Source organism: Engystomops pustulosus, chromosome 4, assembly GCF_040894005.1.
Source record: "Engystomops pustulosus chromosome 4, aEngPut4.maternal, whole genome shotgun sequence".
NCBI lineage: Eukaryota > Metazoa > Chordata > Amphibia > Anura > Leptodactylidae > Engystomops > Engystomops pustulosus.
In genome coordinates, this window is record NC_092414.1 from 333,232 (window position 1) to 446,316 (window position 113,085).

General features: G+C 55.6%; 1 protein-coding gene across 2 annotated transcripts; it reads right to left on the bottom strand.

The window, feature by feature from the left end:
- Positions 1-7,965: 7,965 nt before the first annotated feature.
- Positions 7,966-103,627, bottom strand: LOC140125878 (solute carrier organic anion transporter family member 1A2-like). 2 transcript variants are annotated; one of them, XM_072144758.1, is made up of 15 exons: positions 103,519-103,627; positions 91,297-91,358; positions 88,012-88,153; positions 87,721-87,853; positions 73,511-73,638; positions 71,036-71,185; positions 58,928-59,026; positions 57,354-57,572; positions 57,112-57,276; positions 56,852-57,047; positions 19,427-19,589; positions 9,826-9,995; positions 9,581-9,645; positions 8,931-9,048; positions 7,966-8,756 (listed from the first exon to the last, which is right to left on the bottom strand). In XM_072144758.1, exons 2-15 carry the CDS (start codon positions 91,348-91,350, stop codon positions 8,642-8,644), a joined length of 1,917 nt encoding a protein of 638 aa, XP_072000859.1. In that variant the 5' UTR covers positions 91,351-91,358; positions 103,519-103,627; the 3' UTR covers positions 7,966-8,641. The 2 variants fall into 2 exon arrangements, with proteins under 2 accessions (XP_072000859.1, XP_072000860.1); XM_072144759.1 differs by lacking the exon at positions 7,966-8,756 and having other exon boundaries at positions 8,927-9,048.
- Between the last annotated feature and the right edge of the window lie 9,458 nt (positions 103,628-113,085).

Genomic DNA, 113,085 nt, shown 5'->3' on the forward strand with positions numbered 1-113,085 from the left:
CAGATTATACACCACCACTAGGGGGAGATCACTACATACACATTATACACCACCACTAGGGGGAGCTCACTACATACAGATTATACACCACCACTAGGAGGAGATCACTACATACAGATTATACACCACCACTAGGGGGAGCTCACTACATACAGATTATACACCACCACTAGGAGGAGATCACTACATACACATTATACACCACCACTAGGAGGAGATCACTACATACACATTATACACCACCACTAGGGGGAGCTCACTACATACACATTATACACCACCACTAGGGGGAGCTCACTACATACAGATTATACACCACCACTAGGAGGAGATCACTACATACACTTATACACCACCACTAGGGGGAGATCACTACATACAGATTATACACCACCACTAGGAGGAGCTCACTACATACACATTATACACCACCACTAGGGGGAGATCACTACATACAGATTATACACCACCACTAGGAGGAGATCACTACATACACATTATACACCACCACTAGGGGGAGATCACTACATACAGATTATACACCACCACTAGGAGGAGATCACTACATACACATTATACACCACCACTAGGAGGAGCTCACTACATACACATTATACACCACCACTAGGGGGAGATCACTACATACACATTATACACCACCACTAGGAGGAGATCACTACATACAGATTATACACCACCACTAGGAGGAGATCACTACATACAGATTATACACCACCACTAGGGGGAGATCACTACATACACATTATACACCACCACTAGGGGGAGCTCACTACATACAGATTATACACCACCACTAGGGGGAGATCACTACATACAGATTATACACCACCACTAGGAGGAGATCACTACATACAGATTATACACCACCACTAGGAGGAGATCACTACATACACATTATACACCACCACTAGGAGGAGATCACTACATACACATTATACACCACCACTAGGGGGAGCTCACTACATACAGATTATACACCACCACTAGGGGGAGATCACTACATACAGATTATACACCACCACTAGGAGGAGATCACTACATACAGATTATACACCACCACTAGGAGGAGATCACTACATACACATTATACACCACCACTAGGAGGAGATCACTACATACACATTATACACCACCACTAGGAGGAGATCACTACATACACATTATACACCACCACTAGGGGGAGATCACTACATACACATTATACATCACCACTAGGGGGAGATCACTACATACAGATTATACACCACCACTAGGGGCAGATCACTACATACAGATTATACACCACCACTAGGAGGAGATCACTACATACACATTATACACCACCACTAGGAGGAGCTCACTACATACACATTATACACCACCACTAGGGGGAGATCACTACATACACATTATACACCACCACTAGGAGGAGATCACTACATACAGATTATACACCACCACTAGGAGGAGATCACTACATACAGATTATACACCACCACTAGGGAGAGATCACTACATACACATTATACACCACCACTAGGGGGAGATCACTACATACAGATTATACACCACCACTAGGGGGAGATCACTACATACACATTATACACCACCACTAGGGGGAGATCACTACATACACATTATACACCACCACTAGGAGGAGATCACTACATACAGATTATACACCACCACTAGGAGGAGATCCCTACATACAGATTATACACCACCACTAGGGGGGGATCACTACATACACATTATACACCACCACTAGGGGGAGATCACTACATACACATTATACACCACCACTAGGGGGAGATCACTACATACACATTATACACCACCACTAGGGGGAGATCACTACATACACATTATACACCACCACTAGGAGGAGATCACTACATACACATTATACATCACCACTAGGGGGGGATCACTACATACACATTATACACCACCACTAGGGGGAGATCACTACATACACATTATACACCACCACTAGGGGGAGATCACTACATACAGATTATACACCACCACTAGGAGGAGATCACTACATGCACATTATACACCACCACTAGGGGGAGATCACTACATACACATTATACACCACCACTAGGGGGATATCACTACATACACATTATACACCACCACTAGGAGGAGATCACTACATACACATTATACACCACCACTAGGGGAAGATCACTACATACACATTATACACCACCACTAGGAGGAGATCATTACATACACATTATACACCACCACTAGGAGGAGATCACTACATACACATTATACATCACCACTAGGGGGAGATCACTACATACACATTATACACCACCACTAGGGGGAGATCACTACATACACATTATACACCACCACTAGGAGGAGATCACTACATACACATTATACACCACCACTAGGGGGATATCACTACATACACATTATACACCACCACTAGGAGGAGATCACTACATGCACATTATACACCACCACTAGGGGGAGATCACTACATACACATTATACACCACCACTAGGGGGAGATCACTACATACACATTATACACCACCACTAGGAGGAGATCACTACATACACATTATACACCACCACTAGGGGGAGATCACTACATACACATTATACACCACCACTAGGGGGATATCACTACATACAGATTATACACCACCACTAGGGGGAGATCACTACATACTTATTATACACCACCACTAGGGGGAGATCACTACATACACATTATACACCACCACTAGGAGGAGATCACTACATACAGATTATACACCACCACTAGGAGGAGATCACTACATACACATTATACACCACCACTAGGAGGAGATCACTACATACACATTATACACCACCACTAGGGGGAGATCACTACATACACATTATACACCACCACTAGGGGGAGATCACTACATACACATTATACACCACCACTAGGGGGAGATCACTACATACACATTATACACCACCACTAGGGGGAGCTCACTACATACAGATTATACACCACCACTAGGAGGAGATCACTACATACACATTATACACCACCACTAGGGGGAGATCACTACATACAGATTATACACCACCACTAGGGGGAGATCACTACATACACATTATACACCACCACTAGGGGGAGATCACTACATACACATTATTCACCACCACTAGGGGGAGATCACTACATACACATTATACACCACCACTAGGGGGAGATCACTACATACACATTATACACCACCACTAGGAGGAGATCACTACATACACATTATACACCACCACTAGGGGGAGATCACTACATACACATTATACACCACCACTAGGGGGAGATCACTACATACACATTATATACCACCACTAGGGGGAGATCACTACATACACATTATACACCACCACTAGGGGGAGATCACTACATACACATTATACACCACCACTAGAGGGAGATCACTACATACACATTATACACCACCACTAGGAGGAGATCACTACATACACATTATACACCACCACTAGGAGGAGATCACTACATACACATTATACACCACCACTAGGGGGAGATCACTACATACACATTATACACCACCACTAGGAGGAGATCACTACATACACATTATACACCACCACTAGGGGGAGATCACTACATACACATTATACACCACCACTAGGGGGAGATCACTACATACAGGTTATACACCACCACTAGGAGGAGCTCACTACATACAGATTATACACCACCACTAGGGGGAGATCACTACATACACATTATACACCACCACTAGGAGGAGATCACTACATACAGATTATACACCACCACTAGGAGGAGATCACTACATACAGATTATACACCACCACTAGGGGGAGCTCACTGCATACAGATTATACACCACCACTAGGGGGAGATCACTACATACACATTATACACCACCACTAGGGGGAGATCACTACATACACATTATACACCACCACTAGGGGGAGATCACTACATACACATTATACACCACCACTAGGGGGAGATCACTACATACACATTATACACCACCACTAGGAGGAGATCACTACATACAGATTATACACCACCACTAGGGGGAGATCACTACATACACATTATACACCACCACTAGGAGGAGATCACTACATACACATTATACACCACCACTAGGGGGAGATCACTACATACACATTATACACCACCACTAGGGGGAGATCACTACATACACATTATACACCACCACTAGGGGGAGATCACTACATACACATTATACACCACCACTAGGAGGAGATCACTACATACACATTATACACCACCACTAGGGGGAGCTCACTACATACACATTATACACCACCACTAGGGGGAGATCACTACATACACATTATACACCACCACTAGGGGGAGATCACTACATACACATTATACACCACCACTAGGGGGAGATCACTACATACACATTATACACCACCACTAGGGGGAGATCACTACATACACATTATACACCACCACTAGGAGGAGATCACTACATACACATTATACACCACCACTAGGGGGAGATCACTACATACACATTATACACCACCACTAGGGGGAGATCACTACATACACATTATACACCACCACTAGGGGGAGATCACTACATGCACATTATACACCACCACTAGGGGGAGATCACTACATACACATTATACACCACCACTAGGGGGAGATCACTACATACACATTATACACCACCACTAGGGGGAGATCACTACATACACATTATACACCACCACTAGGGGGAGATCACTACATACAGATTATACACCACCACTAGGAGGAGATCACTACATACAGATTATACACCACCACTAGGAGGAGATCACTACATACACATTATACACCACCACTAGGGGGAGATCACTACATACACATTATACACCACCACTAGGAGGAGATCACTACATACACATTATACACCACCACTAGGGGGAGATCACTACATGCACATTATACACCACCACTAGGAGGAGATCACTACATACAGATTATACACCACCACTAGGGGGAGCTCCCTACATACAGATTTTGTAGTTTTGTGGAATATAGTTGTGATGTTTAAGGGTCACTGGGTGAAATCTATTTATTTGCTCCAGTCACATGTAGAGCTGCAGACACTTGTTTGCTGGTTTATTTATCAGGTCCTGATTGGTTGACCCTGTTCGGGGGTCAGAGGTCTTCTCCAGGTGTAGTCGCTGCGGTGAACTCTCTCTCTTCGGTTTTACGAGCTTCTTGTCCTGTCCCAGTGCTTTATATGGGTGCCAGGACCCCGGGGGTCTCTGTGCATGGAATTAGCTCCTCCCCTAGATTCTGAGCCCCCCGCAGCACAGAGTATTTCAGATGAATAAGCTCCTGTAGCCCTGGGGGGAGGGGAGACACTCCATGCTCCTGCTTGTGGATTATACTGATATATCATCCTGTAACGTTATATATGTCTGCACTGGGCCCTGTACCGCGCCCCCTGGTGGCCGCCCCTTTAATACCCCTTATACTGTAATCCATTCAGGACTCTCATCATCTGCCATGCACAGTGGGTGTAGTAGTAGACGCACTAGAAGAGGCAGATCCCATCTACCATCAGAACAGCAGAGGCTGGAGACGTCACATTCATCACAGCTGAGGTTTTGGTCCCTTGTCATCCTTTGTAGGGAGGATGGTGCCACCTGCTGGGGGCGACTGGAAATGACGCCCTCTTATAATATGTGATGATTATATAATGATGAGGATGATGTCATTGATGATGTAATAGATGATGGTGATGATGTCATTGATGATGTAATAGATGATAATATCATGGATTATGATGATGTAATAAAACAAGCCACACCCATAACTTATAGATTGCGTCCTCCATCCTCTAAATATAATTGCATTCAGAGTGGGATTAGGGGCTACACCCCGATTCACCAGGGAGGCGGCACAGAGGGTCATGTGCAGGAGAATTAGATGGGGTCACACATCCCAAAGCATAATAACTTGTGACCCCCTGGCCGGGGTGAGAGATATGCTAATCACTATGTGGGGAGGAGCCAAGGAATGACATCGCCTATAGTTATGGGTCAGGGGGGTCATAGCCCAATCATCTTCGCCAGCTTGGAGTAGTTAGGACTCAAAAAACCCACTTAATCACCCAACGCCCCTATTCTCAGGGCCCCTGTGCAACAAAGCCTTAGGGGGCCCCTTTTCAGAAAACTCAAACTGGCGCCACACTACTCCCCATCTTACCCCTCAGTAGCCGCACTGTCCCACCCCACCCATAGCCACATTGTCCACCCCATAGGCACACTGCTCCCCCCCCCCACTGTCCACCCCATAGGCACCCTGCTCCCTCCCCCCATAAGCCACACTGTCCACCCCATAGGCACACTGCTCCCCCCCCCCCCCACTGTCCACCCCATAGGCACCCTGCTCCCTCCCCCCATAAGCCACACTGTCCACCCCATAGGCACACTGTTCCCCCCCCACTGTCCACCCCATAGGCACCCTGCTCCCTCCCCCCATAAGCCACACTGTCCACCCCATAGGCACACTGCTCCCCCCCCACTGTCCACCCCATAGGCACACTGCTCCCCCCCACTGTCCACCCCATAGGCACCCTGCTCCCTCCCCCCATAAGCCACACTGTCCACCCCATAGGCACACTGCTCCCCCCCCCCCACTGTCCACCCCATAGGCACCCTGCTCCCTCCCCCCATAAGCCACACTGTCCACCCCATAGGCACACTGTTCCCCCCCACTGTCCACCCCATAGGCACCCTGCTCCCTCCCCCCATAAGCCACACTGTCCACCCCATAGGCACACTGCTCCCCCCCCCCACTGTCCACCCCATAGGCACCCTGCTCCCTCCCCCCATAAGCCACACTGTCCACCCCATAGGCACACTGCTCCCCCCCCACTGTCCACCCCATAGGCACACTGCTCCCCCCCCACTGTCCACCCCATAGGCACACTGCTCCCCCCCACTGTCCACCCCATAGGCACACTGCTCCCCCCCCACTGTCCACCCCATAGGCACACTGCTCCCCCCCCCACTGTCCACCCCATAGGCACACTGCTCCCCCCCACTGTCCACCCCATAGGCACACTGCTCCCTCCCCCCATAAGCCACACTGTTCACCCCATAGGCACCCTGCTCCCTCCCCCCATAAGCCACACTGTCCACCCCATAGGCACCCTGCTCCCTCCCCCCATAAGCCACACTGTCCACCCCATAGGCACACTGCTCCCCCCCCCCCCCACTGTCCACCCCATAGGCACACTGCTCCCCCCCACTGTCCACCCCATAGGCACACTGCTCCCCCCCACTGTCCACCCCATAGGCACCCTGCTCCCTCCCCCATAAGCCACACTGTCCACCCCATAGGCACCCTGCTCCCTCCCCCCATAAGCCACACTGTCCCCCCTACCTTGCAATAGCCACACTAACCCCCCATAAGCCACACCGTCCCCCCACGTAGCCACTCTGTGCCCCCCCCCTGTAGCCACACTGTCATCCCCGTAGGCACACTGCTCTCCCCCATAAGGCACACTGTCCACCCCAGACTGTGGTAAAACCCCTCACCTTTCCTCGCTCCCCGGAGCAGTACCAGCAGCCGCATCCTTTCTTCTCATGAGCGCACTGTATGCGCCGGCCCTGAAGCCGGAACACGTGATCTGATGACATCATCATGTGCGCCGTTGCCTACAGAGTTGAGCGCCACTTCGGGGGAGCGAGGAAACGGTGCGTTTTGGACTCTGCCTGTATCATAGAGACAGAAAACAACAGGAGCCGAAAGGTGATCAGAAGGACCAGTCTCCAAAAGCGACACTGGTACAATGAATCCACCCGAGCGGGCCTATTCCTGATCATGCACCCCACTCTGATATGGGGTAAGAGGTAACGAGACGCCGATCTGACTGGAGACAGAATATGCACAATTTTTCCATCCTCCTATCAAGAGTTACGGAGTTTAATATAAACTTTTGCAAAAAGGGGAGTGGTTACAGGTAAACATCACAGTGACATCACAGTCAGGGGGTGGGAACAAAACCCCAGTGCGTTTAGATTATTGTCAGTCTCTGGAGGCGTCATTTACCTGTCCGCAAGCTCTTCAGCAGGATAAGTCTTCTGTTCCACGAGTGAGGTCTACAGGTTACATACTGGTTATAAATTGGTTATATGCTGGCTATATACTGTTTATATACTGGTTATACACTGGTTATATATTCATTATATTTATGTGCTAACCGTTTGTGTCTCTATTATGTGTATATTATCTGTAATCTTCTATGTTTTTTATGTTTGCACTGCACATCCGCGTATTAAATCTTTAAAAATTAATAAGTCTCTGCATTTCCTTCTTATTATAATTTAACGAGAAAAGTAAAGGTGGTGGCAGTGAGGATCGGTGAGAATCAAGACTAAGAGAGTAGATTTTAAGGTAGAGCCGCCATCTTGCATAGGTGGGCGGGGCTTTATATGTGACGCTCTCTAGTGAACCCCATGATGTAGTCTGAGAGTAGCGGGTTCGTCACAACGACAGAAAGGGTTGACATTTATTTCAGCAGGGGTCATGTACAGAGGATATATCACTGAGCGTCCCAATGTGTCACTTCCCGGGGTCCGCATATCAGAGCGCTCCGTCCTGTGCCCGGGGCGGTCTCCGCCTCAGTGCCCGGAGGATGAAGATACAGGGGATGTATGAGACTCCACGCAAAACTGAGGGAATCCCGATATACAGCTGCCTGCAAGACAAAAGCTTCATGTGTCACCCTGGATGCTCCAGTCACCCCCAGAGCTGCCCTCTGTGTGTAACAGGAGCATAACGACTGCAGCTCTGGAGGTGACTGGAGTATAGGGGATGTGTATGAAGCAGAGTGGTGTGGAGCAGAGATGGTTTGTCACCTTGTGTCAGTTACCTGTAGGCATCAGTATCGTACATGCGGCAGGCCCCGGGCCCCCCGCAGCTTGTGGTCCCCCACTTTATACAGGTTGTGTCTATGGCTGCACCGTAATATATGGGGGAGGGGATTCCTCCTGCAACACAGAGATCGTCAAGCTACAAGACAAGACCGAATCCTGCCCCCACAATCTCACCTGCCCCCCCACAATCTCACCTGCCCCCTCACAATCTCACCTGCCCCCTCACAATCTCACCTGCCCCCCACAATCTCACCAGCCCCTCACAATCTCACCAGCCCCCCACAATCTCACCAGCCCCCCACAATCTCACCAGCCCCTCACAATCTCACCTGCCCCCCACAATCTCACCAGCCCCTCACAATCCTCCCCTTTCCCACAAAAATCTCACCTGCCTCCCCATATTCTCACCTGCCCCCAACAATCTCACCTCCCCCCCCCACAATCTCACCGGCCTCTATAATCCTCACCTGCCCCCCACTATCTCTCCTGCCCCCCACAATCTCACCTGCCCCCCCCCCACAATCTCACCTGCCTCTATAATCCTCACCTGCCCCCCCACAGCCCCCCCATCACTCCCATGATACTCTTTTCATCCTGCATCCCCCATCACTCCCAGCATCCTCTGCTCTCCTGGGGGTTCACTTACCAAGCGCTCGGGATGCCAGGAGGTGGAGACCTAGACCAAAGGATTTCTCTTCTGGGGTCAGACTCCTAGGAACAAGATGGGAAGGTAAAATGTGTCAGTAATGTTCTAGGGGTGCAGTCCCCCAACACTGAGGAGCCCCCAAAGTACAACTCAAGGGACTTAGAAATTTCTGAAGCACTCCCCTGCTTCCTCACCCCCCCGAATGACTCCTGCTCAAGGGAAAGCTGAGTGGTACAGGTGGGTACCTGATGAGCACCATGTACCCGGGCATCGCGCCCAGAGAGTAGATGAAGCAGCAGACCAGGTTGAGGATCATGAAGTAGAGCAGCATGGAGTCACAGGTCTCCCCCCGCGGACACTGCCCCAGCACCGCCGAGCCATTGGCCGAACGCACACAACTACAATTGTAGAAGACCTGCAAGAGAGAAGAGGAGGTGAAGACGACACCGGGTGGAGGGTGGAGGGAAATCCCCCCAGATCTCACCATGTCCTGCCCTTCCACCAGATCTCACCATGTCCTGCCCTTCCACCAGATCTCACCATGTCCTGCCCTTCCACCAGATCTCACCATGTCCTGCCCTTCCACCAGATCTCACCATGTCCTACCCTTCCACCAGATCTCACCATGTCCTACCCTTCCACCAGATCTTACCATGTCCTGACCTTCCACCAGATCTCACCATGTCCTGCCCTTCCACCAGATCTCACCATGTTCTGACCTTCCACCAGATCTCACCATGTCCTGTTCTCCCTACATCTCACCATGTCCTGCACTCTCCACAGATCTCACCATGTCCTGCCCTCTCCACAGATCTCACCATGTCCTGCCCTCTCCACAGATCTCACCATGTCCTGCCCTCTCCACAGATCTCACCATGTCCTGCCCTCTCCACAGATCTCACCATGTCCTGCCCTCTCCACAGATCTAACCATGTCCTGCCCTCTCCCCAGATCTCACCATGTCCTGTTCTCTGCCCAGATCTCACCATGTCCTGTTCTCTGCCCAGATCTCACCATGTCCTGCAGTCTCCACAGATCTCACCATGTCCTGCCCTCTCCCCAGATCTCACCATGTCCTGCAGTCTCCACAGATCTCACCATGTCCTGCAGTCTCCACAGATCTCACCATGTCCTGCCCTCTCCCCAGATCTCACCATGTCCTGCCCTCTCCCCAGATCTCACCATGTCCTGCCCTCTCCCCAGATCTCACCATGTCCTGCCCTCTCCCCAGATCTCACCATGTCCTGCCCTCTCCCCAGATCTCACCATGTCCTGCCCTCTCCCCAGATCTCACCATGTCCTGCCCTCTCCCCAGATCTCACCATGTCCTGCCCTCTCCCCAGATCTCACCATGTCCTGCCCTCTCCCCAGATCTCACCATGTCCTGTCCTCTCCCCAGATCTCACCATGTCCTGCCCTCTCCCCAGATCTCACCATGTCCTGCAGTCTCCACAGATCTCATTATGTCCTGCCCTCTCCACAGATCTCACCATGTCCTGCAGTCTCCACAGATCTCACCATGTCCTGCCCTCTCCCCAGATCTCACCATGTCCTGCCCTCTCCCCAGATCTCACCATGTCCTGCAGTCTCCACAGATCTCACCATGTCCTGCCCTCTCCCCAGATCTCACCATGTCCTGCCCTCTCCCCAGATCTCACCATGTCCTGCCCTCTCCCCAGATCTCACCATGTCCTGCAGTCTCCACAGATCTCACCATGTCCTGCCCTCTCCACAGATCTCACCATGTCCTGCCCTCTCCACAGATCTCACCATGTCCTGCCCTCTCCACAGATCTCACCATGTCCTGCCCTCTCCCCAGATCTCACCATGTCCTGCCATCTCCCCAGATCTCACCATGTCCTGCCCTCTCCACAGATCTCACCATGTCCTGCCCTCTCCACAGATCTCACCATGTCCTGCCCTCTCCACAGATCTCACCATGTCCTGCCCTCTCCACAGATCTCACCATGTCCTGCCCTCTGCCCAAATCTCACCATGTCCTGCCATCTCCACAGATCTCACCATGTCCTGCAGTCTCCACAGATCTCACCATGTCCTGCAGTCTCCACAGATCTCACCATGTCCTACCCTCTGCCCAAATCTCATTATGTCCTGCCCTCTCCACAGATCTCACCATGTCCTACCCTCTCCGCAGATCTCACCATGTCCTGACCTTCCACCAGATCTCACCATGTCCTGTCCTCTCCACAGATCTCACCATGTCCTACCCTCTCCGCAGATCTCACCATGTCCTGACCTTCCACCAGATCTCACCATGTCCTGCCCTCTCCGCAGATCTCACCATGTCCTGTCCTCTGCCCAGATCTCACCATGTCCTGCCCTCTCCACAGATTTCACCATGTCCTGCCCTCTCCACAGATCTCACCATGTCCTGCCCTCTCCACAGATCTCACCATGTCCTGCCCTCTCCACAGATCTAACCATGTCCTGCCCTCTCCCCAGATCTCACCATGTCCTGTTCTCTGCCCAGATCTCACCATGTCCTGTTCTCTGCCCATATCTCACCATGTCCTGTTCTCTGCCCAGATCTCACCATGTCCTGCAGTCTCCACAGATCTCACCATGTCCTGCAGTCTCCACAGATCTCACCATGTCCTACCCTCTGCCCAAATCTCATTATGTCCTGCCCTCTCCACAGATCTCACCATGTCCTGCCCTCTCCACAGATCTCACCATGTCCTGCCCTCTCCCCAGATCTCACCATGTCCTGCAGTCTCCACAGAACTCACCATGTCCTGCCCTCTCCCCAGATCTCACCATGTCCTGTCCTCTCCCCAGATCTCACCATGTCCTGCCCTCTCCACAGATCTCACCATGTCCTGCCCTCTCCACAGATCTCACCATGTCCTGCCCTCTCCACAGATCTCACCATGTCCTGCAGTCTCCACAGATCTCACCATGTCCTGCAGTCTCCACAGATCTCACCATGTCCTGTTCTCTGCCCAGATCTCACCATGTCCTGCAGTCTCCACAGATCTCACCATGTCCTGCCCTCTCCACAGATCTCACCATGTCCTACCCTCTGCCCAAATCTCATTATGTCCTGCCCTCTCCACAGATCTCACCATGTCCTGCCCTCTCCACAGATCTCACCATGTCCTGCCCTCTCCGCAGATCTCACCATGTCCTGACCTTCCACCAGATCTCACCATGTCCTGTCCTCTCCACAGATCTCACCATGTCCTACCCTCTCCGCAGATCTCACCATGTCCTGACCTTCCACCAGATCTCACCATGTCCTGCCCTCTCCGCAGATCTCACCATGCCCTGCCCTCTCCCTAGACCTCACCATGTCATGCCCTTAACCCAGTTATCACCATGTCCTGCCCTTCCACCAGATCTCACCATGTCCTGCCACCCTCCCCAGATCTCACCATGTCCTGACCTTCCACCAGATCTCTCCATGTCCTGCCCTCCTTGCAGATCTCATCATGTCCTACCCTCTCCGCACATCTCTCCACGTCCTACCCTCTCCCTAGACCTCACCATGTCCTGCCCTCTCCCCAGATATCACCATGCTCTGCCCTTCCACCAGATCTCACCATGTCCTGCCCTTCCACCAGATCTCACCATGTCCTGCCCTTCCACCAGATATGTCCATGTCCTGCCCTCTCCCCAGATCTCACCATGTCCTGCCATCTCCCCAGATCTCACCATGTCCTGCCCTCTCCCAAGATATTACCATGCCCCGCCCTTCCACCAGATCTAACCATGTCCTGCCCTTCCACCAGATCTCACCATGTCCTGCCCTTCCACCAGATCCTACCATGTCCTGCCACCCTCCCTAGATCGCACCATGTCCTGCCACCCTCCCTAGATCGCACCATGTCCTGCCCTTCCACCAGATCTCACCATGTCCTGCCCTTCCACCAGATCTCACCATGTCTTGACACCCTCCCAAGATCTCACCATGTCCTGCCACCCTCCCTAGATCGCACCATGTCCTGCCACCCTCCCTAGATCGCACAATGTCCTGCCCTTCCACCAGATATGTCCATGTCCTGCCATCTCCCCAGATCTCACCATGTCCTGCCATCTCCCCAGATCTCATCATGTCCTGCCCTTCCACCAGATCTCACCATGTCCTGACACCCTCCCAAGATCTCACCATGTCCTGCCACCCTCCCTAGATCGCACCATGTCCTGCCACCCTCCCTAGATTGCACCATGTCCTGCCTTTCCACCAGATCTCACCAAGTCCTGCCCTTCCAGCAGATCTCACAATGTCCTGTCCTCACCCCATATCTCACCATGTCCGGCCCTCTCCCCAGAACTCACCATGTCCTCCCCTTATAGATCTCACCATGTCCTGCCCTTCCACAAGATCTCACCATATCCTACTCTCCCTAGATCTCACCATGTCCTGTCCTCTCCCCAGATCTCACCATGTCCTGCCCTCTCCCCAGATCTCACCATGTCCTGCAGTCTCCACAGATCTCATTATGTCCTGCCCTCTCCACAGATCTCACCATGTCCTGCAGTCTCCACAGATCTCACCATGTCCTGCCCTCTCCCCAGATCTCACCATGTCCTGCCCTCTCCCCAGATCTCACCATGTCCTGCAGTCTCCACAGATCTCACCATGTCCTGCCCTCTCCCCAGATCTCACCATGTCCTGCCCTCTCCCCAGATCTCACCATGTCCTGCCCTCTCCCCAGATCTCACCATGTCCTGCAGTCTCCACAGATCTCACCATGTCCTGCCCTCTCCACAGATCTCACCATGTCCTGCCCTCTCCACAGATCTCACCATGTCCTGCCCTCTCCACAGATCTCACCATGTCCTGCCCTCTCCCCAGATCTCACCATGTCCTGCCATCTCCCCAGATCTCACCATGTCCTGCCCTCTCCACAGATCTCACCATGTCCTGCCCTCTCCACAGATCTCACCATGTCCTGCCCTCTCCACAGATCTCACCATGTCCTGCCCTCTCCACAGATCTCACCATGTCCTGCCCTCTGCCCAAATCTCACCATGTCCTGCCATCTCCACAGATCTCACCATGTCCTGCAGTCTCCACAGATCTCACCATGTCCTGCAGTCTCCACAGATCTCACCATGTCCTACCCTCTGCCCAAATCTCATTATGTCCTGCCCTCTCCACAGATCTCACCATGTCCTACCCTCTCCGCAGATCTCACCATGTCCTGACCTTCCACCAGATCTCACCATGTCCTGTCCTCTCCACAGATCTCACCATGTCCTACCCTCTCCGCAGATCTCACCATGTCCTGACCTTCCACCAGATCTCACCATGTCCTGCCCTCTCCGCAGATCTCACCATGTCCTGTCCTCTGCCCAGATCTCACCATGTCCTGCCCTCTCCACAGATTTCACCATGTCCTGCCCTCTCCACAGATCTCACCATGTCCTGCCCTCTCCACAGATCTCACCATGTCCTGCCCTCTCCACAGATCTAACCATGTCCTGCCCTCTCCCCAGATCTCACCATGTCCTGTTCTCTGCCCAGATCTCACCATGTCCTGTTCTCTGCCCATATCTCACCATGTCCTGTTCTCTGCCCAGATCTCACCATGTCCTGCAGTCTCCACAGATCTCACCATGTCCTGCAGTCTCCACAGATCTCACCATGTCCTACCCTCTGCCCAAATCTCATTATGTCCTGCCCTCTCCACAGATCTCACCATGTCCTGCCCTCTCCACAGATCTCACCATGTCCTGCCCTCTCCCCAGATCTCACCATGTCCTGCAGTCTCCACAGAACTCACCATGTCCTGCCCTCTCCCCAGATCTCACCATGTCCTGTCCTCTCCCCAGATCTCACCATGTCCTGCCCTCTCCACAGATCTCACCATGTCCTGCCCTCTCCACAGATCTCACCATGTCCTGCCCTCTCCACAGATCTCACCATGTCCTGCAGTCTCCACAGATCTCACCATGTCCTGCAGTCTCCACAGATCTCACCATGTCCTGTTCTCTGCCCAGATCTCACCATGTCCTGCAGTCTCCACAGATCTCACCATGTCCTGCCCTCTCCACAGATCTCACCATGTCCTACCCTCTGCCCAAATCTCATTATGTCCTGCCCTCTCCACAGATCTCACCATGTCCTGCCCTCTCCACAGATCTCACCATGTCCTGCCCTCTCCGCAGATCTCACCATGTCCTGACCTTCCACCAGATCTCACCATGTCCTGTCCTCTCCACAGATCTCACCATGTCCTACCCTCTCCGCAGATCTCACCATGTCCTGACCTTCCACCAGATCTCACCATGTCCTGCCCTCTCCGCAGATCTCACCATGCCCTGCCCTCTCCCTAGACCTCACCATGTCATGCCCTTAACCCAGTTATCACCATGTCCTGCCCTTCCACCAGATCTCACCATGTCCTGCCACCCTCCCCAGATCTCACCATGTCCTGACCTTCCACCAGATCTCTCCATGTCCTGCCCTCCTTGCAGATCTCATCATGTCCTACCCTCTCCGCACATCTCTCCACGTCCTACCCTCTCCCTAGACCTCACCATGTCCTGCCCTCTCCCCAGATATCACCATGCTCTGCCCTTCCACCAGATCTCACCATGTCCTGCCCTTCCACCAGATCTCACCATGTCCTGCCCTTCCACCAGATATGTCCATGTCCTGCCCTCTCCCCAGATCTCACCATGTCCTGCCATCTCCCCAGATCTCACCATGTCCTGCCCTCTCCCAAGATATTACCATGCCCCGCCCTTCCACCAGATCTAACCATGTCCTGCCCTTCCACCAGATCTCACCATGTCCTGCCCTTCCACCAGATCCTACCATGTCCTGCCACCCTCCCTAGATCGCACCATGTCCTGCCACCCTCCCTAGATCGCACCATGTCCTGCCCTTCCACCAGATCTCACCATGTCCTGCCCTTCCACCAGATCTCACCATGTCTTGACACCCTCCCAAGATCTCACCATGTCCTGCCACCCTCCCTAGATCGCACCATGTCCTGCCACCCTCCCTAGATCGCACAATGTCCTGCCCTTCCACCAGATATGTCCATGTCCTGCCATCTCCCCAGATCTCACCATGTCCTGCCATCTCCCCAGATCTCATCATGTCCTGCCCTTCCACCAGATCTCACCATGTCCTGACACCCTCCCAAGATCTCACCATGTCCTGCCACCCTCCCTAGATCGCACCATGTCCTGCCACCCTCCCTAGATTGCACCATGTCCTGCCTTTCCACCAGATCTCACCAAGTCCTGCCCTTCCAGCAGATCTCACAATGTCCTGTCCTCACCCCATATCTCACCATGTCCGGCCCTCTCCCCAGAACTCACCATGTCCTCCCCTTATAGATCTCACCATGTCCTGCCCTTCCACAAGATCTCACCATATCCTACTCTCCCTAGATCTCACCAAGTCCTGCCACCCTCCCTAGATCCTACCATGTCCTGTCCTCTCCCCAGATCTCACCATGTCCTGCCCTCTCTCAAGATCCCACCATGACCTGCCCTTTCCACAGATCTCACCATGTCCTGCCCTCTCTCAAGATCCCACCATGTCCTGCAGTCTCCACAGATCTCACCATGTCCTGCCCTCTCCACAGATCTCACCATGTCCTACCCTCTGCCCAAATCTCATTATGTCCTGCCCTCTCCACAGATCTCACCATGCCCTGCCCTCTCCACAGATCTCACCATGTCCTGCAGTCTCCACAGATCTCACCATGTCCTACCCTCTGCCCAAATCTCATTATGTCCTGCCCTCTCCACAGATCTCACCATGTCCTACCCTCTCCGCAGATCTCACCATGTCCTGACCTTCCACCAGATCTCACCATGTCCTGTCCTCTCCACAGATCTCACCATGTCCTGCCCTCTCCGCAGATCTCACCCTGCCCTCTCCCTAGACCTCACCATGTCATGCCCTTAACCCAGTTATCACCATGTCCTGCCCTTCCACCAGATCTCACCATGTCCTGCCACCCTCCCCAGATCTCACCATGTCCTGCCCTTCCACCAGATCTCACCATGTCCTGCCCTTCCACCAGATCTCACCATGTCCTGCCCTTCCACCAGATTTCACCATGTTCTGACCTTCCACCAGATCTCACCATGTCCTGTTCTCCCTACATCTCACCATGTCCTGCACTCTCCACAGATCTCACCATGTCCTACCCTTTCTGCAGATCTCACCATGTCCTGTCCTCTGCCCAGATCTCACCATGTCCTGACCTTCCACCAGATCTCTCCATGTCCTGCCCTCCTTGCAGATCTCATCATGTCCTACCCTCTCCGCACATCTCTCCACGTCCTACCCTCTCCCTAGACCTCACCATGTCCTGCCCTCTCCCCAGATATCACCATGCTCTGCCCTTCCACCAGATCTCACCATGTCCTGCCCTTCCACCAGATCTCACCATGTCCTGCCCTTCCACCAGATATGTCCATGTCCTGCCATCTCCCCAGATCTCACCATGTCCTGCCATCTCCCCAGATCTCACCATGTCCTGCCCTCTCCCAAGATATTACCATGCCCCGCCCTTCCACCGGATCTAACCATGTCCTGCCCTTCCACCAGATCTCACCATGTCCTGCCCTTCCACCAGATCTCACCATGTCTTGACACCCTCCCAAGATCTCACCATGTCCTGCCACCCTCCCTAGATCGCACCATGTCCTGCCACCCTCCCTAGATCGCACAATGTCCTGCCCTTCCACCAGATATGTCCATGTCCTGCCATCTCCCCAGATCTCACCATGTCCTGCCCTTCCACCAGATCGCACCATGTCCTGCCACCCTCCCTAGATCGCACCATGTCCTGCCCTTCCACCAGATCTAACCATGTCCTGCCCTTCCACCAGATCTCACCATGTCTTGACACCCTCCCAAGATCTCACCATGTCCTACCCTCTCCGCAGATCTCACCATGTCCTGTCCTCTGCCCAGATCTCACCATGTCCTGCCCTCTCCCCAGATCTCACCATGTCCTGCCACCCTCCCTAGATCGCACCATGTCCTGCCCTTCCACCAGATCTCACCATGTCCTTCCACCCTCCCTAGATCGCACCATGTCCTGCCACCCTCCCTAGATCGCACATTGTCCTGCCCTTCCACCAGATATGTCCATGTCCTGCCATCTCCCCAGATCTCACCATGTCCTGCCCTTCCACCAGATCTCACCATGTCCTGACACCCTCCCAAGATCTCACCATGTCCTGCCACCCTCCCTAGATCGCACCATGTCCTGCCACCCTCCCTAGATTGCACCATGTCCTGCCTTTCCACCAGATCTCACCAAGTCCTGCCCTTCCAGCAGATCTCACAATGTCCTGTCCTCACCCCATATCTCACCATGTCCGGCCCTCTCCCCAGAACTCACCATGTCCTCCCCTTATAGATCTCACCATGTCCTGCCACCCTCCCTAGATTGCACCATGTCCTGCCCTTCCACCAGATCTCACCATGTCCTGCCCTCTCCCCAGATCTCACCATGTCCTGCCCTCTCCCCAGATCTCACCATGTCCTGCCCTCTCCCCAGATCTCACCATGTCCTGCCCTCTCCCCAGATCTCACCATGTCCTGCCCTCTCCCCAGATCTCACCATGTCCTGCCCTTTCCACAGATCTCACCATGTCCTGCCCTCTCCCCAGATCTCACCATGTCCTGCCCTCTCCACAGATCTCACCATGTCCTGCCCTCTCCACAGATCTCACCATGTCCTGCCCTCTCCACAGATCTCACCATGTCCTGCACTCTCCCCAGATCTCACCATGTCCTGCCCTCTCCCCAGATCTCACCATGTCCTTTCTTCTCCCTAGATCTCACCATTTCTTGTCTGCTCCCCATATCTCCCCACATTTTTCCTGCTTCCCAGATCTCACCATGTCCTGCCCGCTCCCAAAGGACCCTGAACATCCGGCCAGGCACGGGGACACGTAGCCCACCCCGTCCTCCCCGCACACAGGGTCCCAAACATCAGTTGCACAGCCACAGTTCACATTGCATCCTGACGTCAGGTTCTCCAGGTACGAGACCTCCTCCACCCTGCAGAGAAAAGCAACACCCATAAAGGTGGTGAAAAGGGGCTCCCTTCACCCCCATAATAAATGTATGAATTCAAAACACACAAACACTTGGGTGGAAAGGAGAGCAGGGCCAGCGTTAGGGGGATGGCAAACTGGGCATTTGCCCAGGGCCCCCTGTCTTAAATGAGCCCCCTGCATGTGGAATTTTGTGGTTGAATGCCCATGTGAAGATGCTCATAATCTATCTCCTGTCTATATATCTCCGATCTATAGATCTGTCTATCTTACCACTTATCTATCTAGGGTTTTGTCTATTTATTTATAAATCTTCTATCTCTCTTCTACTGTATGATGACACTTGGGGGACAGGACAGGGACACGCTGACACTTGGGGGGACAGGACAGGGACACGCTGACACTTGGGGGACAGGACAGGGACACGCTGACACTTGGGGGGACAGGACAGGGACACGCTGACACTTGGGGGGACAGGGACACGCTGACACTTGGGGGGACAGGACAGGGACATGCTGACACTTGGGGGGACAGGACAGGGACACGCTGACACTTGGGGGGACAGGACAGGGACAGGCTGACACTTGGGGGACAGGACAGGGACACGCTGACACTTGGGGGACAGGACAGGGACACGCTGACACTTGGGGGGACAGGACAGGGACACGCTGACACTTGGGGGACAGGACAGGGACACGCTGACACTTGGGGGACAGGACAGGGACACGCTGACACTTGGGGGAGAGGACAGGGACACGCTGACACTTGGGGGACAGGACAGGGACACGCTGACACTTGGGGGACAGGACAGGGACACGCTGACACTTGGGGGGACAGTACGGGGACACGCTGACACTTGGGGGACAGGACAGGGACACGCTGACACTTGGGGGACAGGACAGGGACACGCTGACACTTGGGGGACAAGACAGGGACACGCTGACACTTGGGGGACAGGACTGGGGCACGCTGACACTTGGGGGACAGGACAGGGACACGCTGACACTTGGGGGGGACAGGACAGGGACACGCTGACACTTGGGGGGACAGGACAGGGACACGCTGACACTTGGGGGACAGGACAGGGACACGCTGACACTTGGGGGGGACAGGACAGGGACACGCTGACACTTGGGGGACAGGACAGGGACAGGCTGACACTTGGGGGACAGGACAGGGACACGCTGACACTTGGGGGACAGGACAGGGACACGCTGACACTTGGGGGACAGGGACACGCTGAAACTTGGGGGACAGGACAGGGACACGCTGACACTTGGGGGACAGGACAGGGACACGCTGACACTTGGGGGGCAGGACTGGGGCACGCTGACACTTGGGGGACAGGGACACGCTGAAACTTGGGGGACAGGACAGGGACACGCTGACACTTGGGGGACAGGACAGGGACACGCTGACACTTGGGGGGCAGGACTGGGACACGCTCACACTTGGAGGACAGGACAGGGACACGCTGACACTTGGGGGGACAGGACAGGGACATGCTGACACTTGGGGGACAGGACAGGGACACGCTGACACTTGGGGGACAGGACAGGGACACGCTGACACTTGGGGGGACAGGACAGGGACACGCTGACACTTGGGGGACAGGACAGGGACACGCTGACACTTGGGGGGACAGGACAGGGACACGCTGACACTTGGGGGGACAGGACAGGGACACGCTGACACTTGGGGGGACAGGACAGGGACACGCTGACACTTGGGGGGGGCAGGACAGGGACACGCTGACACTTGGGGGGACAGGACAGGGACACGCTGACACTTGGGGGGACAGGACAGGGACACGCTGACACTTGGGGGACAGGACAGGGACATGCTGACACTTGGGGGGGACAGGACAGGGACACGCTGACACTTGGGGGACAGGACAGGGACAGGCTGACACTTGGGGGACAGGACAGGGACACGCTGACACTTGGGGGACAGGACAGGGACACGCTGACACTTGGGGGACAGGGACACGCTGAAACTTGGGGGACAGGACAGGGACACGCTGACACTTGGGGGACAGGACAGGGACACGCTGACACTTGGGGGGCAGGACTGGGGCACGCTGACACTTGGGGGACAGGGACACGCTGATACTTGGGGGACAGGACAGGGACACGCTGACACTTGGGGGACAGGACAGGGACACGCTGACACTTGGGGGGCAGGACTGGGACACGCTGACACTTGGGGGGACAGGACAGGGACACGCTGACACTTGGGGGACAGGACAGGGACACGCTGACACTTGGGGGGACAGGACAGGGACACGCTGACACTTGGGGGACAGGACAGGGACACGCTGACACTTGGGGGGACAGGACAGGGACACGCTGACACTTGGGGGACAGGACAGGGACACGCTGACACTTGGGGGACAGGACAGGGACACGCTGACACTTGGGGGGACAGGACAGGGACACGCTGACACTTGGGGGGACAGGACAGGGACACGCTGACACTTGGGGGACAGGACAGGGACACGCTGACACTTGGGGGACAGGACAGGGACACGCTGACACTTGGGGGGACAGGACAGGGACACGCTGACACTTGGGGGGACAGGACAGGGACACGCTGACACTTGGGGGACAGGACAGGGACACGCTGACACTTGGGGGACAGGACAGGGACACGCTGACACTTGGGGGACAGGACAGGGACACGCTGACACTTGGGGGGACAGGACAGGGACAGGCTGACTCTTGGGGGGACAGGACAGGGACACGCTGACACTTGGGGGGACAGGACAGGGACACGCTGACACTTGGGGGGACAGGACAGGGACACGCTGACACTTGGGGGGACAGGACAGGGACACGCTGACACTTGGGGGGACAGGACAGGGACACGCTGACACTTGGGGGACAGGACAGGGACACGCTGACACTTGGGGGACAGGACAGGGACACGCTGACACTTGGGGGACAGGACAGGGACACGCTGACACTTGGGGGGACAGGACAGGGACACGCTGACACTTGGGGGGACAGGACAGGGACACGCTGACACTTGGGGGACAGGACAGGGACACGCTGACACTTGGGGGGACAGGACAGGGACACGCTGACACTTGGGGGGACAGGACAGGGACACGCTGACACTTGGGGGACAGGACAGGGACACGCTGACACTTGGGGGACAGGACAGGGACACGCTGACACTTGGGGGACAGGACAGGGACACGCTGACACTTGGGGTTACAGGACAGGGACACGCTGACACTTGGGGTTACAGGACAGGGACACGCTGACACTTGGGGGGACAGGACAGGGACACGCTGACACTTGGGGGACAGGACAGGGACACGCTGACACTTGGGGGACAGGACAAGGACACGCTGACACTTGGGGGACAGGACAGGGACACGCTGACACTTGGGGGGACAGGACAGGGACACGCTGACACTTGGGGGGACAGGACAGGGACACGCTGACACTTGGGGGGACAGGACAGGGACACGCTGACACTTGGGGGGACAGGACAGGGACACGCTGACACTTGGGGGACAGGGCAGGGACACGCTGACATTTGGGGGGACAGGACAGGGACACGCTGACACTTGGGGGACAGGGCAGGGACACGCTGACATTTGGGGGGACAGGACAGGGACACGTTGACACTTGGGGGGACAGGACAGGGACACGTTGACACTTGGGGGGGACAGGACAGGGACACGTTGACACTTGGGGGGGACAGGACAGGGACACGTTGACACTTGGGGGGGACAGGACAGGGACACGTTGACACTTGGGGGGGACAGGACAGGGACACGTTGACACTAGGGGGGGGGACAGGGACACGCTGACACTTGGGGGACAGGACAGGGACACGCTGACACTTGGGGGGACAGGACGGGACACGCTGACACTTGGGGGACAGGACAGGGACACGCTGACACTTGGGGGACAGGACAGGGACACGCTGACACTTGGGGGGACAGGACAGGGACACGCTGACACTTGGGGGGGACAGGACAGGGACACGCTGACATTTGGGGGGACAGGACAGGGACACGCTGACACTTGGGGGACAGGGCAGGGACACGCTGACACTTGGGGGGGCAGGACAGGGACACGCTGACACTTGGGGGGGCAGGACAGGGACACGCTGACACTTGGGGGGACAGGACAGGGACACGTTGACACTTGGGGGGACAGGACAGGGACACGCTGACACTTGGGGGGACAGGACAGGGACACGCTGACACTTGGGGGACAGGACAGGGACACGCTGACACTTGGGGGACAGGACAGGGACACGCTGACACTTGGGGGGACAGGACAGGGACACGCTGACACTTGGGGGACAGGACAGGGACACGCTGACACTTGGGGGGACAGGACAGGGACACGCTGACACTTGGGGGACAGGACAGGGACACGCTGACACTTGGGGTTACAGGACAGGGACACGCTGACACTTGGGGTTACAGGACAGGGACACGCTGACACTTGGGGGGACAGGACAGGGACACGCTGACACTTGGGGGACAGGACAGGGACACGCTGACACTTGGGGGACAGGACAGGGACACGCTGACACCTGGGGGACAGGACAGGGACACGCTGACACTTGGGGGACAGGACAGGGACACGCTGACACTTGGGGTTACAGGACAGGGACACGCTGACACTTGAGGGACAGGACAGGGACACGCTGACACTTGGGGTTACAGGACAGGGACACGCTGACACTTGGGGGGACAGGACAGGGACACGCTGACACTTGGGGGACAGGACAGGGACACGCTGACACTTGGGGTTACAGGACAGGGACACGCTGACACTTGGGGGGACAGGACAGGGACACGCTGACACTTGGGGGACAGGACAGGGACACGCTGACACTTGGGGGGACAGGACAGGGACACGCTGACACTTGGGGTTACAGGACAGGGACACGCTGACACTTGAGGGACAGGACAGGGACACGCTGACACTTGGGGGGACAGGACAGGGACATGCTGACACTTGGAGGGACAGGACAGGGACACGCTGACACTTGGGGGACAGGACAAGGACACGCTGACACTTGGGGGGACAGGACAGGGACATGCTGACACTTGGGGTTACAGGACAGGGACACGCTGACACTTGGGGTTACAGGACAGGGACACGCTGACACTTGGAGGGACAGGACAGGGACACGCTGACACTTGGGGGGACAGGACAGGGACACGCTGACACTTGGGGGACAGGACAGGGACACGCTGACACTTGGGGTTACAGGACAGGGACACGCTGACACTTGGGGTTACAGGACAGGGACACGCTGACACTTGGAGGGACAGGACAGGGACACGCTGACACTTGGAGGGACAGGACAGGGACACGCTGACACTTGGGGGACAGGACAGGGACACGCTGACACTTGGGGGACAGGACAGGGACACGCTGACACTTGGGGTTACAGGACAGGGACACGCTGACACTTGGGGTTACAGGACAGGGACACGCTGACACTTGGGGGACAGGACAGGGACACGCTAACACTTGGGGGGACAGGACAGGGACACGCTAACACTTGGGGGACAGGACAGGGACACGCTGACACTTGGGGGGACAGGACAGGGACACGCTGACACTTGGGGGACAGGACAGGGACATGCTGACACTTGGAGGGACAGGACAGGGACACGCTGACACTTGGGGGGACAGGACAGGGACATGCTGACACTTGGAGGGACAGGACAGGGACACGCTGACACTTGGGGGACAGGACAGGGACACGCTGACACTTGGGGGGACAGGACAGGGACACGCTGACACTTGGGGGACAGGACAGGGACATGCTGACACTTGGGGGACAGGACAGGGACACGCTGACACTTGGGAGACAGGACAGAGACACGCTGACACTTGGGGTACAGGACAGGGACACGCTGACACTTGGGGTACAGGACAGGGACACGCTGACACTTGGGGGACAGGACAGGGACACGCTGACACTTGGGGGGACAGGACGGGGACACGCTGACACTTGGGGGGACAGGACAGGGACACGCTGACACTTGGGGGACAGGACAGGGACACGCTGACACTTGGGGGGACAGGACGGGGACACGCTGACACTTGGGGGGACAGGACAGGGACACGCTGACACTTGGGGGGACAGGACAGGGACACGCTGACACTTGGGGGACAGGACATGGACACGCTGACACTTGGGGTTACAGGACAGGGACACGCTGACACTTGGGGTTACAGGACAGGGACACGCTGACACTTGGGGGACAGGACAGGGACACGCTAACACTTGGGGGGACAGGACAGGGACACGCTAACACTTGGGGGACAGGACAGGGACACGCTGACACTTGGGGGGACAGGACAGGGACACGCTGACACTTGGGGGACAGGACAGGGACATGCTGACACTTGGAGGGACAGGACAGGGACACGCTGACACTTGGGGGGACAGGACAGGGACATGCTGACACTTGGAGGGACAGGACAGGGACACGCTGACACTTGGGGGACAGGACAGGGACACGCTGACACTTGGGGGGACAGGACACGCTGACACTTGGGGGGACAGGACAGGGACACGCTGACACTTGGGGGGACAGGACAGGGACACGCTGACACTTGGGGGGACAGGGACACGCTGACACTTGGGGGGACAGGACAGGGACACGCTGACACTTGGGGGGGCAGGACAGGGACACGCTGACACTTGGGGGACAGGACAGGGACACGCTGACACTTGGGGGGACAGGACAGGGACACGCTGACACTTGGGGGGACAGGGACACGCTGACACTTGGGGGACAGGACAGGGACACGCTGACACTTGGGGGACAGGACAGGGACACGCTGACACTTGGGGGACAGGACAGGGACACGCTGACACTTGGGGACAGGACAGGGACACGCTGACACTTGGGGGGACAGGACAGGGACACGCTGACACTTGGGGGACAGGACAGGGACACGCTGACACTTGGGGGGACAGGGACACGCTGACACTTGGGGGACAGGACAGGGACACGCTGACACTTGGGGGGGACAGGACAGGGACACGCTGACACTTGGGGGGACAGGACAGGGACACGCTGACACTTGGGGGGGACAGGACAGGGACACGCTGACACTTGGGGGGACAGGACAGGGACACGCTGACACTTGGGGGACAGGACAGGGACACGCTGACACTTGGGGGACAGGACTGGGACACGCTGACACTTGGGGGGACAGGACAGGGACACGCTGACACTTGGGGGGACAGGACAGGGACACGCTGACACTTGGGGGACAGGACAGGGACACGCTGACACTTGGTGGGACAGGACAGGGACACGCTGACACTTGGGGGGGACAGGACAGGAACACGCTGACACTTGGGGGGACAGGACAGGGACACGCTGACACTTGGGGACAGGACAGGGACACGCTGACACTTGGGGGGACAGGACAGGGACACGCTGACACTTGGGGGGACAGGGACACGCTGACACTTGGGGGGACAGGACAGGGACACGCTGACACTTGGGGGGACAGGACAGGGACACGCTGACACTTGGGGGACAGGACAGGGACACGCTGACACTTGGGGGACAGGACAGGGACACGCTGACACTTGGGGGACAGGACAGGGACACGCTGACACTTGGGGGGACAGGACAGGGACACGCTGACACTTGGGGGGACAGGGACACGCTGACACTTGGGGGGACAGGACAGGGACACGCTGACACTTGGGGGACAGGACAGGGACACGCTGACACTTGGGGGGGGGCAGGGACACGCTGACACTTGGGGGACAGGACAGGGACACGCTGACACTTGGGGGACAGGACAGGGACACGCTGACACTTGGGGGGGCAGGACAGGACACGCTGACACTTGGGGGACAGGACAGGGACACGCTAACACTTGGGGGACAGGACAGGGACACGCTGACACTTGGGGGACAGGACAGGGACACGCTGACACTTGGGGGACAGGACAGGGACACGCTGACACTTGGGGGGGACAGGACAGGGACACGCTGACACTTGGGGGACAGGACAAGGACACGCTGACACTTGGGGGGACAGGACAGGGACACGCTGACACTTGGGGGACAGGACAGGGACACGCTGACACTTGGGGGGAGAGGACAGGGACACGCTGACACTTGGGGGGACAGGACAGGGACACGCTGACACTTGGGGGGACAGGACAGGGACACGCTGACACTTGGGGGGGACAGGACAGGGACACGCTGACACTTGGGGGACAGGACGGGGACACGCTGACACTTGGGGGACAGCACGGGGACACTCTGACACTTTGGGGGGCAGGACAGGGACACGCTGACACTTGGGGGACAGGACAGGGACACGCTGACACTCGGGGGACAGGACAGGGACACGCTGACACTTGGGGGACAGGACAGGGACACGCTGACACTTGGGGGGACAGGACAGGGACACGCTGACACTTGGGGGGACAGGACAGGGACACGCTGACACTTGGGGGACAGGACAGGGACACGCTGACACTTGGGGGACAAGACAGGGACACGCTGACACTTGGGGGACAGGACTGGGGCACGCTGACACTTGGGGGGACAGGACAGGGACACGCTGACACTTGGGGGACAGGACAGGGACACGCTGACACTTGGGGGGGACAGGACAGGGACACGCTGACACTTGGGGGACAGGACAGGGACAGGCTGACACTTGGGGGACAGGACAGGGACACGCTGACACTTGGGGGACAGGACAGGGACACGCTGACACTTGGGGGACAGGGACACGCTGAAACTTGGGGGACAGGACAGGGACACGCTGACACTTGGGGGACAGGACAGGGACACGCTGACACTTGGGGGGCAGGACTGGGGCACGCTGACACTTGGGGGACAGGGACACGCTGAAACTTGGGGGACAGGACAGGGACACGCTGACACTTGGGGGACAGGACAGGGACACGCTGACACTTGGGGGGCAGGACTGGGACACGCTCACACTTGGAGGACAGGACAGGGACACGCTGACACTTGGGGGGACAGGACAGGGACATGCTGACACTTGGGGGACAGGACAGGGACACGCTGACACTTGGGGGACAGGACAGGGACACGCTGACACTTGGGGGGACAGGACAGGGACACGCTGACACTTGGGGGACAGGACAGGGACACGCTGACACTTGGGGGGACAGGACAGGGACACGCTGACACTTGGGGGGACAGGACAGGGACACGCTGACACTTGGGGGGACAGGACAGGGACACGCTGACACTTGGGGGGGGCAGGACAGGGACACGCTGACACTTGGGGGGACAGGACAGGGACACGCTGACACTTGGGGGGACAGGACAGGGACACGCTGACACTTGGGGGACAGGACAGGGACATGCTGACACTTGGGGGGACAGGACAGGGACACGCTGACACTTGGGGGACAGGACAGGGACAGGCTGACACTTGGGGGACAGGACAGGGACACGCTGACACTTGGGGGACAGGACAGGGACACGCTGACACTTGGGGGACAGGGACACGCTGAAACTTGGGGGACAGGACAGGGACACGCTGACACTTGGGGGACAGGACAGGGACACGCTGACACTTGGGGGGCAGGACTGGGACACGCTGACACTTGGGGGGACAGGACAGGGACACGCTGACACTTGGGGGACAGGACAGGGACACGCTGACACTTGGGGGGACAGGACAGGGACACGCTGACACTTGGGGGACAGGACAGGGACACGCTGACACTTGGGGGGACAGGACAGGGACACGCTGACACTTGGGGGACAGGACAGGGACACGCTGACACTTGGGGGACAGGACAGGGACACGCTGACACTTGGGGGGACAGGACAGGGACACGCTGACACTTGGGGGGACAGGACAGGGACACGCTGACACTTGGGGGACAGGACAGGGACACGCTGACACTTGGGGGACAGGACAGGGACACGCTGACACTTGGGGGGACAGGACAGGGACACGCTGACACTTGGGGGGACAGGACAGGGACATGCTGACACTTGGGGGACAGGACAGGGACACGCTGACACTTGGGGGACAGGATAGGGACACGCTGACACTTGGGGGACAGGACAGGGACACGCTGACACTTGGGGGGACAGGACAGGGACAGGCTGACACTTGGGGGGACAGGACAGGGACACGCTGACACTTGGGGGGACAGGACAGGGACACGCTGACACTTGGGGGGACAGGACAGGGACACGCTGACACTTGGGGGGACAGGACAGGGACACGCTGACACTTGGGGGGACAGGACAGGGACACGCTGACACTTGGGGGACAGGACAGGGACACGCTGACACTTGGGGGGACAGGACAGGGACACGCTGACACTTGGGGGGACAGGACAGGGACACGCTGACACTTGGGGGACAGGACAGGGACACGCTGACACTTGGGGGGACAGGACAGGGACACGCTGACACTTGGGGGGACAGGACAGGGACACGCTGACACTTGGGGGACAGGACAGGGACACGCTGACACTTGGGGGACAGGACAGGGACACGCTGACACTTGGGGGACAGGACAGGGACACGCTGACACTTGGGGTTACAGGACAGGGACACGCTGACACTTGGGGTTACAGGACAGGGACACGCTGACACTTGGGGGGACAGGACAGGGACACGCTGACACTTGGGGTTACAGGACAGGGACACGCTGACACTTGGGGTTACAGGACAGGGACACGCTGACACTTGGGGGGACAGGACAGGGACACGCTGACACTTGGGGGACAGGACAGGGACACGCTGACACTTGGGGGACAGGACAGGGACACGCTGAAACCTGGGGGACAGGACAGGGACACGCTGACACTTGGGGGACAGGACAGGGACACGCTGACACTTGGGGTTACAGGACAGGGACACGCTGACACTTGAGGGACAGGACAGGGACACGCTGACACTTGGGGGGACAGGACAGGGACACGCTGACACTTGGGGGGACAGGACGGGGACACGCTGACACTTGGGGGGACAGGACAGGGACACGCTGACACTTGGGGGACAGGACAGGGACACGCTGACACTTGGGGGGACAGGACAGGGACACGCTGACACTTGGGGGGACAGGACAGGGACACGCTGACACTTGGGGGGACAGGACAGGGACACGCTGACACTTGGGGGACAGGACAGGGACACGCTGACACTTGGGGTTACAGGACAGGGACACGCTGACACTTGGGGGGACAGGACAGGGACACGCTGACACTTGGGGGACAGGACAGGGACACGCTGACACTTGGGGTTACAGGACAGGGACACGCTGACACTTGAGGGACAGGACAGGGACATGCTGACACTTGGAGGGACAGGACAGGGACATGCTGACACTTGGAGGGACAGGACAGGGACACGCTGACACTTGGGGGACAGGACAGGGACACGCTGACACTTGGGGGGACAGGACAGGGACATGCTGACACTTGGGGTTACAGGACAGGGACACGCTGACACTTGGGGTTACAGGACAGGGACACGCTGACACTTGGAGGGACAGGACAGGGACACGCTGACACTTGGGGGGACAGGACAGGGACACGCTGACACTTGGGGGACAGGACAGGGACACGCTGACACTTGGGGTTACAGGACAGGGACACGCTGACACTTGGGGTTACAGGACAGGGACACGCTGACACTTGGGGGGGACAGGACAGGGACACGCTGACACTTGGGGGGGACAGGACAGGGACACGCTGACACTTGGGGGACAGGACAGGGACACGCTGACACTTGGGGGACAGGACAGGGACACGCTGACACTTGGGGTTACAGGACAGGGACACGCTGACACTTGGGGTTACAGGACAGGGACACGCTGACACTTGGGGGACAGGACAGGGACACGCTAACACTTGGGGGGACAGGACAGGGACACGCTAACACTTGGGGGACAGGACAGGGACACGCTGACACTTGGGGGGACAGGACAGGGACACGCTGACACTTGGGGGACAGGACAGGGACATGCTGACACTTGGAGGGACAGGACAGGGACACGCTGACACTTGGGGGGACAGGACAGGGACATGCTGACACTTGGAGGGACAGGACAGGGACACGCTGACACTTGGGGGGGACAGGACACGCTGACACTTGGGGGGACAGGACAGGGACACGCTGACACTTGGGGGGACAGGACAGGGACACGCTGACACTTGGGGGGACAGGGACACGCTGACACTTGGGGGGACAGGACAGGGACACGCTGACACTTGGGGGGGCAGGACAGGGACACGCTGACACTTGGGGGACAGGACAGGGACACGCTGACACTTGGGGGGACAGGACAGGGACACGCTGACACTTGGGGGGACAGGGACACGCTGACACTTGGGGGACAGGACAGGGACACGCTGACACTTGGGGGACAGGACAGGGACACGCTGACACTTGGGGGACAGGACAGGGACACGCTGACACTTGGGGACAGGACAGGGACACGCTGACACTTGGGGGGACAGGACAGGGACACGCTGACACTTGGGGGACAGGACAGGGACACGCTGACACTTGGGGGGACAGGGACACGCTGACACTTGGGGGACAGGACAGGGACACGCTGACACTTGGGGGGGACAGGACAGGGACACGCTGACACTTGGGGGGACAGGACAGGGACACGCTGACACTTGGGGGGGACAGGACAGGGACACGCTGACACTTGGGGGGACAGGACAGGGACACGCTGACACTTGGGGGACAGGACAGGGACACGCTGACACTTGGGGGACAGGACTGGGACACGCTGACACTTGGGGGGACAGGACAGGGACACGCTGACACTTGGGGGGACAGGACAGGGACACGCTGACACTTGGGGGACAGGACAGGGACACGCTGACACTTGGTGGGACAGGACAGGGACACGCTGACACTTGGGGGGGACAGGACAGGAACACGCTGACACTTGGGGGGACAGGACAGGGACACGCTGACACTTGGGGACAGGACAGGGACACGCTGACACTTGGGGGGACAGGACAGGGACACGCTGACACTTGGGGGGACAGGGACACGCTGACACTTGGGGGGACAGGACAGGGACACGCTGACACTTGGGGGGACAGGACAGGGACACGCTGACACTTGGGGGACAGGACAGGGACACGCTGACACTTGGGGGACAGGACAGGGACACGCTGACACTTGGGGGACAGGACAGGGACACGCTGACACTTGGGGGGACAGGACAGGGACACGCTGACACTTGGGGGGACAGGGACACGCTGACACTTGGGGGGACAGGACAGGGACACGCTGACACTTGGGGGGGGGCAGGGACACGCTGACACTTGGGGGACAGGACAGGGACACGCTGACACTTGGGGGACAGGACAGGGACACGCTGACACTTGGGGGGGCAGGACAGGACACGCTGACACTTGGGGGACAGGACAGGGACACGCTAACACTTGGGGGACAGGACAGGGACACGCTGACACTTGGGGGACAGGACAGGGACACGCTGACACTTGGGGGACAGGACAGGGACACGCTGACACTTGGGGGGGACAGGACAGGGACACGCTGACACTTGGGGGACAGGACAAGGACACGCTGACACTTGGGGGGACAGGACAGGGACACGCTGACACTTGGGGGACAGGACAGGGACACGCTGACACTTGGGGGACAGGACGGGGACACGCTGACACTTGGGGGACAGCACGGGGACACTCTGACACTTTGGGGGGCAGGACAGGGACACGCTGACACTTGGGGGACAGGACAGGGACACGCTGACACTCGGGGGACAGGACAGGGACACGCTGACACTTGGGGGACAGGACAGGGACACGCTGACACTTGGGGGGACAGGACAGGGACACGCTGACACTTGGGGGGACAGGACAGGGACACGCTGACACTTGGGGGACAGGACAGGGACACGCTGACACTTGGGGGGACAGGACAGGGACACGCTGACACTTGGGGGGACAGGACAGGGACACGCTGACGCTTGGGGGATAGGACAGGGACACGCTGACACTTGGGGGACAGAACAGGGACACGCTGACACTTGGGGGACAGCACGGGGACACTCTGACACTTGGGGGACAGGACAGGGACACGCTGACACTTGGGGGGACAGGACAGGGACACGCTGACACTTGGAGGACAGGACAGGGACACGCTGACACTTGGAGGGACAGGACAGGGACACGCTGACACTTGGGGGACAGGACAGGACAGGGACACGCTGACACTTGGGGGGACAGGACAGGGACACGCTGACACTTGGGGGGACAGGACAGGGACACGCTGACACTTGGGGGGACAGGACAGGGACACGCTGACACTTGGGGGGACAGGACAGGGACACGCTGACACTTGGGGGGACAGGACAGGGACACGCTGACACTTGGGGGGACAGGGACACGCTGACACTTGGGGGGACAGGACAGGGACACGCTGACACTTGGGGGGACAGGACAGGGACACGCTGACACTTGGGGGACAGGACAGGGACACGCTGACACTTGGGGGGACAGGACAGGGACACGCTGACACTTGGGGTTACAGGACAGGGACACGCTGACACTTGGGGTTACAGGACAGGGACACGCTGACACTTGGGGGACAGGACAGGGACACGCTGACACTTGGAGGGACAGGACAGGGACACGCTGACACTTGGGGGACAGGACAGGGACACGCTGACACTTGGGGGACAGGACAGGGACACGCTGACACTTGGAGGGACAGGACAGGGACACGCTGACACTTGGGGGACAGGACAGGGACACGCTGACACTTGCGGGACAGGACAGGGACACGCTGACACTTGGGGGGACAGGACAGGGACATGCTGACACTTGGGGGGACAGGACAGGGACACGCTGACACTTGGGGGGACAGGATAGGGACACGCTGACACTTGGGGGGACAGGACAGGGACACGCTGACACTTGGGGGGACAGGGACACGCTGACACTTGGGGGACAGGACAGGGACACGCTGACACTTGGGGGACAGGACAGGGACACGCTGACACTTGGGGGACAGGACAGGGACACGCTGACACTTGGGGGGACAGGACAGGGACACGCTGACACTTGGGGGACAGGACAGGGACACGCTGACACTTGGGGGGACAGGGACACGCTGACACTTGGGGGACAGGACAGGGACACACTGACACTTGGGGGGGACAGGACAGGGACACGCTGACACTTGGGGGGACAGGACAGGGACACGCTGACACTTGGGGGACAGGACAGGGACACGCTGACACTTGGGGGGACAGGACAGGGACACGCTGACACTTGGGGGGACAGGACAGGGACACGCTGACACTTGGGGGGACAGGACAGGGACACGCTGACACTTGGGGGGACAGGACAGGGACACGCTGACACTTGGGGGACAGGACAGGGACACGCTGACACTTGGGGGGACAGGACAGGGACACGCTGACACTTGGGGGGACAGGACAGGGACACGCTGACACTTGGGGGACAGGACAGGGACACGCTGACACTTGGGGGACAGGACAGGGACACGCTGACACTTGGGGGACAGGACAGGGACACGCTGACACTTGGGGGGACAGGGACACGCTGACACTTGGGGGGACAGGGACACGCTGACACTTGGGGGGACAGGACAGGGACACGCTGACACTTGGGGTACAGGACAGGGACACGCTAACACTTGGGGGACAGGACAGGGACACGCTGACACTTGGGGGACAGGACAGGGACACGCTGACACTTGGGGGACAGGACAGGGACACGCTGACACTTGGGGGGGACAGGACAGGGACACGCTGACACTTGGGGGACAGGACAAGCACACGCTGACACTTGGGGGGACAGGACAGGGACACGCTGACACTTGGGGGACAGGACAAGGACACGCTGACACTTGGGGGACAGGACAGGGACACGCTGACACTTGGGGGACAGGACAGGGACACGCTGACACTTGGGGGACAGGACAGGGACACGCTGACACTTGGGGGACAGGACAGGGACACGCTGACACTTGGGGGACAGGACAGGGACACGCTGACACTTGGGGGACAGGACAGGGACACGCTGACACTTGGGGGGACAGGACAGGGACACGCTGACACTTGGGCGGACAGGACGGGGACACGCTGACACTTGGGGGGACAGGACAGGGACACGCTAACACTTGGGGGACAGGACAGGGACACGCTGACACTTGGGGGACAGGACAGGGACACGCTGACACTTGGGGGACAGGACGGGGACACGCTGACACTTGGGGGACAGCACGGGGACACTCTGACACTTTGGGGGGCAGGACAGGGACACGCTGACACTTGGGGGACAGGACAGGGACACGCTGACACTCGGGGGACAGGACAGGGACACGCTGACACTTGGGGGACAGGACAGGGACACGCTGACACTTGGGGGGACAGGACAGGGACACGCTGACACTTGGGGGGACAGGACAGGGACACGCTGACACTTGGGGGACAGGACAGGGACACGCTGACACTTGGGGGGACAGGACAGGGACACGCTGACACTTGGGGGGACAGGACAGGGACACGCTGACGCTTGGGGGATAGGACAGGGACACGCTGACACTTGGGGGACAGAACAGGGACACGCTGACACTTGGGGGACAGCACGGGGACACTCTGACACTTGGGGGGCAGGACAGGGACACGCTGACACTTGGGGGACAGGACAGGGACACGCTGACACTTGGGGGACAGGACAGGGACACGCTGACACTTGGGGGGACAGGACAGGGACACGCTGACACTTGGGGGACAGGACAAGGACACGCTGACACTTGGGGGGACAGGACAGGGACACGCTGACACTTGGGGGGACAGGACAGGGACACGCTGACACTTGGGGGGACAGGACAGGGACACGCTGACACTTGGGGGGACAGGACAGGGACACGCTGACACTTGGGGGGACAGGACAGGGACACGCTGACACTTGGGGGACAGGACAGGGACACGCTGACACTTGGGGGACAGGACAGGGACACGCTGACACTTGGGGGGACAGGACAGGGACACGCTGACACTTGGGGGGACAGGACAGGGACACGCTGACGCTTGGGGGACAGGACAGGGACACGCTGACACTTGGGGGACAGAACAGGGACACGCTGACACTTGGGGGACAGCACGGGGACACTCTGACACTTGGGGGGCAGGACAGGGACACGCTGACACTTGGGGGACAGGACAGGGACACGCTGACACTTGGGGGACAGGACAGGGACACGCTGACACTTGGGGGGACAGGGACACGCTGACACTTGGGGGGACAGGACAGGGACACGCTGACACTTGGGGGACAGGACAGGGACACGCTGACACTTGGGGGGACAGGACAGGGACACGCTGACACTTGGGGGACAGGACAGGGACACGCTGACACTTGGGGGGACAGGGACACGCTGACACTTGGGGGGACAGGACAGGGACACGCTGACACTTGGGGGGACAGGACAGGGACACGCTGACACTTGGGGGGACAGGACAGGGACACGCTGACACTTGGGGGACAGGACAGGGACACGCTGACACTTGGGGGGACAGGACAGGGACACGCTGACACTTGGGGGGACAGGGACACGCTGACACTTGGGGGGACAGGACAGGGACACGCTGACACTTGGGGGACAGGACAGGGACACGCTGACACTTGGGGGGACAGGACAGGGACACGCTGACACTTGGGGGGACAGGGACACGCTGACACTTGGGGGACAGGACAGGGACATGCTGACACTTGGGGGGACAGGACAGGGACACGCTGACACTTGGGGGACAGGACAAGGACACGCTGACACTTGGGGGACAGGACAGGGACACGCTGACACTTGGGGGGACAGGACAGGGACACGCTGACACTTGGGGGACAGGACAAGGACACGCTGACACTTGGGGGAGACAGGACAGGGACACGCTGACACTTGGGGGGACAGGACAAGGACACGCTGACACTTGGGGGAGACAGGACAGGGACACGCTGACACCTGGGGGACAGGACAGGGACACGCTGACACTTGGGGGACAGGACAGGGACACGCTGACACTTGGGGGACAGGACAGGGACACACTGACACTTGGGGGACAGGACAGGGACACGCTGACACTTGGGGGGACAGGACAGGGACACGCTGACACTTGGGGGACAGGACAGGGACACGCTGACACTTGGGGGGACAGGACAGGGACACGCTGACACTTGGGGGACAGGACAGGGACACGCTGACACTTGGGGGACAGGACAGGGACACGCTGACACTTGGGGGGACAGGACAGGGACACGCTGACACTTGGGGGGACAGGACAGGGACATGCTGACACTTGGGGGGACAGGACAGGGACACGCTGACACTTGGGGGACAGGACAGGGACACGCTGACACTTGGGGGACAGGACAGGGACACGCTGACACTTGGGGGACAGGACAGGGACACGCTGACACTTGGGGGACAGGACAGGGACACGCTGACACTTGGGGGGACAGGACAGGGACACGCTGACACTTGGGGGACAGGACAGGGACACGCTGACACTTGGGGGGACAGGACAGGGACACACTGACACTTGGGGGACAGGACAGGGACACGCTGACACTTGGGGGGACAGGACAGGGACACGCTGACACTTGGGGGACAGGACAGGGACACGCTGACACTTGGGGGGACAGGACAGGGACACGCTGACACTTGGGGGGACAGGGACACGCTGACACTTGGGGGACAGGACAGGGACACGCTGACACTTGGGGGACAGGACAGGGACACGCTGACACTTGGGGACAGGACAGGGACACGCTGACACTTGGGGGGACAGGACAGGGACACGCTGACACTTGGGGGACAGGACAGGGACACGCTGACACTTGGGGGGACAGGGACACGCTGACACTTGGGGGACAGGACAGGGACACGCTGACACTTGGGGGGACAGGACAGGGACACGCTGACACTTGGGGGGACAGGACAGGGACACGCTGACACTTGGGGGACAGGTCAGGGACATGCTGACACTTGGGGGACAGGACAGGGACACACTGACACTTGGGGGGGACAGGACAGGGACACGCTGACACTTGGGGGGACAGGACAGGGACACGCTGACACTTGGGGGACAGGACTGGGACACGCTGACACTTGGGGGGACAGGACAGGGACACGCTGACACTTGGGGGGACAGGACAGGGACACGCTGACACTTGGGGGACAGGACAGGGACACGCTGACACTTGGTGGGACAGGACAGGGACACGCTGACACTTGGGGGGGACAGGACAGGAACACGCTGACACTTGGGGGGACAGGGACACGCTGACACTTGGGGGGACAGGACAGGGACACGCTGACACTTGGGGGGACAGGACAGGGACACGCTGACACTTGGGGGGACAGGACAGGGACACGCTGACACTTGGGGGACAGGACAGGGACACGCTGACACTTGGGGGACAGGACAGGGACACGCTGACACTTGGGGGACAGGACAGGGACACGCTGACACTTGGGGGGACAGGACAGGGACACGCTGACACTTGGGGGGACAGGGACACGCTGACACTTGGGGGGACAGGACAGGGACACGCTGACACTTGGGGGGGGCAGGACAGGGACACGCTGACACTTGGGGGACAGGACAGGGACACGCTGACACTTGGGGGACAGGACAGGGACACGCTGACACTTGGGGGACAGGACAGGGACACGCTGACACTTGGGGTACAGGACAGGGACACGCTAACACTTGGGGGACAGGACAGGGACACGCTGACACTTGGGGGACAGGACAGGGACACGCTGACACTTGGGGGACAGGACAGGGACACGCTGACACTTGGGGGGGACAGGACAGGGACACGCTGACACTTGGGGGACAGGACAAGGACACGCTGACACTTGGGGGGACAGGACAGGGACACGCTGACACTTGGGGGACAGGACAGGGACACGCTGACACTTGGGGGACAGGACGGGGACACGCTGACACTTGGGGGACAGGACAGGGACACGCTGACACTTGGGGGGACAGGACAGGGACACGCTGACACTTGGGGGACAGGACGGGGACACGCTGACACTTGGGGGACAGGACAGGGACACGCTGACACTTGGGGGACAGGACGGGGACACGCTGACACTTGGGGGGACAGGACAGGGACACGCTGACACTTGGGGGACAGGACAGGGACACGCTGACACTTGGGGGGACAGGACAGGGACACGCTGACACTTGGGGGGACAGGACAGGGACACGCTGACGCTTGGGGGATAGGACAGGGACACGCTGACACTTGGGGGACAGAACAGGGACACGCTGACACTTGGGGGACAGCACGGGGACACTCTGACACTTGGGGGGCAGGACAGGGACACGCTGACACTTGGGGTACAGGACAGGGACACGCTAACACTTGGGGGACAGGACAGGGACACGCTGACACTTGGGGGACAGGACAGGGACACGCTGACACTCGGGGGACAGGACAGGGACACGCTGACACTTGGGGGACAGGACAGGGACACGCTGACACTTGGGGGGACAGGACAGGGACACGCTGACACTTGGGGGACAGGACAGGGACACGCTGACACTTGGGGGACAGGACAGGGACACGCTGACACTTGGGGGGACAGGACAGGGACACGCTGACACTTGGGGGGACAGGACAGGGACACGCTGACGCTTGGGGGATAGGACAGGGACACGCTGACACTTGGGGGACAGAACAGGGACACGCTGACACTTGGGGGACAGCACGGGGACACTCTGACACTTGGGGGACAGGACAGGGACACGCTGACACTTGGGGGACAGGACAGGGACACGCTGACACTTGGGGGGACAGGACAGGGACACGCTGACACTTGGGGGGACAGGGACACGCTGACACTTGGGGGGACAGGACAGGGACACGCTGACACTTGGGGGACAGGACAGGGACACGCTGACACTTGGGGGGACAGGACAGGGACACGCTGACACTTGGGGGACAGGACAGGGACACGCTGACACTTGGGGGGACAGGGACACGCTGACACTTGGGGGGACAGGACAGGGACACGCTGACACTTGGGGGGAGAGGACAGGGACACGCTGACACTTGGGGGGACAGGACAGGGACACGCTGACACTTGGGGGACAGGACAGGGACATGCTGACACTTGGGGGGACAGGACAGGGACACGCTGACACTTGGGGGGACAGGGACACGCTGACACTTGGGGGGACAGGACAGGGACACGCTGACACTTGGGGGACAGGACAGGGACACGCTGACACTTGGGGGGACAGGACAGGGACACGCTGACACTTGGGGGGACAGGGACACGCTGACACTTGGGGGACAGGACAGGGACACGCTGACACTTGGGGGACAGAACAGGGACACGCTGACACTTGGGGGGACAGGGACACGCTGACACTTGGGGGGACAGGACAGGGACACGCTGACACTTGGGGGGACAGGACAGGGACACGCTGACACTTGGGGGGAGAGGACAGGGACACGCTGACACTTGGGGGGACAGGACAGGGACACGCTGACACTTGGGGGGACAGGGACACGCTGACACTTGGGGGACAGGACAGGGACACGCTGACACTTGGGGGACAGGACAGGGACACGCTGACACTTGGGGACAGGACAGGGACACGCTGACACTTGGGGGACAGGACAGGGACATGCTGACACTTGGGGGGACAGGACAGGGACACGCTGACACTTGGGGGACAGGACAAGGACACGCTGACACTTGGGGGACAGGACAAGGACACGCTGACACTTGGGGGACAGGACAGGGACACGCTGACACTTGGGGGGACAGGACAGGGACACGCTGACACTTGGGGGACAGGACAAGGACACGCTGACACTTGGGGGAGACAGGACAGGGACACGCTGACACTTGGGGGGACAGGACAGGGACACGCTGACACTTGGGGGACAGGACAAGGACACGCTGACACTTGGGGGGACAGGACAGGGACACGCTGACACTTGGGGGACAGGACAGGGACACGCTGACACTTGGGGGACAGGACAGGGACACGCTGACACTTGGGGGACAGGACAGGGACACACTGACACTTGGGGGGACAGGACAGGGACACGCTGACACTTGGGGGACAGGACAGGGACACGCTGACACTTGGGGGACAGGACAGGGACACGCTGACACTTGGGGGGACAGGACAGGGACACGCTGACACTTGGGGGACAGGACAGGGACACGCTGACACTTGGGGGGACAGGACAGGGACACGCTGACACTTGGGGGACAGGACAGGGACATGCTGACACTTGGGGGGACAGGACAGGGACACGCTGACACTTGGGGGACAGGACAAGGACACGCTGACACTTGGGGGACAGGACAAGGACACGCTGACACTTGGGGGACAGGACAGGGACACACTGACACTTGGGGGGACAGGACAGGGACACGCTGACACTTGGGGGACAGGACAGGGACACGCTGACACTTGGGGGACAGGACAGGGACACGCTGACACTTGGGGGACAGGACAGGGACACACTGACACTTGGGGGGACAGGACAGGGACACGCTGACACTTGGGGGACAGGACAGGGACACGCTGACACTTGGGGGACAGGACAGGGACACGCTGACACTTGGGGGACAGGACAGGGACACACTGACACTTGGGGGGACAGGACAGGGACACGCTGACACTTGGGGGACAGGACAGGGACACGCTGACACTTGGGGGACAGGACAGGGACACGCTGACACTTGGGGGACAGGACAGGGACACGCTGACACTTGGGGGGACAGGACAGGGACACGCTGACACTTGGGGGACAGGACAGGGACACGCTGACACTTGGGGGGACAGGACAGGGACACGCTGACACTTGGGGGACAGGACAGGGACACGCTGACACTTGGGGGACAGGACAGGGACACGCTGACACTTGGGGGGGGGCAGGACAGGGACACGCTGACACTTGGGGGGGGGCAGGACAGGGACACGCTGACACTTGGGGGACAGGACAGGGACACGCTGACACTTGGGGGGACAGGACAGGGACACGCTGACACTTGGGGGATAGGACAGGGACACGCTGACACTTGGGGGGACAGGACAGGGACACGCTGACACTTGGGGACAGGACAGGGACACGCTGACACTTGGGGGACAGGACAGGGACACGCTGACACTTGGGGGGACAGGACAGGGACACGCTGACACTTGGGGGACAGGACAGGGACACGCTGACACTTGGGGGACAGGACAGGGACACGCTGACACTTGGGGGGACAGGACAGGGACACGCTGACACTTGGGGGGACAGGACAGGGACACGCTGACACTTGGGGGGACAGGACAGGGACACGCTGACACTTGGAGGGACAGGACAGGGACACGCTGACACTTGGGGGGACAGGACAGGGACACGCTGACACTTGGGGGACAGGACAGGGACATGCTGACACTTGGGGGACAGGACAGGGACACGCTGACACTTGGGGGACAGGACGGGGACACGCTGACACTTGGGAGACAGGACAGAGACACGCTGACACTTGGGGGACAGGACATGGACACGCTGACACTTGGGGGGACAGGACAGGGACACGCTGACACTTGGAGGGACAGGACAGGGACACGCTGACACTTGGGGGGACAGGACAGGGACACGCTGACACTTGGGGGGACAGGACAGGGACACGCTGACACTTGGGGGACAGGACAGGGACACGCTGACACTTGGGGGACAGGACAGGGACACGCTGACACTTGGGGGGACAGGACAGGGACACGCTGACACTTGGGGGGACAGGACAGGGACACGCTGACACTTGGGGGACAGGACAGGGACACGCTGACACTTGGGGGACAGGACAGGGACACGCTGACACTTGGGGGGGACAGGACAGGGACACGCTGACACTTGGGGGACAGGACAGGGACAGGCTGACACTTGGGGGACAGGACAGGGACACGCTGACACTTGGGGGACAGGACAGGGACACGCTGACACTTGGGGGACAGGGACACGCTGAAACTTGGGGGACAGGACAGGGACACGCTGACACTTGGGGGACAGGACAGGGACACGCTGACACTTGGGGGGCAGGACTGGGGCACGCTGACACTTGGGGGACAGGGACACGCTGAAACTTGGGGGACAGGACAGGGACACGCTGACACTTGGGGGACAGGACAGGGACACGCTGACACTTGGGGGGCAGGACTGGGACACGCTCACACTTGGAGGACAGGACAGGGACACGCTGACACTTGGGGGGACAGGACAGGGACATGCTGACACTTGGGGGACAGGACAGGGACACGCTGACACTTGGGGGACAGGACAGGGACACGCTGACACTTGGGGGGACAGGACAGGGACACGCTGACACTTGGGGGACAGGACAGGGACACGCTGACACTTGGGGGGACAGGACAGGGACACGCTGACACTTGGGGGGACAGGACAGGGACACGCTGACACTTGGGGGGACAGGACAGGGACACGCTGACACTTGGGGGGGGCAGGACAGGGACACGCTGACACTTGGGGGGACAGGACAGGGACACGCTGACACTTGGGGGGACAGGACAGGGACACGCTGACACTTGGGGGACAGGACAGGGACATGCTGACACTTGGGGGGGACAGGACAGGGACACGCTGACACTTGGGGGACAGGACAGGGACAGGCTGACACTTGGGGGACAGGACAGGGACACGCTGACACTTGGGGGACAGGACAGGGACACGCTGACACTTGGGGGACAGGACAGGGACACGCTGACACTTGGGGGACAGGATAGGGACACGCTGACACTTGGGGGACAGGACAGGGACACGCTGACACTTGGGGGGACAGGACAGGGACACGCTGACACTTGGGGGACAGGACAGGGACACGCTGAAACTTGGGGGACAGGACAGGGACACGCTGACACTTGGGGGGCAGGACTGGGGCACGCTGACACTTGGGGGACAGGGACACGCTGATACTTGGGGGACAGGACAGGGACACGCTGACACTTGGGGGACAGGACAGGGACACGCTGACACTTGGGGGGCAGGACTGGGACACGCTGACACTTGGGGGGACAGGACAGGGACACGCTGACACTTGGGGGACAGGACAGGGACACGCTGACACTTGGGGGGACAGGACAGGGACACGCTGACACTTGGGGGACAGGACAGGGACACGCTGACACTTGGGGGGACAGGACAGGGACACGCTGACACTTGGGGGACAGGACAGGGACACGCTGACACTTGGGGGACAGGACAGGGACACGCTGACACTTGGGGGGACAGGACAGGGACACGCTGACACTTGGGGGGACAGGACAGGGACACGCTGACACTTGGGGGACAGGACAGGGACACGCTGACACTTGGGGGACAGGACAGGGACACGCTGACACTTGGGGGGACAGGACAGGGACATGCTGACACTTGGGGGACAGGACAGGGACACGCTGACACTTGGGGGACAGGACAGGGACACGCTGACACTTGGGGGACAGGACAGGGACACGCTGACACTTGGGGGGACAGGACAGGGACAGGCTGACACTTGGGGGGACAGGACAGGGACACGCTGACACTTGGGGGGACAGGACAGGGACACGCTGACACTTGGGGGGACAGGACAGGGACACGCTGACACTTGGGGGGACAGGACAGGGACACGCTGACACTTGGGGGGACAGGACAGGGACACGCTGACACTTGGGGGACAGGACAGGGACACGCTGACACTTGGGGGGACAGGACAGGGACACGCTGACACTTGGGGGGACAGGACAGGGACACGCTGACACTTGGGGGACAGGACAGGGACACGCTGACACTTGGGGGGACAGGACAGGGACACGGTGACACTTGGGGGACAGGACAGGGACACGCTGACACTTGGGGGACAGGACAGGGACACGCTGACACTTGGGGGACAGGACAGGGACACGCTGACACTTGGGGGACAGGGACACGCTGACACTTGGGGGGACAGGACAGGGACACGCTGACACTTGGGGGACAGGACAGGGACACGCTGACACTTGGGGGACAGGACAGGGACACGCTGACACTTGGGGGACAGGACAGGGACACGCTGACACTTGGGGTTACAGGACAGGGACACGCTGACACTTGGGGTTACAGGACAGGGACACGCTGACACTTGGGGGGACAGGACAGGGACACGCTGACACTTGGGGGGACAGGACAGGGACATGCTGACACTTGGGGGGACAGGACAGGGACACGCTGACACTTGGGGGACAGGACGGGGACACGCTGACACTTGGGGGGACAGGACGGGGACACGCTGACACTTGGGGGGGACAGGACAGGGACACGCTGACACTTGGGGGGACAGGACAGGGACACGCTGACACTTGGGGGGGGACAGGACAGGGACACGCTGACACTTGGGGTACAGGACAGGGACACGCTGACACTTGGGGGACAGGACAGGGACACGCTGACACTTGGGGGACAGGACAGGGACACGCTGACACTTGGGGTTACAGGACAGGGACACGCTGACACTTGGGGTTACAGGACAGGGACACGCTGACACTTGGGGGGACAGGACAGGGACACGCTGACACTTGGGGGACAGGACAGGGACACGCTGACACTTGGGGGACAGGACAGGGACACGCTGAAACCTGGGGGACAGGACAGGGACACGCTGACACTTGGGGGACAGGACAGGGACACGCTGACACTTGGGGTTACAGGACAGGGACACGCTGACACTTGAGGGACAGGACAGGGACACGCTGACACTTGGGGGGACAGGACAGGGACACGCTGACACTTGGGGGGACAGGACGGGGACACGCTGACACTTGGGGGGACAGGACAGGGACACGCTGACACTTGGGGGACAGGACAGGGACACGCTGACACTTGGGGGGACAGGACAGGGACACGCTGACACTTGGGGGGACAGGACAGGGACACGCTGACACTTGGGGGGACAGGACAGGGACACGCTGACACTTGGGGGACAGGACAGGGACACGCTGACACTTGGGGTTACAGGACAGGGACACGCTGACACTTGGGGGGACAGGACAGGGACACGCTGACACTTGGGGGACAGGACAGGGACACGCTGACACTTGGGGTTACAGGACAGGGACACGCTGACACTTGAGGGACAGGACAGGGACACGCTGACACTTGGGGGGACAGGACAGGGACATGCTGACACTTGGAGGGACAGGACAGGGACACGCTGACACTTGGGGGACAGGACAGGGACACGCTGACACTTGGGGGGACAGGACAGGGACATGCTGACACTTGGGGTTACAGGACAGGGACACGCTGACACTTGGGGTTACAGGACAGGGACACGCTGACACTTGGAGGGACAGGACAGGGACACGCTGACACTTGGGGGGACAGGACAGGGACACGCTGACACTTGGGGTTACAGGACAGGGACACGCTGACACTTGAGGGACAGGACAGGGACACGCTGACACTTGGGGGGACAGGACAGGGACATGCTGACACTTGGAGGGACAGGACAGGGACACGCTGACACTTGGGGGACAGGACAGGGACACGCTGACACTTGGGGGGACAGGACAGGGACATGCTGACACTTGGGGTTACAGGACAGGGACACGCTGACACTTGGGGTTACAGGACAGGGACACGCTGACACTTGGAGGGACAGGACAGGGACACGCTGACACTTGGGGGGACAGGACAGGGACACGCTGACACTTGGGGGACAGGACAGGGACATGCTGACACTTGGGGTTACAGGACAGGGACACGCTGACACTTGGGGTTACAGGACAGGGACACGCTGACACTTGGGGGGGACAGGACAGGGACACGCTGACACTTGGGGGGGACAGGACAGGGACACGCTGACACTTGGGGGACAGGACAGGGACACGCTGACACTTGGGGGACAGGACAGGGACACGCTGACACTTGGGGTTACAGGACAGGGACACGCTGACACTTGGGGTTACAGGACAGGGACACGCTGACACTTGGGGGACAGGACAGGGACACGCTAACACTTGGGGGGACAGGACAGGGACACGCTAACACTTGGGGGACAGGACAGGGACACGCTGACACTTGGGGGGACAGGACAGGGACACGCTGACACTTGGGGGACAGGACAGGGACATGCTGACACTTGGAGGGACAGGACAGGGACACGCTGACACTTGGGGGGACAGGACAGGGACATGCTGACACTTGGAGGGACAGGACAGGGACACGCTGACACTTGGGGGACAGGACAGGGACACGCTGACACTTGGGGGGGACAGGACACGCTGACACTTGGGGGGACAGGACAGGGACACGCTGACACTTGGGGGGACAGGACAGGGACACGCTGACACTTGGGGGGACAGGGACACGCTGACACTTGGGGGGACAGGACAGGGACACGCTGACACTTGGGGGGGCAGGACAGGGACACGCTGACACTTGGGGGACAGGACAGGGACACGCTGACACTTGGGGGGACAGGACAGGGACACGCTGACACTTGGGGGGACAGGGACACGCTGACACTTGGGGGACAGGACAGGGACACGCTGACACTTGGGGGACAGGACAGGGACACGCTGACACTTGGGGGACAGGACAGGGACACGCTGACACTTGGGGACAGGACAGGGACACGCTGACACTTGGGGGGACAGGACAGGGACACGCTGACACTTGGGGGACAGGACAGGGACACGCTGACACTTGGGGGGACAGGGACACGCTGACACTTGGGGGACAGGACAGGGACACGCTGACACTTGGGGGGGACAGGACAGGGACACGCTGACACTTGGGGGGACAGGACAGGGACACGCTGACACTTGGGGGGGACAGGACAGGGACACGCTGACACTTGGGGGGACAGGACAGGGACACGCTGACACTTGGGGGACAGGACAGGGACACGCTGACACTTGGGGGACAGGACTGGGACACGCTGACACTTGGGGGGACAGGACAGGGACACGCTGACACTTGGGGGGACAGGACAGGGACACGCTGACACTTGGGGGACAGGACAGGGACACGCTGACACTTGGTGGGACAGGACAGGGACACGCTGACACTTGGGGGGGACAGGACAGGAACACGCTGACACTTGGGGGGACAGGACAGGGACACGCTGACACTTGGGGACAGGACAGGGACACGCTGACACTTGGGGGGACAGGACAGGGACACGCTGACACTTGGGGGGACAGGGACACGCTGACACTTGGGGGGACAGGACAGGGACACGCTGACACTTGGGGGGACAGGACAGGGACACGCTGACACTTGGGGGACAGGACAGGGACACGCTGACACTTGGGGGACAGGACAGGGACACGCTGACACTTGGGGGACAGGACAGGGACACGCTGACACTTGGGGGGACAGGACAGGGACACGCTGACACTTGGGGGGACAGGGACACGCTGACACTTGGGGGGACAGGACAGGGACACGCTGACACTTGGGGGGGGGCAGGGACACGCTGACACTTGGGGGACAGGACAGGGACACGCTGACACTTGGGGGACAGGACAGGGACACGCTGACACTTGGGGGGGCAGGACAGGACACGCTGACACTTGGGGGGACAGGACAGGGACACGCTGACACTTGGGGGGACAGGACAGGGACACGCTGACACTTGGGGGGACAGGACAGGGACACGCTGACACTTGGGGGGACAGGACAGGGACACGCTGACACTTGGGGGGACAGGGACACGCTGACACTTGGGGCACAGGACAGGGACACGCTGACACTTGGGGGACAGGACAGGGACACGCTGACACTTGGGGGACAGGACAGGGACACGCTGACACTTGGGGGGACAGGACAGGGACACGCTGACACTTGGGGGACAGGACAGGGACACGCTGACACTTGGGGGGACAGGGACACGCTGACACTTGGGGGACAGGACAGGGACACACTGACACTTGGGGGGACAGGACAGGGACACGCTGACACTTGGGGGGACAGGACAGGGACACGCTGACACTTGGGGGACAGGACAGGGACACGCTGACACTTGGGGGGACAGGACAGGGACACGCTGACACTTGGGGGGACAGGACAGGGACACGCTGACACTTGGGGGGACAGGACAGGGACACGCTGACACTTGGGGGGACAGGACAGGGACACGCTGACACTTGGGGGACAGGACAGGGACACGCTGACACTTGGGGGGACAGGACAGGGACACGCTGACACTTGGGGGGACAGGACAGGGACACGCTGACACTTGGGGGACAGGACAGGGACACGCTGACACTTGGGGGACAGGACAGGGACACGCTGACACTTGGGGGACAGGACAGGGACACGCTGACACTTGGGGGGACAGGGACACGCTGACACTTGGGGGGACAGGGACACGCTGACACTTGGGGGGACAGGACAGGGACACGCTGACACTTGGGGTACAGGACAGGGACACGCTAACACTTGGGGGACAGGACAGGGACACGCTGACACTTGGGGGACAGGACAGGGACACGCTGACACTTGGGGGACAGGACAGGGACACGCTGACACTTGGGGGGGACAGGACAGGGACACGCTGACACTTGGGGGACAGGACAAGCACACGCTGACACTTGGGGGGACAGGACAGGGACACGCTGACACTTGGGGGACAGGACAAGGACACGCTGACACTTGGGGGACAGGACAGGGACACGCTGACACTTGGGGGACAGGACAGGGACACGCTGACACTTGGGGGACAGGACAGGGACACGCTGACACTTGGGGGACAGGACAGGGACACGCTGACACTTGGGGGACAGGACAGGGACACGCTGACACTTGGGGGACAGGACAGGGACACGCTGACACTTGGGGGGACAGGACAGGGACACGCTGACACTTGGGCGGACAGGACGGGGACACGCTGACACTTGGGGGGACAGGACAGGGACACGCTAACACTTGGGGGACAGGACAGGGACACGCTGACACTTGGGGGACAGGACAGGGACACGCTGACACTTGGGGGACAGGACGGGGACACGCTGACACTTGGGGGACAGCACGGGGACACTCTGACACTTTGGGGGGCAGGACAGGGACACGCTGACACTTGGGGGACAGGACAGGGACACGCTGACACTCGGGGGACAGGACAGGGACACGCTGACACTTGGGGGACAGGACAGGGACACGCTGACACTTGGGGGGACAGGACAGGGACACGCTGACACTTGGGGGGACAGGACAGGGACACGCTGACACTTGGGGGACAGGACAGGGACACGCTGACACTTGGGGGGACAGGACAGGGACACGCTGACACTTGGGGGGACAGGACAGGGACACGCTGACGCTTGGGGGATAGGACAGGGACACGCTGACACTTGGGGGACAGAACAGGGACACGCTGACACTTGGGGGACAGCACGGGGACACTCTGACACTTGGGGGGCAGGACAGGGACACGCTGACACTTGGGGGACAGGACAGGGACACGCTGACACTTGGGGGACAGGACAGGGACACGCTGACACTTGGGGGACAGGACAGGGACACGCTGACACTTGGGGGACAGGACAGGGACACGCTGACACTTGGGGGGACAGGACAGGGACACGCTGACACTTGGGGGGACAGGACAGGGACATGCTGACACTTGGGGGGACAGGACAGGGACACGCTGACACTTGGGGGACAGGACAGGGACACGCTGACACTTGGGGGACAGGACAGGGACACGCTGACACTTGGGGGACAGGACAGGGACACGCTGACACTTGGGGGACAGGACAGGGACACGCTGACACTTGGGGGGACAGGACAGGGACACGCTGACACTTGGGGGACAGGACAGGGACACGCTGACACTTGGGGGGACAGGACAGGGACACACTGACACTTGGGGGACAGGACAGGGACACGCTGACACTTGGGGGGACAGGACAGGGACACGCTGACACTTGGGGGACAGGACAGGGACACGCTGACACTTGGGGGGACAGGACAGGGACACGCTGACACTTGGGGGGACAGGGACACGCTGACACTTGGGGGACAGGACAGGGACACGCTGACACTTGGGGGACAGGACAGGGACACGCTGACACTTGGGGACAGGACAGGGACACGCTGACACTTGGGGGGACAGGACAGGGACACGCTGACACTTGGGGGACAGGACAGGGACACGCTGACACTTGGGGGGACAGGGACACGCTGACACTTGGGGGACAGGACAGGGACACGCTGACACTTGGGGGGACAGGACAGGGACACGCTGACACTTGGGGGGACAGGACAGGGACACGCTGACACTTGGGGGACAGGTCAGGGACATGCTGACACTTGGGGGACAGGACAGGGACACACTGACACTTGGGGGGGACAGGACAGGGACACGCTGACACTTGGGGGGACAGGACAGGGACACGCTGACACTTGGGGGACAGGACTGGGACACGCTGACACTTGGGGGGACAGGACAGGGACACGCTGACACTTGGGGGGACAGGACAGGGACACGCTGACACTTGGGGGACAGGACAGGGACACGCTGACACTTGGTGGGACAGGACAGGGACACGCTGACACTTGGGGGGGACAGGACAGGAACACGCTGACACTTGGGGGGACAGGGACACGCTGACACTTGGGGGGACAGGACAGGGACACGCTGACACTTGGGGGGACAGGACAGGGACACGCTGACACTTGGGGGGACAGGACAGGGACACGCTGACACTTGGGGGACAGGACAGGGACACGCTGACACTTGGGGGACAGGACAGGGACACGCTGACACTTGGGGGACAGGACAGGGACACGCTGACACTTGGGGGGACAGGACAGGGACACGCTGACACTTGGGGGGACAGGGACACGCTGACACTTGGGGGGACAGGACAGGGACACGCTGACACTTGGGGGGGGCAGGACAGGGACACGCTGACACTTGGGGGACAGGACAGGGACACGCTGACACTTGGGGGACAGGACAGGGACACGCTGACACTTGGGGGACAGGACAGGGACACGCTGACACTTGGGGTACAGGACAGGGACACGCTAACACTTGGGGGACAGGACAGGGACACGCTGACACTTGGGGGACAGGACAGGGACACGCTGACACTTGGGGGACAGGACAGGGACACGCTGACACTTGGGGGGGACAGGACAGGGACACGCTGACACTTGGGGGACAGGACAAGGACACGCTGACACTTGGGGGGACAGGACAGGGACACGCTGACACTTGGGGGACAGGACAGGGACACGCTGACACTTGGGGGACAGGACGGGGACACGCTGACACTTGGGGGACAGGACAGGGACACGCTGACACTTGGGGGGACAGGACAGGGACACGCTGACACTTGGGGGGACAGGACAGGGACACGCTGACACTTGGGGGACAGGACAGGGACACGCTGACACTTGGGGGGACAGGACAGGGACACGCTGACACTTGGGGGGACAGGACAGGGACACGCTGACGCTTGGGGGATAGGACAGGGACACGCTGACACTTGGGGGACAGAACAGGGACACGCTGACACTTGGGGGACAGCACGGGGACACTCTGACACTTGGGGGGCAGGACAGGGACACGCTGACACTTGGGGTACAGGACAGGGACACGCTAACACTTGGGGGACAGGACAGGGACACGCTGACACTTGGGGGACAGGACAGGGACACGCTGACACTCGGGGGACAGGACAGGGACACGCTGACACTTGGGGGACAGGACAGGGACACGCTGACACTTGGGGGGACAGGACAGGGACACGCTGACACTTGGGGGGACAGGACAGGGACACGCTGACACTTGGGGGACAGGACAGGGACACGCTGACACTTGGGGGGACAGGACAGGGACACGCTGACACTTGGGGGGACAGGACAGGGACACGCTGACGCTTGGGGGATAGGACAGGGACACGCTGACACTTGGGGGACAGAACAGGGACACGCTGACACTTGGGGGACAGCACGGGGACACTCTGACACTTGGGGGGCAGGACAGGGACACGCTGACACTTGGGGGACAGGACAGGGACACGCTGACACTTGGGGGACAGGACAGGGACACGCTGACACTTGGGGGGACAGGACAGGGACACGCTGACACTTGGGGGGACAGGGACACGCTGACACTTGGGGGGACAGGACAGGGACACGCTGACACTTGGGGGACAGGACAGGGACACGCTGACACTTGGGGGGACAGGACAGGGACACGCTGACACTTGGGGGACAGGACAGGGACACGCTGACACTTGGGGGGACAGGGACACGCTGACACTTGGGGGGACAGGACAGGGACACGCTGACACTTGGGGGGAGAGGACAGGGACACGCTGACACTTGGGGGGACAGGACAGGGACACGCTGACACTTGGGGGACAGGACAGGGACATGCTGACACTTGGGGGGACAGGACAGGGACACGCTGACACTTGGGGGGACAGGGACACGCTGACACTTGGGGGGACAGGACAGGGACACGCTGACACTTGGGGGACAGGACAGGGACACGCTGACACTTGGGGGGACAGGACAGGGACACGCTGACACTTGGGGGGACAGGGACACGCTGACACTTGGGGGACAGGACAGGGACACGCTGACACTTGGGGGACAGAACAGGGACACGCTGACACTTGGGGGGACAGGGACACGCTGACACTTGGGGGGAGAGGACAGGGACACGCTGACACTTGGGGGGACAGGACAGGGACACGCTGACACTTGGGGGGACAGGGACACGCTGACACTTGGGGGACAGGACAGGGACACGCTGACACTTGGGGGACAGGACAGGGACACGCTGACACTTGGGGACAGGACAGGGACACGCTGACACTTGGGGGACAGGACAGGGACATGCTGACACTTGGGGGGACAGGACAGGGACACGCTGACACTTGGGGGACAGGACAAGGACACGCTGACACTTGGGGGACAGGACAAGGACACGCTGACACTTGGGGGACAGGACAGGGACACGCTGACACTTGGGGGGACAGGACAGGGACACGCTGACACTTGGGGGACAGGACAAGGACACGCTGACACTTGGGGGAGACAGGACAGGGACACGCTGACACTTGGGGGGACAGGACAGGGACACGCTGACACTTGGGGGACAGGACAAGGACACGCTGACACTTGGGGGGACAGGACAGGGACACGCTGACACTTGGGGGACAGGACAGGGACACGCTGACACTTGGGGGACAGGACAGGGACACGCTGACACTTGGGGGACAGGACAGGGACACACTGACACTTGGGGGGACAGGACAGGGACACGCTGACACTTGGGGGACAGGACAGGGACATGCTGACACTTGGGGGGACAGGACAGGGACACGCTGACACTTGGGGGACAGGACAAGGACACGCTGACACTTGGGGGACAGGACAAGGACACGCTGACACTTGGGGGACAGGACAGGGACACACTGACACTTGGGGGGACAGGACAGGGACACGCTGACACTTGGGGACAGGACAGGGACACGCTGACACTTGGGGGACAGGACAGGGACACGCTGACACTTGGGGGACAGGACAGGGACACGCTGACACTTGGGGTACAGGACAGGGACACGCTGACACTTGGGGGGCAGGACAGGGACACGCTGACACTTGGGGGACAGGACAGGGACACGCTGACACTTGGGGGACAGGACAGGGACACGCTGACACTTGGGGGACAGGACAGGGACACACTGACACTTGGGGGGACAGGACAGGGACACGCTGACACTTGGGGGACAGGACAGGGACACGCTGACACTTGGGGGACAGGACAGGGACACGCTGACACTTGGGGGGACAGGACAGGGACACGCTGACACTTGGGGGACAGGACAGGGACACGCTGACACTTGGGGGGACAGGACAGGGACACGCTGACACTTGGGGGACAGGACAGGGACACGCTGACACTTGGGGGACAGGACAGGGACACGCTGACACTTGGGGGGGGCAGGACAGGGACACGCTGACACTTGGGGGGGGGCAGGACAGGGACACGCTGACACTTGGGGGACAGGACAGGGACACGCTGACACTTGGGGGGACAGGACAGGGACACGCTGACACTTGGGGGATAGGACAGGGACACGCTGACACTTGGGGGGACAGGACAGGGACACGCTGACACTTGGGGACAGGACAGGGACACGCTGACACTTGGGGGACAGGACAGGGACACGCTGACACTTGGGGGGACAGGACAGGGACACGCTGACACTTGGGGGACAGGACAGGGACACGCTGACACTTGGGGGACAGGACAGGGACACGCTGACACTTGGGGGGACAGGACAGGGACACGCTGACACTTGGGGGGACAGGACAGGGACACGCTGACACTTGGAGGGACAGGACAGGGACACGCTGACACTTGGGGGGACAGGACAGGGACACGCTGACACTTGGGGGACAGGACAGGGACATGCTGACACTTGGGGGACAGGACAGGGACACGCTGACACTTGGGAGACAGGACAGAGACACGCTGACACTTGGGGGACAGGACATGGACACGCTGACACTTGGGGGGACAGGACAGGGACACGCTGACACTTGGAGGGACAGGACAGGGACACGCTGACACTTGGGGGGACAGGACAGGGACACGCTGACACTTGGGGGGACAGGACAGGGACACGCTGACACTTGGGGGACAGGACAGGGACACGCTGACACTTGGGGGACAGGACAGGGACACGCTGACACTTGGGGGACAGGACAGGGACACGCTGACACTTGGGGGACAGGACAGGGACACGCTGACACTTGGGGGGGACAGGACAGGGACACGCTGACACTTGGGGGGACAGGACAGGGACACGCTGACACTTGGGGGGACAGGACAGGGACACGCTGACACTTGGGGGACAGGACAGGGACACGCTGACACTTGGGGGGACAGGACAGGGACACGCTGACACTTGGGGGACAGGACAGGGACACGCTGACACTTGGGGGACAGGACAGGGACATGCTGACACTTGGGGGACAGGACAGGGACACGCTGACACTTGGGGGACAGGACAGGGACACGCTGACACTTGGGGGACAGGACAGGGACACGCTGACACTTGGGGGGACAGGACAGGGACACGCTGACACTTGGGGGACAGGACAGGGACACGCTATCACTTGGGGGACAGGGCAATGACATTTGGAGTAGAGTCTGGTATTGGGGTGTCTGGCGGCTCACCCCTGGTAGGTCACGGTCAGTCCGGCCATCACCGCGTTCTTGCACACCAGGATGAAGGCGAGGAGGTAGAGCAGATATTCTGTGACCGACGTCCCGAGTCCCACCTTTGCAGCCATGTATGTGGTGGTCTTGAACTTCTTCATGAGGAATCCTCCCAGGAAGTAGCCGACTCCGATAACGGGGAGACTGTAGACCCCTGCAGAGAGAGGAGATGTGAGGCTGTCCAGTGTCCCCATCTTGGTGGCATTTTGGGGTCTCACCTATGAGGAGGATGGCCTCGGAGGCGGACTTCCCATATTGCTGCTCCAGATATTTGGGCATGAAGGACATGAACCCCACAAAGGCGCTAAACTGCAGCACGGTCACCAGCAGGAACAGCATGTACACCCCGTTCTTCAGGAGCTTCTTCAGGAGGACGATGAACCCTGAGATGTGAGGAGGAGATGACGTCACTGTGGATATGATTCCTTATTGGGGGGCGGTCACAGTTTGGGGTTCGCACCTGTATCTGGGAGCTCCTTCTCCTTGGCGCTCTCCAGGATTTGGGGTTGGAGCGTTTCCTGAAGCTCCTCCATCCGATGCTCCTGTCCCTCCTGTGGTAGAGATCTCGGGAGGAAGAAGAAGGGGACAGCGGCCAGAAGGTTCAGGACCCCACTGACCAGGAAGCCCACCCACCAGGCACCCACCCAGCGCGTGTCTGTGGCACTGAGGAAGACGTCACCTGTGAGACAGAGGACAACATCAGCCTGCGACACACCCCACAGAGGGAGGAGCCTACACAGAGGGAGGAGCCTACACAGAGGGAGAAGATTATTTTTAAGAGGAGCCTATACAGGGGGAGGAGCCTACACAGAGGGAGGAGCCCACACAGAGGAAGGAGCCTACACAGAGGGAGGAGATCATATAGAGGAGGAGCCTATACAGGGGAGGAGCCTACACAGAGGGAGGAGCCTACTAATGGGCAGAGATCATATAGAGGAGGAGCCTATACAAGGGGAGGAGCCTACACAGGGGAGGAGTCTACACAGATGTTCGGAGCTCAGAGGGGACATGTCTCACCCTCAGCAGCTGGAGGTAAAACTTTTTTATTTTCTGCGGTTTGTTAAGAGTTATGGTGCGTCCTGGCCGCGTATCTGGGGAGCGCGATGACCCCCACCCAGGCCTCAGTCTTAACTGGGGGGATACACGGACCTCCCAGGGGAGGTCTGGCCCTGGAGACACGTCCATGAGGTGCACATGATGTTCGAAGGCTCCAGGAACATCTGTGGCGTCACAGCTGGCGGACAATGGAGATGTGAGATTGCTGCATTGCTCGTCTGGCCGGCTTGCCATCTGGAAATTGTAACGTTTGGTGATAAATGCTGTGACCGCTTTTCCACCACCCAACATGCGCCTCGGTCGTTAATGTTATACGTGATAAAATAAGTTATTACGGGTTTCAGAGAATGCTGTCGGGAAAGTGCCGGCTCGGGCCAGATCTTTAGGTGGGTGAAGTTTATCCTCCACCGGTCCGTTCCGGCGACGAGGTCGCGCCTGTCAGGGATTTGGTAACTTGTGCTGTATACAGGGCTCTGTCCATACTGTCTGAGCCCTTCAGGGTTGTGGACGAGTGTTCTGCCTTGTGTCTCCCCTCATTTCCGCTGGAGCGAGGGTCCGAGGTTGGGGGTCTGATAAAATGGCATCAAGCTGACCTTACATACCCCCAGGGGGTGCACAATGCCCCTCCTACACAGGGGAAGGAGATTATATAAAGGGAGGAGCCTGCACAGGAAGCGGAGATGGATATAGGGAGGAGTCTACTTAGCGGGAGTGGTCTACATTGAGGGAGGAGTCTATGTAGAGGGCGGAGCCTACACCAGGGGAGAATTGTATATATATATGTGTGGAGTCTATAAAGAAGGAGGAGCCTGTATAGAGGGAGGAGTCTATAAGGAAGGAGGGGTCTTTATAGAGGGAGGAGTCTACAGAGAGAGAGAAGGGACAATTGTATATGGCTCCTCCGATAAGGAGTGAAGGGTTCCCGTCCCTTTAAGACTACACAACAGACGACACATAGAGAGTAGAGCAGTACATTACCCACATCAACGAATCCGATGTCCACGAAGATCTGAGCACAGAAGGAGGCGAGGAGCGAACCCAGGAGGGGCCCCACGATGGACAACGTCTGTATGATGCCTGCAGGGGGGACCACAAGATTATCACCTCCATCATCCTCCACATCACAATCACCTCCATCAATCTCCATATCACTATCACCTCCATCATCCTCCACATCACTATCACCTCCATCATCCTCCACATCACTATCACCTCCATCATCCTCCACATCACTATCACCTCCATCATCCTCCACATCACCATCACCTCCATCATCCTCCACATCACAATCACCTCCATCAATCTCCATATCACTATCACCTCCATCATCCTCCACATCACTATCACCTCCATCATCCTCCACATCACTATCACCTCCATCATCCTCCACATCACAATCACCTCCATCAATCTCCATATCACTATCACCTCCATCATCCTCCACATCACTATCACCTCCATCATCCTCCACATCACTATCACCTCCATCATCCTCCACATCGCTATCACCTCCATCATCCTCCACATCACAATCACCTCCATCAATCTCCATATCACTATCACCTCCATCATCCTCCACATCACTATCACCTCCATCATCCTCCACATCACTATCACCTCCATCATCCTCCATATCACAATCACCTCCATCATCCTCCACATCACTATCACCTCCATCATCCTCCACATCACTATCACCTCCATCATCCTCCACATCACTATCACCTCCATCATCCTCCACATCACTATCACCTCCATCATCCTCCACATCACTATCACCTCCATCATCCTCCACATCACTATCACCTCCATCATCCTCCATATCACAATCACCTCCATCATCCTCCATATCACTATCACCTCCATCATCCTCCATATCACTATCACCTCCATCATCCTCCACATCACTATCACCTCCATCATCCTCCACATCACCATCACCTCCATCATCCTCCACATCACAATCACCTCCATCAATCTCCATATCACTATCACCTCCATCATCCTCCACATCACTATCACCTCCATCATCCTCCACATCACAATCACCTCCATCATCCTCCACATCACTATCACCTCCATCATCCTCCACATCACTATCACCTCCATCATCCTCCATATCACAATCACCTCCATCATCCTCCACATCACAATCACCTCCATCATCCCCCACATTACTATCACCTCCATCATCCTCCATATCACTATCACCTCCATCATCCTCCACATCACTATCACCTCCATCATCCTCCACATCACAATCACCTCCATCATCCCCCACATTACTATCACCTCCATCATCCTCCATATCACAATCACCTCCATCATCCCCCACATTACTATCACCTCCATCATCCTCCATATCACAATCACCTCCATCATCCTCCACATCACCATCACCTCCATCATCCTCCACATCACAATCACCTCCATCAATCTCCATATCACTATCACCTCCATCATCCTCCACATCACTATCACCTCCATCATCCTCCACATCACAATCACCTCCATCATCCTCCACATCACTATCACCTCCATCATCCTCCACATCACTATCACCTCCATCATCCTCCATATCACAATCACCTCCATCATCCTCCACATCACAATCACCTCCATCATCCCCCACATTACTATCACCTCCATCATCCTCCATATCACTATCACCTCCATCATCCTCCACATCACTATCACCTCCATCATCCTCCACATCACAATCACCTCCATCATCCCCCACATTACTATCACCTCCATCATCCTCCATATCACAATCACCACCATCATCCTCCACATCACTATCACCTCCATCATCCTCCACATCACAATCACCTCCATCATCCTCCACATCACAATCACCTCCATCATCCTCCACATCACTATCACCTCCATCATCCTCCACATCACAATCACCTCCATCATCCTCCACATCACAATCACCTCCATCGTCCTCCACATCACAATCACCTCCATCATCCTCCACATCACTATCACCTCCATCATCCCCCACATTACTATCACCTCCATCATCCTCCACATCACTATCACCTCCATCATCCTCCATATCACAATCACCTCCATCATCCTCCACATCACTATCACCTCCATCATCCTCCACATCACAATCACCTCCATCATCCTCCACATCACTATCACCTCCATCATCCTCCACATCACTATCACCTCCATCATCCTCCACATCACTATCACCTCCATCATCCCCCACATCACTATCACCTCCATCATCCTCCACATCACTATCACCTCCATCATCCTCCACATCACTATCACCTCCCTCATCCTCCACATCACTATCACCTCCATCATCCTCCACATCACTATCACCTCCATCATCCTCCACATCACAATCACCTCCATCATCCTCCATATCACAATCACCTCCATCATCCTCCACATCACTATCACCTCCATCATCCTCCACATCACAATCACCTCCATCATCCTCCACATCACAATCACCTCCATCGTCCTCCACATCACAATCACCTCCATCATCCTCCACATCACTATCACCTCCATCATCCCCCACATTACTATCACCTCCATCATCCTCCACATCACTATCACCTCCATCATCCTCCATATCACAATCACCTCCATCATCCTCCACATCACTATCACCTCCATCATCCTCCACATCACAATCACCTCCATCATCCTCCACATCACAATCACCTCCATCGTCCTCCACATCACAATCACCTCCATCATCCTCCACATCACTATCACCTCCATCATCCCCCACATTACTATCACCTCCATCATCCTCCACATCACTATCACCTCCATCATCCTCCATATCACAATCACCTCCATCATCCTCCACATCACTATCACCTCCATCATCCTCCATATCACTATCACCTCCATCATCCTCCACATCACAATCACCACCATCATCCTCCATATCACAATCACCTCCATCATCCTCCACATCACAATCACCTCCATCATCCTCCACATCACTATCACCTCCATCATCCTCCACATCACAATCACCTCCATCATCCTCCACATCACAATCACCTCCATCATCCTCCACATCACTATCACCTCCATCATCCCCCACATCACTATCACCTCCATCATCCCCCACATCACTATCACCTCCATCATCCTCCACATCACTATCACCTCCATCATCCTCCACATCACTATCACCTCCATCATCCTCCACATCACAATCACCTCCATCATCCTCCACATCCTCCAACACGACGTACAAGAAATAGAGAACTGTGCCGAACAACTGGAAGACACAAAGTCCTCCGCACTCGGCTCTGGAGAAGCTCCTGCTCTTCACAGCCGCAGCCCTGACTCACCACGGCATCAGGGGGGTTCCTGGAAATCTCCCATGCCTCCTCCAAGTACCACAGCTTGTTATAGAGCGATGTCACCGAGCCCAAAGAGCGCGAACCCCCGAGAGACATCATCTGCAAGACCCTCAGCGCAGCTCCAAGAAGTTCTCCACCAAGCGAGAGAAGGAGCCAAACGTCTACCGGGAGAAGCTAAAATCTCCCCAATTACTGGAAAGAATGGCAGCCAATGGAGACCTGCGACAGAGGTCCCTACAGCAAATCAAACTCAGCACCGGTGGCTTCTTCCCTCTGGACGACTGGTTATGTATCGGATTGTCCAGCACTGGACGACCTCCTGGATCTGGGACCGGACCCGGAGAATTGCCGGATTGGCTTCAGATTATGGATTATTTCCTCGTTACCTCCTGTGCCGACCAGGGACACCGGGGACCCCCTCACCCTCACCCAGTATAGAACCACAAGGATCCCTCTTATCTCTTCTTCTTCTTGGGTATTTTCCTTGATGGAAGTTACTCTGATAGTTACCTCCCTGCTGGGCTCTTCCTCCATGTATATAGGGTGGTGTGACCATTGGATAATTGTAGACTCAGAGGGAATCCCCGGGGCTCCCCTGATAGAGACCTCCCGGCCTGGCAGCTCTGTCACGGTCTGTACAGTAATATTGCAGTATATGATGGGATTGATCAGACCCCCTAGGGTTTAGGTACCCCAGGGGGTCTAAAAATACAGAAAAAAAGTCTTCAACCCCCCCCCCCCTTTCCCTAGAACTGATATAAAAAGAAATACAAACATAAAGTCTAAAAACACGCCCCAAAGGTCGTGCGCCCGATGTCCACCAGGTGTCGCTTCCGCACCGCGGTCCGCGGAGTTCACCTGGTTCTACTCGGTGCATGTGAGTGCTTGATTTTGCGACACACTTAGTTTTTTAAATTCCGCGGTTTTTCCGCGGTTTCAGCCACGCCCCCCAATTTCTGTCGCATGAAAGCCGGCCGCGTGCGCCAAAATCCTGGCGGGATTCGGCGCAAAACGGAAAAAGTGGTGAAACCCGATGAAAGTGCGGCCGCAAGCCCTTAGTAAATGAGCCCCACTGTGTTTTTTTACATGGAGAAATTAAAAAGTTATGGATTTTGGAGGGTGGGGAGCAAAAGATGGAAACCGGATAACGAAAAGGGGCGGCGGAGTATCAGAAGATATTTACCATCCACATTATCCTCACAATTGGCAAAATAGCAGAGACCACCATTACCGGGTCTATAAGCCCCACATGTCGAGGAGGTAAGTGGGCCACCTCGACCTCTGTGTATAGTGGGGGGAGACCTGAGCGCAGCCATTGTAGTCCTGATTGACTCCACTTCTCCCCAACCTTCTCTTACTACGTTTATCCAGCAAGGAGTCGTCCATCAGAGAGGAGTGGAGACTCCTAAACCTTCCACCAAGGACTTTACCTTCTACTCATCCCCTCTACAATCATAGCAACACATTGACTACTTATTCATTCCCACTCCCCAGAAGATCACAGACTACCGCAGAGGACACAAGTCTCCATCTTGGATCACGCCCCGGTCTGTAGCCTTATTAGACCTGCCCCAACCGTCCTATTGGGGGCAATAGAATGAGACACTACTAAAAATGTAAAACTAAAACTCTACTGTGAAGAAATCCGGGAAGATTGACCCCTCTCCCCATTATTTGGGAAGCCCATTAGTCGGTAGTCAGAGGGGAATTCATTTCTATAAGAGAGAGGGAAATTGGGCAAATATTAGTGGAAATAGTAAACACAAGCCCCCGCAGCGTCTCCAAGCCCCCGCAGCGTCTCCAAGCTCCCGCAGCGTCTCCAAGCTCCCGCAGCGTCTCCAAGCCCCCGCAGCGTCTCCAAGCTCCCGCAGCGTCTCCAAGCCCCCGCAGCGTCTCCAAGCCCCCGCAGCGTCTCCAAGCCCCCGCAGCGTCTCCAAGCCCCCGCAGATTTCTACAGTAACCATAGAGTCTACAGGATGTAACGGAGGCTCCAAGATGACGGCCTCACCAGGACGTAGTGTAGTGTGTAGGTACTAACGTAATAGCTTCATGTTGTGGGGACCTCTACTCCTCATTATACAACTGAATGATGCACCAGATGCCCCTGAGGCAAGAAAGACCCAAACCTTCTCCTTCCTGGAGGCTCTCCATCTCCCGACTATGTTCTTCACCACGGGAATCCCCAACAACCAGTCCATTCAGCCAGAGACACCGTCAGGCAACAGCCCGGGCCCTGGTGGTCTCCCAGTCCCACCCTCTGTAGCAGCCATCGTCCGTTATCTCTACTGAATGTGGAGGGGACGATATTTACCGTACATAAAACTTTCCACCTTCTTTGATTGATGAAGAACAAGCAGGATTAGGGAAGTTACAGACACAAGCCTAAGAATTCTGCATTTGATCCAGCACAACCGATCAAGGCCCCACGATCTACCGTCCACCGGTGCAGAGGAAGCCTTTGATAGGGTAGACTATATCTATGGCTCATAAATCAAATGATGTCCCCAATGTCAGTCGGATTAATGGCAATAGGACTAATGACTAATAGGACCAGACAAGGATGTCCCCTCTCCCCTCTCCTCTATATCCTGGAGACCCTTCTACAGTCTCAGGTGTAAAGATACAGGGAACCCCTCACCGAGCTGCAGCCTAATCATCACAACCCAGAAGTCTCCTCCCGGCCCTAGAAAGGACCTTTCACATGTTCCCAAAACTCTCCCACTTCCAGTCCACTGCCCTGAACACGTCTTGTGCTGAGGACGCGGTAACGAGGGTCGACCTCACCTTCCCCCGGGCGGAGCTGCATCACAGATTTGGGAATAAAGACATGGAACCTGACCAATGCTATCAATTAAATGACCCCCTTCCCCTACAAGAAGGAATAGGATCTCCTGACCTCCTAGACTATCTGCCTCTGTAAACCCCTCACGAGAGGTCCATTCCCAACCAGCGGAGATCTGGTTACACCCATCACCACTTATTGGGTTTCTGGTCATGGTCCCCCCAGCAGAGAAGTCTGTATGAGAAGGTAATTAGTGACATCCTGACTGATGGGGCAACGGCTGAGCGACTGCTTCCCGGTGACCACCACAACCCCTCTCACACGCACAACTTTTATCCGGTTTTGGAGCTCCACCACAGAAGGACGGTCGTATGCCGGAGCTCGGCTGCTCAGAGAAGATCAATGAAATCTCCTCCTAAGAAACTAATATCTTCTCTCCACAAATGTCTCAGAAAGTGCAACGATCGTCCCGACTACATCCGGGCGCGGGAAAAGGAGCCAAACACGACCTGCAGCGACCCTGGACTCAGACTCAGGGTCATCCAAATGCCAGAAGCCTCATAGAAACCACAGAACAGTCTGGACTCTCCCCGGTGCCGGACCAACATCCCAGATCATTGCTCCGAGTATCCGGGGAGGGAACGCCAAACATATATTGGGGGAGGCGAAAAGATTCAGACGTCCCGGTCATCAGTGGAATCAGGGACGGGAAATATGGCCGGACTCCCCTGCGCTCGGTGAACATTGTCTCTTCCTGAAACTTTTGGAGCTTCAATAATTCCCCGTGGTTACGATTCATTCCTGCAGCTAAATCCATGATTCCTCCAGCCCACTGGACCAATACAGTCCAAATCCACAGAAGAGAGAAGCAAAATACCCCCTTCATCCGTCTGTCCATTCTCTCCTCCTGCCCCCTCACCCCCTCCATCCATCTATCTGTCCATTCTCTCCTCCTGCCCCCTCACCCCCCCCATCCGTCTGTCCATTCTCTCCTCCTGCACCCTCACCCCCTTCATCCATCTGTCCATTCTCTCCTCCTGCACCCTCACACCCTCTATCCGTCTGTCCATTCTCTCCTCCTGCCCCCTCACCCCCTTCATCCTCCTTCTGTCCATTCTCTCCTCCTGCACCCTCACCCCCTTTATCCATCTGTCCATTCTCTCCTCCTGCCCCCTCACCCCCTTCATCCATCTGTCCATTCTCTCCTCCTGCCCCCTCACCCCCTTCATCCATCTGTCCATTCTCTCCTCCTGCCCCCTCACCCCCTTCATCCTCCTTCTGTCCATTCTCTCCTCCTGCCCCCTCACTCCCTTCATCCATCTGTCCATTCTCTCCTCCTGCCCCCTCACCCCCTTCATCCATCTGTCCATTCTCTCCTCCTGCCCCCTCACCCCCTTCATCCATCTGTCCATTCTCTCCTCCTGCACCCTCACCCCCTCCATCCGTCTGTCCATTCTCTCCTCCTGCACCCTCACCCCCTTCATCCATCTGTCCATTCTCTCCTCCTGCCCCCTCACCCCCTTCATCCATCTGTCCATTCTCTCCTCCTGCCCCCTCACCCCCTTCATCCATCTGTCCATTCTCTCCTCCTGCCACCTCACCCCCTTCATCAATCTGTCCATTCTCTCCTCCTGCACCCTCACCCCCTCCATCCGTCTGTCCATTCTCTCCTCCTGCCCCCTCACCCCCTCCATCCGTCTGTCCATTCTCTCCTCCTGCCCCCTCACCCCCTCCATCCGTCTGTCCATTCTCTCCTCCTGCCCCCTCACCCCCTCCATCCGTCTGTCCATTCTCTCCTCCTGCACCCTCACACCCTCTATCCGTCTGTCCATTCTCTCCTCCTGCCCCCTCACCCCCTTCATCCTCCTTCTGTCCATTCTCTCCTCCTGCCCCCTCACTCCCTTCATCCTTCTGTCCATTCTCTCCTCCTGCACCCTCACCCCCTTTATCCATCTGTCCATTCTCTCCTCCTGCCCCCTCACCCCCTTCATCCATCTGTCCATTCTCTCCTCCTGCCCCCTCACCCCCTTCATCCATCTGTCCATTCTCTCCTCCTGCCCCCTCACCCCCTCCATCCGTCTGTCCATTCTCTCCTCCTGCACCCTCACCCCCTCCATCCATCTGTCCATTCTCTCCTCCTGCCCCCTCACCCCCTCCATCCATCTGTCCATTCTCTCCTCCTGCACCCTCACCCCCTCCATCCGTCTGTCCATTCTCTCCTCCTGCCCCCTCACCCCCTCCATCCGTCTGTCCATTCTCTCCTCCTGCACCCTCACCCCCTCCATCCGTCTGTCCATTCTCTCCTCCTGCCCCCTCACCCCCTCCATCCGTCTGTCCATTCTCTCCTCCTGCCCCCTCACCCCCTCCATCCATCTGTCCATTCTCTCCTCCTGCACCCTCACCCCCTCCATCCGTCTGTCCATTCTCTCCTCCTGCCCCCTCACCCCCTTCATCCATCTGTCCATTCTCTCCTCCTGCCCCCTCACCCCCTTCATCCATCTGTCCATTCTCTCCTCCTGCCCCCTCACCCCCTTCATCCATCTGTCCATTCTCTCCTCCTGCCCCCTCACCCCCTTCATCCATCTGTCCATTCTCTCCTCCTGCCCCCTCACCCCCTTCATCAATCTGTCCATTCTCTCCTCCTGCACCCTCACCCCCTCCATCCGTCTGTCCATTCTCTCCTCCTGCCCCCTCACCCCCTCCATCCGTCTGTCCATTCTCTCCTCCTGCCCCCTCACCCCCTCCATCCGTCTGTCCATTCTCTCCTCCTGCCCCCTCACCCCCTCCATCCGTCTGTCCATTCTCTCCTCCTGCACCCTCACACCCTCTATCCGTCTGTCCATTCTCTCCTCCTGCCCCCTCACCCCCTTCATCCTCCTTCTGTCCATTCTCTCCTCCTGCCCCCTCACTCCCTTCATCCTTCTGTCCATTCTCTCCTCCTGCACCCTCACCCCCTTTATCCATCTGTCCATTCTCTCCTCCTGCCCCCTCACCCCCTCCATCCATCTGTCCATTCTCTCCTCCTGCCCCCTCACCCCCTCCATCCTTCTGTCCATTCTCTCCTCCTGCCCCCTCACCCCCTTCATCCATCTGTCCATTCTCTCCTCCTGCCCCCTCACCCCCTCCATCCATCTGTCCATTCTCTCCTCCTGCCCCCTCACCCCCTTCATCCATCTGTCCATTCTCTCCTCCTGCCCCCTCACCCCCTTCATCCATCTGTCCATTCTCTCCTCCTGCCCCCTCACCCCCTTCATCCATCTGTACATTCTCTCCTCCTGCCCCCTCACCCCCTTCATCCTTCTGTCCATTCTCTCCTCCTGCCCCCTCACCCCCTCCATCCATCTGTCCATTCTTTCCTCCTGTCCCCTCACCCCGTCCATCCGTCTGTCCATTCTCTCCTCCTGCCCCCTCACCCCCTTCATCCATCTGTCCATTCTCTCCTCCTGCCCCCTCACCCCCTTCATCCATCTGTCCATTCTCTCCTCCTGTCCCCTCACCCCCTTCATCCATCTGTACATTCTCTCCTCCTGCCCCCTCACCCCCTCCATCCGTCTGTCCATTCTCTCCTCCTGCACCCTCACACCCTCTATCCGTCTGTCCATTCTCTCCTCCTGCCCCCTCACCCCCTCCATCCATCTGTCCATTCTCTCCTCCTGCCCCCTCACCCCCTCCATCCATCTGTCCATTCTCTCCTCCTGCCCCCTCACCCCCTCCATCCGTCTGTCCATTCTCTCCTCCTGCCCCCTCACCCTCTTCATGCATCTGTCCATTCTCTCCTCCTGCCCCCTCACCCCCTTCATCCATCTGTCCATTCTCTCCTCCTGCCCCCTCACCCCCTTCATCCGTCTGTCCATTCTCTCCTCCTGCCCCCTCACCCCCTCCATCCATCTGTCCATTCTCTCCTCCTGCCCCCTCACCCCCTCCATCCATCTGTCCATTCTCTCCTCCTGCCCCCTCACCCCCTCCATCCATCTGTCCATTCTCTCCTCCTGCCCCCTCACCCCCTCCATCCATCTGTCCATTCTCTCCTCCTGCCCCCTCACCCCCTCCATCCGTCTGTCCATTCTCTCCTCCTGCCCCCTCACCCCCTTCATCCGTCTGTCCATTCTCTCCTCCTGCCCCCTCACCCCCTCCATCCATCTGTCCATTCTCTCCTCCTGCCCCCTCACCCCCTCCATCCATCTGTCCATTCTCTCCTCCTGCCCCCTCACCCCCTCCATCCGTCTGTCCATTCTCTCCTCCTGCCCCCTCACCCTCTTCATGCATCTGTCCATTCTCTCCTCCTGCCCCCTCACCCCCTTCATCCATCTGTCCATTCTCTCCTCCTGCCCCCTCACCCCCTTCATCCGTCTGTCCATTCTCTCCTCCTGCCCCCTCACCCCCTCCATCCATCTGTCCATTCTCTCCTCCTGCCCCCTCACCCCCTCCATCCATCTGTCCATTCTCTCCTCCTGCCCCCTCACCCCCTCCATCCATCTGTCCATTCTCTCCTCCTGCCCCCTCACCCCCTCCATCCATCTGTCCATTCTCTCCTCCTGCCCCCTCACCCCCTCCATCCGTCTGTCCATTCTCTCCTCCTGCCCCCTCACCCCCTTCATCCGTCTGTCCATTCTCTCCTCCTGCCCCCTCACCCCCTTCATCCTCCTTCTGTCCATTCTCTCCTCCTGCCCCCTCACTCCCTTCATCCATCTGTCCATTCTCTCCTCCTGCCCCCTCACCCCCTTCATCCATCTGTCCATTCTCTCCTCCTGCCCCCTCACCCCCTCCATCCATCTGTCCATTCTTTCCTCCTGCCCCCTCACCCCCTCCATCCATCTGTCCATTCTCTCCTCCTGCCCCCTCACCCCCTTCATCCATCTGTCCATTCTCTCCTCCTGCCCCCTTACCCCCTCCATCCATCTGTCCATTCTCTCCTCCTGCACCCTCACCCCCTCCATCCATCTGTCCATTCTCTCCTCCTGCACCCTCACTCCCTTCATCCATCTGTCCATTCTCTCCTCCTGCCCCCTCACCCCCCTCATCCATCTGTCCATTCTCTCCTCCTGCACCCTCACCCCCTCCATCCATCTGTCCATTCTCTCCTCCTGCACCCTCACCCCCTCCATCCATCTGTCCATTCTCTCCTCCTGCCCCCTCACCCCCTCCATCCATCTGTCCATTCTCTCCTCCTGCCCCCTCACCCCCTTCATCCATCTGTCCATTCTCTCCTCCTGCCCCCTCACCCCCTCCATCCGTCTGTCCATTCTCTCCTCCTGCCCCCTCACCCCCTCCATCCGTCTGTCCATTCTCTCCTCCTGCCCCCTCACCCCCTTCATCCTTCTGTCCATTCTCTCCTCCTGCCCCCTCACCCCCTCCATCCATCTGTCCATTCTCTCCTCCTGCCCCCTCACCCCCTTCATCCATCTGTCCATTCTCTCCTCCTGCCCCCTCACACCCTCTATCCGTCTGTCCATTCTCTCCTCCTGCCCCCTCACCCCCTCTATCCGTCTGTCCATTCTCTCCTCCTGCCCCCTCACCCCCTCTATCCGTCTGTCCATTCTCTCCTCCTGCCCCCTCACCCCCTCCATCCGTCTGTCCATTCTCTCCTCCTGCCCCCTCACCCCCTCCATCCTTCTGTCCATTCTCTCCTCCTGCCCCCTCACCCCCTCCATCCATCTGTCCATTCTCTCCTCCTGCCCCCTCACCCCCTCCATCCATCTGTCCATTCTCTCCTCCTGCCCCCTCACCCCCTCCATCCATCTGTCCATTCTCTCCTCCTGCCCCCTCACCCCCTCCATCCGTCTGTCCATTCTCTCCTCCTGCCCCTTCACCCCCTCCATCCGTCTGTCCATTCTCTCCTCCTGCCCCCTCATACCCCGCAGCTCTGGATGTCACCAGAGCACAAGTCATGACCTGGGATGGGTGAGAGGTCGGGGCGTCTCACAGCCGTTGTCCGGATCTGTTACTTACCGATATAAAACGGCGAGTTCTCCTCTTTGGCGAAGTCGTCCACGTAGGAGAGTCCCAGCGGCTCGATAGGGGTCTCCCCGATCCCCTGCAGGATATTCCCAACCAGAACGAAGATCCACATCAGAGACTCCGAGGATCCTGCCTGGCACACTGAGGACAGACACAGGCGGCTCAGAGGGTAAGACACAGGGGGTGCCCTAACATAGTGACCACAGCTCTGGATGTGACTGGAGTATAGGACACAGTGTAACCTTAGAATAGTGACTGCAGCTCTGCATGTGACTGGAGTATAGGACATGATGTATCAGTAGAATAGTGACTGCAGCTCTGGATGTGACTGGAGTATAAGACACGATGTATCAGTAGAATAGTGACTGCAGCTCTGGATGTGACTGGAGTATAAGACACGATGTATCAGTAGAATAGTGACTGCAGCTCTGCATGTGACTGGAGTATAGGACATGATGTATCAGTAAAATAGTGACTGCAGCTCTGGATGTGACTGGAGTATAAGACACGATGTATCAGTAGAATAGTGACTGCAGCTCTGGATGTGACTGGAGTATAGGACATGATGTATCAGTAGAATAGTGACTGCAGCTCTGGATGTGACTGGAGTATAGGACATGATGGATCAGTAGAATAGTGACTGCAGCTCTGGATGTGACTGGAGTATAGGACATGATGAATCAGTAGAAAAGTGACTGCAGCTCTGGATGTGACTGGAGTATAGGACACAATGTACCAGTAGAATAGTGATTGCAGCTCTGGATGTGACTGGAGTATCAGACATGATGTATCAGTAGATTAGTGACTGCTGCTCTGGATGTGACTGGAGTATGAGACACAGAGGGGGTCATTTACTAAGGGCCCGATTCGCGTTTTCCCGAAGTGTTACCCGAATATTTCCGATTTGCGCTGATTTCCCCTGAATTGCCCCGGGATTTTGGCGCATGCGATCGGATTGTGGCACATCGGCACCGGCATGCACGCGACGGAAATCGGGGGGTGTGGCCGAACGAAAACCCGAGGGATTCGTAAAAACCACCGCATTTAAATAAAAAAAATTGTCGCTCGGCACGTGCTTACCTTCACTCAGCGCCGCTTGGTGTATTCCAGTGCGTTCCGATGCTCTTCAGCGCAGCAGCGCCACCTGGTGGACGGCGGAGGAACTGCCTTAGTGAATCCCGGCCGGACCCGAATCCACCGCAGAGAACGCGCCGCGTAAGTAAATATGCCCCAATGTATCAGTAGAATAGTAAATGCAGCTCTGGATGTGACTGGAGAATAGCACATGATGTATCAGTAGAATAGTGACTGCAGCTCTGGATGTGACTGGAGTATAGGACACAATGTATCTGTAGAATAGTGACTGCAGCTCAGGATGTGACTGGAGTATAGGACATGATGTATCAGTAGAATAGTGACTGCAGCTCTGGATGTGACTGGAGTATAGGACACAATGTATCTGTAGAATAGTGACTTCAGCTCAGGATGTGACTGGAGTATAGGACATGATGTATCAGTAGAAAAGTGACTGCAGCTCTGGATGTGACTGGAGTATAGGACACGATGTATCAGTAGAAAAGTGACTGCAGCTCTGGATGTGACTGGAGTATTGGACATGATGTATCAGTAGAATAGTGACTGCAGCTCTGGATGTGACTGGAGTATAGGACATGATGCATCAGTAGAATAGTGACTGCAGCTCTGGATGTGACTGGAGTATAGGACATGAAGTATCAGTAGAATAGTGACCGCAGCTCTGGATGTGACTGGAGTATAGGACATGATGCATCAGTAGAATAGTGACTGCAGCTCTGGATGTGACTGCAGTATAGGACATGAAGTATCAGTAGAATAGTGACTGCAGCTCTGGATGTGACTGGAGTATAGGACATGAAGTATCAGTAGAATAGTGACTGCAGCTCTGGATGTGACTGGAGTATAGGACATGAAGTATCAGTAGAATAGTGACTGCAGCTCTGGATTTGACTGAAGTTTAGGACATGATGTATCAGCAGAATGGTGACTGCATCTCTAGATGTGACTAGAGTATAGGACATGGTGTATCAGTAGAATAGTAACTGCAGCTCTGGATGTGACTGGAGTATAGGACATGGTGTATCAGTAGAATAGTAACTGCAGCTCTGGATGTGACTGATGTATAGGACATGATGTATCAGTAGAATAGTCACTGCAGCTCTGGATGTGACTGGAGTATAGGGCATATTGTAAAAGCAGAAAATTGACCACGGCTCCTGATGCGATTGGAGAATCAAACAATGTAACAGTCACTGATATTCTGTATTATTTTGGATATTATCCCTTTCAAGGAATAAAACTTTTCCAAAAATTTTAACTAAATTATTTAGAAAGTCTATAAATGAACATAAAAACAGAAGAGATTCCTCTGCTTCTTCTCTGTGAACAAAAACTGGGAAAAGATAAAATATTAAAAAGCTAAACACAAACCTTCAGAATCCTCAGGGGCCGGCACTCCATGCTCAAAGGGCGGGGCTCCACTGTCATTGGCCAGACAAAGATGTAGATGTGAGGAGGAATTATCGGAAGAATGAAAGACCGAACCCTCATACTGATACCTGCAAATAATAATAATATCACAAGTCCACATCCCCTACATACATGGGCCGAACCAAAATGATGGGGGCAGAATAATCCATATGTAGTGATCTCCCCCTAGTGGTGGTGTATAATGTGTATGTAGTGATCTCCTCCTAGTGGTGGTGTATAATGTGTATGTAGTGATCTCCCCCTAGTGGTGGTGTATAATGTGTATGTAGTGATCTCCTCCTAGTGGTGGTGTATAATGTGTATGTAGTGATCTCCCCCTAGTGGTGGTGTATAATGTGTATGTAGTGATCTCCTCCTAGTGGTGGTGTATAATGTGTATGTAGTGATCTCCTCCTAGTGGTGGTGTATAATGTGTATGTAGTGATCTCCCACTAGTGGTGGTGTATAATGTGTATGTAGTGATCTCCCCCTAGTGGTGGTGTATAATGTGTATGTAGTGATCTCCCCCTAGTGGTGGTGTATAATGTGTATGTAGTGATCTCCCCCTAGTGGTGGTGTATAATGTGTATGTAGTGATCTCCCACTAGTGGTGGTGTATAATGTGTATGTAGTGATCTCCCCCTAGTGGTGGTGTATAATGTGTATGTAGTGATCTCCCCCTAGTGGTGGTGTATAATCTGTATGTAGTGATCTCCCCCTAGTGGTGGTGTATAATGTGTATGTAGTGATCTCCTCCTAGTGGTGGTGTATAATGTGTATGTAGTGATCTCCTCCTAGTGGTGGTGTATAATGTGTATGTAGTGATCTCCTCCTAGTGGTGGTGTATAATGTGTATGTAGTGATCTCCCCCTAGTGGTGGTGTATAATGTGTATGTAGTGATCTCCTCCTAGTGGTGGTGTATAATCTGTATGTAGTGATCTCCTCCTAGTGGTGGTGTATAATGTGTATGTAGTGATCTCCCCCTAGTGGTGGTGTATAATGTGTATGTAGTGATCTCCCCCTAGTGGTGGTGTATAATGTGTATGTAGTGATCTCCCCCTAGTGGTGGTGTATAATCTGTATGTAGTGATCTCCTCCTAGTGGTGGTGTATAATGTGTATGTAGTGATCTCCTCCTAGTGGTGGTGTATAATCTGTATGTAGTGATCTCCTCCTAGTGGTGGTGTATAATGTGTATGTAGTGACCTCCCCCTAGTGGTGGTGTATAATGTGTATGTAGTGATCTCCCCCTAGTGGTGGTGTATAATGTGTATGTAGTGATCTCCCACTAGTGGTGGTGTATAATGTGTATGTAGTGATCTCCTCCTAGTGGTGGTGTATAATGTGTATGTAGTGATCTCCCCCTAGTGGTGGTGTATAATGTGTATGTAGTGATCTCCTCCTAGTGGTGGTGTATAATGTGTATGTAGTGATCTATCCCTAGTGGTGGTGTATAATGTGTATGTAGTGATCTCCTCCTAGTGGTGGTGTATAATCTGTATGTAGTGATCTCTCCCTAGTGGTGGTGTATAATGTGTATGTAGTGATCTCCCCCTAGTGGTGGTGTATAATCTGTATGTAGTGATCTACCCCTAGTGGTGGTGTATAATGTGTATGTAGTGATCTCCTCCTAGTGGTGGTGTATAATGTGTATGTAGTGATCTATCCCTAGTGGTGGTGTATAATGTGTATGTAGTGATCTCCTCCTAGTGGTGGTGTATAATGTGTATGTAGTGATCTCCCCCTAGTGGTGGTGTATAATGTGTATGTAGTGATCTATCCCTAGTGGTGGTGTATAATCTGTATGTAGTGATCTCTCCCTAGTGGTGGTGTATAATGTGTATGTAGTGATCTCCCCCTAGTGGTGGTGTATAATGTGTATGTAGTGATCTCCTCCTAGTGGTGGTGTATAATGTGTATGTAGTGATCTCCCCCTAGTGGTGGTGTATAATCTGTATGTAGTGATCTACCCCTAGTGGTGGTGTATAATGTGTATGTAGTGATCTCCTCCTAGTGGTGGTGTATAATCTGTATGTAGTGATCTCCTCCTAGTGGTGGTGTATAATCTGTATGTAGTGATCTCTCCCTAGTGGTGGTGTATAATGTGTATGTAGTGATCTCCTCCTAGTGGTGGTGTATAATGTGTATGTAGTGATCTCCCCCTAGTGGTGGTGTATAATGTGTATGTAGTGATCTCCCCCTAGTGGTGGTGTATAATGTGTATGTAGTGATCTCCCCCTAGTGGTGGTGTATAATCTGTATGTAGTGATCTCTCCCTAGTGGTAGTGTATAATCTGTATGTAGTGATCTACCCCTAGTGGTGGTGTATAATGTGTATGTAGTGATCTCCTCCTAGTGGTGGTGTATAATGTGTATGTAGTGATCTCCTCCTAGTGGTGGTGTATAATGTGTATGTAGTGATCTCCCCCTAGTGGTGGTGTATAATCTGTATGTAGTGAGCTCCCCCTAGTGGTGGTGTATAATGTGTATGTAGTGATCTCCTCCTAGTGGTGGTGTATAATGTGTATGTAGTGATCTCCCCCTAGTGGTGGTGTATAATGTGTATGTAGTGATCTCCCCCTAGTGGTGGTGTATAATGTGTATGTAGTGATCTCCCCCTAGTGGTGGTGTATAATGTGTATGTAGTGATCTCCCCCTAGTGGTGGTGTATAATCTGTATGTAGTAATCTCCTCCTAGTGGTGGTGTATAATGTGTATGTAGTGAGCTCCCCCTAGTGGTGGTGTATAATGTGTATATATTGATCTCCTCCTAGTGGTGGTGTATAATGTGTATGTAGTGATCTCCCTCTAGTGGTGGTGTATAATGTGTATGTAGTGATCTCCCCCTAGTGGTGGTGTATAATCTGTATGTAGTGATCTCCTCCTAGTGGTGGTGTATAATGTGTATGTAGTGATCTCCCCCTAGTGGTGGTGTATAATGTGTATGTAGTGATCTCCCCCTAGTGGTGGTGTATAATGTGTATGTAGTGATCTCCTCCTAGTGGTGGTGTATAATGTGTATGTAGTGATCTCCCCCTAGTGGTGGTGTATAATGTGTATGTAGTGAGCTCCCCCTAGTGGTGGTGTATAATGTGTATGTAGTGATCTCCTCCTAGTGGTGATGTATAATGTGTATGTAGTGATCTCCCCCTAGTGGTGGTGTATAATGTGTATGTACTGATCTCCCCCTAGTGGTGGTGTATAATGTGTATGTAGTGATCTCCCCCTAGTGGTGGTGTATAATGTGTATGTAGTGATCTCCTCCTAGTGGTGGTGTATAATCTGTATGTAGTGATCTCCCCCTAGTGGTGGTGTATAATGTGTATGCAGTGATCTCCCCCTAGTGGTGGTGTATAATGTGTATGCAGTGATCTCCCCCTAGTGGTGGTGTATAATGTGTATGTAGTGATCTCCTTCTAGTGGTGGTGTATAATGTGTATGTAGTGATCTCCCCCTAGTGGTGGTGTATAATGTGTATGTAGTGATCTCCCCCTAGTGGTGGTGTATAATGTGTATGTAGTGATCTCCTCCTAGTAGTGGTGTATAATGTGTATGTAGTGATCTCCCCCTAGTGGTGGTGTATAATGTGTATGTAGTGAGCTCCCCCTAGTGGTGGTGTATAATGTGTATGTAGTGATCTCCTCCTAGTGGTGATGTATAATGTGTATGTAGTGATCTCCCCCTAGTGGTGGTGTATAATGTGTATGTAGTGATCTCCTCCTAGTGGTGGTGTATAATGTGTATGTAGTGATCTCCCCCTAGTGGTGGTGTATAATGTGTATGTAGTGATCTCCTCCTAGTGGTGATGTATAATGTGTATGTAGTGATCTCCCCCTAGTGGTGGTGTATAATGTGTATGTAGTGATCTCCTCCTAGTGGTGGTGTATAATGTGTATGTAGTGATCTCCTCCTAGTGGTGGTGTATAATGTGTATGTAGTGATCTCCCCCTAGTGGTGGTGTATAATGTGTATGTAGTGATCTCCTCCTAGTGGTGATGTATAATGTGTATGTAGTGATCTCCCCCTAGTGGTGGTGTATAATGTGTATGTAGTGATCTCCTCCTAGTGGTGGTGTATAATGTGTATGTAGTGATCTCCTCCTAGTGGTGGTGTATAATGTGTATGTAGTGATCTCCCCCTAGTGGTGGTGTATAATCTGTATGTAGTGATCTCCTCCTAGTGGTGGTGTATAATGTGTATGTAGTGATCTCCCCCTAGTGGTGGTGTATAATGTGTATGTAGTGATCTCCTCCTAGTGGTGGTGTATAATGTGTATGTAGTGATCTCCTCCTAGTGGTGGTGTATAATGTGTATGTAGTGATCTCCTCCTAGTGGTGATGTATAATCTGTATGTAGTGATCTCCTCCTAGTGGTGGTGTATAATGTGTATGTAGTGATCTCCTCCTAGTGGTGGTGTATAATGTGTATGTAGTGATCTCCTCCTAGTGGTGGTGTATAATGTGTATGTAGTGAGCTCCCCCTAGTGGTGGTGTATAATCTGTATGTAGTGATCTCCTCCTAGTGGTGGTGTATAATGTGTATGTAGTGAGCTCCCCCTAGTGGTGGTGTATAATCTGTATGTAGTGATCTCCTCCTAGTGGTGGTGTATAATGTGTATGTAGTGATCTCCCCCTAGTGGTGGTGTATAATCTGTATGTAGTGATCTCCTCCTAGTGGTGGTGTATAATGTGTATGTAGTGATCTCCCCCTAGTGGTGGTGTATAATCTGTATGTAGTGATCTCCTCCTAGTGGTGGTGTATAATGTGTATGTAGTGATCTCCTCCTAGTGGTGGTGTATAATGTGTATGTAGTGATCTCCTCCTAGTGGTGATGTATAATGTGTATGTAGTGATCTCCCCCTAGTGGTGATGTATAATCTGTATGTAGTGATCTCCCCCTAGTGGTGGTGTATAATGTGTATGTAGTGATTTCCTCCTAGTGGTGGTGTATAATGTGTATGTAGTGAGCTCCCCCTAGTGGTGGTGTATAATCTGTATGTAGTGAGCTCCTCCTAGTGGTGCTGTATAATCTGTATGTAGTGATCTCCTCCTAGTGGTGGTGTATAATGTGTATGTAGTGAGCTCCCCCTAGTGGTGGTGTATAATGTGTATGTAGTGATCTCCTCCTAGTGGTGGTGTATAATGTGTATGTAGTGATCTCCTCCTAGTGGTGATGTATAATCTGTATGTAGTGATCTCCTCCTAGTGGTGGTGTATAATGTGTATGTAGTGATCTCCCCCTAGTGGTGGTGTATAATGTGTATGTAGTGATCTCCCCCTAGTGGTGGTGTATAATGTGTATGTAGTGATCTCCTCCTAGTGGTGGTGTATAATGTGTATGTAGTGAGCTCCCCCTAGTGGTGGTGTATAATCTGTATGTAGTGATCTCCTCCTAGTGGTGGTGTATAATGTGTATGTAGTGATCTCCCCCTAGTGGTGGTGTATAATGTGTATGTAGTGATCTCCCCCTAGTGGTGGTGTATAATGTGTATGTAGTGATCTCCCCCTAGTGGAGGTGTATAATGTGTATGTAGTGATCTCCCCCTAGTGGTGGTGTATAATGTGTATGTAGTGATCTCCCCCTAGTGGTGGTGTATAATCTGTATGTAGTGATCTCCTCCTAGTGGTGGTGTATAATCTGTATGTAGTGATCTCCTCCTAGTGGTGGTGTATAATGTGTATGTAGTGATCTCCTCCTAGTGGTGGTGTATAATATGTATGTAGTGATCTCCCCCTAGTGGTGGTGTATAATCTGTATGTAGTGATCTCCTCCTAGTGGTGGTGTATAATGTGTATGTAGTGATCTCCCCCTAGTGGTGGTGTATAATCTGTATGTAGTGATCTCCTCCTAGTGGTGGTGTATAATCTGTATGTAGTGATCTCCTCCTAGTGGTGGTGTATAATGTGTATGTAGTGATCTCCTCCTAGTGGTGGTGTATAATGTGTATGTAGTGATCTCCTCCTAGTGGTGGTGTATAATCTGTATGTAGTGATCTCCTCCTAGTGGTGGTGTATAATCTGTATGTAGTGATCTCCCCCTAGTGGTGGTGTATAATGTGTATGTAGTGATCTCCTCCTAGTGGTGATGTATAATCTGTATGTAGTGAGCTCCCCCTAGTGGTGGTGTATAATGTGTATGTAGTGATCTCCCCCTAGTGGTGGTGTATAATGTGTATGTAGTGATCTCCTCCTAGTGGTGGTGTATAATGTGTATGTAGTGATCTCCCCCTAGTGGTGGTGTATAATGTGTATGTAGTGATCTCCCCCTAGTGGTGGTGTATAATCTGTATGTAGTGATCTTCCCCTAGTGGTGGTGTATAATGTGTATGTAGTGATCTCCTCCTAGTGGTGGTGTATAATGTGTATGTAGTGATCTCCCCCTAGTGGTGGTGTATAATGTGTATGTAGTGATCTCCTCCTAGTGGTGGTGTATAATCTGTATGTAGTGATCTCCTCCTAGTGGTGGTGTATAATGTGTATGTAGTGATCTCCCCCTAGTGGTGGTGTATAATGTGTATGTAGTGATCTCCCCCTAGTGGAGGTGTATAATGTGTATGTAGTGATCTCCCCCTAGTGGTGGTGTATAATGTGTATGTAGTGATCTCCTCCTAGTGGTGGTGTATAATGTGTATGTAGTGATCTCCCCCAGTGGTGGTGTATAATGTGTATGTAGTGATCTCCTCCTAGTGGTGGTGTATAATCTGTATGTAGTGATCTCCCCCTAGTGGTGGTGTATAATGTGTATGCAGTGATCTCCCCCTAGTGGTGGTGTATAATGTGTATGCAGTGATCTCCCCCTAGTGGTGGTGTATAATGTGTATGTAGTGATCTCCTTCTAGTGGTGGTGTATAATGTGTATGTAGTGATCTCCCCCTAGTGGTGGTGTATAATGTGTATGTAGTGATCTCCCCCTAGTGGTGGTGTATAATGTGTATGTAGTGATCTCCTCCTAGTAGTGGTGTATAATGTGTATGTAGTGATCTCCCCCTAGTGGTGGTGTATAATGTGTATGTAGTGAGCTCCCCCTAGTGGTGGTGTATAATGTGTATGTAGTGATCTCCTCCTAGTGGTGATGTATAATGTGTATGTAGTGATCTCCCCCTAGTGGTGGTGTATAATGTGTATGTAGTGATCTCCTCCTAGTGGTGGTGTATAATGTGTATGTAGTGATCTCCCCCTAGTGGTGGTGTATAATGTGTATGTAGTGATCTCCTCCTAGTGGTGATGTATAATGTGTATGTAGTGATCTCCCCCTAGTGGTGGTGTATAATGTGTATGTAGTGATCTCCTCCTAGTGGTGGTGTATAATGTGTATGTAGTGATCTCCTCCTAGTGGTGGTGTATAATGTGTATGTAGTGATCTCCCCCTAGTGGTGGTGTATAATGTGTATGTAGTGATCTCCTCCTAGTGGTGATGTATAATGTGTATGTAGTGATCTCCCCCTAGTGGTGGTGTATAATGTGTATGTAGTGATCTCCTCCTAGTGGTGGTGTATAATGTGTATGTAGTGATCTCCTCCTAGTGGTGGTGTATAATGTGTATGTAGTGATCTCCCCCTAGTGGTGGTGTATAATCTGTATGTAGTGATCTCCTCCTAGTGGTGGTGTATAATGTGTATGTAGTGATCTCCCCCTAGTGGTGGTGTATAATGTGTATGTAGTGATCTCCTCCTAGTGGTGGTGTATAATGTGTATGTAGTGATCTCCTCCTAGTGGTGGTGTATAATGTGTATGTAGTGATCTCCTCCTAGTGGTGATGTATAATCTGTATGTAGTGATCTCCTCCTAGTGGTGGTGTATAATGTGTATGTAGTGATCTCCTCCTAGTGGTGGTGTATAATGTGTATGTAGTGATCTCCTCCTAGTGGTGGTGTATAATGTGTATGTAGTGAGCTCCCCCTAGTGGTGGTGTATAATCTGTATGTAGTGATCTCCTCCTAGTGGTGGTGTATAATGTGTATGTAGTGAGCTCCCCCTAGTGGTGGTGTATAATCTGTATGTAGTGATCTCCTCCTAGTGGTGGTGTATAATGTGTATGTAGTGATCTCCCCCTAGTGGTGGTGTATAATCTGTATGTAGTGATCTCCTCCTAGTGGTGGTGTATAATGTGTATGTAGTGATCTCCCCCTAGTGGTGGTGTATAATCTGTATGTAGTGATCTCCTCCTAGTGGTGGTGTATAATGTGTATGTAGTGATCTCCTCCTAGTGGTGGTGTATAATGTGTATGTAGTGATCTCCTCCTAGTGGTGATGTATAATGTGTATGTAGTGATCTCCCCCTAGTGGTGATGTATAATCTGTATGTAGTGATCTCCCCCTAGTGGTGGTGTATAATGTGTATGTAGTGATTTCCTCCTAGTGGTGGTGTATAATGTGTATGTAGTGAGCTCCCCCTAGTGGTGGTGTATAATCTGTATGTAGTGAGCTCCTCCTAGTGGTGCTGTATAATCTGTATGTAGTGATCTCCTCCTAGTGGTGGTGTATAATGTGTATGTAGTGAGCTCCCCCTAGTGGTGGTGTATAATGTGTATGTAGTGATCTCCTCCTAGTGGTGGTGTATAATGTGTATGTAGTGATCTCCTCCTAGTGGTGATGTATAATCTGTATGTAGTGATCTCCTCCTAGTGGTGGTGTATAATGTGTATGTAGTGATCTCCCCCTAGTGGTGGTGTATAATGTGTATGTAGTGATCTCCCCCTAGTGGTGGTGTATAATGTGTATGTAGTGATCTCCTCCTAGTGGTGGTGTATAATGTGTATGTAGTGAGCTCCCCCTAGTGGTGGTGTATAATCTGTATGTAGTGATCTCCTCCTAGTGGTGGTGTATAATGTGTATGTAGTGATCTCCCCCTAGTGGTGGTGTATAATGTGTATGTAGTGATCTCCCCCTAGTGGTGGTGTATAATGTGTATGTAGTGATCTCCCCCTAGTGGAGGTGTATAATGTGTATGTAGTGATCTCCCCCTAGTGGTGGTGTATAATGTGTATGTAGTGATCTCCCCCTAGTGGTGGTGTATAATCTGTATGTAGTGATCTCCTCCTAGTGGTGGTGTATAATCTGTATGTAGTGATCTCCTCCTAGTGGTGGTGTATAATGTGTATGTAGTGATCTCCTCCTAGTGGTGGTGTATAATATGTATGTAGTGATCTCCCCCTAGTGGTGGTGTATAATCTGTATGTAGTGATCTCCTCCTAGTGGTGGTGTATAATGTGTATGTAGTGATCTCCCCCTAGTGGTGGTGTATAATCTGTATGTAGTGATCTCCTCCTAGTGGTGGTGTATAATCTGTATGTAGTGATCTCCTCCTAGTGGTGGTGTATAATGTGTATGTAGTGATCTCCTCCTAGTGGTGGTGTATAATGTGTATGTAGTGATCTCCTCCTAGTGGTGGTGTATAATCTGTATGTAGTGATCTCCTCCTAGTGGTGGTGTATAATCTGTATGTAGTGATCTCCCCCTAGTGGTGGTGTATAATGTGTATGTAGTGATCTCCTCCTAGTGGTGATGTATAATCTGTATGTAGTGAGCTCCCCCTAGTGGTGGTGTATAATGTGTATGTAGTGATCTCCCCCTAGTGGTGGTGTATAATGTGTATGTAGTGATCTCCTCCTAGTGGTGGTGTATAATGTGTATGTAGTGATCTCCCCCTAGTGGTGGTGTATAATGTGTATGTAGTGATCTCCCCCTAGTGGTGGTGTATAATCTGTATGTAGTGATCTCCCCCTAGTGGTGGTGTATAATGTGTATGTAGTGATCTCCTCCTAGTGGTGGTGTATAATGTGTATGTAGTGATCTCCCCCTAGTGGTGGTGTATAATGTGTATGTAGTGATCTCCTCCTAGTGGTGGTGTATAATCTGTATGTAGTGATCTCCTCCTAGTGGTGGTGTATAATGTGTATGTAGTGATCTCCCCCTAGTGGTGGTGTATAATGTGTATGTAGTGATCTCCCCCTAGTGGAGGTGTATAATGTGTATGTAGTGATCTCCCCCTAGTGGTGGTGTATAATGTGTATGTAGTGATCTCCCCCTAGTGGTGGTGTATAATCTGTATGTAGTGATCTCCTCCTAGTGGTGGTGTATAATCTGTATGTAGTGATCTCCTCCTAGTGGTGGTGTATAATGTGTATGTAGTGATCTCCTCCTAGTGGTGGTGTATAATCTGTATGTAGTGATCTCCTCCTAGTGGTGGTGTATAATGTGTATGTAGTGATCTCCCCCAGTGGTGGTGTATAATGTGTATGTAGTGATCTCCTCCTAGTGGTGGTGTATAATCTGTATGTAGTGATCTCCCCCTAGTGGTGGTGTATAATGTGTATGTAGTGATCTCCTCCTAGTGGTGATGTATAATCTGTATGTAGTGAGCTCCCCCTAGTGGTGGTGTATAATGTGTATGTAGTGATCTCCCCCTAGTGGTGGTGTATAATGTGTATGTAGTGATCTCCTCCTAGTGGTGGTGTATAATGTGTATGTAGTGATCTCCCCCTAGTGGTGGTGTATAATGTGTATGTAGTGATCTCCCCCTAGTGGTGGTGTATAATCTGTATGTAGTGATCTCCCCCTAGTGGTGGTGTATAATGTGTATGTAGTGATCTCCTCCTAGTGGTGGTGTATAATGTGTATGTAGTGATCTCCTCCTAGTGGTGGTGTATAATGTGTATGTAGTGAGCTCCCCCTAGTGGTGGTGTATAATGTGTATGTAGTGAGCTCCCCCTAGTGGTGATGTATAATGTGTATGTAGTGATCTCCTCCTAGTGGTGGTGTATAATGTGTATGTAGTGATCTCCTCCTAGTGGTGGTGTATAATGTGTATGTAGTGATCTCCTCCTAGTGGTGGTGTATAATGTGTATGTAGTGATCTCCTCCTAGTGGTGGTGTATAATGTGTATGTAGTGATCTCCCCCTAGTGGTGGTGTATAATGTGTATGTAGTGATCTCCCCCTAGTGGTGGTGTATAATGTGTATGTAGTGATCTCCTCCTAGTGGTGGTGTATAATGTGTATGTAGTGATCTCCCCCTAGTGGTGGTGTATAATGTGTATGTAGTGATCTCCTCCTAGTGGTGGTGTATAATCTGTATGTAGTGATCTCCCCCTAGTGGTGGTGTATAATCTGTATGTAGTGATCTCCCCCTAGTGGTGGTGTATAATGTGTATGTAGTGATCTCCCCCTAGTGGTGGTGTATAATGTGTATGTAGTGAGCTCCTCCTAGTGGTGGTGTATAATGTGTATGTAGTGATCTCCTCCTAGTGGTGATGTATAATGTGTATGTAGTGATCTCCTCCTAGTGGTGGTGTATAATGTGTATGTAGTGATCTCCTCCTAGTGGTGAGGTATAATGTGTATGTAGTGATCTCCTCCTAGTGGTGGTGTATAATGTGTATGTAGTGATCTCCCCCTAGTGGTGGTGTATAATGTGTATGTAGTGATCTCCTCCTAGTGGTGATGTATAATGTGTATGTAGTGATCTCCTCCTAGTGGTGGTGTATAATGTGTATGTAGTGAGCTCCTCCTAGTGGTGGTGTATAATGTGTATGTAGTGAGCTCCTCCTAGTGGTGATGTATAATGTGTATGTAGTGATCTCCTCCTAGTGGTGGTGTATAATGTGTATGTAGTGATCTCCTCCTAGTGGTGATGTATAATGTGTATGTAGTGATCTCCCCCTAGTGGTGGTGTATAATGTGTATGTAGTGATCTCCTCCTAGTGGTGGTGTATAATGTGTATGTAGTGATCTCCCCCTAGTGGTGGTGTATAATGTGTATGTAGTGATCTCCTCCTAGTGGTGGTGTATAATATGTATGTAGTGATCTCCCCCTAGTGGTGGTGTATAATGTGTATGTAGTGATCTCCTCCTAGTGGTGGTGTATAATGTGTATGTAGTGATCTCCCCCTAGTGGTGGTGTATAATGTGTATGTAGTGATCTCCCCCCTAGTGGTGGTGTATAATGTGTATGTAGTGATCTCCTCCTAGTGGTGGTGTATAATGTGTATGTAGTGATCTCCTCCTAGTGGTGGTGTATAATGTGTATGTAGTGATCTCCTCCTAGTGGTGGTGTATAATGTGTATGTAGTGATCTCCTCCTAGTGGTGGTGTATAATGTGTATGTAGTGATCTCCCCCTAGTGGTGGTGTATAATCTGTATGTAGTGATCTCCCCCTAGTGGTGGTGTATAATGTGTATGTAGTGATCTCCCCCTAGTGGTGGTGTATAATGTGTATGTAGTGATCTCCTCCTAGTGGTGGTGTATAATGTGTATGTAGTGATCTCCCCCTAGTGGTGGTGTATAATGTGTATGTAGTGATCTCCTCCTAGTGGTGGTGTATAATGTGTATGTAGTGATCTCCCCCTAGTGGTGGTGTATAATGTGTATGTAGTGATCTCCCCTAGTGGTGGTGTATAATGTGTATGTAGTGATCTCCTCCTAGTGGTGGTGTATAATGTGTATGTAGTGATCTCCCCCTAGTGGTGGTGTATAATATGTATGTAGTGATCTCCCCCTAGTGGTGGTGTATAATCTGTATGTAGTGATCTCCCCCTAGTGGTGGTGTATAATCTGTATGTAGTGAGCTCCCCCTAGTGGTGGTGTATAATGTGTATGTAGTGATCTCCCCCTAGTGGTGGTGTATAATGTGTATGTAGTGATCTCCCCCTAGTGGTAGTGTATAATCTGTATGTAGTGATCTCCCCCTAGTGGTGGTGTATAATGTGTATGTAGTGATCTCCCCCTAGTGGTGGTGTATAATGTGTATGTAGTGATCTCCCCTAGTGGTGGTGTATAATGTGTATGTAGTGATCTCCCCCTAGTGGTGGTGTATAATGTGTATGTAGTGATCTCCCCCTAGTGGTGGTGTATAATGTGTATGTAGTGATCTCCCCCTAGTGGTGGTGTATAATGTGTATGTAGTGATCTCCCCTAGTGGTGGTGTATAATGTGTATGTAGTGATCTCCCCCTAGTGGTGGTGTATAATGTGTATGTAGTGATCTCCCCCTAGTGGTGGTGTATAATGTGTATGTAGTGATCTCCCCCTAGTGGTGGTGTATAATGTGTATGTAGTGATCTCCTCCTAGTGGTGGTGTATAATGTGTATGTAGTGATCTCCCCCTAGTGGTGGTGTATAATGTGTATGTAGTGATCTCCCCCTAGTGGTGGTGTATAATGTGTATGTAGTGATCTCCCCCTAGTGGTGGTGTATAATGTGTATGTAGTGATCTCCTCCTAGTGGTGGTGTATAATATGTATGTAGTGAGCTCCCCCTAGTGGTGGTGTATAATCTGTATGTAGTGATCTCCCCCTAGTGGTGGTGTATAATGTGTATGTAGTGATCTCCTCCTAGTGGTGGTGTATAATCTGTATGTAGTGATCTCCCCCTAGTGGTGGTGTATAATGTGTATGTAGTGATCTCCTCCTAGTGGTGGTGTATAATGTGTATGTAGTGATCTCCTCCTAGTGGTGATGTATAATGTGTATGTAGTGATCTCCTCCTAGTGGTGATGTATAATCTGTATGTAGTGATCTCCTCCTAGTGGTGGTGTATAATGTGTATGTAGTGATCTCCTCCTAGTGGTGGTGTATAATGTGTATGCAGTGATCTCCTCCTAGTGGTGGTGTATAATCTGTATGTAGTGATCTCCCCCTAGTGGTGGTGTATAATGTGTATGTAGTGATCTCCTCCTAGTGGTGGTGTATAATCTGTATGTAGTGATCTCCCCCTAGTGGTGGTGTATAATGTGTATGTAGTGATCTCCTCCTAGTGGTGGTGTATAATGTGTATGCAGGGAGCTCCCCCTAGTGGTGGTGTATAATGTGTATGTAGTGAGCTCCTCCTAGTGGTGGTGTATAATGTGTATGCTGTGATCTCCTCCTAGTGGTGGTGTATAATGTGTATGTAGTGATCTCCTCCTAGTGGTGGTGTATAATCTGTATGTAGTGATCTCCCCCTAGTGGTGGTGTATAATGTGTATGTAGTGATCTCCCCCTAGTGGTGGTGTATAATGTGTATGTAGTGAGCTCCCCCTAGTGGTGGTGTATAATGTGTATGTAGTGATCTCCTCCTAGTGGTGGTGTATAATGTGTATGTAGTGAGCTCCCCCTAGTGGTGATGTATAATCAGTATGCTTTGAGCTCCCCCTAGTGGTGGTGCAGTTACTCCCCCTGTGGTCGGGGGTCTCACCTCCTCATGATGAAGTGGGGGCTTGCGGTCAGGCAGCTTCCCAGGAACATGATTATGCATCCTATTGATATCATCCGTGGACGGTGCAGTTTGGCCCCGTAGTAACTGACCAGGGTGATGACCAGCAGGTTTCCTGCAGTACAAGAGACGAGGCTCTGAGACTACAAGGGATCTCCTTCAAATATCCTTAAAGGGCAACTCTACCCCAAGCTGAGATGTGAGAATCCTGAGCTGTGATTGGCTGATGGCAGTGACAGTCATCATCTGCTCCTCCCCTTCCCAATACTTTACCAATATCGAAGCTTCCATCAATCACCCCGACCAGAGAAGAGGGAATGTTAAATCGTCTCTCAATCTGAGTGATCATACTCCGAGAGTAAGTGAGAGCCAGAGTCTTGGTGATGTAAGCGAAGGAGAGAGCGAAGAGGAAAATCTGGAAGAAGAAAAACATGAAATAAGCAGGGGGCAGAGCTGTGACCCCTCTCACACCGGATATACAGGCAGGGGGCGGGGCTGTGACTACCTCTCACACAGGATATACAGGCAGGGGGCGGAGCTGTGACTACCTCTCACACAGGATATACAGGCAGGGGGCGGGGCTGTGACTCCCTCTCACACAGAATATACAGGCAGGGGGCGGGGCTGTGATTACCATCACACAGGATATACAGGCAGGGGGCGGGGCATCACACCGGATATACAGGCAGGGGGCAGGGCATCACACAGGATATACAGGCAGGGGGCGAGGCATCACACAGGATATACAGGCAGTGGGCGGGGCTGTCACTACCTCTCACACAGGATATACAGGCAGGGGGCGGGGCTGTGACTACCTCTCACACAGGATGTACAGGCAGGGGGCGGGGCTGTGACTACCTCTCACAAAGGATGTACAGGCAGGGGGCGGGGCTGTTACTACCTCTCACACAGGATATACAGGCAGGGGGCGGGGCTGTGACTACCATCACACAGGATATACAGGCAGGGGGCGGGGCTGTGACTACCTCTCACACAGGATATACAGGCAGGGGGCGGGGCTGTGACTACCTCTCACACAGGATATACAGGCAGGGGGCGGAGCTGTGACTCCCTCTCACACAGGATATACAGGCAGGGGGCGGGGCATCACACCGGATATACAGGCAGGGGGCGGGGCATCACACAGGATATACAGGCAGGGGGCGGGGCATAACACAGGATATACAGGCAGGGGGCGGGGCTGTGACTACCTCTCACACAGGATGTACAGGCAGGGGGCGGGGCTGTGACTACCTCTCACACAGGATATACAGGCAGGGGGCGGGGCTGTGACCACCTCTCACACAGGATATACAGGCAGGGGGGCGGAGCTGTGACTACCTCTCACACAGGATATACAGGCAGGGGGTGGGGCTGTGACTACCTCTCACACAGGATATACAGGCAGGGGGCGGGGCTGTGACTACCTCTCACACAGGATATACAGGCAGGGGGCGGGGCTGTGACTACCTCTCACACAGGATATACAGGCAGGGGGCGGGGCATCACACCGGATATACATGCAGGGGGCGGGGCATCACACAGGATATACAGGCAGGGGACGGGGCATCACACAGGATATACAGACAGGGGGCGGGGCTGTGACTACCTCTCACACAAGATATACAGGCAGGGGGCGGGGCTGTGACTACCTCTCACACAGGATATACAGGCAGGGGGCGGGGCATCACACAGGATATACAGGCAGGGGGCGGGGCATCACACAGGATATATAGACAGGGGGCGGGGCTGTGACTACCTCTCCCACAGGATATACAGGCAGGGGGCGGGGCTGTGACGACCTCTCACACAGGATATACAGGCAGGGGGCGGGGCTGTGACTACCTCTCACACAGGATATACAGGCAGGGGGCGGGGCTGTGACTACCTCTCACACAGGATATACAGGCAGGGGGCGGGGCTGTGACTACCTCTCACACAGGTTATACAGGCAGGGGGCGGGGCTGTGACCACCTCTCACACAGGATATACAGGCAGGGGGCGAGGCTGTGACTACCTCTCACACAGGATGTACAGGCAGGGGGCGGGGCTGTGACTACCTCTCACACAGGATATACAGGCAGGGGGTGGGGCTGTGACTACCTCTCACACAGGATATACAGGCAGGGGGCGGAGCTGTGACTCCCTCTCACACAGGATATACAGGCAGGGGGCGGGGCATCACACCGGATATACAGGCAGGGGGCGGGGCATAACACAGGATATACAGGCAGGGGGCGGGGCTGTGACTACCTCTCACACAGGATGTACATGCAGGGGGCGGGGCTGTGACTACCTCTCACACAGGATATACAGGCAGGGGGCGGGGCTGTGTCTACCTCTCACACAGGATATACAGCCAGGGGGCGGGGCTGTGACTACCTCTCACACAGGATATACAGGCAGGGGGCGGGGCTGTGACTACCTCTCACACAGGATATACAGGCAGGGGGCGGGGCTGTGACCACCTCTCACACAGGATATACAGGCAGGGGGGCGGAGCTGTGACTACCTCTCACACAGGATATACAGGCAGGGGGTGGGGCTGTGACTACCTCTCACACAGGATATACAGGCAGGGGGCGGGGCTGTGACTACCTCTCACACAGGATATACAGGCAGGGGGCGGGGCTGTGACTACCTCTCACACAGGATATACAGGCAGGGGGCGGGGCATCACACCGGATATACAGGCAGGGGGCGGGGCATCACACAGGATATACAGGCAGGGGACGGGGCATCACACAGGATATACAGACAGGGGGCGGGGCTGTGACTACCTCTCACACAGGATATACAGGCAGGGGGCGGGGCTGTGACTACCTCTCACACCGGATATACAGGCAGGGGGCGGGGCATCACACAGGATATACAGGCAGGGGGCGGGGCATCACACAGGATATACAGACAGGGGGCGGGGCTGTGACTACCTCTCCCACAGGATATACAGGCAGGGGGCGGGCTGTGACTACCTCTCACACAGGATATACAGGCAGGGGGCGGGGCTGTGACTACCTATCACACAGGATATACAGGCAGGGGGCGGGGCTGTGACTACCTCTCACACAGGATATACAGGCAGGGGGCGGGGCTGTGACTACCTCTCACACAGGATATACAGGCAGGGGGCGGGGCTGTGACTACCTCACACACAGGATATACAGGCAGGGGGCGGGGCTGTGACTACCTCTCACACAGGTTATACAGGCAGGGGGCGGGGCTGTGACTACCTCTCACACAGGATATACAGGCAGGGGGCGGGGCTGTGACTACCTCTCACACAGGATATACAGCCAGGGGGCGGGGCTATGACTCCGGTAAAGCTGAGTGACTACTAGAGATTTCTGATTCCTTTGTTAGACATTTATATTAAATGTCTTGTGAAGTCTCTACAAATTTTCTGGATTTTGTTTTTTCTCCTTTCTAGGGTTAAGTGTAGAAAAAACATTTTGACTTCAACTAAAGCTTAGGAAATATTCAGAAAACTCTTTTTTTTAATGGATATTGATGCAGGAGCAGTCACTCAACTTTCCCGGGCTCCTGAGCAGTGGCTCTCACCTTCAGTCTGGACACGTGACATTTCTTCTTCGCAGGGGGAGGAGCCTCTGCCATGTTTATTTCTGTGAAAGGATGGAGGAAGTCTCATTGGTCCGCTCATAAGAGAAGAAACAATGGGGCAGATTTATCAAGCTGTCTGAAAGTCAGAATATTCCTAGTTGCTCATGGCAATCAATCACAGCTCCCCTTTAAAATATTCATGAGCACTGGTAAAATGAAAGCTGAGCTGTGATTGGTTGCCATGAGCAACTAGGAATATTCTGACTTTCAGACAGCTTGATAAATCTGCCCCACTGTATCAGAACAAAGGACACTGCACATAGTACAGACTGCACAGGAGGGAGGACACTGCACATAGTACAGACTGCACAGGAGAGAGGACACTGCACATAGTACAGACTGCACAGGAGGGAGGACACTGCACATAGTACAGACTGCACAGGAGAGAGGACACTGCACATAATACAGACTGCACAAGAGGAGGACACTGCACATTGTACAGACTGCACAGGAGGGAGGTCACTGCACATAGTACAGACTGCACAGGAGGGAGGACACTGCACATAGTACAGACTGCACAGGAGGGAGGACACTGCACATAGTACAGACTGCACAGGAGGGAGGACACTGCACATAGTACAGACTGCACAGGAGGGGAGGACACTGCACATAGTACAGACTGCACAGGAGGGAGGACACTGCACATAGTACAGACTGCACAGGAGAGAGGACACTGCACATAGTACAGACTGCACAGGAGGGAGGACACTGCACATAGTACAGACTGCACAGGAGAGAGGACACTGCACATAATACAGACTGCACAAGAGGAGGACACTGCACATTGTACAGACTGCACAGGAGGGAGGTCACTGCACATAGTACAGACTACACAGGAGGGAGGACACTGCACATAGTACAGACTGCACAGGAGGAAGGACACTGCACATAGTACAGACTGCACAGGAGGGAGGACACTGCACATAGTACAGGCTGCACAGGAGGGAGGACACTGCACATAGTACAGACTACACAGGAGGGAGGACACTGCACATAGTACAGACTGCACAGGAGGAAGGACACTGCACATAGTACAGACTGCACAGGAGGGAGGACACTGCACATAGTACAGGCTGCACAGGAGGGAGGACACTGCACATAGTACAGACTGCACAGGAGAGAGGACACTGCACATAGTACAGACTGCACAGGAGGGAGGACACTGCACATAGTACAGGCTGCACAGGAGGGAGGTCACTGCGCATAGTACAGACTGCACAGGAAGGAGGACACTGCACATAGTACAGACTGCACAGGAGAGAGGACACTGCACATAGTACAGACTGCACAGGAGGGAGGATACTGCACATAGTACAGACTGCACAGGAGGGAGGACACTGCACATAGTACAGACTGCACAGGAGGAGGATACTGCACATAGTACAGACTGCACAGGAGGAGGACACTGCACATAGTACAGACTGCACAGGAGAGAGGACACTGCACATAGTACAGACTGCACAGGAGGAGGATACTGCACATAGTACAGACTGCACAGGAGGGAGGACACTGCACATAGTACAGACTGCACAGGAGAGAGGACACTGCACATAGTACAGACTGCACAGGAGGGAGGACACTGCACATAGTACAGACTGCACAGGAGGGAGGATACTGCACATAGTACAGACTGCACAGGAGGGAGGACACTGCACATAGTACAGACTGCACAGGAGGAGGACACTGCACATAGCACAGACTGCACAGGAGGAGGACACTGCACATAGTACAGACTGCACAGGAGGGAGGACACTGACCATAGTACAGACTGCACAGGAGGGAGGACACTGCAGATAGTACAGACTGCACAGGAGGGAGGACACTGCACATAGTACAGACTGCACAGGAGGAGGATACTGCACATAGTACAGACTGCACAGGAGGAGGATACTGCACATAGTACAGACTGCACAGGAGGGAGGACACTGCACATAGTACAGACTGCACAGGAGAGAGGACACTGCACATAGTACAGACTGCACAGGAGGAGGACACTGCACATAGTACAGACTGCACAGTAGGGAGGACACTGCACATAGTACAGACTGCACAGGAGGGAGGACACTGCACATAGTACAGACTGCACAGGAGGGGAGGACACTGCACATAGTACAGACTGCACAGGAGAGAGGACACTGCACATAGTACAGACTGCACAGGAGGAGGATACTGCACATAGTACAGACTGCACAGGAGGAGGACACTGCACATAGCACAGACTGCACAGGAGGAGGACACTGCACATAGTACAGACTGCACAGGAGGGAGGACACTGCACATAGTACAGACTGCACAGGAGGGAGGACACTGCACATAGTACAGACTGCACAGGAGAGAGGACACTGCACATAGTACAGACTGCACAGGAGGGAGGACACTGCACATAGTACAGACTGTATAGGAGGGAGGACACTGCACATAGTACAGACTGCACAGGAGGGAGGACACTGCACATAGTACAGACTGCACAGGAGGGAGGACACTGCACATAGTACAGACTGCACAGGAGGGAGGACACTGCACATAGTACAGACTGCACAGGAGGGAGGACACTGCACATAGTACAGGCTGCACAGGAGGGAGGACACTGCACATAGTACAGACTGCACAGGAGAGAGGACACTGCACATAGTACAGACTGCACAGGAGGGAGGACACTGCACATAGTACAGGCTGCACAGGAGGGAGGACACTGCACATAGTACAGACTGCACAGGAGAGAGGACACTGCACATAGTACAGACTGCACAGGAGGGAGGATACTGCACATAGTACAGACTGCACAGGAGGGAGGACTCTGCACATAGTACAGACTGCACAGGAGGAGGATACTGCACATAGTACAGACTGCACAGGAGGAGGACACTGCACATAGTACAGACTGCACAGGAGAGAGGACACTGCACATAGTACAGACTGCACAGGAGGAGGATACTGCACATAGTACAGACTGCACAGGAGGGAGGACACTGCACATAGTACAGACTGCACAGGAGAGAGGACACTGCACATAGTACAGACTGCACAGGAGGGAGGACACTGCACATAGTACAGACTGCACAGGAGGGAGGATACTGCACATAGTACAGACTGCACAGGAGGGAGGACACTGCACATAGTACAGACTGCACAGGAGGAGGACACTGCACATAGCACAGACTGCACAGGAGGAGGACACTGCACATAGTACAGACTGCACAGGAGGGAGGACACTGACCATAGTACAGACTGCACAGGAGGGAGGACACTGCAGATAGTACAGACTGCACAGGAGGGAGGACACTGCACATAGTACAGACTGCACAGGAGGAGGATACTGCACATAGTACAGACTGCACAGGAGGAGGATACTGCACATAGTACAGACTGCACAGGAGGGAGGACACTGCACATAGTACAGACTGCACAGGAGAGAGGACACTGCACATAGTACAGACTGCACAGGAGGAGGACACTGCACATAGTACAGACTGCACAGTAGGGAGGACACTGCACATAGTACAGACTGCACAGGAGGGAGGACACTGCACATAGTACAGACTGCACAGGAGGGGAGGACACTGCACATAGTACAGACTGCACAGGAGAGAGGACACTGCACATAGTACAGACTGCACAGGAGGAGGATACTGCACATAGTACAGACTGCACAGGAGGAGGACACTGCACATAGCACAGACTGCACAGGAGGAGGACACTGCACATAGTACAGACTGCACAGGAGGGAGGACACTGCACATAGTACAGACTGCACAGGAGAGAGGACACTGCACATAGTACAGACTGCACAGGAGGGAGGACACTGTACATAGTACAGACTGCACAGGAGGGAGGACACTGCACATAGTACAGACTGTATAGGAGGGAGGACACTGCACATAGTACAGACTGCACAGGAGGGAGGACACTGCACATAGTACAGACTGCACAGGAGGGAGGACACTGCACATAGTACAGACTGCACAGGAGGGAGGACACTGCACATAGTACAGACTGCACAGGAGGGAGGACACTACACATAGTACAGACTGCACAGGAGGGAGGAGACTGCACATAGTACAGACTGCACAGGAGGGAGGACACTGCACATAGTACAGACTGCACAGGAGAGAGGATACTGCACATAGTACAGACTGCACAGGAGGGAGGACACTGCACATAGTACAGACTGCACAGGAGGGAGGACACTGCACATAGTACAGACTGCACAGGAGGGAGGACACTGCACATAGTACAGACTGCACAGGAGGGAGGAGACTGCACATAGTACAGACTGCACAGGAGGGAGGACACTGCACATAGTACAGACTGCACAGGAGGGAGGACACTGCACATAGTACAGACTGCACAGGAGGGAGGACACTGCACATAGTACAGACTGCACAGGAGGGAGGACACTGCACATAGTACAGACTGCACAGAAGGGAGGACACTGCACACAGTACAGACTGCACAGGAGGGGGACACTGCACACAGTACAGACTGCACAGGAGGGGGACACTGCACATAGTACAGACTGCACAGGAGGGAGGACACTGACCATAGTACAGACTGCACAGGAGAGAGGACACTGCACATAGTACAGACTGCACAGGAGAGAGGACACTGCACATAGTACAGACTGCACAGGAGGGAGGAGACTGCACATAGTACAGACTGCACAGGAGGGAGGACACTGCACATAGTACAGACTGCACAGGAGGGAGGGCACTGCTCATAGTACAGACTGCACAGGAGGGAGGACACTGCACATAGTACAGACTGCACAGGAGGGAGGACACTGCACATAGTACAGACTGCACAGGAGGGAGGACACTGCACATAGTACAGACTGCACAGGAGAGAGGACAGTGCACATAGTACAGACTGCACAGCAGGGAGGACACTGCACATAGTACAGACTGCACAGGAGGGAGGACACTGCACATAGTACAGACTGTACAGGAGGGAGGACACCGCGCATAGTACAGACTGCACAGGAGAGAGGACAGTGCACATAGTACAGACTGCACAGCAGGGAGGACACTGCACATAGTACAGACTGCACAGGAGGGAGGACACTGCACATAGTACAGTCTGTACAGGAGGGAAGACACCGCGCATAGTACAGACTGCACAGGAGGGAGGACACTGCACATAGTACAGACTGCACAGGAGGGAGGACACTGCACATAGTACAGACTGCACAGGAGGGAGGACACTGCACATAGTACAGACTGCACAGGAGGGAGGACACTGCACATAGTACAGACTGCACAGGAGGGAGGACACTGCACATAGTACAGACTGCACAGGAGGGAGGACACTGCACATAGTACAGACTGCACAGGAGGGAGGACACTGCACATAGTACAGACTGCACAGGAGGGAGGACACTGCACATAGTACAGACTGCACAGGAGGGAGGACACTGCACATAGTACAGACTGCACAGGAGAGAGGACACTGCACATAGTACAGACTGCACAGGAGAGAGGACACTGCACATAGTAGAGACTGCACAGGAGGGAGGACACTGCACATAGTACAGACTGCATAGGAGGGAGGACACTGCACATAGTACAGACTGCACAGGAGAGAGGATACTGCACATAGTACAGACTGCACAGGAGGGAGGACACTGCACATAGTACAGACTGCACAGGAGGGAGGACACTGCACATAGTACAGACTGCACAGGAGGGGAGGACACTGCACATAGTACAGACTGCACAGGAGAGAGGACACTGCACATAGTACAGACTGCACAGGAGGAGGATACTGCACATAGTACAGACTGCACAGGAGGAGGACACTGCACATAGCACAGACTGCACAGGAGGAGGACACTGCACATAGTACAGACTGCACAGGAGGGAGGACACTGCACATAGTACAGACTGCACAGGAGGGAGGACACTGCACATAGTACAGACTGCACAGGAGAGAGGACACTGCACATAGTACAGACTGCACAGGAGGGAGGACACTGCACATAGTACAGACTGTATAGGAGGGAGGACACTGCACATAGTACAGACTGCACAGGAGGGAGGACACTGCACATAGTACAGACTGCACAGGAGGGAGGACACTGCACATAGTACAGACTGCACAGGAGGGAGGACACTGCACATAGTACAGACTGCACAGGAGGGAGGACACTGCACATAGTACAGGCTGCACAGGAGGGAGGACACTGCACATAGTACAGACTGCACAGGAGAGAGGACACTGCACATAGTACAGACTGCACAGGAGGGAGGACACTGCACATAGTACAGGCTGCACAGGAGGGAGGACACTGCACATAGTACAGACTGCACAGGAGAGAGGACACTGCACATAGTACAGACTGCACAGGAGGGAGGATACTGCACATAGTACAGACTGCACAGGAGGGAGGACACTGCACATAGTACAGACTGCACAGGAGGAGGATACTGCACATAGTACAGACTGCACAGGAGGAGGACACTGCACATAGTACAGACTGCACAGGAGAGAGGACACTGCACATAGTACAGACTGCACAGGAGGAGGATACTGCACATAGTACAGACTGCACAGGAGGGAGGACACTGCACATAGTACAGACTGCACAGGAGAGAGGACACTGCACATAGTACAGACTGCACAGGAGGGAGGACACTGCACATAGTACAGACTGCACAGGAGGGAGGATACTGCACATAGTACAGACTGCACAGGAGGGAGGACACTGCACATAGTACAGACTGCACAGGAGGAGGACACTGCACATAGCACAGACTGCACAGGAGGAGGACACTGCACATAGTACAGACTGCACAGGAGGGAGGACACTGACCATAGTACAGACTGCACAGGAGGGAGGACACTGCAGATAGTACAGACTGCACAGGAGGGAGGACACTGCACATAGTACAGACTGCACAGGAGGAGGATACTGCACATAGTACAGACTGCACAGGAGGAGGATACTGCACATAGTACAGACTGCACAGGAGGGAGGACACTGCACATAGTACAGACTGCACAGGAGAGAGGACACTGCACATAGTACAGACTGCACAGGAGGAGGACACTGCACATAGTACAGACTGCACAGGAGGGAGGACACTGCACATAGCACAGACTGCACAGGAGGAGGACACTGCACATAGTACAGACTGCACAGGAGGGAGGACACTGCACATAGTCCAGACTGCACAGGAGGAGGACACTGCACATAGTACAGACTGCACAGGAGGGAGGACACTGCACATAGTACAGACTGCACAGGAGGGAGGACACTGCACATAGTACAGACTGCACAGGAGGGAGGACACTGCACATAGTACAGACTGCACAGGAGGGAGGACACTGCACATAGTCCAGACTGCACAGGAGGAGGACACTGCACATAGTACAGACTGCACAGGAGGGAGGACACTGCACATAGTACAGACTGCACAGGAGGGAGGACACTGCACATAGTACAGACTGCACAGGAGGGAGGACACTGCACATAGTACAGACTGCACAGGAGAGAGGACACTGCACATAGTACAGACTGCACAGGAGGGAGGACACTGCACATAGTACAGACTGCACAGTAGGGAGGACACTGCACATAGTACAGACTGCACAGGAGGGAGGACACTGCACATAGTACAGACTGCACAGGAGGGGAGGACACTGCACATAGTACAGACTGCACAGGAGAGAGGACACTGCACATAGTACAGACTGCACAGGAGGAGGATACTGCACATAGTACAGACTGCACAGGAGGAGGACACTGCACATAGCACAGACTGCACAGGAGGAGGACACTGCACATAGTACAGACTGCACAGGAGGGAGGACACTGCACATAGTACAGACTGCACAGGAGAGAGGACACTGCACATAGTACAGACTGCACAGGAGGGAGGACACTGTACATAGTACAGACTGCACAGGAGGGAGGACACTGCACATAGTACAGACTGTATAGGAGGGAGGACACTGCACATAGTACAGACTGCACAGGAGGGAGGACACTGCACATAGTACAGACTGCACAGGAGGGAGGACACTGCACATAGTACAGACTGCACAGGAGGGAGGACACTGCACATAGTACAGACTGCACAGGAGGGAGGACACTACACATAGTACAGACTGCACAGGAGGGAGGAGACTGCACATAGTACAGACTGCACAGGAGGGAGGACACTGCACATAGTACAGACTGCACAGGAGAGAGGATACTGCACATAGTACAGACTGCACAGGAGGGAGGACACTGCACATAGTACAGACTGCACAGGAGGGAGGACACTGCACATAGTACAGACTGCACAGGAGGGAGGACACTGCACATAGTACAGACTGCACAGGAGGGAGGAGACTGCACATAGTACAGACTGCACAGGAGGGAGGACACTGCACATAGTACAGACTGCACAGGAGGGAGGACACTGCACATAGTACAGACTGCACAGGAGGGAGGACACTGCACATAGTACAGACTGCACAGGAGGGAGGACACTGCACATAGTACAGACTGCACAGGAGGGAGGACACTGCACATAGTACAGACTGCACAGAAGGGAGGACACTGCACACAGTACAGACTGCACAGGAGGGGGACACTGCACACAGTACAGACTGCACAGGAGGGGGACACTGCACATAGTACAGACTGCACAGGAGGGAGGACACTGACCATAGTACAGACTGCACAGGAGAGAGGACACTGCACATAGTACAGACTGCACAGGAGAGAGGACACTGCACATAGTACAGACTGCACAGGAGGGAGGAGACTGCACATAGTACAGACTGCACAGGAGGGAGGACACTGCACATAGTACAGACTGCACAGGAGGGAGGGCACTGCTCATAGTACAGACTGCACAGGAGGGAGGACACTGCACATAGTACAGACTGCACAGGAGGGAGGACACTGCACATAGTACAGACTGCACAGGAGGGAGGACACTGCACATAGTACAGACTGCACAGGAGAGAGGACAGTGCACATAGTACAGACTGCACAGCAGGGAGGACACTGCACATAGTACAGACTGCACAGGAGGGAGGACACTGCACATAGTACAGACTGTACAGGAGGGAGGACACCGCGCATAGTACAGACTGCACAGGAGAGAGGACAGTGCACATAGTACAGACTGCACAGCAGGGAGGACACTGCACATAGTACAGACTGCACAGGAGGGAGGACACTGCACATAGTACAGTCTGTACAGGAGGGAGGACACCGCGCATAGTACAGACTGCACAGGAGGGAGGACACTGCACATAGTACAGACTGCACAGGAGGGAGGACACTGCACATAGTACAGACTGCACAGGAGGGAGGACACTGCACATAGTACAGACTGCACAGGAGGGAGGACACTGCACATAGTACAGACTGCACAGGAGGGAGGACACTGCACATAGTACAGACTGCACAGGAGGGAGGACACTGCACATAGTACAGACTGCACAGGAGGGAGGACACTGCACATAGTACAGACTGCACAGGAGGGAGGACACTGCACATAGTACAGACTGCACAGGAGGGAGGACACTGCACATAGTACAGACTGCACAGGAGGGAGGACACTGCACATAGTACAGACTGCACAGGAGGGAGGACACTGCACATAGTACAGACTGCACAGGAGGGAGGACACTGCACATAGTACAGACTGCACAGGAGGGAGGACACTGCACATAGTACAGACTGCACAGGAGGGAGGACACTGCACATAGTACAGACTGCACAGGAGGGAGGACACTGCACATAGTACAGACTGCACAGGAGGGAGGACACTGCACATAGTACAGACTGCACAGGAGAGAGGACACTGCACATAGTACAGACTGCACAGGAGAGAGGACACTGCACATAGTAGAGACTGCACAGGAGGGAGGACACTGCACATAGTACAGACTGCATAGGAGGGAGGACACTGCACATAGTACAGACTGCACAGGAGAGAGGATACTGCACATAGTACAGACTGCACAGGAGGGAGGACACTGCACATAGTACAGACTGCACAGGAGGGAGGACACTGCACATAGTACAGACTGCACAGGAGGGAGGACACTGCACATAGTACAGACTGCACAGGAGGGAGGACACTGCACATAGTACAGACTGCACAGGAGGGAGGACACTGCACATAGTACAGACTGCACAGGAGGGAGGACACTACACATAGTACAGACTGCACAGGAGAGAGGACACTGCACATAGTACAGACTGCACAGGAGGGAGGACACTGCACATAGTACAGACTGCACAGGAGGAAGGATACTGCACATAGTACAGACTGCACAGGAGGGAGGACACTGCACATAGTACAGACTGCACAGGAGGGAGGACACTGCACATAGTACAGACTGCACAGGAGAGAGGACACTGCACATAGTACAGACTGCACAGGAGGGAGGACACAGCACATAGTACAGACTGCACAGGAGAGAGGACACTGCACATAGTACAGACTGCACAGGAGGGAGGACACTGCACATAGTACAGACTGCACAGGAGGGAGGACACTGCACATAGTACAGACTGCACAGGAGGGAGGACACTGCACATAGTACAGACTGCACAGGAGAGAGGACACTGCACATAGTACAGACTGCACAGGAGGGAGGACACAGCACATAGTACAGACTGCACAGGAGAGAGGACACTGCACATAGTACAGACTGCACAGGAGGGAGGACACTGCACATAGTACAGACTGCACAGGAGGGAGGACACTGCACATAGTACAGACTGCACAGGAGGGAGGACACTGCACATAGTACAGACTGCACAGGAGGAAGGACACTACGCATAGTACAGACTGCACAGGAGAGAGGACACTGCACATAGTACAGACTGCACAGGAGGGAGGACACTGCACATAGTACAGACTGCACAGGAGGGAGGACCCTGCGCATAGTACAGACTGCACAGGAGAGAGGACACTGCACATAGTACAGACTGCACAGGAGGGAGGACACTGCACATAGTACAGACTGCACAGGAGGGAGGACACTGCACATAGTACAGACTGCACAGGAGGGAGGACACTGCACATAGTACAGACTGCACAGGAGGAGGACACTGCACATAGTACAGACTGCACAGGAGGAGGACACTGAACATAGTACAGACTGCACAGGAGGGAGGAGACAATTTTTTCTAGGGTCTGTCCCACCGTCAGTGTCAGGCTGTTTATCCAGCACGTGGACTGATGCAGTGACAGACTTACGTATCATACATCACACAATCCTCTGTCGCCGCTCGGATAACAAATGAACTCCAGGGTCTTAGTTACATTTTGATCAAATTGTATCAAACACCAATCACTTCCCGGGACCTGATTGTTGTGGGTCCCTGCGCCATTGTGTGTGTTACTTTCTCTCAGTGTCTGAGACCACATGGAACACTCCGTATTCATTAGATTGTGAGCTCCTGGGGTCAGGGATGATGGGAGTGATACTCTTTGTGTGATAGGAGATTAGATTGTGAGCTCCTGGGGTCAGGGATGATGGGAGTGATACTCTGTGTGTGATAGGAGATTAGATTGTCAGCTCCTGGGGTCAGGGATGATGGGAGTGATACATGGTGTGTGATAGGAGATTAGATTGTCAGCTCCTGGGGTCAGGGATGATGGGAGTGATACTCTGTGTGTGATAGGAGATTAGATTGTCAGCTCCTGGGGTCAGGGATGATGGGAGTGATAGTCTGTGTGTGATAGGAGATTAGATTGTCAGCTCCTGGGGTCAGGGATGATGGGAGTGATAGTCTGTGTGTGATAGGAGATTAGATTGTCAGCTCCTGGGGTCAGGGATGATGGGAGTGATACACTGTGTGTGATAGGAGATTAGATTGTGAGCTCCTGGGGTCAGGGATGATGGGAGTGATACTCTGTGTGTGATAGGTGATTAGATTGTCAGCTCCTGGGGTCAGGGATGATGGGAGTGATACTCTTTGTGTGATAGGAGATTAGATTGTCAGTTGCTGGGGTCAGGGATGATGGGGGTGATACCCTGTGTACGGAGCAGAGGGAGTCATGTGACATGACTAGTCTTCCTCCTGGGGCTCCCGCTGCTCCGGGCCCCTCGGGTCGCACCAGGATGCTGCAGCCACCGATCACTTCCGTTTGGTCCAGTAAAATGTCCACCCAAAATCCCCGAAGAATGAGAAGTAAATGTACTCACGGTAGAGCCGGATCCTCGTGTGACCTGCGAGCGGCGGATTATGATCACAGCTGGACCTTGACCCGGCCTTTATAATTAACTCAAATATGCTGCAAGTATTTACTGCAGATATAGAGCAAAAGGCGCTGATTACTCAGATTACTATGGTAATGATGTCATCAGAAGGGGCGGGGCTGTGACTACCTCTCACACAGGATATACAGGCAGGGGGCGGGGCTGTGACTACCTCTCACACAGGATATACAGGCAGGGGGCGGGGCTGTGACTACCTCTCACACAGGATATACAGGCAGGGGGCGGGGCTGTGACTACCTCTCACACAGGATATACAGGCAGGGGGCGGGGCTGTGACTACCTCTCACACAGGATATACAGGCAGGGGGCGGGGCTGTGACTACCTCTCACACAGGATATACAGGCAGGGGGCGGGGCTGTGACTACCTCTCACACAGGATATACAGGCAGGGGGCGGGGCTGTGACTACCTCTCACACAGGATATACAGGCAGGGGGCGGGGCTGTGACTACCTCTCACACAGGATATACAGGCAGGGGGCGGGGCTGTGACTACCTCTCACACAGGATATACAGGCAGGGGGCGGGGCTGTGACTAGCTATCACACAGGATATACAGGCAGGGGGCGGGGCTGTGACTACCTCTCACACAGGATATACAGGCAGGGGGCGGGGCTGTGACTACCTCTCACATAGGATATACAGGCAGTGGCGGGGCTGTGACCACCTCTCACACAGGATATACAGGCAGGGGGTGGGGCTGTGACTACCTCTCACACAGGATATACAGGCAGGGGGCGGGGCTGTGACCACCTCTCACACAGGATATACAGGCAGGGGGCGGGGCTGTGACTACCTCTCACACAGGATATACAGGCAGGGGGCGGGGCTGTGACTACCTCTCACACAGGATACACAGGCAGGGGGCGGGGCTGTGACTACCTCTCACACAGGATATACAGGCAGGGGGCGGGGCTGTGACTACCTCTCACACAGGATATACAGGCAGGGGGCGGGGCTGTGACTACCTCTCACACAGGATATACAGGCAGGGGGCGGGGCTGTGACTACCTCTCACACAGGATATACAGGCAGGGGGCGGGGCATCACACAGGATATACAGGCAGGGGGCGGGGCTGTGACTACCTCTCACACAGGATATACAGGCAGGGGGCGGGGCTGTGACTACCTCTCACACAGGATATACAGGCAGGGGGCGGGGCTGTGACTACCTCTCACACAGGATATACAGGCAGGGGGCGGGGCTGTGACTACCTCTCACACAGGATATACAGGCAGGGGGTGGGGCTGTGACTACCTCTCACACAGGATATACAGGCAGGGGGTGGGGCTGTGACTACCTCTCACACAGGATATACAGGGGGCGGGGCTATGACTACCTCTCACACAGGATATACAGGCAGGGGGCGGGGCTGTGACTACCTCTCACACAGGATATACAGGCAGGGGGCGGGGCTGTGACTACCTCTCACACAGGATATACAGGCAGGGGGTGGGGCTGTGGCTACCTCTCACCCAGGATATACAGGCAGGGGGCGGGGCTGTGACTACCTCTCTTACAGGATATACAGGCAGGGGGCGGGGCTGTGACTACCTCTCACACAGGATATACAGGCAGGGGGCGGGGCTGTGACTACCTCTCTTACAGGATATACAGGGAGGTGACATATGGAGTGCAGGAACATGTTCTCCCTGTAGCTCCCAGTCCTCTGCCTCCTCTGTCCTGCCCCCGGTGCACTGGTTGCTCTTCCTCGTCATCCTCCATCACCCGGTGACTCCCCTGTCGGTGTCCTCTGTCCCCCTCCATCACCCGGTGACTCCCCTGTCGGTGTCCTCTGTCCCCCTCCATCACCCGGTGACTCCCCTGTCGGTGTCCTCTGTCCCCCTCTATCACCCGGTGACTCCCTGTCGGTGTCCTCTGTCCCCCTCCATCACCCGGTGACTCCCCTGTCGGTGTCCTCTGTCCCCCTCCATCACCCGGTGACTCCCCTGTCGGTGTCCTCTGTCCCCCTCCATCACCCGGTGACTCCCCTGTCGGTGTCCTCTGTCCCCCTCCATCACCCGGTGACTCCCCTGTCGGTGTCCTCTGTCCCCCTCCATCACCCGGTGACTCCCCTGTCGGTGTCCTCTGTCCCCCTCTGTCACCCGGCGACTCCCTGTCGGTGTCCTCTGTCCCCCTCCATCACCCGGTGACTCCCCTGTCAGTGTCCTCTGTCCCCCTCCATCACCCGGTGACTCCCCTGTCGGTGTCCTCTGTCCCCCTCTATCACCCGGTGACTCCCTGTCGGTGTCCTCTGTCCCCCTCCATCACCCGGTGACTCCCCTGTCGGTGTCCTCTGTCCCCCTCCATCACCCGGTGACTCCCCTGTCGGTGTCCTCTGTCCCCCTCCATGACCCGGTGACTCCCCTGTCGGTGTCCTCTGTCCCCCTCCATCACCCGGTGACTCCCCTGTCGGTGTCCTCTGTCCCCCTCCATGACCCGGTGACTCCCCTGTCGGTGTCCTCTGTCCCCCTCCATCACCCGGTGACTCCCTGACGGTGTCCTCTGTCCCCCTCCATCACCCGGTGACTCCCCTGTCGGTGTCCTCTGTCCCCCTCCATCACCCGGTGACTCCCCTGTCGGTGTCCTCTGTCCCCCTCCATCACCCGGTGACTCCCCTGTCGGTGTCCTCTGTCCCCCTCCATCACCCGGTGACTCCCTGTCGGTGTCCTCTGTCCCCCTCCATCACCCGGTGACTCCCCTGTCGGTGTCCTCTGTCCCCCTCCATGACCCGGTGACTCCCCTGTCGGTGTCCTCTGTCCCCCTCCATCACCCGGTGACTCCCCTGTCGGTGTCCTCTGTCCCCCTCCATGACCCGGTGACTCCCTGTCGGTGTCCTCTGTCCCCCTCCATGACCCGGTGACTCCCTGTCGGTGTCCTCTGTCCCCCTCCATCACCCGGTGACTCCCCTGTCGGTGTCCTCTGTCCCCCTCCATGACCCGGTGACTCCCCTGTCGGTGTCCTCTGTCCCCCTCCATCACCCGGTGACTCCCTGACGGTGTCCTCTGTCCCCCTCCATCACCCGGTGACTCCCCTGTCGGTGTCCTCTGTCCCCCTCCATCACCCGGTGACTCCCCTGTCGGTGTCCTCTGTCCCCCTCCATCACCCGGTGACTCCCCTGTCGGTGTCCTCTGTCCCCCTCCATCACCCGGTGACTCCCTGTCGGTGTCCTCTGTCCCCCTCCATCACCCGGTGACTCCCCTGTCGGTGTCCTCTGTCCCCCTCCATGACCCGGTGACTCCCCTGTCGGTGTCCTCTGTCCCCCTCCATCACCCGGTGACTCCCCTGTCGGTGTCCTCTGTCCCCCTCCATGACCCGGTGACTCCCTGTCGGTGTCCTCTGTCCCCCTCCATGACCCGGTGACTCCCTGTCGGTGTCCTCTGTCCCCCTCCATGACCCAGTGACTCCCTGTCGGTGTCCTCTGTCCCCCTCCATCACCCGGTGACTCCCCTGTCGGTGTCCTCTGTCCCCCTCCATCACCCGGTGACTCCCCTGTCGGTGTCCTCTGTCCCCCTCCATCACCCGGTGACTCCCCTGTCGGTGTCCTCTGTCCCCCTCCATCACCCGGTGACTCCCTGTCGGTGTCCTCTGTCCCCCTCCATCACCCGGTGACTCCCCTGTCGGTGTCCTCTGTCCCCCTCCATCACCCGGTGACTCCCCTGTCGGTGTCCTCTGTCCCCCTCCATCACCCGGTGACTCCCCTGTCGGTGTCCTCTGTCCCCCTCCATCACCCGGTGACTCCCCTGTCGGTGTCCTCTGTCCCCGGTGCCGCTCTCCTCAGTTATATATCTTGTTATGCCGCTGTTCACATTACTGCATTGTGTTCTGCCTCCGCTCTTCTTATATGTCATGTATATTGGGGCTCTGCTGCCACCTGCTGGTCAGGAGGTACATGCGCTCCCTCTGCTCATGTTGATAAAGTTTTTTCTATGTGGGTGTGGTTTCTGGAGCCCTGGTCCCTGGTACTTCCTGTGGCGGCCATGTTAGGTGTCTGTAACTGGGAACACACAGGCTTCTGGGCCACTGAAGCCTCAATTTCTGACCAACAGCGACGGGTGTCAGTATAACAGCAAGAGAAGCAACTACAGCGACACAGAGCGAGTGCAATACTGTATCTGAGGTCCTGCGCCTCCCCTCCTGCGCCTCACCTCCTGCGCCTCATCTCCTGCGCCTCGCCTCCTGCGCCTCACCTCCCGAGCTCTGGTCCTGTCTGCTTCACATCCTGGATATGAAGGTGAGAAAGTCTCCCAGTTATTATTCGCCTGTATATTGTAGCGTCACTCCGCTCGGTGCGCAGCTGGCCTCTGTATATTGTAGCGTTACTCCGCTCTGTGCACAGCTGGATGCTGTATATTGTAGCGTTACTCCGCTCGGTGCACAGCTGGACTCTGTATATTGTAGCGTTACTCCGCTCGGTGCGCAGCTGGGCGCTGTATATTGTAGCGTTACTCCGCTCGGTGCGCAGCTGGACTCTGTATATTGTAGCGTTACTCCGCTCGGTGCGCAGCTGGACTCTGTATATTGTAGCGTTACTCTGCTCGGTGCACAGCTGGACGCTGTATATTGTAGCGTTACTCCGCTCGGTGCACCGCTGGACGCTGTATATTGTAGCGTTACTCCGCTCGGTGCACAGCTGGACGCTGTATATTGTAGCGTTACTCCGCTAGGTGCACAGCTGGACTCTGTATATTGTAGAGTTACTCCGCTCGGTGCACAGCTGGACTCTGTATATTGTAGCGTTACTCCGCTCGGTGCGCAGCTGGGCGCTGTATATTGTAGCGTTACTCCGCTCGGTGCACCGCTGGACGCTGTATATTGTAGCGTTACTCCGCTCGGTGCACAGCTGGACGCTGTATATTGTAGCGTTACTCCGCTAGGTGCACAGCTGGACTCTGTATATTGTAGAGTTACTCCGCTCGGTGCACAGCTGGACTCTGTATATTGTAGCGTTACTCCGCTCGGTGCGCAGCTGGGCGCTGTATATTGTAGCGTTACTCCGCTCGGTGCGCAGCTGGACTCTGTATATTGTAGCGTTACTCCGCTCGGTGCGCAGCTGGACTCTGTATATTGTAGCGTTACTCTGCTCGGTGCACAGCTGGACGCTGTATATTGTAGCGTTACTCCGCTCGGTGCACCGCTGGACGCTGTATATTGTAGCGTTACTCCGCTCGGTGCACAGCTGGACGCTGTATATTGTAGCGTTACTCCGCTCGGTGCACAGCTGGACTCTGTATATTGTAGCGTTACTCCGCTCGGCGCACAGCTGGACTCTGTATATTGTAGCGTTACTCCGCTCGGCGCACAGCTGGACGCTGTATATTGTAGCGTTACTCCGCTCGGCGCACAGCTGGACGCTGTATATTGTAGCGTTACTCCGCTCGGTGCACAGCTGGACGCTGTATATTGTAGCGTTACTCCGCTCGGTGCACAGCTGGACGCTGTATATTGTAGCGTTACTCCGCTCGGTGCACAGCTGGACGCTGTATATTGTAGCGTTACTCCGCTCGGTGCACAGCTGGACGCTGTATATTGTAGCGTTACTCTGCTCGGTTCACAGCTGGGAGCTGTATATTGTAGCGTTACTCCGCTCGGTGCACAGCTGGACGCTGTATATTGTAGTGTTACTCTGCTCGGTGCACAGCTGGACGCTGTATATTGTAGCGTTACTCTGCTCGGTGCACAGCTGGACGCTGTATATTGTAGCGTTACTCCGCTCGGTGCACAGCTGGACTCTGTATATTGTAGCGTTACTCCGCTCGGTGCACAGCTGGACTCTGTATATTGTAGCGTTACTCCGCTCGGTGCACAGCTGGACGCTGTATATTGTAGCGTTACTCTGCTCGGTGCACAGCTGGACGCTGTATATTGTAGCGATACTCTGCTCGGTGCACAGCTGGACGCTGTATATTGTAGAGTTACTCCGCTCGGTGCACAGCTGGGAGCTGTATATTGTAGCGTTACTCCGCTCGGTGCACAGCTGGACTCTGTATATTGTAGCGTTACTCCGCTCGGTGCACAGCTGGGAGCTGTATATTGTAGCGTTACTCCGCTCGGTGCACAGCTGGACTCTGTATATTGTAGCGTTACTCCGCTCGGTGCACAGCTGGACTCTGTATATTGTAGCGTTACTCTGCTCGGTGCACAGCTGGGAGCTGTATATTGTAGCGTTACTCCGCTCGGTGCACAGCTGGACGCTGTATATTGTAGCGTTACTCCGCTCGGTGCACAGCTGGACTCTGTATATTGTAGCGTTACTCTGCTCGGTGCACAGCTGGACGCTGTATAGTGTAGCGTTACTCCGCTAGGTGCACAGCTGGACTCTGTATATTGTAGCGTTACTCCGCTAGGTGCACAGCTGGACTCTGTATATTGTAGAGTTACTCCGCTCGGTGCACAGCTGGACTCTGTATATTGTAGCGTTACTCTGCTCGGTGCACAGCCGGACGCTGTATATTGTAGAGTTACTCCGCTCGGTGCACAGCTGGACTCTGTATATTGTAGCGTTACTCCGCTCGGTGCACAGCTGGGAGCTGTATATTGTAGCGTTACTCCGCTCGGTGCACAGCTGGACTCTGTATATTGTAGCGTTACTCCGCTCGGTGCACAGCTGGACTCTGTATATTGTAGCGTTACTCCGCTCGGTGCACAGCTGGGAGCTGTATATTGTAGCGTTACTCCGCTCGGTGCACAGCTGGACTCTGTATATTGTAGCGTTACTCTGCTCGGTGCACAGCTGGACGCTGTATAGTGTAGCGTTACTCCGCTCGGTGCACAGCTGGACTCTGTATATTGTAGCGTTACTCCGCTAGGTGCACAGCTGGACTCTGTATATTGTAGAGTTACTCCGCTCGGTGCACAGCTGGACTCTGTATATTGTAGCGTTACTCTGCTCGGTGCACAGCCGGACGCTGTATATTGTAGAGTTACTCCGCTCGGTGCACAGCTGGACTCTGTATATTGTAGCGTTACTCCGCTCGGTGCACAGCTGGACTCTGTATATTGTAGCGTTACTCCGCTCGGTGCACAGCTGGACTCTGTATATTGTAGCGTTACTCTGCTCGGTGCACAGCTGGACTCTGTATATTGTAGCGTTACTCCGCTCGGTGCACAGCTGGGAGCTGTATATTGTAGCGTTACTCCGCTCGGTGCACAGCTGGACTCTGTATATTGTAGCGTTACTCTGCTCGGTGCACAGCTGGACGCTGTATAGTGTAGCGTTACTCCGCTCGGTGCACAGCTGGACTCTGTATATTGTAGCGTTACTCCGCTAGGTGCACAGCTGGACTCTGTATATTGTAGAGTTACTCCGCTCGGTGCACAGCTGGACTCTGTATATTGTAGCGTTACTCTGCTCGGTGCACAGCCGGACGCTGTATATTGTAGAGTTACTCCGCTCGGTGCACAGCTGGACTCTGTATATTGTAGCGTTACTCCGCTCGGTGCACAGCTGGACTCTGTATATTGTAGCGTTACTCCGCTCGGTGCACAGCTGGACGCTGTATATTGTGGCGTTACTCTGCACAGTGGTGCGAGCTGACGTTACGATGTAGATTTCAGGCGGCGCTTGGCGCTGCAGCATGCGATGGGGAGGGGTGTGCAGGCGGCTGATGTTATTGCGCCTTATGGTGTCTCCAAGGTTTTTTCAGCCCTCCCCTCTAGGGCCTTAGAGTCAGCAGCTCCCGGATAGTTGTCTTCTGCCACCCCGGGGCTGGTTGTTTATGACAGTCACAGGGGGCTGGCTGGTTATATACTACAGGGGGGCTGGCTGGTTATATACTATAGGGGGGCTGGCTGGCTATATACTACAGGGGGGCTGGCTGGCTATATACTACAGGGGGGCTGTCTGGCTATATACTACTTGGGGGCTGGCAGGTTATATGCTACAGGGGGGCAGGCTGGCTATATACTACAGGGGGGCAGGCTGGCTATATACTACAGGGGGGCTGGCAGGCTGTATACTACAGAGGGGCTGGCAGGCTATATACTACAGGGGGGATGGCAGGATATATACTACAGGGGGGCTGGCAGGCTATATACTACAGGGGGGCTGGCAGGATATATACTACAGGGGGGCTGGCAGGCTATATACTACAGGGGGCTGGCAGGATATATACTACAGGGAGCTGGCTGGCTATATACTACATGGGCTGGCAGGCTATATACTACATGGGCTGGCTGGCTATATACTACATGGACTGGCAGGCTATATACTACAGGAGGGCTGGCTGGCTATGTACTGCCTGGGGCTGGTTATATACTACAGGGGCTGGCTGGCTATCTACTACATGGGGCTTGCTGGCTATATACTGGAAGGCTGTGAGCAATGCATCTCCCACCCTCGGCTTATACTTGAGTATATACGGTATATAATACAATGCTGCTGATTGCACCCGTCGTCATCCTCCATCCAATGTGTGATGTCGGGGGCTGCGGAGAAGCTTTTGTACATAACGGAGGGGGCACCTGCTGTGGTAACTGAGGAGTAGAGGAAGTATACAGTTAGCGGGTGTTTGGTGTTGTCCAAAACTAGGAACCCGGTAAGACATTTTTCGGCTCATTCTCCTCTCGTTTTTCCAAGGGCCTCGTGAGATGATGGATTCTCCCGGGAGGCGTCTGGTTCATAGTTTTCTCCCCCCGGGGGTTTGTCAGTTTTTGTGTGTGGGGGGTGGGGTGGGGGGGGGAGGTGTTGCTGACGCCTGAATCCGTCATTGTGTTTACTTTCCGCTGTTTGAGTCCTCCAGGGCTTCCGCCTCTTGAGCTGTCACCTGTCTCATTATAAGATGTTGCACGCCCGGCAGGTAGTTTTGGGTTCTGGGTTGTCTGTGATTGGCTCCTCACCTCCATGTGTAACATTCTCTAGTGTTATGATCTATTGTCTCGGGAGTTGAGCTATGGTTATGGTTGGAGATTGTTCCTCACCGGGGATGGTGTGGAGCCAGGGACACGGCAGTGGTGGAGAGATCCTGCTGCAATGGCACCGGGAGCCGGTGGGTGGCCACATTGCCTCGCTCAGGCCTGACGGTGGCTTTTGGTTAGAAATGACAGGGATGTCTTTCTTCCAGGTTTGCAGGAGGGCATGGAGCAGGCGCTGTCCTGTTGGGTGGTGGTCGTAGCTCCGTGTAGGGACTGGTGGTGGTGAGAAATGATGGATATGAGGCTTTGCTCGTCTGGCCGACTTGTCATCTGGGAGTCCGGATTGGCCATAGTGCAGTTTTTCTTCGCTGTGGAGATGGGACATTACAATGTGTCTGATGCTGAGAATCCCGAGTTTTATAACGATTTATATTTCTATCCAGTTATGTGATAATAAAGCTGTGACCGGTTCCACCACCCAACATGAGCCTCAGGGGCAATTATTTCATTACAGGAATGGAGAGAATGGTGTTTTATGTGGGTTATTTAGGAAAGTGTCCGGGAGTATAAGGAAGGGGGGTTATGTATTTCACCAGTCCTCCTCCCCCCCCCCCACTTCCTGTCATGTGCACTGAGCAG

Bases quoted from the DNA above. Each gene is read 5' to 3' on its own strand.
- LOC140125878 (XM_072144758.1), bottom strand. From the start codon at position 91,350: ATGGCAGAGGCTCCTCCCCCTGCGAAGAAGAAATGTCACGTGTCCAGA. The intron at 71,186-73,510 runs GTTTGTGTTTAG...GTCTGTCCTCAG, and splicing joins GGCCCCTGAGGATTCTGAAG to TGTGCCAGGCAGGATCCTCG. The intron at 19,590-56,851 runs GTGAGCCGCCAG...TTTTCTCTGCAG, and splicing joins CTGACCGTGACCTACCAGGG to GGTGGAGGAGGTCTCGTACC.